The sequence below is a fragment of the Erinaceus europaeus genome, chromosome X (assembly GCF_950295315.1).
Source record: "Erinaceus europaeus chromosome X, mEriEur2.1, whole genome shotgun sequence".
NCBI lineage: Eukaryota > Metazoa > Chordata > Mammalia > Eulipotyphla > Erinaceidae > Erinaceus > Erinaceus europaeus.
Window position 1 is genome coordinate 45,652,201 of NC_080185.1, and position 144,179 is coordinate 45,796,379.

Here is a 144,179-nt window from a genome sequence, read left to right on the forward strand (position 1 = left end):
TTGTACATCAATATAAAATCACTAAGAAAAAAATGAAGAAGAAAAAAAGAAAAGATATAGAGACTCTGTTTTAAAGAAGTAGACAGGGAAAGCTGAAGTTTTTTTTTTCAGTGTAGGGATCAAGCTTGAACCTGGAGGGTTTTTTTTTTTTTTTTTTAAGAAATAAGATATTGTTATTATTTTCTCTTCACATTCTATTTCTCCAAACAACTTCAAACATTGGAAACAGTTTATTTACCCCTTATCTGCAAAGGCAAAATTATTTCTACTTAGAGACATATCTACTGCAGTATTAGCTAATATTTAAAAAGAGGAAAAACAGGCAGAGAGAAAAAATTATATGGTTTAAGTGATTTCTCCCCCCACTCCTTCCTTCTTTCTTTCTCTAAATGAAAAGGAGGAACAAAATAAGCAAGCAAAATAATAATCATTTTTGTGCCAATTTGCCAAATGATTTTTTTTGAATGTCTGCTAAATTATTTCTAAAAGTTTCCAAAGCCTGATAAGCCTGATATGACACTTTGATTTGTTGGATCTTCTTTTTATAAGAATGTATAAGCTAAATTTGAAGATTTAGTTTCTCAGACATTTTCAGAAACTGAGTGAGGTGCTTCATTACTTAAAGATAATATATCCAACTACTAGTTAATCAATTTAAGAAGTTCTATACTCTTTAATCATTGTACGAAGAAGTTACATTATTTTGTATACAGAAAAAAAAAAAGGATGGTATCACGTTCCATCATCAAGGCTCTAAGTATAGAATGATGTGGAACCTGGATGCTTGCCTATATCATTCACTACCTAGCCTCATTCAGATGTCTGAAGCTTTGTGATTCTGAGGAGAGTTTAATGCAGGCTGCTCTTAAATCATTAACATATTCAGAGGACTTATGGAATCCTGGAAGAGATCCAGGTTCTGGGGGTAAAGAAAAAAAAAAGCACACAGAGAAAATGGCACCTAACCCTGGCAATGTTGCAGTCCTGGCTATGAGAAACAGACAGGCAATCAAGACATTACATTTACAAAAGCAAAGGTTAAAAAACAAAAGAAAAAATCAGGGAGAGGAGACAGCATAATGGTCATCCAAAACCTTTTCTTGACTGAGGCTCTGAGGTCCCAGGTTCAATCCCGGGGGGTGGGGGGGGGTCCCTTCACAATTGTGAAGCAGGTCTGCAGGTGTCTGCCTTTCTCTCCCGCTCTGTCTCCCCATACTCTCTCCATTTCTCTCTGTCCTATCCAACAACAACAATAAGCAACAAGGGCAGCAAAAGGGCAACAAAAAAGAAAAAATACCCTCCAAGAGCAGTGTATTCATAGTGCTGGCACCGTGTCCCACCAATAACCCTGGAGGCAAAAAAAAAAAAAAAAAAAGAGGCCATGATGGCCCTATGGCACAGCAAAAGGACCAACCTAACCTTGAATCTTTAAACAACATGATGTCATGTGGAAGGCCTCTGACCTTGAATACACTGAACTGAGGCTGTGTGGAGAAAGGAATTTATAAATATGACCTTAGTAAAATGAACTATGCATTCCTGTAAAGTCCACAGTGGCAAAATAACAAAAGTCAAAAAAAGGGGGGGAGGGATAAAATGTAAATGTTCGGATATTAGAGGAAAAAAGAAGCAAAAGTAATGAAATAAAAATTGACAATCATGAGAGTTGGGCGGTAGCACAGTGGGTTAAGTGCACGTGGCGCACAGTGCAAGGACCGGCCTATGAATCATGGTTTGAATCCCCCTGGCTCCCCACCTGCAAGGGAGTCGCTTCACAGGTGGTGAAGCAGGTCTGTAGGTGTCTATCTTTCTCTCCCCCTCTCTGTCTTTCCCTCCTCTCTCCATTTCTCTCTGTCCTATCCAACAACGATGATATCAATAACAATAACAATAATAACTACAACAATAAAACAAGGGCAACAAAAGGGAATAAATAAATAAATATTAAAAAATGACAATCTGACCTAACTGGAACTCAAAATCTTACTTTAGAAATATAGACAGTAGGGAGTCTGGAAGTAGCACAGTGAGTTAAGCGCAGGTGTTGCAAAGAGCAAGGACCCGCATAAGGTTCCTGGTTTGAACCCCGGCTCCCCACCTTCAGGGGAGTCACTTCACAGGTGGTGAAGCAGGTCTGCAGGTGTCTATCTTTCTCTCCCCCTCTCTGTCTTCCCCTCCTCTCTCCATTTTTCTCTGTTCTATCCAACAACAATGACATCAATAACAGCAATAATGACTACAACAATAAAAGAACAAGGGCAACAAAAGGGAATAAATAAATTAAAATATTTACAAAATCTTAAAAATAAAAAAAAGAAATGTAGACAATAAAAAGAAAAACTGGTGTTGGTTGGTTTTTTTTTTCTTTCTTTTTTTACCAGAGCACTGATCAGCTCTGGTTTATGGTGGTGCTGGTGACTGAATCTGGGACTTTGGAGCCTCAGGCATGAGAGTCTGTTTGCATAATCATTATGCTATCTACCCCCACCTGGTATTTGAATTTCCCATAACAGCATCCATTACATAAATGTATCCCAGAGGAGCAAGGACACTCTGTCAACGAGTAACAAAATTAAAAGTATTTGACAAAAACTACCTTCACAGAGTGAAATCCTGAAAACAACATCCATACCCATCAGGTTACAATAGATAATGTAGTCCAGTGTAAATTAAAACAGGACTTTAAAGTATTTAAATTTATACAAGAGATTGTGAAATAGCTCATTAGATAGTGCACTGCTTTTCCATGTGTGAAATCCAGGTTCCCAGTCTCATGTCCCATGCAAACTCCTTTGAAGGGAGATTGTTGTGTTCTCTTATGCTGACTCTCTAGTCTCTATCAAAAAAATACACACACACACACACACACACACACACACACACACACACACACACACACACACCTGTACATCACACATTTGACAAGGGATTAATAGTAAACATGTATAAAGGAATCATAAAAGTCAAGTGGTAGAGCATACACATCATAGTACACAAGAATCAAGGTTCAATCCCCCATCTCAACATGCCAGGGGAAAGATTCTTGAGTCACTAGCAGTAAAGCAGTACTACAGGAATCTCTTTCTTTGTCTATCTCTCCCTTAGTTCTCAATTTTTTTGTTTATATTAAAAAGAAAAAGTAACAGAAAGAAAAAGGAAATATTTTGTTATGTGGAAAACTAAGAAATGTTATGCATGTACAAACTATTGTATTTACTATTGACTGTAAGACATTAATCCCCCTGGAGTCAGGCAGTAGTACAGCAGGTTAAGCACAGGTAACACAAAGTGCAAGGAGCTGCGTGAGGATCCCAGTTCAAGTCCCCAGCTCCCCACCTGCAGGGGGATAGATTCACAAGCTGTAAAGCAGGTTTTCAGGTGTCTATCTTTTTCTCCCTCTCTGTCTTCCCCTCCTCTCTCCATTTCTCTCTGTCCTACCCAACAACGATAACATCAATAACAACAACAACAATAATAACTACAACAATAAAACAACAAGGGCAACAAAAGGGAAAATAAATAAATATTTTTAAAAAACATTAGTCCCCCAATAAAGAGGGAAAAACCCTACTTATTGAATTTATTTATTTATTTTTTATTTAAGAAAGGATGAATTAACAAAACCATAGGGTAGAAGGGGTACAACTCCACACAATTCCCACCACCCAATTTCCATATCCCATACTCTCCCCTGATAGCTTTCCCATTCTCTATCCCTCTGGGAGCATGGACCCAGGGTCTTTATGGGTTGCAGAAGGTGGAAGGTCTGGCTTCTGTAATTGCTTCCCCGCTGAACGTGGACATTGACTGGTGCCCCAGCCAGCGGGGCAAGAACAGGGGCTAGGAACCCTGGGACCTGGAATGAAAGGTACAGGAGACACAAGGAACGACAGCAAGACAGGATTCTGTTCAAGCTGCAAAATTTTATTGTGTTTACAAGCATTATAAGGCTTTGGGGAAGGGGGAGTGCAAGAGGAGAAAGAGGAGGGGGAGCAATTATCAGGGTGGAATGTCCCTTGCAACATACATAGCCGAAACTATGTCTATTAACTATAATTATGTGGTGTGTCACTTGTTTTCTGGTAAATGGCCTACCTGCGGGGAAATAGAAACTTATCTCGAGGGAGGGCTTTCATTTTTTCAAAGGCTTATCTTCTATCAAGCAGAGAATGGCTCTTGGCAGACTGGTTGTTCCATACTACTAGTCTGCATCTCTCTTTCCCTAGTTGGGTGGGTCTCTGGGAAAGCAGAGCTCCAGGACACATTGGTGGGGTCTTCAGTCCAGAGAAGCCTGGCCAGCATCCTGATGGCATCTGGAACCTGGTGGCTGAAAAGAGAGTTAACATACAAAGCCAAACAAATTGTTGAGCAATCATGGACCCAAAGGTTGGAATAGTGCAGAGGAAGTGTTGGGGGGGGATACTCACTGCAAACTCTAGTGTACTTCTGCTTTCGGGTATATATTTTGCACTTGTTTATGGGTACGTGTGAACATATTTAAACACATGTTGAAACCAATTTAAAAATATGAAGGGGAGCTGGTAGTGGTACTTTAGTACTGAAGTTGTTAAGGGAGGAAGGAAGAAAAAGATTTTAAAAGGTCACCAGGAGAGGTGGATTTTAAATCCAGACACCAAGACCCCCGGCAATAACCTTGTCAGAAAACAAAGAAAGAGAAAAATAGAAAGAAAGAAAAGAAAAGAAAAACAAATATAGCCCCCAAAAATGTGAGCAAAAGTCTGGATAGTCTTCTAAAGAAGAGGTACACATGACCCACAGACATATGAAGAAATGTTCTCCTTTACTTATCATTAAAACTACACTTGAGATTCCACTTCACACCTGTGAGAATGGCTTACATCAATTAAACAGGAAATAGCAAGTGTTGTGAAGATGTAGAGGAAAAGAACTCACTGTTGGTAGGAATGCAAACTGCCCACGTGGCAAACACTATGGAGTCTTTAAACCAATAAAATGGAAATACCCTCTAATACTGATATCAGAGTTTCAGGCAGAGAGACAGGACACCCCAGGGCAATTAGGCAGGAAGCAGTGCTTATTTGAAGCAGACATTACTGACTCTGCAGGCTCATGCCTAAAAAAAACTGAGACCCCAGTAGGGCTTTGTTTGTCCTTTTATACACTTAATAACTTTCCCATACTAACTTGTAGCAACAAGTTTAACGGGTTATTTATTTATTTATTTTAATGTACAAAGAGAATATATATATGTATATATATATATATATATTTTAATCAGCAGAAGGATCAGACTCTAAGGTCTCTAACCAAGGTCACTTTGATTATAGCAGTAGAAAGTCCGATTTATGCTGAGAAGAGGGAGAAGATTGCCACCGACTTCATTTTTTCCCTTCAACTGAAAAGATAACCCTTGCTTCTCTCTTGAGAAGTTAACGCTTAGTTTCTTTGCCTCCATACAGCAATACCACTGTTAGGCATTTATGCAAAGGCCATGCAAACACTAGTCTCTGGTTTTTCCAGGGCTTGAGTCTGGGTCTTCTCACATGGTCATTTGTACTTTTCCTCAAGCTGGTATTTTCAAAAAAGTACTTCTGTGGTATGTAGATTATTCATACTTAAAAATGCAAGTATGGCTGGAAAAACAGCTCTCCTGGGAGTGCACCAGCTTTGTTTCCTGGGGAGAATGGTGCATCAGGCATTAGAGTCTCTTTGCATAACCATTAAGCAATCTACTGAGTCATTAACATTCTCTCACCCAAGTGAGCATCCCTTTAACAAGTCATCAATCCTTTTCTTTCGACTTTCTTTTCTGGCTCCCCTCTCCTCCATTCAAACCCTCTGAAACATAATTTCCAATATAAGTACCCCTAGTTCCATAGCAATGTGGGACACAATGCATTGTAACTCCCTAGATGTATTGTTAAAATTGATCGCTTTCATTCCATCACTGTTTGCACTATTTCTGCAGTTACAAAATAGTCCAAGGTCAACAGACATATTTAAAAAAAATTGCTCCAGGTCATTGATTGTCAAAGAAATGCAAATAAAGACAACAATGAGAGAATATCATATATCAGAAACATAGCAGCAACAAATGGCAGAGGAACTATGAGAGCAAAGGGGCCCACTTGCACTGCTGGTGAATGTATCAGTTGGATGCAGTCTGGAGAACTCTCAGAAATTTAGAAGTGGACTTCCCCTGTGACCCTACAATTCCTCTCCTGGGGATATATCCTAAAGAATCAAAGCACACATATCCAAAAGATCTTTGTATACCTACATGCATAACTGCACAATTTGTAATAGCCAAAACTTGGAAGCAACCTAGTTGCCCAACAGATGAGTGGCTAAGGGTAGACAAAAAGTAGCATAATGCTTACACAGAGACTTCCATGCCTGAGGCTCTAAACTCCGTGTTGTAAATGACGTCCAATTAAAATAACTTGTCAAGGCAAAAATAAAGAGTTGAAGCAAGGCATTTGTTCTTTTGCAAAAGGGTGTGTTGCCAACAGTGGCCTTCAGGCATCAGCGTGCCTCCCTCAGCCTTTTCCCATATTTTATACCTGCCTCAGAACTGTCTCCTCCACCCCTGGGCTGGGCTTCAGAGCTCACAGTCTCCAGTTGCCTAAATAAGGAAAGGAGGAAGAGAGTCTGAGGGTCTCTGCTGGAGGATTAGCAAGCACTTCAAGGAGCTGACCTGAAGAATACACAACTACTGGCCACAGGTTGTCATAGATAACAATTTAAAAAAAAGAATTTTGGTACTAAACAGTTGTTCTATTAATGTTCTTTTGAAGAGAAGACCTAGCCATCTCTCAGACCAGGTTCAACTCCCCCACACCATCATAAACCAGAACTAAGCATTACTCTGTTCAGAAAACTTTTGGTGTTAGGCTGTGTTGTGCCTGGCTAAGCATACATATTACAGTGCACAATGACTCAGGTTCAAGCCCCTGGTCCCCACCTGCAGGGGAAAAGCTTCATGAGTGGTGAAGCAGTGCTGCAGATGTCTCTCTGTATCTTTTCCTCTCTTTCTCTACCTCCCCTCTCAATTTTCCTTCCTATCCAACAATAAATAATTAAATATTTTAAATGAGTGGCTGAGAAAGTTGTGACATACATATATGAATACTACTCAGTTATTAAAAATAATGAATTTACTTTCACCTCATCTTGGACAGAGCATGTAAGAAGCATGGTGAGTTAAGACAGAAAGAGAAGGATGCAGGTGGAGGAGATAGCATAACGGTTATGCAAACAGACTCTCTCTCATACCTGAGGTTCCAATGTCCCAAGTTCAATCCCCCACACCACCATAAACCAGAGTTGAGCAGTGCTCTGCTCTGATATTTTTCTCTCTCGCTCTCTTTGCATCTCTCTCAAAAATAAAATAAATAAAATTTTAAAAAATAAAGAGAAAGAGGGAGCTGGGCAGTAGCGTAATGGGTTAAGCACACATGGAGCAAAGTGCAAGGGCCAGAGTAAGGATCCTGGTTCGAGCCCCCAGCTCCCACCTGCAGGGGGGTCGTCTCACAAGCAGTGAAGCAGGTCTGCAGGTGTCTACCCTTCTCTCCCTCTCTGTGTCTTCCCCATCTCTCTCTATTTCTCTCTGTCCTATCCAACAACAACAGCTATGATAACAGTAACAACGATAACAAGGACAACAAAATGGGAAAAAATACCCTCCAGGAGCAGTAGATTCATAGTACAGGCACTGAGCCCAGCTATAACCCTGGAGGCAATAAATAAATAAACAAATAAATAAAATGAAAAGAAAGAAAGAGAAGAATACATATGGGATGGTCCCACTCATAGAAAGAGGCTGAAAAATAAGAACACACAAAGAAACACAAAGTAGAACTTGGTCTGGTTTGGTGTATTGCATGAAAGTATCAGACTCGGCAGAAGTTGAAAACAAGATCAAAAGAGAAAACACAAGTAGAACCTGAACTAGAATTGGCGTATTGCACCAAAGTAAAAGTCTCTGGGGTGGGTGGGTGGGGGTAGGTTGTGAAGCGAACCTCCCACCCACCCACCGCAGGTGGGGACCCGGGGCTTGAACTGGGATCCTTACTCCAGTCCTCCAGTTCCTAGCATATATATATGGACAATTATTGTCTCTATGACAAACTTTAACAGAATCATCAAACAAGTAAATGCAGTAAAACTTGAGGCTAACTTAGACCCCCCTAAAATCCAAGGTGTATTTCCTACCCAACTTGAGGCCATATCCCATTGACCAATTCGGATACAACAAATGACATTCAATGCTTTAACAACTGAGTGAATACCAAGCTTGCTTGTCAGATAAAGAAGGGACTATGAAAGCTGAATAAGGGCAAGAGACAGGCTCCCTTAAATAAGGGTGGTGAGATGGAGAGAAAGATAGACACCTGCAGTCCTGCTTCACCACCTATGAAGAGACCCCCCTAGAGTTAAGGAGCCGGGGGCTCAAACCAGGATCTTTATGCTGGTCCTTGCACTTGGAGCCATGTGCACTTCACCCACTGCACTACAGCCTTGCCCCCTGCCCCATTTTCTGAAGGCAGGCTAAGTCAAACTACGCTGACACTTGAGGAAGACTAGTCCTAAAATTAGTGCAACTTAAAATGTTCCCTGCTGTGACCATAGACTGTGAACACATACTGATAGGCACTAAGATTTTATACAGTCTCCTGCACTAAATATAAATTTATATGGGCCCTGGGTCAGGTTGATAAGGTAAACAGTTAATTGTGTTTATATATTTTCTTCAAGTTTGGGAGCTACTTTTAACCCTAATCCAGCTTTCTTGTTGGGCCTTAAAGTCAGCCTCCCTGCTCTGCTTACATAATCATTGTTTTGCCTGAAATATCCCCACAACGTTATCCCCTCAGGGTATTGCTAATTCAGTTAAAATCATCGCAACAGTTGCTAAGGATGCTTCCACCTTCCCAGCATGCCTTTTGTCTCTCTCCATCCCCTTTCCTAGCCAATCCCATTCTCAACTTGCCACTTCCGTCTTTACCCTATAAATCCCGCTGGTATTCTGGTTTCGCTCTCTTTCTCTTCCACATCCTGACCTGGAAAAGATCTGGAGAAGGGTTAGTGGTCATAGTGGGAGACAGCCATTTTGCTAGCTCCACGTGGCCTAAACCAACGTCCTCATGAATAAAGATTCGCTTTCCTGCTCTGCCAAGATTTCCTGGTCTCTTCTCTCTCCTCTGTGACGCAACCCGACACTTTATATTTCTATTATTTCTATTCCCTACCCTGATTACAAGTTCACAGACAATACTTTAAAAAATTAATATTTATTTTATTTATTTATTCCTTTTTGTTGCCCTTGTTGTTATTATTGTTGTCATTGTTGTTGTTGGATATGACAGAGAGAAATGGAGAGAGGAGGGGGAAGACAGAGGAGGAGAGAAAGATAGACACTTGCAAACCTGCTTCAATGCCCGTGAAGTGACTCCCCTGCAGGTAGGGATCCAGGGCTAGAACCGGGATCCTTACGCTGGTCCTTGTGCTTTGTGCCACATGCACTTAACCCGCTGCGCTACAGCCCAACTCCCCACAGACAATACTTTAAGCCTACCACCATGTTAACTACCAAACTCAGGCAAAAATCACTAAAATCATAGGCCCCAAGGAACATACATAAAATAGATTTCCTAGCTTCTTACCACCCTAAAATCCCTATTCTCTCTGGCTCTATCCCTACTTTATAGTTCCTATTTATTAAACGTTTTATACTGCCTCATAACTTACTGCCTGTCAGACATCAAGTTGCAGATGCTACTATGATTCCATCCTGACATACCTGGGTAAATGATCTCACAATGTGCCCCAGAACCTCACTCATCCAAAGCTATTCACTACTAGAGAAAGACAGAAAACAGACTGGGTGTATGGATTGACCTGCCAACACCATGTCCAACAAAGAAGCAATTACAGAAGTTTTTGTTGGGGTGCAACCTTGTGCACCCCAACAAAACTTTGGTCCATACTCTCAGAGGGGTAGAAAAAGCAGGGGAAGAGGACTAGAGGGCTTGAAAACCCAGTTCCATCAGAACCCAGAGAGAAAAGAGGGAAAAAGGAAAGATATTAGGAAGTAGTAATAGGTGTAGCTGTGACTTAAAGTGGAAGAGAAGTCAAGACCATAGAAAAAAGGGGGAATTAGACAGCTATAGAAATAGTGAACCCATATCTGTGACCTTGGAAGAACAACTGTAGTTTCCAATGGAGTGAATGGCGACACAGAACTCTGGTGGTAGGAACAGTTTGGAATTATACTCATTATTTTGTAGTTTTGTAAATCACAGGAAAAAAAACATACAATTTAAAAACAAAGAAAAGAAAAAAGTCAAGGACCATGATCCTGTTCTGATCTCCCTGGGCAGATGATTTTACCAAATGTGTCACAGAACCATACCTCTCCAGAGCCCTTCCCCATTAGGGAAAGATATAATAAACAGGCCAGGAGTATGGCTGGACCAGCCAGTGTTGATGTCCAGCTGTTGAAGTTTTCTGATCTCAGACTTCCTAATACTTGTTATTAGAATTTTTACTAAATTATAACCTTGCATTAAGCTTGCAAAATATGTTTTGCTTGTTACCTGTCAATAAGGTACATTCCTTTGGCTAATTTACCATGAGGCCTGCATTACAGGCTCTGTCCCATTATCACAAAATCCTGCTCTAAGGCAAAGTCTAGATAGATGTCTCAGAGACTCCTGCCCACAGGCAGTAGATGAGTTGGATGGCCACAGTGATCACCCATAAATCTGAGTATCTATCTGCTGCCTTAAGCGTCTGGAGATAGTGCATATGATAACAAGAATAAACTCAGTATTTTATGGCATCAAAAACTGTACCTGATGTAAAAGGCTGTAGCCTTGAAATTCCCTTTTTATGCAGTTGTTTGTTAAGTGCTTTTAGTATGTCTTGCTGAGTGAAGTAGAAAAATTCCTTGCCCCTTCCCCCTTGAATAAACAGGACCTAATCAGTTAAGGCCACCCATTGTTTTAAGGACCCTGCATGGGGACAAGCCTTATCAGGACCTTTGCACAGACTTTGTGGTGTGCTGTCTACCGGATGGGTGGTCATAGCCGATGGCAGGAGGATGTGCCTGGTTGAATTCTATTGGTTGTGTGATCTTACTATATTTGAAACTAGCCCGCGCTTTGCTTTGAATGGATCATGCTTTTGCTAAGTTTGAAATGATTGGATCTTGTGTTTGCTATAGCCTGTTATTGGATGTAGGTTGATAAGGTGATGTGCTCCCCCTCCCTGAGTGTAGTCTGAATTCCTATAAATTGTATTGTTTGAGCCCTGTTCGGGGTCGAGCTTGGTAGACTAACACCAGTCAGCATCTCGGCCAGGATTGCAATTCGTCAATAAACATCTTTGCTTCCTTACAGTGGATGGTGGTTTGATTTATGCTCGCTAACATTTGGAGGCCCCAGCGAGATCCCTCAGACGGGGATTCCTGAGGACACCCCATCCTGGGTCCGGACCCTCGGAGGCCTTGGAAGCCCTGCCCGACGCCAGTAAGTCAGGCCTAAATTTTGTGCGGTACCGTTTTCAGTTTTGTGCCTCCGGAGGACCGGTAGGTCAGGCCTGATTTTTGGTGCACGTCCCCGCGGGGCCTGAGGGTCTGTGGGTTGCGGGACGCCGTGGTGAAATCCCAGACCGCGGTGCTGAGAAGTGATGACTTCCAGGCCTTTGGGGCGGGTCAGACTGGTGACGAATCTGAAAGAGGATCAACACCCTAGGGATCTGAGAAAAAGATCCGACAGCCCCGGGTAGGCAGGGTGATAACAGGACTTGAGAGATAGTTCGCGCCCTGACTGCGATTTGTCTTTTGTGGCCACTCTCTGTCTGTCCTTTTTCTTTCTCTCACCCTTTGGCAATTCGCGAAAAGGCTGAGTTTGATAGTGCAACTGAGGGGGTCTGGCCAGAGCTACTCTCTGGTGATTCCCGAAGGCCTAACTGGCAACATTCCTTAGTAGCGGCGGCCGGAATGATAATTGCCCAATCTTGACTGAATGAATGGCCTGCTGCGTGTGTGTGAATGTTATGTGCCTCACGGCCTGAAAAGCTACGGGGCTTGAGTGGGCTCTAACCTGCGTGTCCGTGGGGTCATTTCAGCTAAGTGGGGGTTCTCAATGTAGTTGAGACCTAGACCGGGGATCATACGGTCACCCCTAAGCTAAGACCCCTTAAGGTCCCGCGAGGGGCCCGGCCAGGCGAGCATCGTTGTGTGCCTGACATCTGTCAGATGTCAGTTCCTTTTCCCCACTTACAATCTGCCTTGTTGGTCTCGCAGCATTTGCGGTTTGTCTTTTTGTTTGTCTCCTTCCCTTATTTTGTGTTATGGTACCACAGGAGGTTAAAGGTTAAAAAAAATTAGAAAAACTGGAGTCTCCATTAATAAAAACTTCTTGCAACCTAAAAAGGGAAGAAGGTCCCAAGTGGACATCCTTTGGGTTGATAGGGAAAAAGTGTGTGAGAATGAGAAAATGGTGTGCCAGCTGGCTGTAAGAAAAAGTATAAAAAGAACCCGTGAAATCTGGGGTGTTAGGTATTGTCTGGACATTTGTTAAGCGCGCTTGTCTGTCTGTGTGTGTCTTGTCTGTTTGTCAGTCTGTTTCGTGTTCACTTACTTTCACTTTGCAGGAATGGGCCAGGCGGCATCTACCCCACTGGACCTGGTTACTCATAGTTTGGGGGTAGGAGTGCATAAATATAAACTCATGACTTTTTGTTCCTCAGAGAGGCTCACCTTCGATGTAAGATGTGTTTCTGTGTTTTTTTGTGTCCCTGTGTCTTTTTGGTCAACATTAAGAAATCATCTCAGAGTGACGGGACCAGATTTGGTTCCGGCCTGAAGTTGCCAGCTGAATTTTGCCTTGTCTTTGTCTCTCTTTTAAGCCTGAGTAGCAGAATCATGTCCTCAGGCTAGTCCAGGCAGGATCCTGAGGGTGCCACCCCGCCCTCACAGGAGTCAGGCTGGCTGGTCACAGCAGGGCCCTGGAGCCGGGCCAGGCAGCAGCTCTAGTGCAGGGGCGACACCCTGCCCTGCCTTGGTGTGGCTGTGACCTGGGATGGGCCCATGGGTGCAGATGGGTGATAGTGCTAGCATGTGTGTGGCTTTACCCATGCCCCCGGAGCTGACTGGAGCTGTCTGAAAACTGTCCTTGGTCTTCTTGGGCTCCACATGGAGAGAAGCTGAAAGAATTTGTTTCTTCCTCCTTGTTTTTTTTAGGGCTAGTTAAGGTTGTCCTAGGAGCTATTGGATAAAAAATCTTAGTATATAAATGTGAGATGTTTCATCTTAAAAAAATTGTGTGAGTGCAGATCTAAATTTGTGTTTGACCAGGTATGTTGCTAAGATGTGTCTGTACTGGTTAAAAGCTGCTCTTTTCCCTTAAGCAATCAGCCCAGATATATAAATGATAAAAAGGTGGCTATGAGATGTCTTACATGTTTATATGTGTGTTTTAGGTTTGTTTTTGTGGCCTAAGAAACCTTAATCTTAAGGTTAAAAGTGTAAGTAACTTTAAAGCTGCATTCTTATCAAAGTTCTTTAAAAAAAGAGTTTTCAATACAGTTCTTATGTGGTAATATAAGGGTAAAAATTCATTTGCTAAGACAGCTAAAGATTTAAAGTATTAAGTATTTAATGTGACAATTCATCTTCTCCAAATTGATATGCAAATTATCTATTTTATAGATATTGGTCCACAGCAAATTTGGCATTTGTCTGACACTGGAAATGCTTTGAGAAGTCACTAGTATGTGTTAACTCTCTAAGTAGAGTTTGTTTAAAGTTAAAAATAATAATAATAACTTTTAAATGTATGCTCTTTAAAATTCAAACAGAGTCTCTCAAGTTAGGTATCACACACTGAAGATGTGTCTCTATCTCTTGTGTGGAAAATGGCAGAAAGGTTATTGACATGTAAAAGTTTAAAATACCTTCTCAACTAAATAAGTAGAACTGGCTTAGGTGAGTGAAAAATAACACAGTGGTTATATTAATGATTTTCTAGCCTGAGGCTTTTGCTCTGGTTTTCCTCTTTATATCTTTCTGCTTTTAAAAATTATCTGGTTTGTTTTAAGACGCTGTCAGAGATTTATTCTTGGCAAATGGTATTTTTGGTCTGATAGAAGATTTGTTTTGGAAAATCCTGATTTAACAAAATTATTATTTTGAATATTTAAGTTATGAGGTTATTTTAGCCTTTTAAGTTGCCATATTAGAGTTCTAAGGGGTAAAATCTATTAAGAGTTTTATATCTACACTTATTCATGATAGCTTTGTGATGAGTAAAGATCTTAACAAAAACTGTTTTGATATTGTGCTTAAATTGTCCAAGCAGTTTAAAATAATGCTAAAAAATGGTGATCATTTTATTATGTCAACACATTAGATATTGACTTTATATACTATACTGGTATATCTGTTTGTTAAAAAGACCTTCTAAAATTACATAGAGATGTATAGGCAAATTCTGGTCATTAGATTGTCAGTTTTGGTAAGCTCTTAATCTGGTTTTGTGTATGTCTCACTGGTTACAAATGTACAAGTACAGCAGTGATACCCCTTCAATCATACTGCCAGGTTCTCTTAGGGGGTCTCCAAGAGGCAGTAAAATGGCCCACAAATTTCTCTAAGGTAAACAGAATGACACTAAATTTGGCCTTTTGTTGCTCAAATCTGCCCCAGGTGTTAGAAAAAAGTTACAGAAGACAGAAAGATTTTAAAGAAAAGCTGAGAGATTGCTCAGAGGGTTTTAAAGAAGTTGGTAAATGTTTTGACATTAGACTTTGGAAAGAAAGAAAGAAAGAAAGAAAGAAAGAAAGAAAGAAAGAAAGAAAGAGAAAGTTGGGGCAGTGCCCAGAGGGAAAAGGAAAGTCAGAAAATTGGGACTAAGGGTAGAGAAAGATCAGTGATGTTACTGCAAAGAAAAAGGATAGTGGAAGAAAGGCTATTTTATCAACAAGCAATTTAGACTGCTGGTGGATGAACTTAAAGGCATAAGCCGGGGAGTGCTGACCCAAAATCTTGGGCCATGGCACAGACCCGTTGCCTATTTGTCAAATATTGGACCCAGTAGCTGCTGGATGGACAAAATGCCTGAAGACAATAGCACCTGTGGCACAACTGGTAAGGAAAGCAGACAAGCCATCACTGGGGCAAGTCCAATGCCCACCTAACCTGCTACCAAGTTCTGTTCCTAGACCAGCCATGAGTGAAATTCAGTGCTGCCACCAGCCTGAACCCTGCCACCCTGATATTAGAGACAGATCCTGAGGCTCCATACAAATGCATGACTGCCAAGAGGTATGCCTTTGCTACATGGTGTGTGCATGGAGCATGTGGGGAGAGAAGATTCCTGACTCCCACCGGGAAGATGATCCAGCACAAAGAACCTACTGGAGGCTGCATGGACCCTGCAAGAAGCAGCCGTGACCCATTGTTCCGGACATCAGAAAAGAAACTAGAGGGCAGATGAAGCCACTTGTGCAGCTACACAACAAGCAGAGCCAGCCTTGACATTGATTCTATTAGGCTCCCTGCTTCCAAAGGACCCTGGATACAGTAAAGAGAAATAAAGATAGGAGAGAGAGAAAGAACCAGACATCATTCTGGTACATGTGTAGCCAGGGATTGAACTCAAGTTCTCATGCTTGAGAGTCCAGTGCCTTAAGACGGGCAAGAGATTAGGACTAGAGACTAAATAGATTTTACAGAAGTAAAATCAGAGACTTTTGGGTATAAGTACACATTTTCAAGTTGGGTAGAGGTTTAACCAATAAAGTCTGAAGGGGCATAGATAGTGAGCAAGAAAATTTTAGATAAAACAGTGCCCAGGTGGAGAGTTCCCTCTCACCATTGGTTCTGGTAAGCAGACATTCACTGTTTTTGTGTCTCAGTTAGTGACCCGAGAAATGGGAACAAATTGGGAATTTCATTATGCTAACGAGCCCCATATCCCTGGGCAGGTAGAGAGATAAATTAGACCTTAAAGGAGACTTTAACTAAATTAACCCTTGAAACTGGCAGGGGATGGGTATCGTTCCTGGCTCAGGCCCTTCTGAGAGTACACTGTCTCCCATTGTAAACAAACTGTCTACCTTTGAAATGGTTTTTGGCAGACTGCTGCTGTCATGATCTGTGATGCTCTTGTCTCTGATCCATCCCACAACTGTTACCAAGTTCTTACAGATCTCCAGCCTATATTGCAGGACAATTAGAATGCTGTGCTACAAGCCTTTGGGAAGGACCCTGTCACCTGCTGCCTGCTCCACAAGGCACACCCAGTGAGAAAGACCTTATATTGTGAACCTGAGTACACCAACTGCTGCAAAGGTTGCCGGAAAGTGCCACTAGATTCATCACATTCCTTTGAAGAGGACAGTTGCTGATCCCACTGACCCAAAAGAAAAAAAAGATGAAGATGAATCAAAGATTTGATTCTCGGCTAAGACAAGTGGGGAATGTAAAAGGCAGTAGCCTTGAAATTCCCTTTTTATGCAGTTGTTTGTTAAGTGCTTTTAGTATGTCTTGCTGAGTGAAGTAGAAAAATTCCTTGCCCCTTCCCCCTTGAATAAACAGTGCCAGGAGCCATTTCTCTGCTTTATAGATGATAAGCTTTGAGACAACGGAACCCCTCAAGACAAATGTTAATTACCCCCTGGGCAGGCCATTTCCCCTTAGGTAAACCATTTATCAGTAATCAAGTGAGTCAACACACAGTTTGGTTCCTGCCATTTGTTGCAAGGAACATTCCTCTTTGAAGTTTGCTCCCCCCTTCCCCTCCTCCAGCATTCCCTCTCCTTCCCCAAAGCCTTATAATGCCTGTATTCTCAATAAAATTTAGAGCTTGATCAGAAACTTGACTTGCTCTCGTTCTTCGCGTCTCTTGTCCCTATCATTTCAGGTCTCATTGGGTTCCTAGCCCCTGCTCACCGCCCTGCTGGTCGGGGCATTCTGGCGCCCGAGCGTGGGGCAAAGAAGCCTTCTGAACCTAGAAACTCCGCTGATCGAGGGGGTAGGCCTACCCGAATTCACAGAGTCACCGCGGCTGAGGGGGTAACGCAAAGACTCGCAGAGATCGCCACGGAAATACCCGCCCGTGAGTCGCATCTGGGGAAGAGTGTCACAGCGGCTGAGGTAAGCAAAACCATGGGACATGAATTCAGCAAACTATTTATTCATTAAAGGACTCAAGGAGTCACTCAAGACACGAAGAAATAGGGTTAAAAAAAAAAAAGAAAGAAAGAATTAAAGAAGTTTTTAGATTATATTGGAAATATTTGCCCCTGGTTCCCCCAGGAAGGCACTATAGATGAGAAACGTTGGAGGAGAATTGGTGACTGTCTTAATGACCACTATCAGTCTTTTGGTCCTGAACGTGTACCTGTTTCTGCCTTTTGTTACTGGAATTTAATTAATGATATCTTAAAAATCTATAATAATCACCCTGATATTAAAAACCTTATTACAGAGGGTGAAAAGGTCCTCCGGCAACTTTCTCGTCCGCCGTCCAGGACAAAGACCCCATCTCCATGCCCTTCTGTGGTTACTGATCTTGATCCCCCGGTACCCAGTCAAAATAAAAGCCTCCCAGCACCTGATGAAAGTAAAAGCCCTATTCCCCTCCCTACAGGTCCCACTGCACTTACTAAAGTTCCCTCCATTGACTCTCCTATTGCTAATTCACATGAGAGTGAAACCCAGCATTCTTTCCCCCGCCTCTATCCAGTTTTACAAAACCTCCCACAAAACCCCCCCTCTCCTGAAGCACTCCCCGCGGAGGATGAAGCTTTGCTAGAAAAAGAGGCTGCCAAATATCACAATCCTGATTGGTATCCTCCTCCCTTTAATTTCCCTCCCTATATCCGTGCCCCTGCTCTCCAGCCTGACCCTCTCCTTGACAATCCCTCTGTCAGGTGGGCACTCTCAGGAGCCCTTCCAGGAATTTCCACCCTCCGCAAGGTCCTTGCTGACCGGAGAGAGCAGCTTCAATTAATGAAAGAAATAGCTGCAGTTACAGAAGAGCTTACATTTTTAGCCTCACCAAAAAACCCAATCCCTAAAACTAAAACTAAGACTAAACCATCCAAATCAAAACCGGTTTTGGCTTTCCCTGTTACTTGGAGCCAGGCTCAAACTGGTTAACCCTAACCCCTAGGCTCTTCCTTGTCCAGACTGCCTCCCTACACCACCATCCCTCCGTTTTGTGCTCTGGTCCTTGACTTGGCCAATAATACTGATTAGACCACCAAGGCTAAAACTCAACTAGCACGAAAAACAGCTTCCCTTAGAAAATTAGTAGAGAAAAAAAAAAAAATGAGAACATTTACAATTAGTTAAAGAACTGTGGGCTCTTGATTTGGCATTATCTTAAAACTAGTCAGCCAAAAAAGATCCAGCTTTTTTCCCTCTACTCTCAGAAAGCTTAAAACCAGTTCTGAGTGAGATCTTATCTGGCTAACAAGCTATTCCTTAGAGAAAGAATGAAATCAATCAAACAAGATGTTCTCTTTAACTTAAAAGCTATTAACCAGAAAACCAGTACACACTTTTGATAGAAATTTAATTATTTATTTCTTTAAAACTGTAAAATGTACCTTAGCCACAAACGCCCCTCCTGGATAGATAGGCTGTGAGTTAGGAATCCAAAAACCAAAGCGGTTTTTCAAAGGGAAAATTTTCCTTTCACCAAGAATGTATGTTTTAAGTCTGTGCTAACCTTGTTTTCATTAATGTGTGTTAACCCCTAAGTAACTAAAGTTTGTTTTAAGTTTTAAATAAGATTTAGTTAAGCTAAATATGGTTTTAAAGATCCAGACTCATAGAGTTGGCACACCTTTACCAGAGTAAAATATAGGACAGTTTCGTCCTTCTGATAGCTAATATCAGCATCAATTCATTAGTTAAAAAGATTTTCTGAGATATCTAGGCATGGTAAAATGCCTCTGCAGTCTCTCTCACTCTTGTGAAAATTGTAGATATTGCCAGCACCTCAATATCAACTGCCACTGTTTGTTAATTTAATTCCATGCTTGAACTGACTTTCTAATAACCCAGTCAGTGTAGAGCAGTGGCCTTGCCAGGAAAAAAAGGGTTAAACGTGCTATTCCTGGCCTGATAAAAAAAATTTTTTATTCAACAGATGTGATTCAACAAAATTATTTAGTGTAAAATGGTCATCTAAAAGAAATGTTAACAGTAAAAATTTATTTTAACATTTCAGCTATGAGGTTTATCTTAGCTTTTTAAGTTACCTATCTAAATCAAAGTGAAAGATCAATTAAGTTGTGTACCCACCCTTGTTCATAGCTGCCCTAAGGGTGTGATAGCTTTGTGATAAACAAAGATCCTAACAAACAAAGTTTAACATTTTACTTAAAGTCGTTTAAGTGATTTCAAAAAAAAAAAAAAAACTTTTAAAATACTTTCTCAACTAAACAGGCAAAACTGGCTTGGGTTAGTAAAAGATAACACAATAGTTATGTTAATTATTTGCATGCCAGAGGCTCTTGCGCTGGTTTTCCTCTTTATATCTTTCTGCTTTTAAAAATTATCTGGTTTGTTTTAAGACACTGCCTGAGGTTTATTCTTGACAAATTAAGGTAATACATTGTGTTTTTGGTCTGATAGAAGATTTGTTTTGGCAAGTCCTGATTTAACAAAATTAATATTTTAATATTTAAACTATGAGGTTTTATTTTAGCCTTTTAAGTTGCCATATTAGAGTTCTAAAGAACAAAATCTATTAAGAGTTTTATATCTATGCTTACTCATGATAGCCTTGTGATGAGTAAAGATCTTAGTAAACTACAGGCATAATAGTGTGCTTAAACTGTCTAATCAGTTTAAAATAATGCTAAAAAATGGTAAATATTTTATCATGTCAACACATTAGGTATTGACTTTCTATAACATATTGGTATATTCTAATAAAGAGCCTTCTAAAATCATATAAAAAAAAAACAAGTCAATTCTAACCATTAGATCATCAATTAACTTGGTACAAGTTCTCTCCCTAAGTAAATAATTATAGGTACATCTGCACATGAAGAACTGACTGCTCATATGGTAAGATTTAAAACTAAACATTTTAAATTATTTATGGGTGTGTGATGACTCCTAAAGTCACTCATATCCTAAAATTTTTCTCATTTTTTTTACAAGCCTCTTAAAAATTATAATGCTAGACCTGCCATAGTGAGAGCACTTTACTGGCTCCTGCATTGTTTAATTAAGATCTTGCTATTCAGACTTTTAAGATTAATCTCCATTGATAAAAGCCAATGCTCTCTGACAGATTGATGTAATTCACCTGCCCATGTTTAGTAAACAAAAAAAACTTTTTCTCTCAGTTGATATTTTTTCTAAATTTATGTGGGCTACAGCTCAAACAAGAAAAACTAAAACCCTGAAGCTTAACTAATAATAAAAAAAAGGAAGGGGAATGCACCCCCCAGTATTAAGTTGGCTAAAGTGTCAATGAAGTAACATACTAAATCTTTTTAATATTTACAAAAATTCTAATTGTCCATTTATTATATCTCATTGACAAAGCCACCCACTTTTCCAGTCATAGAGACATATTCTTTTTCTCTTTTTTCAACACTGGATGTCCATGTTTGTTTTCCTTTTATTATGGTGGATGACATTGCTCTTGCAAAATCCACAGAGTCCCTGTTGGCAAGTCCTTACCACAAAGGACGCCATGGCAGTATATACTCCAGCTAACCTCACCAGCTTATCCAAGTCTTCTCTTTCTGCTGACCTACCACTGCTGACTTCATCTTTGCATGCTTATTGACTGCTCACTTTTCTCAAAATATTCCTCAATGTTCAAGGAACCTCACCTTGACTTCTAATGTGTATGCACCTCCTCTGTGTTTTGGTAAACACCATCCTATATTTTCATGTCAATTCTTCTCTACCTGGTCCTTGCCTCCTAGTTTTGCTTGTTCCACAGCTGACCCTCTATGAAGAAGAATTTCATCAGCTGGCGCTGACCCACCAGAAGACCAGACGTGCTGTGTTTCTTCCCCTGGACATCACATCCACTGACTGCTTCCCTTAGACTTGCTGGTGACATGCTAGGACACTCTATATATTCCTCCCATGAATTTTCTGACAAATTACAACAGGTTATAGACTCCACCACAAATAGTCTTGAGTCACTACAGAGCCCCTTATGGGACCCTTATTAGTCTTTTGTTAATGGTTACCTTAGGACCCTTTATTTTTAATAAGATTACTGACTTTATAAAACAGCAGATTGACTCCTTGGCATTAAAACCTTTGCAAATTCATTATCACAGACTTGATTTGGCTGACAGAGGCCTGGCTGAACCTGAGGATGACAGACCCCCTTTTCGGATGGCATAAAACTCAGAATTATGCATCAAGACATCCAACCTTGGCAGGGCAAGGACACCAGTAAGGGGTGTAAGGCAAAGCACTGCAGGGGGAGGACCCTATTGTCCGCCTCTGAGTCCCCCGTGAAGCAAACCTGATTTGCATGGAGGTTGGTGTCAGCAACAAAAATTGTTTCCCTAGAAACTGTGGCTCTGCCTCCCCTCCCCAAAAAGACACCAAGAGCCTTATAAGATGCGGGAAGGTTGGTTTTTGCACCCACCCCGTGGGAGGATTCAGGTCAATACTTCCCTCCTCTGGTTAAGCCCACCAAACCTGCTGTCAGGGTCTCTGCTCCTCACCCACATTGCCTGCCTCAATTTTAAAATTATAACAAAGGGAGGATATGCCAGGAGCCATTTCTCTGCTTTATAGATGATAAGCTTTGAGACAACGGAACCCCTCAAGACAAATGTTAATTACCCCCTGGGCAGGCCATTTCCCCTTAGGTAAACCATTTATCAGTAATCAAGTGAGTCAACACACAGTTTGGTTCCTGCCATTTGTTGCAAGGAACATTCCTCTTTGAAGTTTGCTCCCCCCTTCCCCTTCTCCAGCATTCCCTCTCCTTCCCCAAAGCCTTATAATGCCTGTATTCTCAATAAAATTTAGAGCTTGATCAGAAACTTGACTTGCTCTCGTTCTTCGCGTCTCTTGTCCCTATCATTTCAGGTCTCATTGGGTTCCTAGCCCCTGCTCACCGCCCTGCTGGTCGGGGCAAAACAGGACCTAATCAGTTAAGGCCACCCATTGTTTTAAGGACCCTGCATGGGGACAAGCCTTATCAGGACCTTTGCACAGACTTTGTGGTGTGCTGTCTACCGGATGGGTGGTCATAGCCGATGGCAGGAGGATATGCCTGGTTGAATTCTATTGGTTGTGTGATCTTACTATATTTGAAACTAGCCCGCGCTTTGCTTTGAATGGATCATGCTTTTGCTAAGTTTGAAATGATTGGATCTTGTGTTTGCTATAGCCTGTTATTGGATGTAGGTTGATAAGGTGATGTGCTCCCCCTCCCTGAGTGTAGTCTGAATTCCTATAAATTGTATTGTTTGAGCCCTGTTCGGGGTTGAGCTTGGTAGACTAACACCAGTCAGCATCTCGGCCCGGATTGCAATTCGTCAATAAACATCTTTGCTTCCTTACAGTGGATGGTGGTTTGATTTATGCTCGCTAACACCTGACATTATGACACTTGGATAATAAGTTTCAAGCACCTGTAACCTAGTGTTTTCTCCTTTATAAATGTATTCTGATCTTTGTCTTTGTAATGTATAACCATCGGTTTTTTTGTCTGAACATGTTCTGTAATGGATATGTTTTACAAATAAATACACCTTAAAGTTTGGAATGAACAGGGCACACACTTGACACTGCCCTTGCCAAGTATATCTTATGTGTGTATTCCACCCTGACCTCTTCTCATCAACTCTTTATTGACAGGCTGTGGGTATCTTCTTTCCACACAGGGGCATGCCTAATTTCAGGGCCCTGACAACTGGCTAAGTTTCTCCACCCACATATTATCAATATCCAGCAGAAAAGCAAGTATAGAAGTCAAAACTCATTCCTCCTACACCTCAAAACTGATTTTGGTCTATCCATGTTCTCAGAGGAAGAAATGTTAGGAGAAGATTAGGACCAGAGTCTTGGAACTTTTATGACTAGGAGTCTGTGTTTTTTTTTTCCCATCACTGAGAGAAACAAGAATTTGGAGAACACCTGAGGCAGTCAGGCATTCTTTTCCTTATCTGAGATGGAAGAGGAAAAAGGAATGACACCTGGAAGTTATAACAGGTATGACTTAGAAAGAAGTCAAGGTAGAGGCTTAGAAGTGAATAAAAATGTACATCAGCTTCCACATGGGGTCAACTATCTTTAACTCAATGGCACACCTGGCTTCTCTGACCTGTTACTTTTCATTTTTCCTATTAAAGATGTAAAATATCTGAAAAAAAACCTATGAGGAATACTTTGATAAGGTTAGGGTAAAAAAAAAGGTCTTTAACAATGGAATTTTTAAAAAAATCACTCAATTGAGTCATAAATGTCAAAGAGAACAAGAGGAAGAAGAAAAGGAGGAAGCAGTAGTAGTCATGGGAAATATACTCAAAGGAATGTGACTCAGCAATTAAAAAGACTATATTGTGTCCATTGGAATACATGGAACTGATGGTGACCATGCTTGATGAAGTAAGGAATTGAAGGACAGTGATCAAATGATTTTACTCATATGTAGAATATAGGGAATTGAAAAATATGAACTTGAAAAAATATATATATAGTCAACCCATATCTTTTTTTTTATTTAAGAAAGGGTTAACTAACAAAACCATAAGGTAGGAGGGGTACAACTCCACACAATTCCCACCACCCAATCTCCATAACCCACCCCCTCCCCTGATAGCTTTCCCATTCTCTATCCCTCTGGGAGCATGGATCCAGGGTCATTGAGGGTTGCAGAAGGTAGAAGGTCTGGCTTCTGTAATTGCTTCCCCGCTGAACATGGGCGTTGACTGGTCGGTCCATACTCCTAGTCTGCCTCTCTCTTTCCCTAGTAGGGTGTGTCTCTGGGGAAGCGGAGCTCCAGGACACATTGTTGGGGTCTTCAATCCAGGGAAGCCTGGCCAGCATCCTGGTGGCATCTGGAACCTGGTGATTGAAAAGAGAGTTAACATACGAGGCCTCATAAGTCAACCCATATCTAAGACCTTCGGAGAACTATGGTGGCTATCATTGGCGGGGGGGGGGGGGGGGGACACAGAACTTTGGTGGTGAGAGTGGTGTAGAACTATACCCCCACTATTTTATAGTCTTGTAAATCACTAATAAAAATAAAAAAATAAATAAAAATTTGGTGTATTACACCAAAGTAAAAGACTCTGGAGTGGGTGGGTGGGTGGGGAGAATACAGGTCCATGAAAGATGATGAATGACATAGTGGGGGTTGTATGTTATGCATGTAAAAACTATTGTATTTACTGTTGAATGTAAAACATTAATTCCCCAATAAAGAAATAAATTATTAAAAAAAAAGAAAAGTTCTAACAAAGGGAAAAAATTTGAAGCAAATAAAATAAAAGTTCCAGTGACCAGACAGTAGCACATATCATCATGCACAAGGTCTCAGCTCAAGCTCCCTATCCCCACCTACATGGAGCAAGCTTCATGCGTGGTGAGTCAGTGCTGTTGGTATCTCTCATACTTTCTTTTTTTTAAATTGCATCCAGGGTTATCACTGCTCGGTGCCAGCACCATGAATCCACTGCTCCTGGAAGCCATTTTTTTCCCTTTTGTTGCCCTTGTTTTATCATTGTTGTGGTGATTATTATTGTTATTGATGTCATACTTGTTGGGTAGAACAGAGAGGAGTGGAAGACAGAGAGGAGAAGAGAAAGACAGGCACCTGCAGACCTGCTTCACTGCTTGCAAGGTGACTTCCTCCTGAGGTGGGGAGCCCAGGCTCAAACCAGGATCCTTGCTGGTCCTTGCACTTGGCACCATGTGTGCTTAACCCGCTATGCTATTGCCCAACCCCACTCTGGTACTTTCTTCCTGTATATACCCCTTTCCATCTCATAACTTCTCACTCCTCTCATAATTTTTTTCTGAGTGTTTCAAAAAGAAAAAAAAAAACAGAAAAATTAGACAGCATGAATAGTGGACTCATTGTACTAGCACTGAGCCCTGGTGATAGCCTTGGTGTCAGAAAGAAAGAGAGAAAGGAAGGAAGGAAAGGGAAAAAATAATCCAGAGAGGTTGGGAAATTATCTTCCGGACCACAGCAGCATGTAACCTGGACATGAGGGTGACTATTGAGTGACGGGAGGTACCTGCAGTGTACCGCCCAGAAAATGGTAGTGGTGAAAGGTGTGGCTTAGAATGGTGGAGGTGGGGCTTGGGTGTTAAAAGTTAGACCTGCAGGATGCTCTCTCTGTCCAGATCATCATGTGAGTATTAACTCTCCTCTCTCTACCTCTCTCTGTCTTACTCTCTCATGTCCTAACGTGTGAATGTTCTCAGTTTTCCCAAATGAAATTTTAAGTTCCTGAAAATCATGTTCTCTCCTCAATTCATTGAGATAATGTGTGACGGACTTTTTAAATATTGGGGAAACAAGTGTCAGTCTCCTCTCCCAATACATTTGGCAAGCCATCCAGGAGAGAGATCCAGATATTTTTAATTCAGGTGGGAACCCTGGAGGTACTAAGGTGCAACTTCTCTTCTGCAAGAAATACGAAAAAAGATGCCTTCTAGTAGGGAGTTCAGCCATGAGACTACTTAGACCCCTCTTATGCCTGCATGCTATCCCAATAAGCGTCCTTAGTGGAAGCATCTGCAGTGGGGAAACATTAGGACATCTACTCTTCTTAGTTCCTCTGACATTTCCCTGTTCACACGTCTGTGAACTGAGTAGCCAGCAGGCTACCTGTGCACTATAGCGCCTTATCAGCAAGGTTACAAGTAATCAGAGAGGTAAAAGTTGCTTTGAAGCCCTCCACTCAATTCTTAAAAACTGGGTTGTAATGTAAACTATTTTTAGTAATAGTCTGTTAATCTAGTCTTAGAACAGAAAATAAAAGTTTCTTTGGCCAGAGGAAAAACTGGGGAAAAGGAATAAATGTAATAATATTATTATTATCCAAATGGAAATGCAAAATAAAGTGAGAAAATTTAAAATGGTACAAATTTCAGTAATAAAATGATTAGGAATAAATTTAAAATGTTACAAAACACTGTGCCAGTAAATCTTAAACATTCCGCAAGAACTGAGTCTCAAGAGAAGAGAAAACATTTCCTAATACGACAGACAAACATGGTGTCCCAGAGCACGTGGTTGGTAGTCAAGGCGACTAAGCAAACATGGTGCCCAGAGACCAAGCACATGGCTGAAAGTCAAAACAAGATGGCACCCATGACTTCATGTAGCAGAGATGGGACCATGGCCATGTGATTAAAAATACAAATGAAAAGGGAGAAAAAAGAAAAATACAGAGCTTACTTGGTCAAGTCTCTTGGGGAAGGAAGACTGAGGTGTCCAGCCACAAGGAAAAATGGAGTTAAAGATCATGATCCTAGAAGTTAGAATTCTCAGGAAAATATTAGAAGCTTTGAAAGGAAGAAATGGCCGAGTGGAGAAATAATGGTGAAAAAAAAAAAAAACGCTTCTGTGACCAGGCAGGGGGCTTTAGGAAGCCCCTGTCCCTGCTCTGGTACTTGCAGGCTGAGAGCTATAGTTAACAAGCAGAAAAGTTTTTTAGTCTCAACTAAATATTAGCTAGCTAAAGGTCTGGCATGGCCTTTTAACTAGTCTTAAGGGTACAGTGTAATTATTCAATTAGATTTACTTTGCCAGAGAACTAGACTAAAATAGTGGTTGACACTCTACACATTCATAACTCCAAGATTATGAACAGACACCACAAGTAACTATTGTCAGTCTCATGTGTCAAGTGTCTGTCATGCATTTGGCCATCTTTATATTTCTAGGGTAGAATCCCTTCTTCCTTAGCTCAGTGAATAAATAAAATGCTGAACACGTCAGCATCTATGAGGTAGAAGGAAAAATGAAAAGGGACTTACATGCTGGAGGCACTAAAGGTTACAGGTTTAATCCCTGGCACCACCATAAACCAGAGCTGAGGAGTGATCTAATGAAAATGAATGAATGAATGAATGGATGGATGGATGGATGAATTAAAAATAATTTAAAAATTCCAAAAAAGATAAGTGTCAAGGAAAACTACAATTTACTGGCTATTACAATGCACTATACAAGCATATCAAATAAAGATCTCTGGTACCAATATTTATGTGAACAGAAATAAAAAACAAAAAAAGTACAAAAATAGACCCAAGAAAATATTCAAATTTAGTATATAATATAGATAACTTTTAAAAAATAAAGATAGATTATTCAACAAATAATGTAGAAAGGACAGACCATCTATTTTGAGGGAAAAATAAATCTGAATTCCTAACTTACTTCTTACTTAAAAAACATATCAGATAATTCAAAGACTTAAATATAAAGAACTGATTTGGAACGTCTTAAAAGAAAACATGGAGAAACTGTTTATATATTCATGAACTGGAGCAACCTTTTATAAAGCAGGAGACAAAACACAGATACTAAAAAAGAAGCAATATGATAAATTTGATTACATAAAATTGGATAAATTCATCCTCATAAAAAAACACCCTGGAAAAGTCAAAAGATAAATGGAAACTGGAAAATATAACCACAAGATATATGCTACAGAAAGAGCTGTATTTTCTGAGGTAGAAGAGATCCCTTGTGAATCCTTTCAAGTAAGGAAAAATGGACTGGGGAAATGTGCAACGGTAGAACACAGAGTACTTGCATGTGAGAGGCCCAGCATCACCATCAGTCAGAGCTGAACAGTGTTATGGAAACAAACAAGTAAAACAGACGGGGCCAGGAGAGAGCTAACCCGCTACAATGTACACCTCACCATGCCTGAGGACAAGGATTTGAGCTTCCAATCATCACATGGGAGGATCTACAATAGGGAAGCTTCATGTGCAGTGGAGCGGCGCTGTGGTGCCTCTCCTCACTCTCGCTTCATCTCTGAAAGGGTTGCGCTGTTAGGAATAGTGGAGTGGGGCCGGGTGGTGGCACACCTGGTTGAGCGCACATGTTACAGTGCACAATGACCTGAGTTCAAGCTTCCAGTACAAAACTGCAGAAGGAAAGCTTTCCAAGTGGTGAAGCAGGGCTGTAGGTGTCTCTCTTTCTCTCTCCCTCTATCTTCCCTACCCTTTTGATTTCTGACTGTTTCTATCCAATAAATAAAGATAATATAAAATTTTTTTTTTAAAAAAAAGTAGTGGAATGATAGAGGGTTGAAGTTCCAGGGTTTTCCCTGGAGTCAATAAAAGTAAATAGATAAATAGTAATAAAACACAAATTAAAAAAAACAGTGGAAGGATGAACAAAGTATGTAAGCCAAAGAAAAATATAAAAATAAATTGTAAATAGGAAAATATGTTTAGTTTCAACTGTAACTAAAAAATAAAAATGAATTAGAACACGTATACAGGAGGCAGGAAGTGGAGCATCAGGTTGAGCATACATGTTACCATGCGCAAGGACCCAGGTTCAAGCCCCTGTCCTCACCTGCGGTGGGCGGGGCTTCACAAGTAGTCGAGGAGTGCTGCAGGTGTCTCTCATTCTCTCTCAGTCTTTCTCTATCTCTTGCTCTCAGTTTCTCTCCGTCCTGTCAAAGAAAAGAAAAGAAAAGAAAAGAAAAGAAAAGAAAAGAAAAGAAAAGGGAAAAAAATGGCCACCAGGAGCAGTGGATTTATTGTACAGGCACTGAGCCTCAGTGATAGCGCTGGTGGCAATATTTTTTTCCTTTTGTTGCCCTTGTTGTTTTTATTGTTGTTGTAGTTATTGTTGTTATTGATGCTGTTGTTGTTGGATAGGACAGAGAGAAATGGAGAGAGGAGGGGAAAATAGAAAGGGGGAGGGGAAGATTGACACCTGCAGACCTGCTTCACCACTTGTGAAGCGACCCCCCTGCAGGTAAGGACCAATTCCAGTTGGCGTATTGCACCAAAGAAAAAGACTCTGGGGGGTGGGTGGGTGGGGAGAATACAAATCCAAGAGAGATGACAGAGGGCCTAGTGGGGGTTGTATTGTTATATGGAAAACTGGGAAATGTTATGCATGTACAAACTATTGTATTTACTGTTAAATGTGCCGCGGACCACCACAGTGGATGAGCAGCAGGAGGGTCAGGGGTCTCGAAGGCAGCCTCCCCGGTGGGTCAGGCGTCAGCGCGAGGGAGAACAAAAAGACACCACACTCTATTGGAGGGTGAATCTGGACTCATTTTAATAGTGAAACTGCATTAGCTTTTATACTTTTTTCAGGTTACATTCAGGTTGCCTAAACAACCAGCTTAGTCTTGTGGCTTTGGCAGGCTACATGTTACTCCCCTATAACTGTAAAGAATGGTACAATGTTTAGTATAGTTCTGTTCTCAGGGGAGGTCATACCCAGAATTTTTTTTTACTTTTGCTGAGGGCTATTTCTATCATTAATCTTCTACGGGGGGCACATGGATCTTTGCCTAGTCGTGGACTACTGCTCATCTAGGTCTGGTACAGTTTAACTATTAATCTTTCTTTGTTTTAATACTTCAACTTGTACCAGGGAGGCCTCAATCTCTGCATTGTTTCTATGAGGGGCAAGTCATAACATGACTTCTTTTGTCTGTCTATGCTGACCCACCTTCTCCACTTTCATAATGTAACTTTCAAATATGCTCCTGTGTAAGGGAGAGGGGGTGCTTCTGACTCTCTATTTTCACCAGACACTGCCAAAGCACTATTAATCAGTTGTGACAGTATAATTATTTGTAACAATAATGGGGGGAGAATGCATCGTCCCACTCTCGTCCTTTCTGCCCAGCTTCCTTGAAGTCTGAATGCAGGTCCAGAGAAGATGACCCTGTCAGGTTCCATGGCGTTCGTGATGGGGGGGATGCCGCAGAATGTAAAACATTAATTCCCTAATAAAGAAATTTAAAAAATAAAAATAAATAAATGAATACCTGCCATCCACAGAAGAACAGAAATCTACATAGTCTAGAGGAAGCAGTAAGCCAAAATATGCCTTATTGTTGATTAAAGATGAGGTCAGGTTGGGGACAATTCAGTATATTTATCAAAATTGGGGTTGAGTAGTGGCACACTGTTGGAGAGAACACGTTACAATGAACAAGGATCCAGGTTCAAGCCCTCAGACCCCACCTGCAGAGGGGAAGCTTCACAAGTAGTGAAGCAGTGTTGCAGGTGTCTATCTCTCTCTCTATCTCCTTGCCCCTCCCAATTTTTCTCTATCCTATCAAATAAAGATAAATAAATAAGAGAAAATTTATTGGGAGTTGGGCGGTAGCGCAAACGGTTAAGAGCACGTGGTGTAAAGCACAAGGACCAGCTTAAGGATCCCCATCTGCAGGGGGGTCGCTTCACAAGCGGTGAAGCAGGTCTGCAGGTGTCTGTCTTTCTCTCCCCCTCTTTGTCTCCCCCCTCCTCTCTCCATTTCTGTCTGTCCTACCCAACAACAACAATAATAACTATCATAATGAAAAACAAGGGCAACAAAAGGGAGAATAAATGAATATATATAAAAGAAGAAAATTTATCAAAATTAAAAAGGGAGATGGCGGTGAAACATGCAATTGAGCACACATTATCATGAGCAAAGACCAGACTTTAAGTCTTTAATCCCAAGCTGCAGAGGGGAAGCTTCACAAGTCCTAAAACAGTGCTGTAGGTTTTTCTCTCTGTTCTTCTCTGTTTTCTCCCTCTCAGAGTCTCTGCCTTATCAATAAAAATAAATGAACACAAATCTTTACATCTATTAAGTGTTTTAAATAGGCTTAACCTTGTAGAAACTTCATTATAAAACAGATGTGCATTAACACATGTGAGTATTACTGCAGGTCTGTTTATAATAGGAAAATGGTAGAAAGACTGATTCATTCATGTAAATGTTTAAATTAATTATATGTGATGTAAAGCTGTTTGAAGAATGGCAGATTTTATTTTATTTTTTTTTTTTAATTTTTTATTTAAGAAAGGATTAGTGAACAAAAGCATAAGGTAGGAGGGGTACAACTCCACACAATTCCCAACACCCAATCCCCATAACCCACCCCCTCCCATGGTAGCTTTCCCATTCTCTATCCCTCTGGGAGCATGGACCCAGGGTCGTTGAGGGTTGCAGAAGGTAGAAGGTCTGGCTTCTGTAGTTGCTTCCCCGCTGAACATGGGCGTTGACTGGTCGGTCCATACCCCCAGTCTGAGAATGGCAGATTTTATATGTACCAGTAGAAAGTTTCTGAGTTGTATGGTTAATTAGACAGAATACAGAAAAGTGTGTGTATTGTGCTCTTATTTGTGTGAAAGAGAGACACTATAACTATAGAGAATGACCTTAGGGGGCCCAGGAAGTGGTGCACCTGGTTAAGCACAGATAGTACTATGTAAGGACCATTGCAAGGATCTCATTTTGATCCCGGCTCCCCACCTGCAATGGGACACCTCACAATATGTGAAGCAGGTCTGAAGGTGTCTAGATTTCTTTTTTTTTATTAGTTTATTTTTGTTTTTCCACCATCAAAAGACTGTGTCCCATCCCAACCACCCACTCCGCTGCACCAGGAAGCCCGATGGCCACCCTCCCCTTCACCACAGGGTTTTTACTTTGGTGCCCTGCTCTAAATTTAATCAGATCCTGCTTTTAGTGTCCCTGTCTGTTCTTCTTTCTTTCTCAAATTCTGTTGATGAGTGGAGACATACCATACTCATCTTTATCTTTCTGGCTTAGCTGACCTAACATAATTCCTTCTAGCTTTGTCCAAGATGGGTCAGAAAAGGTGGGCTCATTGTTCTTACTAGCTGCATAGTATTCCATTGTGTATATGTACCACAGCTTTCTCAGCCACTCATCTGTTGTTGGGCACCTGGGTTCCTTCCAGGTTTTAGCTATTATGAATTGTGCTGCTATGAACATAGGTGTACACATATCTTTTTGGTTGGGCATTATGGAATCCTTGGGGTATATCACCAGGAGAGGAATTACTGGGTCATATGGAAGGTCTATGTCTAGCCTTGTGAGAGTTCTCCAGACTGCTATCCCAAGAGGCTGGACCAATTTACATTCCCACCAGCAGTGCAGAAGGGTTCCTCTGTCCCCAGGTCTCTAGCTTTCTATCTAACACTTCACACTCAATTTCTCTCTGTCCTACTGAATTAAAAAAAAAAAGGCGGGGGAGAGAAATGGTTGCCAGAAGTGGTAGATTCATAATGCTGGCACCAAGCCCCAGTGAGTGCAGGCAACAAACAAACAAACACCTTAGGAACAATATCTGGGTGGCTAGGATGATATGGAGTTAGCTTTTTAAAAAATATTATGTACCCTTTTATTTGTTGAAAAAAATTATTATGTACAGTTGTTCAACAAAAGAATGCTGGGTGGGTGGTGGTACACCTGGTTAAGTGCATGTTACAATATCCAAGGACCCAGGTTCTAGTCCCCAGTCCATACCTGCAGGGGGAAAGCTTTGTGAGTAGTGAAGCAGTGCTGTAGGTGTCTCTCTGTCTCTATCATGCCCCTCTCTTTTGATCTTTGATTTCTGGCTGTCTCTATCCAATAAGTAAATAAATATTTTTAAAAGGACTTAAAAAATGAAAGAAAAACATTGGGATATCTCACTCATGGACAGCAGCTGAATAATAAGAGCAGAAAGGGGGAGAGAAAAAGTACAGTTTGGACTGGATTTGGTGTACTGCACCAGAGCAAAGAATTGCGGGGAATACTGGGGTGGGGGGTGGGGTGCGATTTCAGGTCCTGGTGCATGATGGTGGAAGAGGACCTAGAATAGGGGTGAGTGTTTTGCAGAAAATTGAAAATTATACATTAATAATTAATGTATCAATAACTGTATTTAGTATAAACCATTAATTAATTTCCCCCCCCCCCAGAATATGTTTGTGGTATTTGTATTGGGAACCAAAGAAAAAGCATTTTTCTTAAATATATTGTTAGATAAAAAGAAAGCAAATTCATAAGTGTACCTTGGAAGAACAGAGGGTGTTGCTTGAGTTTCTAGTCTATGTTTCTAGTAAATGGAAAGTAATTGCATAGTTATTATTTATTTAAGGTTTGTGGGTTCTCACTGGTATATACTTTGTCTAGTATGCTGTTTTCGTTGTTGTTTTAACTTTATTGAGAAACTTCTGACAAATATAATGGCATGTATTTAGAGTGTACAATGTGATGATTTGATGCACATTGTAGAGTGATTATCAGGTTCAAGATAACACATCCATCACCTTTTCTTCACACAGGTAATGTTTTTGTTTATTTACTGCTTAAGAGCCTTTAGCAGTTCACTCAAGAGCCATGTTCTACAACTCTGTCTTCTTAAGATTTTTTGCTAATACTGAGTTTTCTTGGTGTCCTCTTGATTATTAAAACAATACACATTCATTATAAAAACATACAGATAATATAGAAAATTACAAAGAACATATTAAATACATATAAATATGCTTTCTGGACAAAAGCACTGTCATATTTTAGTGCATATTTTCTAAAACTATATATGTGTGTGTATGTGTGCGTGCATGTGTGCGTGTGTGTGAGTGTGTGTGTACTAGTAGATATTGTAATGAATAGGACAAAATTAATAGGAGAGAACTTACATTTCTATTCTTGTTGTCTGTGCTTCATTGTTCCACGCCAGCTTTTCCAGACAAAAAGAGACAGATAGAGAGAAAGAGGGAAATAACACAGAACCAACTCTTCCTCCGGGACAGTGAGAGTCAGACTCATCCCTGGGTCATGTGCTTGATAAAGCAGATGAGCTATCTTGCTGGCAGACAAACTGCCTATTTGACTAGCATTATTATATTTTTTAATCCACTGCTCCTAGAAGCCATATTTTTTCTTTCTATTTTGTATTTGATAGGATAGAAAGAAATTGAGAAGGGGGCGGGAAGAGATAGGGAGAGAGAAAGATAGACAGATGCAGACCTCCTTCACCACTCAGCAGGTGGGGACTGGGGACTCGAATCCAGGTTCTTGTACATGTGCACTCAACAGGTGCTCCACTCCCTCAAGCAGTATTATCTTTTGCATGCTCTTTATAACCAGCTTTTCAACCAACATTAAATAGCAGAGATGTTTCCTTTTTTTTTTTTTTTACATAAACACCATTCCCACCACCAAAAGTCTGTGTCCGATCCCAACCACCCACCCCCGCCCCTCCACCCCCCCGCAGCGCCAGGAAGCCCAATGGCCACCCTCCCCTTCACCACAGGTTTTTACTTTGGTGTCCTGCTCTAGATTTAATCAGATCCTGCTATTAGTTTCCCTTTCTGTTCTTCTTTCTCAAATTCTTTTGATGAGTGGGGACATACCATACTAATCTTTATCTTTCTAGCTTAGCTGACTTAACATAATTCCTTCTAGCTTTGTCCAAGATGGGTCAGATAAGGTGGGTTCATTGTTCTTAATAGCTGCATAGTATTCCATTGTGTATATGTACCACAGCTTTCTCAGCCACTCATCTGCTGTTGGGCACCTGGGTTCCTTCCAAGTTTTAGCTATTATGAATTGTGCTGCTATGAACATAGATGTACACAAATCTTTTTGGTTGCGCATTATGGAATCCTTGGGGTATATCCCCAGGAGAGGAATTACTGGGTCATATGGAAGGTCTATGTCTAGCCTTGTGAGAGTTCTCCAGACTGCTCTCCAGAGAGGATGCACCAATTTACATTCCCACCAGCAGTGCAGAAGGGTTCCTCTGTCCCCACAGCCTCTCCAGCATTTGTTGCTGCTGTCCTTTTTGATGTATGCCATTCTCACAGGAGTGAGGTGGTATCTCAATGTTGTCTTTATTTGCATTTCTCTGACAATCAGTGACCTGGAGCAGTTTTTCATATGTTTGTTAGCCTTTTGGATATCCTCTGAAATGAATGTCTTACTCATATCCTCTGTCCATTTTAGGATGGGGTCGTTTGCTTTTTTGGTGCTAAGTTTGCTGAGTTCTTTGTATATTTTGGTGATTAGTCTCTTGTCTGATGTATGGCATGTGACGATCTTCTCCCATTCTGTGAGGGGTCTCTTTGTGTGATAGTTTCTTTGGCTGTGCAGAAACTTTTCAATTTGATGTAGTCCCATTGGTTTGTTTCTGCTTTAGTTTTTCTTGCTATTGGTTTTGTTTCATCAAAGATGTCCTTGAGGTTTAGGTGGGAAATTGTTCCACCAATATTTTCCTCTAAGTATTTGATAGTTTCCGGTCTGACATCCAGGTCCTTGATCCATTTGGAGTTGATTTTTGTTTAGCAGAGATGTTTCTATGCCAACTAATAAAGATATATATCATCATTCATCATCATCACAAATAATGAATGCAAGCTTTACCATGGTATTTTCCAATTTATTATTTGCTTAGCCATCATCTTACTTAAAATTCAGATTTGCAGAGGAAATATTTTATATCTTTCTGTGGAAGTTTAATTATGAAGTTGAATTACACATGTTAATTTCTCACTGAAAATATCTGAATTATTCAGTTGCTTTCTTTCTGGGTAGTTTGAGGATTCATGGCTAAATTGACTGTAAGAATACTGAGACAGTATTTAAAAGAACCAAGGAGGGAGCAATTTATTTGAGATGGAAATTTGAAGAAAGCTTTATGGATAAGTTAACATTTGAACTACTCTTTATTGGAGGACAAAGAAAAACATTCCTTGAAAAAAAGCTTAAATTTTTTTAAAAAGAGGAACAAGAAGTCAGAACGGGGAGCCTGGTGGACTCTGTAGACCATTTACATAAACTAAACAATGACTTGGTGAGTTATCTATTGTATTCAGAGAATGACACTTTACCAGTAATGTTTCATTCATTTACCTTATAGATTGTGTATATTTGTTGGGTACATGTACATAATGAAGGGTATATAATCAGTAATGATGTGATATCTTGAGCTTTTTCTTGTCAAAATATTAAAGATATTTTAAAATCTGGTCAAATTGGGGCTGGCAGGAGCACAGCAGATTAAGAGCGCATGACACATGACGCCAAGCACAAGGACGGAATAAGGATCCCAGTTCAAGCCCCGGCTCCCCACTTGTGGGTGGGGGTCACTTCACAGTCAGTGAAGCAGGACTGCAGGTGTCTATCTTTCTCTCCCCCTCTTTATCTCCCCTCCTCTCAATTTCTTTCTGTCCTATCCAACAACAACAGCAATGGCAACAATAACAACAACAACAACAAAGGCAACAAAAGGGAATAAATAAATAAATAAATAAATAAATATTAAACAAAAGAAATAAGATGGCAGACTTACAGGATCTGTCTTCCTTTGTCTCCATACTATAACCAAATGCTACATTATACATGGAAAACCCAGCATAAAGGCGATAGAGAAATGGAATGCATATGTATAGTAAATTCAGTGAGATCAGTGCTTTGGTGATAATGAAGACATACAAAACTATGGTTCCAAAAATTTTCGTGAACCTCAAAACCAGATAAAAACCATGAATTAAAAGTCCTTCCCCCTCCCCTTTTACAAAGATACCAGAAGGAAACAAATTGTATATAAGACTCTGTGATTTCACTAGGTTGGTTGTTGTTGGCAGGGTGGGGGGCATAAAACTTTGTTGGTGGGTGCAGTGTAGAAATATACCCTGTAATCCTATAATCTTGTAAACTACTAGAGATCACAAATAAAATAATGACTTGAAAAAAATTACTGAATGGTGTTGCCCACATCCCCAAAGCAAAATGGAGAAGAAAGTGGGGGGGAAATGCAAATTGTTGAGCCTTTCAGACAAGTTAGGATTCAGACCAAACACGTAATGAAAAATCCAGGAAAAAAAAAAAAGTACTTGCAAGTACTTGTATGGAGAAAAAAAGCACCTGCAAGTACTTGTATGGAGAAAAAAAGTACCTGCAAGTACTTGTATGTCAGGCTTCAGCAAATCTTACTTAAAATGCACACAACACTGTAGAGCAGTGGGTTAAGCGCAGGTGGCGCTAAGGGCAAGGACCAGTGACAGAATCCTGGTTCGAGCCCCTGGCTCCCCAACTGCAGGGGGGATGCTGCACAAGTGGTGAGGCAGGTCTGCAGGTGTCTGTCTTGCTCTCCCCCTCTCTGTCTTCCCCTCCTCTCTCCATTTCTCTCTGTCTTATCCAACAACAATGACATCAATAGCAACACCAATAGTAACTACAATAATAAAAACAAGGGCAACAAAAAGGGAAAATAAATTAAAAAAATAAATATTAAAAAATGCACACAACAGTTCTTATACTTACTAGTATGCCAATATAAAAAGTAGTGTAAGTCATACATAGTTACGGAGATCAAATAGAATTGTAGAAATGTTTGACTAAACTCAAATAAGGTAGAAAGAAAAAAAAACAGAGTAAGTGGCTCAGACAGACAAACAATTAACAGCATAGCATGTCAAACTAGTACCTAACGTCTCATTTTGTTAGAAAGGGGTACTAGGAACTTCTACCACTAGAATTTGAGTAGTGTAATACATCTGAGAATGCTGTCTTTTGAGCATTAACTGAGAATAAGTATTTTCAAATGCTTAATACAACTACTGGCATACAGTAAGACTGTATCAGATTTAGTATATATTGAGTGGAATCTACTTTAAGAGGGTAATTGATATTGAAGGGTTTGTCAAGATTTGTTCGGGGCCAGGCAGTGCCTCACCAGGTGAAGTGGCCTTATTACAATGAGCAAGGACCTTGGTTCAAGCCCCCAGTCCCTACCTGCAAGAGGAAAGCTTCATGGGCATTGAAGTAGTCCTGCGAGAGTCTCTCTTCTCCCTCTCTATGTCCTCCTTCCCTACAAATTTGTTTCTATCCAATAAATAAAGAAATAAACAAACAAACATTGATAAAAGATGTGTTCACAGGGTGGGTCTCTTGTCTATAAACAAAGATGACCAGAACAGAGAGGATACTCTTAGGAGGATGGGTGGGAAATGGTGTGTGTGTGTGTGTGTGTGTGTGTGTGTGTGTGTGTGTGTGTACTGTAGGAAGGAATGAAATAAGAAAGGGGGTTAATTATGGACATATCTAGGACTAACAGGACTAATATGTAAATCAGTTAATTTCTGAAGAACAAGACTAAGAATTTTTAAGGGGCCAGGCAGTAGCACACTAGGTTAAGTGCACATAGTAAGAACTAAAAAAAAATGGGGGGCACAGCGGTAGTGCAGCCGGTTAAGCACACATGGCACGAAGCATAAGAACTGGCATAAGGATCCCAGTTTGAGCCCCTGGCTCTCCACCTTCAGGGGGGTCGCTTCACAAACAGGAAGCAGGTCTGAAGGTGTCTATTTTTCTCTCCCCCTCTCGGTCTTCCCCTCCTTTCTTGATTCTCTCTGTCCTATCCAATAACAAGGACAGTGATAACAACAACAAAAATAACAATAACAATAAATGACAAGGGCAACAAAAGGGAGACAATAGCCTCCAGAAGCAGTGGATTCTTCATGCAGGCATCGAGCCCCAGCAATAATCCTGGAGGCAAAATAAAATAAAATAAAATAAATGAAGTTCTCTGTTTGCTAACACTTATGGACTAAGCAGGTAACTGTGTTCAAGAAAATCAGTTTTGTTTGTCATTTAAACTTGGCTGGGGCACAGTGGTAAACAGTTGTAGGTGCCAACTCCTGTATAGTAACTAAGCCTTTTGAACCTGGAAAACTGAAGGTGAATGCTATAGACAGACATAGAAGTTAGCATACCTGGGAAGAAAGTCATAGGGAGTTTCATATTTTCTCATACCTCCATTATTCGGTCCCCCCAGCGGAATGTCAGGCCTCAGCAAATCTTCAGGGAGACTCCTGCTGTGCTTTGTTTCTGTCTGCAAGCTGCCAGCAAGCTCCTCATGGTGAGTCTGTCTATAGGATAAGACCTGAAAGAACAAAAAGGGAAGAATACTTCGTTTATTATTTACTTTTTGAGTCGCTTGTGACATTTTACTTTATTTTTATTGAGGTGGCAGTTTTATAAGACTGTATTGTATGTGTCTTAAGAGTATAATTTCATTCTTTTTCGTCAATGCATGTTAATGCACTAGGAGGAAAGAAGCTGAATGTAAAGCTTTTCAAAATGGAGACAATATACATGATCTAGTGGAGCCAGTGAAGTGAAATATCAGTTTGGTATTGCATTCACCATAGTACAATACTGGCTAAACAAATGGGGTCCTATTTTGCTTGGCTACTTCCTCCTGAGATTGGGAGACAGATGAAAATGGAGCTACTATGATCCTACAAATGCCAAAGAGCACAGGATAGCCTACCAGATGCCTGGGTATGAAGTGGAAAATCAGATTTTTTTCTGATACACATATATTAAAAATTGGGACACTAAACGGGAAGAGGAAAACTGGAGCAGGAAGCCAATTATTTCACAAATCCATGTGAAATGAAGATGGCTTATAGTATAGCATGAAAAATGTAGAACATTACATTCTCACAATAATTCACTTCTGTTATGATCTCTGACTTGTCTTAATCTGGTTCTTTTCATCCTCAAACCCGACCTTTCCCTTTTTTTCTTGGTTTTTTTTTTTTTTTTTTTTTTTTTTGTCTTTCTCCTCCTCGAAGCCTAACTGACATGCAGCATTACATTAGTGTCAGGTGTATACCCTGACCTTTCTTAAAGGCAAGTCTGAGTATATCACTACCCCTCTACTGGAAAACACTTAGGGTCTATCTATTACTGCAGGAAAGACCATAATATTCCTCGAAGATACTTTGTAATGTGAACCCACATATATCTCTAGAGTTTTTCCCCCCATGAAATTGTGTCCACATATGTATTTTCTGCTCCATAAAAATCAGAATGCTTGTTATTTCCATCACATACTCAATTAATGGCACGGCACCATTTCATTGTATCGTTATTCCTTCTGTGACATACAATGTCTGTACCATTCTGCCTGGATAACTCCCACTTCATCTACCACGATTCAGTAACTTTTCATTCTCTCTGAGATTTATCCCAACCTCAGGGGGAAACAAATCATTTCTCTGTCATTGCCATTGCTAAGTGTGCACAATTTCTATTGTGGCATTTGCTACAATGCATTGGAAATGTCTTACTTATATGCTTTCCTTTGTTTATTGATATGGCATCCTTCTACAATAGACTTCATGTTTTTTGATGACTGAGGTTTCTTCATTGGTTAGCAGAGATTTAGTAATATAATAAAAAGCCAGTGCATCTCTGATCAATATAGGACAGTGGCCCTTAGAGTGAATCCAAGAATTATTAAAAGATGGTATTTGAGCAGTACCTTCTACGGCCTGCTTTTGTTTGTTTGTTTTTGTTTTCTGACATACTCTTTCTGGTGATTGATTGCTTGAGTTTTCTTTTGATAATTGACAGCTATTGTTGTTTTCCAAAGCCTTTATAACTAACTCTTCAGCCCGCTGATCAAATGATATTTATTGAGGACTAAAGCAGACCTAAGTGATACAGATGTGGTCATTGAAGAGTATATAATCTGATTAAGGATATAAGAGACTCCTTTCTCACTTTCCTGGATGTGTATATAAATGGGGGTTACCAACCAAACCAAATAATCAGAAAATCTTTCACTTTTATAACTGAAAGTTCTGAGTTTTGGGAAACACTCAGTTCTGATCAAACAGATGGTGAGCCGTTCTAGGAGATATTTATGAAGCATCTTCTTGTTTCCATATCTCTAATGTAAATATGAACCAGTGCAAAAATTTGTATGTGAGTATTACTGAAGTGAATTGAATGCTTTCAGTGCTTTCCAGAGGGTAAAAACAGAAGGGAAATGGACATAGAATAAAGAGATCCTTTAAAAGTTCCACAATTTCTTGGCTAAGAAGGGAGCAGACCAACCATTCCTATTTGTTCCTATTGCCACCAACACAGCAAAAACTACAGTATACATGGGAAAATCAGCATAGAGATGGGCAGATGAACTCTCAAGAGAGAGCAAAGAAGGCAAAGAGGACAGAGTGACCTAAAACCAAGGCAAAAAAAATTTGCTCATTGCTCAGTTCCACATCTGGGTTTCAACACTAACCACTTCTGGTTGCTTCTGCTGTGAAGCCTGAGCTTGCACCACCTCTGCGATGGAAACCACTGTGGAGCACCTGCATACTCAGTTCTGCCCCACCCAGCTTTTACCGTGCTTTGGACTCTTGCCCCACTTGACCTGTGTTTTGCTGGGTCCAAGCCCAATATAAGCCTGTACCCAGCCCATATCCAGATACTGCCTGCCCAGCTTCTATCTATGCCCTAAGCTGCTCTCCTGGACCCAGAACAGTTGCTCAGTTAATGCTGGTTGAGCCTGTACTGAATACAGCTCACTTAGCTACAGCTAGGCTCCCTGCTTCTCTGACTACAATCCAGTTCCAGTTAGGGCCCAAGTACCCATTGATTGAGTCACCTTTGCAGAGAATCAAACATAAGGAGAAGACAATATAACTCATTAACAATAGTGGACCAAGACAAAAGCTCAAAGATAAATTGAAATTCAACACAACCATATAAACCTCCTGATGATGAATTCAAACCTATTATCCTAGAGGTGTTCACCAAACTGGAAAGAAATATAAAGGATGAAGTAAACTCAGAGAAATAATAAGTAATTTTATTGACAAATTCATAATAGCACTAGAGGATTGAAGAGTTAAGTGATAGAGGTTAAAAAACATGGACCACTGTACACCTATGTTCATAGCAGCACAATTCATAATAGCTAAAACCTGGAAGCAACCCAGGTGCCCAACAACAGATGAGTGGCTGAGAAAGTTGTGGTATATATACACATTGGAATACTATGCAGCTATTAAGAACAATGAACCCACTTTTTCTGACCCATCTTGGATGGAGCTAGAAGGAATTATGTTAAGTGAGCTAGTCAGATAAAGATAAAGATGAGTATGGGATGATCCCACTCATCAACAGAAGTTGAGAAAGAAGAACAGAAAGGGAAAATAAAAACAGGATTTGACTAAATTTATAGTAGGGCACCAAAGTAAAAACCCTGGGTTGAGGGTGAGAGTGGATGTCCAGCTTCACAGGGCCGGGGAGGAGGAGTGGAGGGGAGGGGGTGTGAGGCACAGTCTTTTGGTGGTGGGAATAGTGTTTATGTACACTCCTATTAATTTGTAGTCATATAAATCACTAAGTAATATGAGAGGGGGAAAATTGATTGAATGTCCCAAACTTTTTAAATCACAGACTGAGTCTTTTTAATACGTAGGCTGAGTCTTTGATATGTTGACTCTCTTAAAAGCTTAGACCAGGAGTAACAGAAGCAACCAGTGGCACAGCTATATACAAATAATATGAGTAAGTAGGGGGTGAGGTGGTCCAATAAATATGGTAGAGACATTGATGCTTTTGTGGGGGTTAAGGAAGTGGAAATAATACATTTTGTGGAGGTAGAATGTTTACTTCTAGAACACTTATAGGATTGTTAACCAAGGTCATGTCAAAAAGATAACTTTTTTCTAAAAGTTAGTTTCCAAACTAACTTTATTACAAAGAAAACTAGTAAGCTTCTGGAAATCATTAGGAAATATAGCAAGATGCCAGGCTACAAAATCAATGTACAAAAGTCAGTGGCATTCCTTTACACAAACACTAAGTCAGAAGAGGAAGATATCCAGAAATCACTCCCATTCACTATAGCAGACAAATCAATAAAATACTAGTAATAAAATTGACCAAAGAAGTGAAAGACTTGTATACTGAAAACTATGAGTTAATATTCAAAGAAATAGAAAATGATACAAAGAAATGGAAAGATATCTCATGCTCATGGGTTAGAAGAATTAATATCATCAAAATGAATATTCTACCCAGAGCCATATACTGATTTAATGCGACACCCATCAAAGTCCCACCAACTTTCTTTAAGAGAATAGAACAAAAATCACAATCATTTATATGGAACCAGTAAACACCTAGGATAGTCAAAACAATCTTGAGAAAAAGAGACAGAAATGGAGGCATCACACTCCCAAATCTCAAACTATATTATAAGGCCATCATCATCAAAACTGTCTGGTACTGGAACAAAAATAGACACACAGACCACTGGAACAGAATTGAAAGCCCATAAATAACCCCCCAAACCTATGGACATTTAATTTTGATAAGGGGGCCCAAAATATTAAATGGAAGAAGGAAGGTCTCTTTAATAAATGATGCTGAGAAAACTAGTAAGAGGCCTTGATGATATTGAAGATTCAAAGCCAAAACCTGAAGAATTATCTTGCCAGGAGAAGCTAGGCAGATAGTTTCTGAAGATTATAGCTCATTATTTTGTGTAGTTGGAGTAGTAAAAGAGATTTTCTCAAGTACTAAAAACCAAACTTGTCTGAAGACCAATGGAAAGTTTTCCCAAGGACTAAATTCAAAATTAGGAATAAGGGAGGGAGGCTGGATGGTGGAATATATTTTAGTGTGTATTCATTATTCATTATTATGTGCATTATTATTATCCAGGTCAAGTGCAAGGACCATGTTTCAAGTTCCTGTGAAGGCAGGTGCTGCAGGTGTCTCTCTTTATGTCTCCCTCTTTTCCTCACTTGTCATTTTCAACTTCTTCTCCTTCTCCTCCTCCTCCTCATTCTTTTTTCTTAACATTAAATCACAACTCTCGGACCAACTACATTGTCAACATCTATCTCTGTCCAAAATAAATAAATAAAAGTAAAATAAATTTTAAAAAGAATAAGAGCGAAAGTGAACATTAGAGAAAGCATACTTTTATAAACTAGGGCATTGTGCTAAAGGCCAGACCACATAAGTTTAATCTGATAGGTGGTTCGGCATGTAAAGCAGATTCCTTACATCCTGAGACCCAGGATTGACTCATGGTACCACATATGATGGAAGTTGTGCTTTGATTTCTCTGTCTCGCTCACAAAATGAATAAATCTTCAAACAATATTAATACTGTTGCTTATAAAAATGAGGTTTATGGGGTTCCCAGAAGATGGCAAACTGAGAAGCTGCTAGTGGCTTGAGCTCTGACCACATCTTCTGGAAACGGTAGGATTGTCTGCCTTTAGTAGGCCAGTCAATAAGGGGTCCTAGCGGTGACACCAAGGAGGTGACTATAACTTAATTTGGGTTAAGAAACAGAGTAGAAAAAAAGGGGGGAAATTTTTTTTCCTTTTAATTATAAAGCACACCTCCTCCCCCTCCCCACCCCTCCATAACCAGTCCCTGGGGACCAGATCCTAGCAGGCTCCCCTGCTGAGCTTCTGTTTTTACCAAATTCCTGTCCCACCAGGGAGTATCATTCATTCTAAGTCTATACCCTTCTGAAACCTCTGGCCTTTTTTTTCTTTCTAAGTAGCCAATCCCCCCACCTCACCCCACATAGCTAATTAAATAATTAAAAATACATAAATAAAAAATCTTTCCTTTCACCGCTCTTTTATGACTGTTCTTTTTCTTTTCTTTTTCTTTTTTCTCTCTCTCTTTTTTTTCTTTTTCTCATTCTTGTCATCCTGTATTCCTTAATCCTACAGCTTCTAGAGCCACAGGCCCCAGCCCTCACACCACCAAACAATGTGGTAAATTTTTTGAACTTTTTTGAATTCACTGATACACATTTGGGAATTATTTGGGGGAAGAATTCTGACTCAGTGTGGACTCTCACTGCGAGTGTCTCTGCTCAACTTCCCTTCCTCCTTTAGCCACCCCTAGAATATACAGTGGATAGTAGATTTGCATAACTGTCTATTTCAGCCATCCTTGTCTAGTCCTGAGGTTTTTTTTTCTTTTCACTGCTCTTTAATTACAGCTCTTTTTCTTCTCTTTTCCCTTTTCTCTCACTTGTCTCTTTTTTCTTTTTTTTACTTTTTTTTATCTTGTCATACACTTCTTCCTTCTTCTTTGCCTTTCTGAATTTGTGAAATATTTTGGGGAAGAAATCTGACTCAGAGTGAACTCTCTATGTGTGTATCTCTGCTTTAGTTCGCTTTCCCCTCTTGTTACCCCTAGAATATACAGTGGATAGTAGATTTGCATGACTGTCTATTCTTGCTATCCCTTCTTTCTTTTCTCTTTCTTCTTCACTGGGATTTGGTTACTATTTTTTCATGGACTGGAGAAATTGTTTGGCTAACTGGTAGTGATCAAACTACTTCAATACTTGCTTCAGTTGCTACTGTAATTCCTGAGGTTGGTGAGTGCAATTGTCATAAAGGTATTTAGTAAAGTGTTGCTTGTGCTAAAAACACAACAACTGAGGAACAACAGAGCATAAAAAAAGAAACACATAAATCAAAAAAATGGATAGATCAAAAACAAATAAAACTGCTACTCCAATGAGTGAAGACAAGAGCCCAGAAGAAACTACAAATCAGCCAGAAGTAACCATAGATAAGAAAAGTATGCAAGCAATAATAAATTTATTAATGACAGAAATGAGAACAACATTGGAGGAAAGGAATGGCAGTACTAGGAAAACAACAGTTGAGACCCCCAAGGAAAATACTGATTATCTTGAGGCAATTAGAGAACTGAAAGCTGAAATAGCTGTAATGAAGAAAGAAGCTGAGGCAAGGGAAAGCAGACTAACAGAAGCAGAAAACAGAATTAGTCAGACAGAGGATGAGTTAGAGAAAACGAAGAAAGAGGTGAAAGAGCTTAAAAAGAGATTGAGAGACATTGAAAACAACAACAGAGACATATGGGATGATCTCAAAAGAAGTAACATTCGTACATTGGCCTACCAGAGGAAGAAGGAGAAGAAGGGGAAGCAAATATTCTAGAGGAAATCATAGAAGAAAACTTCCCAGACCTGAATAACAGAAAGGACATCAAGATTCAAGAGGCCCAGAGAGTACCAAACAAAATCAACCCAGACCTGAAGACACCAAGACACATCATAGTGACAAAGAGAAGTAGTAAGGATAAAGAAAGGATCCTAAAGGCTGCAAGAGAGAAGCAAAAAGTCACATACAAGGGAAAACTCATAAGATTATCTGCAGATTTCTGCACTCAAACTCTAAAAGCTAGAAGAGAATGGCAAGATATCTGTCGAGCCCTGAAAGAAAAAGGGTTTCAACCAAGGATAATATATCCTGCTAGACTTTCATTCAAACTAGATGGAGGGATCAAAACCTTCTTAGACAAACAACAGTTAAAGGAGGCAACCATCACCAAACCGGCCCTGAAGGAGGTTCTAAAAGACCTCTTATAAACAAGAGCATCACTATAATACTGGCAATATATCTGAGCAAACAAAAAAAAACTTTGTTTTGAACAATGGCACTACAATACATTAAATCCACAATATCAATAAATGTTGATGGCTTAAACTCACCCATCAAAAGGCACAGAGTGGGGGGATGGATCAGAAAACATAATCCAACCATATGCTGTTTGCAAGAATCCCATCTGTCACAACAAGATAAACACAGACTTAAAATGAAAGGATGAAAAACTATCATACAGGCTAACAGACCACAAAAAAGGGCAGGAACAGCCATTCTCATCTCAGACATGATAGATTTTAAATTAAATAAAGTAATAAAAGATAGGCAAGGACACTAAATAATGATTAGAGGATCAATCATCCAAGAAGACTTTACAATCATTAACATCTATGCACCCAATGAGGGACCATCTAAATACGTCAAGCACTTACTGAAAGAATTTCAAAAATACATCAATAGTAATACAATAATAGTGGGAGACTTCAATACCCCACTCTCACACTTAGACAGATCAACAAAGCAGAGAACCAACAAAGATACAAGAGAATTGAATGAAGAGATTGACAGACTAGACCTCTTGGACATTTTCAGAGTCCTTCACCCCAAAAAACTGGAATACATCTTCTTTTCAAATCCACATAACACATACTCAAGGACAGACCACATGTTAGGCCACAAAGACAACATCAATAAATTCAAGAGCATTGAAATCATCCCAAGTATCTTCTCAGACCACAGTGGAGTAAAACTAACATTTAACAACAAACAGACAATTATTAAAAGTCACAGAATTTGGAAACTAAACAACATACTCCTTAAGAACCACTGGGTCAGAGATTCACTCAAGCAGGAAATTCAAATGTTCCTAGAAACAAATGAAAATGAAGACACAACCTATCAAAATATTTGGGACACAGCTAAAGCAGTACTGAGAGGGAAAGTTATAGCCATACAATCACCAAGAAGAAGCTCAAATGAATGACCTTACTGCACACCTCAAGGACATAGAGGAAGAGGAACAAAGGAACCCTAAAGCATCCAGAAGGACAGAAATCACTAAAGTTAGAGCAGAAATAAACAACATAGAAAATAAAAGAACCATACAAAAGATCAATGAAGCCAAATGTTGGTTCTTTGAAAAATTAAACAAAATTGGCAAACCTCTAGCCAGACTCACCAAACAAAAACGAGAGAAGACTCAAATTAATAGAATTGTAAACTATGCAGGAGATATCACAACTGACATCACAGAAATCCAGAGACTCCTGTGAAACTTCTATAAAGAACTATACACCACCAAGCTAGAGAATCTGGAAGAAATGGAACAATTCCTAGAAGCATATGCCCTTCCAAAGTTGAACCAAGAAGAACTACAAAATCTAAATGCACCACAGACAAAGAAATTGAAACCGTTATTAAAAACCTCCCCAGCGACAAAATTCCTGGACCAGATGGCTTCACAAACGAATTCTACAAAACTTTCAGGAACCAGTTAGTATCCATACTTCTTAAGCTTTTCCATAAGATTGAAGAAACAGGAATACTCCCTTCCATCTTCTATGAAGCCAACATCACCCTGATACCAAAAGCTGATAGGGACAGAACAAAAAAGGAAAACTACAGACCAATATCTCTGATGAACATAGATTCCAAAATATTAAACAAGATCTTGGCCAAAGGAATACAGCAACATATCAAAAAGTTTGTTCATCATGACCAAGTGGGATTCATCCCAGGAATGCAAGTCTGGTTCAACATCCATAAGTCAATCAATGTCATTCACCACATCAATAAAAGCAAAGCCAAAAACCACATGATTATCTCAATAGATGCAGAGAAAGCCTTTGACAAAATCCCACACCCATTCATGGTCAAAACTACAAAAAATGGGAATAGATGGGATAGGGCCTACTTTCCCGTATGCATCTCCCAATCCATATCAAATAATATTGCATCTGCCGATCACAACCTATCCAACACAACAATTGCACCTCAACATGCTTCACTTCAGACTGTGTCCAGAGATTTCACATGTGGAATGACAACCCTTCAACTTCATTACTCGGGTGAGACCTTTCCTTTCATAATATACTCTAATTTCATCTCAGATGGTTCACTTTCTAACAAAGTCCCAAAACCTAGATATACACCAGTTTCTGTGAGAGAGAGCATATGTTCACACGTATCCATAAACTACTGCAAAATATATGCCTGAAAGCAGAAGTGCACTAGAGTTTGTAGTGAGTACCCCCCTAACACTTCCTCTCCACTATTCCAAGCTTTGGGTCCATGATTGCTCAACAATTTGTTTGGCTTCATATGTTAACTCTCTTTTCAGTCACCAGGTTCCAGATGTCATCAGGATGCCGGCCAGGCTTCCCTAGACTGAAGACCCCACCAATGTGTCCTGGAGCTCCGCTTCCCCAGAGACCCACCCTACTAGGGAAAGAGAGAGGGAGACTGGGAGTATGGACTGACCAGTCAACGCCCATGTTCAGCGGGGAAGCAATTACAGAAGCCAGACCTTCTACCTTCTGCAACCCACAATGACCCTGGGTCCATGCTCCCAGAGGGATAGAGAATGGGAAAGCTATCAAGGGAGGGGGTGGGATATGGAGATTGGGTGGTGGGAATTGTATGGAACTGTACCCCTCCTACCCTATGGTTTTGTTAATTAATCCTTTCTTAAATAAAAAATAAAAAAGGAAATAATTTCCATCTAACCCCACCCCAAATCCTAAATAAAAGTAGATCAAGGAGACCAAAAAAAAATGAGGTTTATGTGATCATAGCATGTTTTTGTCTGATTATCTCTTATATGGAATAGTAAAAGTAACTACTTCCAAAGGTTTTGAGGAAATAAAATTAATTAGTACAAATGAAAGTTTAAATTATAAGATAGTTTAGAACTTTTCATTTAGTTTTGATAAATGGCCACTAGACCACTGAGATAATCAGCAAAATGGAAAATTTCCATGGGCTTTTCACTTTGAGGTCCTGAAAAATGGCAGAAATCAGCATCTAAGGGACATTATGAGTTACTCACAGTTATTATTTTTTTAAATAAACATTTAGTCTATATATACTTGGAGTCAAGGCAGATTGTTAATGGTTGTTGATCAATAGCTTGTGAAAAAAATCAATGACTATCTTAGTTTTCTTTTTTATTAGTGATTTAATGGCAAACGCTAGAAAAAGAAGAAGTGATTTAATAGTGATCAACAAGATTATGGGATAAGAGGAGCATGATTCCATATACTCCCCACTACTAGAGTTCCATATACTCTCCCCTCCATTAGAAGGGTCCCTAGTCTTTATACCTCTGGGAGTACGGACAAAAATTCTTTCTGGGGTGCAGAAGATGGGAGGCCTGGCTTGTGTAATTGTTTCTTTGGGTGTTGACAGGTTGATCTATACCCCCAGCCTGTTTCTGTCTTCCCCTAGCGGGGCAGGGGTCTGGAGAGGTGGGGTTCCAGAACACACTGGTGAAGTAGTCTACCCAGGGAAGTCAGGTTGGCATCATGGCAGCATCTGCAACTTAGTGGATGAAAGACATTAAGATATATAATGCAGAACAAAGTGCCTAGTAGTCAGGAACCTAAAGGTAAGAATATAGAAGATGAGATTTGGGGTCTTTATGTTGTAAAAAGATATGAAGTCTACTTAAGGTATATTCTAAGGGGCCTGTGACTTTACTAATTTTTGCCTGAGCTCCACAAGACAACATTCAAGTGGGCTAAACGTATTGTCTGGTTTATGCTGTTGTTCCTGATGGAGATGACCAGTGATGGTAGAGAGAGGGATATGTTAGAGGTCTAGGCCCATCATTTTTGACTATCTTAGTTTGAATGAGTTCATATACTAGTCTAATGAATTAGAGGACAATTGTTGGGAAGTGTATTCTTTCTAAGATGAGGATTTAAGAGAACATTTGTCATTCAAAATGTACCTCTTTCTATATTTCAATCACATGTATTTTATAACATATAAACCCATTATTACAGGTATTAGTTAATAGAAAAAAATGCTAGTGATTCCACCACCTTAACAAAATTAATATTTTTAAGTTGTGTTTGGTTGCAAAGTAGTTAGTTCTCATAACATATTTTTAATCCCTTTATAAGATGGAATTTTATTCCATCTCGGTCATCAGGAGTCCCAGAGAAAATACAGACAAACACACACACACACACACACACACACACACACATACACACACACACACACACACACACACACACACACACACTTTTAGATTGGAAAGACTATTCATGACTGACTGCCTCTGGGGGATATAGGATGTAATCAGCAAATGCAAAGTTGCTCAGAGTGCTTTGCGTAGCTTCTTTCTTTTGTTTGGAAGTTTCAGACATGCATCTATGAGGCAGCAATATTTGGACTCTCCTGTTTCCTGCTGTGAATCCCAGCTTCCCTGGAGTCCTGCTGATTGAGGAGCCTGTAGCCAGTTAAATGAGGATTACCGTTTATGACTCCATGTGACTTCCTAATGAACATAACATGATTCTCCACAGGGAAGTATCATATGTGGAAAGTATGGCAATTTAATGGAACATATACAGGAAATTCCAAACTGTGTGCTGCAATCACAATTGTTACTAGACTCTATGCCATGAAAAATTCTGCTGTGTTTTGGAAGCTAGGACTTAGTTTTATTTCTACAAATGTCCTTTGAAAATTATCATTAAACCAAAGAATATGAAAAACAATTATAATGGGTAGGGATTTACTAGGGTCATGCCTTACAGTAACTATAATAATCTCTCTAAAGAAAAAAAAAAAAAAAAGAACATTTTACTTGTGTTCTCCTCTTGTAAAAGCAAAGGAATACTTACTTACTGGCATCAGAAGATGCTCCAGGTTCTAAGGGACAAGGACAGTAGGCGAAACATAAGATGAGACTTGGACTGGGTGTGGTGTACTTCACCAAAGCAAAAGACTCTGGGGAAGGAGAACAAGGGATAGGATGGAAGGGTATTGTGGGTCCTGGTTCATGAGGGTGGAAATGGACCTAGGTTGGGAAAGAGTGTCTTGCAGACATCTATTATGGGAAGATGTAAAGCTGCACATTTGTCAACACCTGTACTATAAACCATTAGCCTTCATCCCTCACTAAAATGGGGAAAATGCTCAAGGTTATTATTATTGTTATTATTATTATTATATGTTGCCTACAAGATTATCACTGGGGCTCGGTGCTAGCAGTACAAATCCACCACTCCTGGTGGCCATTTTTTTTCTCTTCCATTTTATTTGATAGGACAGAGAAATTGAGAGAGGAGGGGAAGATAGAGAGGAAGAAAAATAAACACCTGCAGACATGCTTAACACTTCCAAGCATCCACCTTACACGTGAGGAATAGGAGCTCAAACCCGGGCCCTTAGGCAGGCCCTTCCACATAGTATTATATGCACTTAATCAGGTGCACTACTGCCCAGCCCCTCTCTCAAAATTTATTTTGTAGTTCCTTTGTCCGGTCAAAATGTCAACCAGAAGAATACAGGAACAACTTAAAACAACTCCTAGTGGTTTAAGATACTCTTTTAATCTTCTCCTCTTCACCCCATTTGTGAGCTAAGGATCACTACCCTGTGAGTGTGAGGGTGAACGTATATATTATACTAAAGACCAGAGATGAGGTTGGCAAACATTTATTAGCAAGATATATATTCATAGCTCTTGGTAGCATGGAACCATTTGTGGGTTTTGTACTTGGGAACCCAGTAAACAAGCAGGGTTTGTAGGAGCCAGACTTTGTAGTATCAAGAGGGTGGGGGATACCCTGTTTCTTATGGTAGAATATGATTAGTTTGTCTAATGATTCCATGTTTGGCAGCTAACTGAAACTTGCTACTAAGGATATTCAGCTAGTGTGCCTGGCTCCTTTAAGAGTATTGCTTAACCAAGGGACATATTTACAGGAACAGAATAAAAAAGGAGAGCTTAAAATCAGAGTCTTTGAGACCATTCTCATTTTATTACATGTCAAGGCAACACATAATATAAGCCATTATGTTAGGCTTATGTCACAAATAGAATACATTGAATAATAGATATAAATAACTTTATAAAGTTATAATCCATAGAATAAAATAAGTATCCATCAGCAGTCTATAGTGGAATATATATATGGTGTGTGTGTGTGTGTGTGTATTTATGTATATACCTGAATAAGGGGGCTGAAAAATAGTTCACCTGGATAGTTCTCCAGCTTTGTTGTGTATGCAACCCAGGTTTGAGCCCAGACCTCATCACACTGGAGGAGGTTATGGTACTGTGGTACCTCTCTCTACCTCACTCATTGTGTCTGACAAAAAAAGACAGTCCAGGAGAAAGAATGGGAGATATATTCAATGGAATACTACTCTGAAATAAAATAAAAATGAAATTCTATCCTTTGGAACAAAATCGATGGAAGTGGAGGTGATTATGCATAGCAAGATAAGTAAGCAGGTCAAAGACAACTACTAGATGGTTTTGCATGGCTTCACTCATATGTAGAATCTAGGAAAATTTGAAACACATTGACTTGCAAAAGAAGAAAAACAACAAACAGAAGTAAACAGTCTCCCAAGGATTTTGTGAGAACAGTGATGATTATTTTTAAGAGTGGGGGACAAAGAACTTTGGTGGTAGGTGAAATGTGGAACTGTAATTTTTATAATCTTACAAACCGCCATTAATCATAAATTTTAAAAAATGACTTGGGAAAAATAAAAGTCCAGATTGAAACTCTGGCAACAACAATAACAAGATAGTACAGACTGAAGCTCTGTCAACAATAATAACAAGAAAGTTTGAATTGCTAGGTCATAGGGCAGAACTTAAGAGAGGACAGAAACCGCAAACACCAAGCAAATCTGGTACTGAATGTGGTGTATTGCCTCAGAGCAAGTAACTCTAGTAGAGAGGACAGGGAGGATTTTGATGGGGGTGGGACTTTGGGTTCCTGGTGCCTGATGGGGGTGAGAATGTTTTGCAGACACCTATCACAAAGAGATGGGAAATTTTACATATATGTCAACAACAATTCTGTAAATCATTAACCCCCTCAATTGAATGATAAAATAAATAAAAGAAAATCTGAATAAGGGGGGCTGGGTAGTAGTTCACGTTGCAGTGTGCAGAGAGACCCAGTTTCAAGCAGGGGGAAAATTTCATGAGTAGTGAAGCAGGGCTGCAGATGTCTCTCTATACAGGTCTCTTCTTCTCTATCTCCCCCTTCGCTCTTGATATCTGCCTGTCTCTATCAAATAAATAAAGATGATAAAAATCTAAAAAGAAAATTTGAATAAGGGAACAATTTTTCTTTACAGAAAAATAAACGTAACGAATCTAGAAAACAAAGAAGATAATGCAAACCACCACAAGACCAGGGTCACAATTGCTGCTGGAAAGAGCTACTAAAGAATGCTAACATTAGGTGGTCCGGGAGGTGGTGCAGTCGATAAAGCATTGGGCTCTCAAGCATGAGGTCCTGCATTCAGCTCCCAGCAGCACATATACTAGAGTGATGTCTGGTTCTTTCTTTCTCCTATCTTTTTCATGAATAAGTAAATCAATTCTTTAAAAAACAAACAAACAAAAAAGAATGCTAATACTAGTTGTCAATATTCTGTGGAGAAATGGCATATTTGTTTAAATCTCCAAGTATCTTCAAAGATAGTTACTACTTTCAAGAGTACAATAGCAACTTTACAGTAAAAAGAAAAAAAGATGGTAGACATTACATTAGTCAAGTGCTCAAGGTCACTGCCAATAGTAATAAGACAAACACACTATATAGTCCGTGATGTGATGCACTTAGAAGGGTGTAATGTCACCTCTGGTGTAGTCTTCTCCCAGATGCATAGCTTCAATTTGATCATCAGGAGAAAAAGAAAAAGAAATCAGAGAAACCTGAGTTGAGTGACACTCTAGAAAATAACGGACAAAAGCACTTCACAAAGTATTAGGACATGAAAGAAAAGAAAGACTAAAGAATTTCACAGTTCAGAGGAGACTGAAGAAATAGGGTAACTGAAATGTGATAAGGAATTCAGGGATGTATTCTAGGTAAAAAGAATGACCTTAGTGGAAAGCTGGTTGAATTCAGATGAAGTTTGCAGTTTATTTCCAATACTGTCTAAATGTCAATTTCTTCATTTTTATAAATGTACCACTGTTACTTCAAAATTCTAAGGTTCTGAACACTAGGTGTACAGTATATGAAACTCTCTTTAGTATCTTGCAACATATTTTTCTAAGTCTAAAATTTATTTCAAAACATTTTCCCTTGTCAGCAGGTATTCACTGAGGATTCATGCCAGCACAAAACATTTTCCCTTGTCAGCAGGTATTCACTGAGGATTCATGCCAGCACAATTCTACTACTCTTGGCAGATTATTTTTTTTCTAGCTAAAGGATGAAAGACAGAGAGGGACAAAGAGAAGGAAAGAGAAAGAAGAGACATTGCAGCACTGCTTACCCACCCACAAAGTATCCTATGTGTGGGGTGCTCTCATGTCATGGGCAGAAGCTTGAACCTGGGTCCTCGCACATGGTAAAGAGTTCACTCCATGTGGTGAAATATCTCTTGGCAAGCTCAAAACCATTATTATTATTTTTTAATATTTTATTTTATTTATTTATTCCCTTTTGTTGCCCTTGTTGTTTTATTGTTTTATTATTTTTGTTGCCGTCGTTGTTGGATAGGACAGAGAGAAACGGAGAGAGGAGGGGAAGACAGAGAGAGGGAGAGAAAGACACCTGCAGACCTGCTTCACTGCCTGTGAAGCGACTCCCCTGCAGGTGGGGAGCCGGGGTTCGAACCGGGATCCTTATGCTGGTCCTTGTGCTTTGCGCCACTTGCGCTTAACCCGCTGCGCTGCAGCCTGACTCCCCAATACCATTATTTTAAATAATTCAAATGGCTGACTGCTAGGAGACATGGCCATGGAATAACAATGAATGTGGAGATGCTCCCCCTAAAACAAGGATTGACTACTGAATTTAGCAAACATCATTGGGATGCATTGGATCGACCTTCTCGTGGTGCATCCCGTGAGTACCCATTCATTGGGGAAACTGATGATTCTTCCTAGCCGACTGAATCCACATGGATCCCAGTCACTTTCAAAACCAGCAACAAGCAGCTCCTGACAGCTTTCAACCTGACGCTGTTGACTGGCTATGGAAGAAGGGCAAACGCTAGAAGAAGAAGAAGCAGCAAACATCATCAAACTATAGGTGAGTCACCCACAGCAGCACTGTAGCCTCAGGTGGATGCTCCTGCATTGTCAGAGTGAGAAAGGGCACATAGAAATTGAGAATGCAGGTAGCTTACAGCGCTTTTATGGCTCTGAGCAGTGAACAGCACAAACAGCAGCAAATAGTGCTGGCTGTGGAGTGGGGAACCTCTGGGCTTTTTATTTGTGACCTCAGTGAAATCAGCGCACCTAACTGCTGGCAAGGACGCACAACAATGGCAAGGAAAATTATCTGGCCAAAAAGCTGTGAGGTATGTCCTCGAACTAAAATAGACATAGGGGAAGGTAAACAGATCGTGGGATATTGGTGGTTAAATGGCAAAAGTAAGGAAATGGGAAAAGAATCAACAATTTAAAAATTCCTCAAGCAGAGTCAAGATGGCTGCTTGAAGACAACACCTAGATTGGCTCTCCTCAACAAAGGTCTTCAAATCCTGGCATTTCTGCAAGTGTCGATCTCTCTCTCTTCCCCTCTCTGTCTTCCCCTTCCTTTCTCGAATTCTTTCTGTCCTATCCAACAATAACAATAACAACAAGGGTAACAAAAATGAGAAAAAGGGGCCCTGCGTTGGCACACCTGGTTGGGCGTGCACATTACAGTGCAAAAGGAACCAGGTTTGAGCCCCCGGCCCCCACCTGCAGGGGAAAATCTTCACGAGTAGTGAAGCAGTGCTGCAGGTGTCTGTCTCTCTCCCCCCCCTCCTGCTTCCTTCCTTATTTCTGGCTGTCTCTATTCAATAAATAGAGATAATTTTTTGAAGGTTTTAAATTCTTTATTTGATCTTTAGATTATCCCATTCAACCCCCCCGACACCCCCATTGTACATAGGAAATGAGGTTTAAATAAATTAAATATGCAGAATCCAGTAACTAGGCTCAATGGAAATAAACTTGACTCTACACCTGCTTTCCCAGAGTTGCTAATTTCATTTAGTTCATATGATAATTTTTTTAATGAGAAAAAAAGCCCTCCAGAAGCAGTGGATTCGTAGTGCATAGAGCCTGAGCAATAACCCTGGAAGGCAAAATAAATAAATATGAAATAAAAGAAATAATTAAAAAAGAAAAAATAAATATAATTTCTTGAAAAAAATGAACTATCAAAACTGGTTAATACAAAATAGTCTGTTATTGTTTGTGTACTTCTTTGCTTTTGTTGTTTTAAATTGCTGTGAAACACCTATATCTTATTAAAGAAACATTTCGTTGTAGCATTACCTAATTTTTTTATTAGCTAGGACAGAAAGAAATTGAAAGAGGACGGGGAGATAGAGAGAGGGCAAGACAGCTGGAGACCTACTTTATCACTCCTGGAGTGGACCCCTTGCAAGTAGAGAGTGGGGTTTCAGACTCAGGTCCAGGGACTGGCACTATGTAGGCTTCTCCCCGGTGTACCACCGCCAGGCCTCCCTTACGTATTTTTTAGGTGTGGCTTATTATGGAAATGCGCGTGCATGTGCATGTGCGCATGCTTATGCGTGTGCTTGTGCGTGCATGTGTGATTACAAAAAGCACAGTAGAGTTTGGAGGATTCTAAATTGGGAATATACTTTGACTCCATTCTTGTCCTGTGTCCTTTGCCAGCATAAATTGAGAGCTGAGCTAGCCAAATGCTGTTACTCTGCTTAACTTTCATCACTCTACTGGCATTTGCTGTGATGATCATGGTTTCAACGTGCCTCTGATAGTCTACTAATTATGCCCTCCCTTGTGAACAAACCAGGTTCAAATCTAGCCCCCATGACATCTGAGGAATCTTCAGTATTGTAGCCACTCTCTCTCTCCCTCTCCATTTCTGCTTATCTGTCTGTATTTTAAAAACAACAAAACAGGGCCGGGTGGTGGCGCACCTGGTTGAGTTCACATATTACAATGTGCAAGGACCCGGTTAGAGCCCCCAGTCCCCACCTGCAAGGGGAAAGCTTCATGAATGGTGAAGCAGGACTGCAGGTGCCTCTCTGTCTCTCTCCCTCTCTATCACCCCCTTCCCTCTTGATTTCTAGCTGTCTCTATCCAATAAATAAAGATAATATTAAAAAATTAACAACAACAACAAAACAAAGCCTGGGCTGGGTGGTAGTGTCTTGGTTGAGTACACATGTTACAATGCGCAAAGACCTGGGTTCAAGGCCCCAGTCCCCACCTGCAGAGGAAAAGCTTTACAAGTGGTGAAGAGGTGTTGCAGGTGTTTCTCTCTCTCTCTCTCTCTCTCTCTCTCTCTCTCTCCCTTCCCTCTCTATTTCTGGCTGTCTCTATCAAATAAATAAAGATATTACAAAATTTTAAAAAGTGCCCTAATTATCTCAACTACAAATCCACATGTACTTGATCTGTATTATCCAGTTTCTTCTGTAGTTGAACCATAAGAACTTTCTAACAGTCCGCAGTTAAGTGCATAAAACTCACTGGGCCTTCTCACAGATCCATCTGCTTTGACTTTCACATGATCATTAATAATTGGATCTTCTAGCACTGTACTGATGTGTAGTTCACAATATTCCTCCCATACAATCCGGACAGTAAGACAGTTCTCTTCTTCAGAAAGAGCTGCTTCCAACCGACTTAGAGCTCCATTTGTTCCATTCGTACCATTTCTCTACTTCAGATGAATGTAGATATCGTATGATTGATTTTTTTAGAGATACTTACTGTCTTCTAGCTCTATTCCTCTATTCTATTCTTTCTCTACTTACTAGTTCAAACTCACATCATTTAGGAGAGTTGAAATGGTTTCATATACTTATGAAATCTTTCACAACCCAAAGCAATGAGGCAAAGGTAGTACTCCAAAGAATGGTGCTGGAACAAGTGGACAATGTACATACATACACAAGAATATCTACACAAAAGTTAACTCAGAATGCACCACAAACCTAAATGCAAACCACAAGACAATAGAACTAGAAGATAACCTGGAAAGAAACCTCAATAACCTTGGGTATTAACTGACTTTTTAAATTTTTATTTCATATAGGAGATGGAGCAACTGGATCCAGAGCACCCATCTGGCATAGGCAGCAATGAGGATAAAACTGAAGAACCCTTCCATCCGTCCTTGCACTTTGCACCACCTGCATGTAATCCGCTGCGCTACCATCCGACTCCCATGTTTGGTCTCATTTGTGAAAACGTGTGCAATTTTTTTCCTTCTGTACTATACTACATACACATTGCCAAATTAAAGATCAGCTATTTGTGATCCTTGGTGTAATAAACAGTTTCTTTGGGACTTTCTTTTTCTTTCTGGGAATTGGGAGGGAAAAGGAGCAAGATAGCTATTTGCTCTTAATTTGTATTGTGGTCCCAAAATGTAAATACAATTTTCTACGTTACTTCTTTGTGGTAACTACTACCAAGATGAATATTTTAATTAGATAAGTTATATGAAAAGGAAGGAAAATTCCATGTCTAAATTAAAAAAAAAAGCTGAAGAACCCAAGAATGTGAGTCCTATGCTCTATGAGCTGAGTTATTTTCACAGCTGTGACAATGATTTTATCTATCTATCTATCTATCTGTCTGTCTATATATTTGCTATCCAGAGTTATTATTGGGGCTTGGTACCTGCAATATGAATCCACTACTCCCAGCAGCCATTCCCCTACCCCCTTTTTTTGTTTGATAAAACAGAGAGAAATAGAGAGGGAGACAAAATAAGAAACACCTGCAGTCCTTCACTGCATCTGAAGGTAGGAACCAAGGGCTTGAAACCAGATCCCCGAGTTCAGTTACGTATGCACTCAACTGGATACACAACCACCTACCACGACATTTATCAGTGCTAGGGAGGTGGCTCAGCCGTAGAATTCAGCCCTTACATGTGTTGTGCTGTCAGTCAGTGTTCTGCTGTGCCATATGCAATAGTGAAGTGGTGTTCTGTCAGTCTCTCTCACAATAAGAAAAAGAAAGTTAAATGCTGGGCTGGTGGGTTAGTGCACCTGGTTGAACTCACAGGATATCATATGCAAGTATCCCTGTTAAATGCAAAGGGAAAGGGAAGGTCTATGAATGGAGTAATTGGTGAACTGGATTTCTTTAATATTAAAAAAATCAACTCTGCTAAAGGCAACATTGAGTGAATAAGACAAGTCACAGGATGGAAGAAAATATTTGCAAAAAGACATATAGAGGATGGTTATCTAAAACTATATAAAAAATTCTTAACAGGACGGAGGGTAGATAGCATAATGGTTATGCGACCTGACTCTCATGCCTGAGGCTCCAAAGTCCCAGGTTCAATTCCCCCCACACCACCATAAGCCAGAGCTGAACAGTGCTCTGATAAAAAGAAAAAAAATTCTTAACACAAATAAGAAGACAAATAACCTGACTGAAAAGTAGACAAAGAAGGGCAGGCAGAACAGCTCGCTTGTATAGTGTACCTGCTTCACTGGCTTGAAACACAGCCTCCCATCTGAAATAGTGACCAGTGAGGAAAAGAAAAAGTTGTCAAAGATGTTAGGAGATACCTCATTAAAAACCATATATGGATGGGATAGAAGCATACGAAAAAATGTTCTACATTTGTCCTCAGGGGAAAGCAAACTAAAGCAACATTAAGTTAACACCTATTAGAGGAGCCAAAACCAAGAATTCTGACATGAAATGCTGCAAAGGATGTGGAACACCTGGAATTGTATTCTCCATTCCATAGGCTTGGATAAATACACCATGAACCCAGCCTTATAATAATATCAGTACAGAGTATTTTAACTGCCCTAAATCTCTTATGTGCTCTATTTATCCTTTCCCAAACCACCCTCTTAGTTTTGCCTTTTCCAGAAGGTTCTATAGGCAGAATCAAACTGTATGCAACCTTTTCAGATTGGCATCTGTCACTTAGAAATATGCAATTAAGATTTTTCTATGAATGCAAAAATGGTATAGAAACTTTGAAAGTCAGTTGGCTGTTTCATAGTAAACTCAAGTCCTAGCATATGATACTGAATTTTTCCAATAAAAAAGAAAAACAATAAGCAATGACGAGTAAAAATTAGTATTTTGATAAATTTAAATATTACAGATATAAAACTAATATGTGAACGTTTAAAGGCAGACTATGATAAAAATAGGTAACAATTATAATGTTTAAAACCTGGAGTGCTTCATTTTGTTTTCTATGCTTATTACTTATAAAATCTCATAACACTCCATGACCTTTTTTTTTTTTTTTTGTCTCCAGGGTTATGGCTGGGACTCAGTGCCTGCACTACAAATCTGCTGCTCCTGGGGGCTAGTTTTTTCCTTTTGTTGCCCTTGTTGTTTATCGTTGTTGTTGCTGGATAGGACAGAGAGAGAACGAGAGAGGAGGGGAAGACAGAGAAGGGGAGAGAAAGATAGACACCTGCAGACCTGCTTCACTGCCTGTGAAGCGACCCCCCTGCAGGTGGGGAGCCAGGGGCTCAAACCGGGATCCTTACGCCAGTCCTTTCGCTTTGCACCACTTGTGCTTAATGAGCCATAAGTGCTTAATGCGCCATATGCACTTAATCCGCTGCGCCACCACCCAGCTCCCCAGCCCATTACTTTTAATACATTTACATGATGACCACTCCCACATTTTTACTTCTAGTTTACTCTTAACTCAATTTCTAGACTTGTGTATCTAAAAGCTTACTCATATTTTTACTTGAAAGACAAGAAGATTCCTAAAATATCTTAACCCCATATTGACAAAAATTTATAAGCTTTGCTATTTTCAGTGTTATCATGTCACATTATTCTGGAGTTTCTAGATAATATAATAGTATGAAAAAGGATTGATAAAGAGAGGAGAGGTGGAAAGAGAGGCAATGAAAACTAAAGAAAAAAGGAAAGAAACTGACATTATTTGGAAATGCAAATTGGTTACTGACAGTTATAATTCAAAGCAGTAAAATATTAAGTGCCTATGTATAATCTAGAAAAATCCACATTATTTTATATATAAAGTTATATTTCATTATTAAATAAACAGACTGTCATAAATGGAAATATAATGGGTTGAGGAGACAGCATAATGGTTATGCAAAAGACTTCCATGCCTGAGGCTCTAAGGTCACAGGTTCAGTCCCCAGCATCACCATAAACCAGAGCTGAGCAGTGCTCTGGTCTTTTTTTCCCTCTGTATCTTCTCTCTATTTCTCTCATCAATAAATAAAAAAAATACACACAAGAAAAATAAATAAGTAGATAAGGAAATAAATGGAAATGTATAACATGATTATGAAAGTGAAGACGTAAGATGAGAATCATAAGAATGGGGCAGTGGGAGGTCTAGAAAAAGCTCACATGGTCCCCAAAATGATTTATGAATTACAACAGCAATGATGCAGTTAATACCTATGAAAACATACCTATATACCTATGAAAATATCATATATATCAGAAATGACAGAAACAAGTGCTGACAAGAATGCAGGGAAACAGGAACCCTTCTATACTGCTGATGGAAATATATATTGGTTCAACTCCTATGGAAGATCGTTTTCAGATACCATAGAATCTATCCAAAGAACATAAAAGTACCTATACAAAAATATGTATTTTTAATTATTCCCTTTTGTTGCCCTTGTTGTATTGTAGTTATTATTGTTGTTGTTATTGATGTCATCGTTGTTGGATAGGACGGACAGAAATGGAGATAGGAGGGGAAGACAGAGAGGGGGAGAGAAAGACAGACACCTGCAGACCTGCTTCACCACCTGTGAAGTGACTCCCTTGCAGGTGGGGATCTGGGGGCTCCAACCAGGATCCTTACTCCAGTCCTTGTGCTTTGCTCCATGTGCGCTTAACCTGCTGCGCTACCGCCCGACTCCCACAAAAATATTATTATTATTCTTTATTATGTTTATATTATTTTTGAATGTCTCAATTAAAAATATTTTTGTGGCGGCTGGGCAGTAACGCAGTGGGTTAAGCACACATGACAGGAAGCGCAAAGACTGGCTCAAGAATCCCAGTTCCAGCCCTCTGCTGGCTCCACACCTGCGGGAGTGGGGAGGGTGCGGTGGTGTCATTTCGCAAGTGTGAAGCAGGTCTGCAGGGTGTCTTTCTTTTTCTCCCCCTCTCTGCCTATCCCTCCTCTCTCGGTTTGTCTCTGACTTTTCCAACAGCAACAATAGCTATAACAAATATAACAATAACAACAAGGGCAACACAAATGGGAAATATGGCCTCCAGGAGCAGTGGATTTGTAGTGCAGGTACAGAGCCCCCGTGATAACCCTGGAGGCAATATATATTTGTACTCCTATGTTCATAGCAGCACTATTTGTAATAGCACAAACATGGAAGCAATCCAAATGTCAAGGACAGTTGAGAGCTTAAGAAAGTTGAGATATAGTGGTCCGGAAGGCAGCGCAGTAGATAAGGTGCTGGACTCACAAGCTTGAGGTCCTGAGTTCGATCCCCAGCAGCACATATAGCAGAATGGTATCTGGTTTTTTCTCTCTCCTCCTATCCCTCTCATTAATAAAAATAAATAAAATATTAAAAAATTGAAAGTTGCTATATATATATATATATATATATATATATATATATATATACACACACACACACAGTGGAATACCACTCAGCTATTTGAAATAATGAAATCATTTCTTTGCCTCACCTTGGATGGAATATGAAGATTGTTAAGTGAGATCAGCAAGAAGGAGAAAAAGGAATACCAGATGATGTCACTTACAGGTGGGACTTAAGAAACAAGGAGGGAAAGATAAAATAAAGGGTAGACCCTCTGAAAATGTTAAGGGACTCACCCAATAAGATGTCAAAACTACAATAAACTGTGTGTTGTTAAAATTTGGCAGCTCTAGCTGGCTGGGCTAGCTTCACGGCGGGTAACAGAGACCACCAGAGACATTCAGGAACAACGATTCATAAACTAAACCAAACTAATCACCAAACAGAACTCTGCTGTCTCTTTGCAGCTGCGCAAGCACTCTCTCTAACTCCGGAACTCTCCAACTCTCTCGGGGTTCCTAGGGGTGGGGCCAAGCAGGCCAAGAAACTAACAGGACTGATCCAATTCTCTTGGCGGGGGAGAACTAGAACAACCCAATGTAAAGCATACAACAACTGTGATAATTTAAACACCAAGATATCAACTAAACAGTAATCAGTTTGATCCATTTAGAACTTAAGTACCAGTGAAATAGCTTAAATAATGTCACTCCTCTGGTAAATGCCATAGACTGTATTTCCATTTCCTTCAGATGAAAAGACAAAATCACCGGCGGCAGCACAGCGAGTTAAGCGCACATGGCGCAAACACAAGGACCATAGTAAGGATCCTGGTTCAAGCCCTGGCTTCCCACCTGCAGGAGACTCTCTTCATAGGCGGTGAAGCAGGTCTGCAGAGAGGGGGAGAGAAAGAGACACTTGCAGACCTGCTTCACCTCTTGTGAAGCAATGCCCCTGCAGGTGCGGAGCTGGGGTTCAAGCCAGGGTCCTTATGCTGACCCTTGCACTTTGCACCACGTGCGCTTAACTTGCTACCCTACCGGGAGACTCTCTTTGTTTTTTCTTTTTTATTTCTTTTTTATGTTTTTTATTGATTGACAAGACTGTAGTGTGGGGAACTGTGAGGCTGAGCTTAAGCATGGTGTGGACCGCCTGTGAAAAAAACAGGTGCCTGGAGGTACAGCCACTCCATCAGTCTCCCCCACCCAAGGTCAAACAGGGCAGGCCTCGGCCTCCTGGATTTTGTCCCCGTCAGACTCCCCCAGGCCACAAGTGCCCCCGCATTCTCTAACGCAATAGTTCACTTCCTTGTTCCTAAACCAGTTGGTCCGCTTACTCTTACTAGAAGCCCCCTCACCACTTCCCTGTCTCTGGTTCCTTTTGACCATATATGACCCCATTTCCCCTGCACACACAAAGACCACCCCCCCTTGTGCCTGATGATAATCTCACCTCCTCATTCCCAAACCAGCCAGACCACCCACCTAAGGATTACTGGAAGAACCCCCACCCTTTCTCAACCTCCTGGTGCTTTTACCATATAAAGTAAAACAAACTGCTTCCTCCTAGCACCCTTAGCATCCCCCTACCACCCTTTTAAATCTCTGTTCTGCTGCTCAGTAAACGGGTTATCCACTGCCATAGTCCCCTGGGGTGATCTTTGGTCTTGTCTCTTGCCGAGGGTCACAAAGAGGTACCCCAGCATGCCCACCCCTTCTGCCTTGGGACAAGTTCTTATCTGCACCCACCTCCAGTGGCCAACAGGACTCCTGGTCATGCAGAGAGAACTGGACCCGATATAGGCCCCCCATGAGAACCTGGCACTGTAGGATAAGGAGGGGGTACAATTCCATACAGTTCTCACCACCAGAGTTCTGTATCCCACCCCCTCCATTTTTAAGGAAAGCACTGATCAACTCTGATTTATGGTGGCACAGGGATTGAAACAGCTACCTCCACTAACTCAGGCATAAAAGTCTGTTGCACTACCAATAGTGCCACTTCTAAGACCCAACCTTCTCTCTCTCCCCTCTCCCCTCTCTCTAATCGGGAGGATTAATGGTTTACAGTAAATACAGTTGTTGGCACATGTCTAAAAATGCTCAGTTTTCTGCAAAAACACTCTTACCCCCAGTCTAGGTCTTTCTCCACTATCATGCAGCAGCCCCTGAAAGCCCACCACCCCACCCCCAATCCTTCACTTTGGTTCAATACACCAAACCCAGCCCAAGTTATATTTTGTGTTTTCCCTTTCGGTTCTTATTTTCTCAACTTATTCAGTTAACATAATGATAAAGTGATATATCCCAAGAATGAAAATCATTATATATGTGTGTATATATGGATGCCTTAAATTAAACATTGGACATGTTCAGTATTAATATATGTCTCATACATAATAAAGTCTGCATTTTATTTAATTTTACATACATTTATCATGCTCTAAAATTTTGAAAGGGTTGATATTCATTAATAATTGTATCAGTTAAAACCTATACTATTTATTGCAAGTGAATTAATTACTTTTATTGGTTTTTATTTTTATTTATTTATTTATTTATTTTTGCATGGCAAGTATTTTCTTTTTTCTTTTTTTAATATTTATTTATTCCTTTTTGTTGCCCTTGTTTTATTGTGGTAGTTATTATTGTTGTTGTTAATGTCGTTGTTTGCCAGGCTAGCGTGAGGGTGTAAGCGATGTGGGAGAGAGACCAGGAACTTGTGGCGGAGCAGAAATGCAATGTGTCTTTATTGATCAAAGACAACGCTTTTATATATTTTGAACCAGAAGTGGCAAGTCGGAAAAGGAAATATCTAGGAAATGGGGTGGAAAAAAGGAAAGAGTGGGAAAGTAGAAAGCTTCCATAGCAACTGTTGCAAAGTTTTTAACCGGTAGGATTAATTAATACCCTGCAGGCAGGGTGGGTCTCAGGCAAAATAATGATTATGTAAATAGACCATAGTAACAGCAATGCAGGATGGAGCAGAGGTAGGGGTGGCTTAAGGCCAAGCAGTTGTTGTTGGATAGGACAGAGAGAAAATCGAGAGAGGAGGGGAAGACAGAGAGGGAGAGAAAAAGATAGACACCTGCAGACCTGTTTCACTGCTCATGAAGCGACTCCCCTACTGGTGGAGAGCCGGGGCTCGAACCAGGATCCTTCCTTGTGCTTTGCACCACGCGCGCTTAACCTGCTGTGCTACCATCCGACTCCCCTTTAATGGTTTTTAATCTCATGACACTATGACACAGTATATGCCTGATTTACATTAGTATGCATTCAGATTGTTTCCACTTTAGTCTAAAAGAATATTGTTGAAGTAAACTTTTTATAGGCATCTTTACTTGTCCATAGGGAAAAAAAGTGTGCTTTGCTAGAAATCAAATGAATATTTTCAATCATATGAATATTTTTTTATTTATGTTTGTTTATTGCCAGCAGGTTTCTCACTGGGGCTCAGTGCAAGGACTATATAAATCTACCGCTCCTGGAGGCTAGTTTTTCCTTTTTTTTCTTCTACTTCTTCTCCTCTATTTTATTTGACAGGACAGAGAGAAACTGAGAGGGGAGAGGCAGATACTGAGAAAGAAGGGATCAGGCAGTGGCACACCCAGTTAAGCGCACATATTACCAAGAGTAACAACCTGGGTTTGAGCCCCTGTTCCCTATCTTTAGGGGTATGCTTCATAAGCACCGCAGCAGGTCTGCAGGTGTCTTATCTTTCTCTCCCACTCACTATCTATCTTCCTATCCCCTCAATTTATCTGTCCTATCTAATAAATAAAAATTGGGGAGGGGGAGAAAAATGGTTGCCAGGAGCGTTAGGGTTCATAAATAAAATAATAAAAAGGAAAAGAAACAGAGTGACACTTGCAGACCTGCTTCATTGCTCATGAAGCCCCCCCCTCCTCCACAGCCAGTGAGGAGGAGGAGCTGAAACCTGGACTCTTCAGCATGGCAGTGTGTGAGTTCAAAGGGATGTGTTGCCACTTGTCCCAAATCAAATTACTTTAAAGTGAATTTTAACAGTTTATATTCTTTCTAACCCACATAGGAATATTTTCCTTTGTCCTCATTTTCATCAGTATCTGACATAGTCAAGATTTTCCATCATTGTCAATTTACTTGTTTTGAAATGATACATTGTCAGTTTTAATTAATTAATTAATTAATTATTCTCTTTTGTTGCCCTTGTTGTTTGTTGTTGTATTTACTATTGTTTTTGTTATTGATGTCGTAACTGTTGGATAGGACAGAGAGAAATGGAGAGAGGAGGGGAAGACAGATAAGGGGAGAGAAAGAGAGATACTTGCAGACCTGCTTCACTGTCTGTGAAGCAACTACCCTGCAGGTGGGGAGCCGGGGGCTCAAACCAGGATCCTTTCTCTGGTCCTTGTGCTTTGTGCCATGTAGTTTTATTTTTTATCTTCCTGAATAGAGTGGATATTAAACATCATTTCAAAAGTTTGCCATTCATATAAGAATAAAAACTTAGGAGTTGGGTGGTAGTGCAACGGGCTAAGCGCATGTGGTGCAAAGCACAAGGACTGGAGTAAGGATACTGGTTTGAGCCCCCAGCTCTTCACCTGCAAGGGAGTCACTTCACAGGTGTTGAAGCAGGTCTGCAGGTGTCTATCTTTCTCTCCCCCTCTCTGTCTTTCCCTCCTCTCTCCATTACTCTCTGTCCTATCTAACAACAATGACATCAATAACAACAATAATAACTACAACAAGAGTTTTTTTTTTAAAAAAAGGGCAACAAAAGGGAAAATACATAAACAAAAATTTTAAAAAGGATAAAAACAGTATTTATTATCATTTTGTTTTTATTTGCATGCTGTTTTGTTTCTCACAAATTTGTAAACATGCATTAAACACGTGGGACAGTAATCTATTGTAAGTCAAGTTAGTTGCAAAAATCATCTCTCAATCTGTAATATACACACATAAACAGAGATATATTAAAAAATATAAGACTTAGGGAAATTTATGTTTTTCCTCATAAGTGTTGCTTTACGGATTTAAAAAATTATTTTATTTTGCTAATATATATATATATACATATATATGTATATATTTTTTATTTTTTAAATATTTATTTTATTTATTTATTCCCTTTTGTTGCCCTTGTTGTTTTATTGTTGTAGTTATTATTGTTGTTGTCGTTGTTGTATAGGACAGAGAGAAATGGAGAGAGGAGGGGAAGACAGAGAAGGGGAGAGAAAGATAGACACCTGTAGATCTGCTTCACCGCCTGTGAAGCGACTCCTCTGCAGGTAGGGAGCCGGGGTTCGAACCGGGATCCTTATGCCGGTCCTTGTGCTTTGCGCTACCTGCGCTTAACCCTCTGGGCTACAGCCCGACTCCCTGTGTGTATATATATATATATATATATATATATATATATATATATATATATATATATATATATATTAGAGAAAGAGAGAGTGTGTGAAAGAGACTAGAGCACTGCTCACCTCTGGTTTATGGTGGTGCTGGGGATTGAACCCTGGGACTTCAGAGTCTCAACCATGAAAGTATTTTGCATAATCATTGTGCTTTCTCCCTTAAGGACTTTTTAAAAATTTTTTAATATTCCTTTATTTATTTTCGCTTTTGTTGCCCTTGTTGTTTTTATTGCTATAGTTATTGTTGTTGATGTTGATGTCATCTTTGTTAGATAGGACAGAGAGAAATGGAGAGAGGAGGGGAAGATAGGGTGAGAGAAAGATAGACGCCTGCAGACCTGCTTCACCGCCTGTGAAGCGACTCCCCTGCAGGTGGGGAGCCGAGGGCTCGAACCGGGATCCTTACGCTGGTCCTTGAGGGATTTTTTTCATTATTGTCACAATTACAGTAGCATTATATTATTCTGTACCTTTCAGCTATTTTGTCATTAATTTCTATGTCTAGTATGAGTATAGGACAGGGCTCTTTTTTTTTTAACGGTAAATGAATCGTAATGAACACACACATGCTCATCATGTAGTATTCATTGTTATTAACAGCTGCCCAGCGCTTTTTCATCCACACGGCCCAAATTTGGGGGAGAAAATTGGAAATGTTCAAAAAAAATTCTAGATCAAAGAACTAGCAAAGTAGTAGTATAGTGGTTCAGGAGGTGGCACAGTGGATAAAGCATTAACTCAAGTATGAGGTCTTGATGTCTTGAGTTTAATTCCCAGAAACACCATTACCAGAGCGATGTCTGGTTCGTTCTCTTTCTCCTCCTGTATTTCTCATTAGTAAATAAATATAATCTTAAAAATAAAGTAGTAGTATAGAGGACTTAGTGCATGTGAGAAGTCCTAGATTCAAGCAGCAGCAGCACAGCCAGGGCTGAGCACTATATTCTGGAAAAAAAATTGTAAAAAAAATAACAAGGCAATAATATATTATTAACAACATGTCATTTCTTACATCTCTGAGGAGTGATCTGTCCTTGCTTCACTGCTCCTGGCTGACTTTGATTTTCTAGGTAGGAAAGCTTCATCTAGTAGAAAAGCAAGCACCTGCCTAGTTGAGCTATCTTGACAGATACATGCGCGTGTGCGCGCTCGGACACAGACACACACACACACACACACACACACACACACCTCATTACTGAAAAGGTTTAAAAGGAATAGAGTCCTGTAAGCACACTGGATATAGGTCACGCTGGGGCCCTGGGTTACAGTTGGACACCACCGTCTAAAGGGCAGCTCTCCTCAACCTCTTGCTGAAGAGGATGAACTCTTGATGACACCATAGTTGATACCTCCACATAGAACTGCCACCTCCACTTCAAGGTGGCCTAAATCGGGAATCTTGGCCACAGATTCACAACTGAGGGGTCTGCATACCTGTGATCAGGAATCCGCGTCAGCTCTAGGGTCAAAAGGGACCATGTGTGCTTCAAGGTGAAGATCAATGAGGAATTGTCTGTGGACTATTTCCATATACAGTGCCTGACTTGCGTATTTGTCCAAATTGTCTGGTCGCCATACCCAGCTAGGTGAAGGTAACACCTTCTTCCTAAAGTTGTGGAAGCACTGTGAAACGGTTCACCAATAGCTGCTTTGAAAAGAAACTATGAAGACAAGTTTGCAAACAACACCGTGATTGGCTGCTTTCAGACTTTCAATGCAGAAATTATGTGGCTGGGCATTACCACTTAAATACAGAAGGCAGTGGGGTGGAGGAGGGGAGTGAGGATGTCTCTACTCTGGCTTCTAGCTATCACCTTCTCCAAGTGAACACATTCCTACTGAAGAGCAAGGCTGGGGGCGGGGGTGGGAGGTGGGGGTGGGGATAGGGGGCGAGTGGGGGGGTTGTTCCTTCCTAGTTGAAGGTGGAGTTGCTTTCTAAATGTCACTATAAGCACACTTGGTACATTTTAGTCAGATATTTTTAAGGTGCCAATGTTTCCAATTTTAAGCATGACTATTATGCTGTCTCCTCTGTCTTGTCTCCCCATTCATTTTGTATGCAAGTAGAAGTTAAAATATATCCAGTTTATCAGCTGTCTGGAAAAAAAAACAAAAGATTAAACAATGCCTGACATGAGTGGACTGGTTAAAAAGTAGATTTTATTAGTACATGTCGCTATCCACCAGAAAACAAATGCCATGAAAAAAGCACCATTTTCTGCCATGTGCGTTTAACCCGCTGCACTACCACCCGACTCCCGACAAAAGTACCACTTTCCAAGGAAGACTAATAGACTTGACCAACTGGTGTCAGTTAGCCTCTGTCACTGCTCCAGTACTATCGTAGTGGACATTTGAGCAAAGTAGCCATAGTGACATAGCTGGAGGCTAAGCATGGCCCTGGCAGTTTATATGCATACCCACTAAGACTGATCTAGCCACCTCGACTGACCAATGCCTCCTATTTCTGCAATGGAAATCAAAACTGAAACCTCGAAATGGCCACCCACCACTAAGGGGATCAAGTGGAAAATTGGTTACATTACAGTAGTCATCCTGAAAAAGGGTCAGGAGTTCGTAGTCCAGGCATGATTTGTCTTTCCTGCTTGCAGGACAAAGGTTAGTTTAGCATTGCTATGCAGGAGCTCATGAAATGTTTTCTACCAGTATGGGGTGACATACAATGGTATATGATATAGGGTGCCCATTTAACAGCAATAAGATAGTGGAAATGACCCATGACCACAGCACCCTCATGTAGTGTGCTGCTAGGGAGTTTTCAGCCTCAGAAAACAGCAGGAGAGCATAGTGAAGATACAGCTGAAGCACCACTTCCATGGCAGTCGTCTGCAAGAATGAATGTATCCTTTACTAGTACTCCGTGTTCTCGTTCAAGCCAGAGAGAGAACACCAGTGAGACAATGTGGTACATTCAGTGCCATGTACTTATCTTGGAACTTCATGTTTCCTAGTTCAGTGTTCTAACCACCGTGTGACCTCCAGGGCCACAGAAATAGTCATTCTTTTTGTTTGTTTGCTTTAATTTTTTTAACCATCTTTATTTGTGTATTGGATAGAGACAGCCAGAAATTGAGAGGGAAGGGGGCAGTAGAGAGGGGATAGAGACACCTGCAACACTGCTTCACCATTCACAAAGTTTTCCCCCTGCAGGTGGGAACTGGAGGCTGGAGCCCAGTCCCTTGAGCATTGTAACATGTGGTTCATCCAGGTGCACCACCACCTGCCCCCCTCCAGAAATAGTTATTCTTAATAGTAATGACAATATTAAACCATTTTCTGAGTTTTTAACTGTATTTTCAATGGGCTTATTGGAAATTAAGTTTCTTTTCTAAAACTTATTTTTATTGTGGGATTAATGTTTTACAGTCAACAGTAAATACAATAGTTTGTACAGGCATAACATTTCCCAATTTTCCACATAACAATACAACCCCCACTAGGTCCTCTGCTGTCATGTTCCTGGAAATCTAGTTTCAAAGTGACACTAGCACTCACTTTGACAACACATTTACTATAAGTGGAAAAGTACAGAAGACTAGCATGGGCTCTATGTAAGGACATCATGTAAATTCATGAAGCATTTTATATATTAAAAAGAAAACATCATGGAGTTGGGCGGTAGCGCAGGGGGTTAATTGCATGTGGCGCAAAGCACAAGGACCAGCATAAGGATCCTGGTTCCAACTCTCAGCTCCCCACCTGCAGGGGAGTCGCTTCACAGGTGGTGAAGCAGGTCTGCAGGTGTCTATCTTTCTCTCCCCCTCTGTCTTCCCCTCCTCTCTCCGTTTCTCTCTGTCCTATCTAACAATGACGACATCAAAAACAACAACAATGATAACTACAATACAACAAGGGCAACAAAAGGGAATAAGTAAAAGAAAGAAAGAAAGAAAGAAAGAAAGAAAGAAAGAAAGAAAGAAAGAATGAAAGGAAGACATCAGAAAGAAAATAAGTCTCTTTAGTTTGAGGGACAGTTCTCTTTTTTGTATCTTCATATCACCTATCACAATGCCTGACTATAAAGACTGTGAATAGAATGTTTTATTATCTACATTTTAAGGTTCAAACGTACTCTACATGACTGAAATATCAGTTGGTTAAATATGAATTTGCAAAGTATTAGCAAGTTGACATAAACTATAAATACATTAGTTATTAAAAATAGTTTGACTCTGGATATAAAAAATAGTAGTTTGTTTTGCAGGCTGGGGTATAGATCGACCTGTCAAGCAATTCCAGAAGCTAGACCTTCCACTTTCTGCACCCCATAAAGACCCAAAGGTCTATACTACCAGAGGGTAAAAGAATAGGGAAGCTTCCAATGAACGGGATAGAATATAGAACTCTGGCGGTGGGAACTGTATAGAATTGTACCTGTCTTATCCCACAATCTTGTTGATTGTTATTAAATCACTAATAAAAAATAAAGTGTAAAAAAAAAATAGACTTTCATACTTGAGGTTCTCAAGTCCCAGGTTCAATTCCCAGCACCACCAAAAGCCAGGGCTACAAAGTGCTCAGGTCTTTCTCTGTAATTTTCTTTGTATCGCTCTCATTACAAAATAAATAAAATATTAATTTAAAGAGAGTAGTTTTGTTATTTGGCTGTGCATAGTAGGTGGTAAAGGGAAAAGATTGCCCCTGCTCCCATGGATCATATAAGCTAGTTGGGTCAGAAGGTAGTAGAAAGGGTAATGAACTAATATTGTTTAAGAAAGTAGAGTAGAAATGAAGATTTATTTATCTATCTATCTATCTATCTATTTATTATTGCCACCAAGGTTATTGCTGGGGCTAGTGCCAACACCATAAATGCACACCACGGTGGCCATTTTAGCTTTTCTTTTCTTTTTTTTCTATTTATTTCTATTTATCTTTTTTTCCTTTTTGTTGCCCTTGTTATTTTCTATTGTAGTAGTTATTATTGTTGTTGATGTCGTCATTGTTAGGATAGAGAGAAATGGAGAGAGGAGGGGAAGACAGAGGGGGAGAGAAAGAGAGACACCTGCAGACCTGCTTCACTGCCTGTGAAGCAGGCGGGGAACCGGGGCTCGAACAGGGATCTTTACACAGGTCCTTGTGCTTCGCGCCACTTGCGCTTAACCTGCTGCGCTACTGCCAACTCCCGAGCCTTTCTTTTTCTTTTTCTTTTTCTTTTTCTTTTTTTTCTTTTTATCGGATAGGACAAAGAGAAACGGAGAGAGGACAGGGAGATACAAGAGAGAGAGAAAAAAAAATAGACACCTTCAGACCTGTTTCACAGCTTGTGAGGGGGAACGGGGACTCCAACCAAGGTCTTAATGCTTGGGAAAATGTGTGCTTCACTGGGAGAGCGGCTACCCCACCCCCTGCCCCTTCACCACACAGGCTTTTGTTTTTTCTGGGTGACTGAACAGCCTGGTGTAAACAGATGGCTGTATTTTAGTTCACGTTATTATTATTATTAGTGTTTATTCCCCTTCATGTTATTCTTCTTATATCCACTTGCTAATGGTTAGACCTGCTTTGCCGCTTGTGAAGGGAGCGGGGCCTCGAACCAGGGTCCTTAGGCTTGGTATAGTGTGCTCTTAACTGGGTGCTCCACTAACCCTCCACCGCCACCTCCCCCCAGCCTGTTTTGTAGCCCCCCCCCCGCACCCCCGTTTTGTTTCCTCTAGCTGACTGAACAGCCCGGCATAAACACATGGCTGTTTTTAGTTCACGTAATTATTATTATTATTTATCCCCTTCATGTTATTCTTTTCATATCCACTCGCTAATGGTTAGACCTGCTTCGCCATTTCTGAGGGAGAGTGGGGGCTCGAACAGGGGTCCTTATGCTTGGTATAGTGTGCACTTAACCGGGCGCTCCACTAACCCTCCACCGCCACCCCCTCACCCGGCACCTCACTTTTCTTTTCTCTAGCTGACTGAACAGCCCGGCATAAACAGATGACTGTTTTCAGTTCACGTTGTTATTATTATTATTAGTATTTATCCCCTTCACTTTATTCTTTTCATATCCACCCGCTAATGGTTAGACCTGCTTCACTGCTTGTGAGGGGAGAGGGGGCTCGAACCAGGGTCCTTAGGCTTGGTAAAGTGAGCGCTTAACTGGGTGCTCCACTAACCCTCCAGAGCTCTCACCACCCCTGCTTCTGTTTTCTCTAGCTGACTGAACAGGCCGGCATAAACAGATGGCTGTTTTTACTTCACTATCGTTATTATTGTTATTGTCATTATTGTTATTTCTTATCCTCTTCACTTTATTCTTTTTATATTCGTTTCCTGATGGCTGGACCTGCTTCGGCACTTGTGAGAGGGAGCGGGGCCTCAAACCGAGGTCCTTCGGCTTGGTAAAGTGAGCGCTTAACCCGGGGGGTGCCAGTAACCCACTAACACTCCCCCCCGTTTTATTTTCTCTGACGAAACCGCATAGTGTAAAACCGATGTGGGTTTCTCGTCCCGATGTCCTATTGTATGTATCCACTTCCTATTTTAGCCAATAGGATTCATCCTCAAGTAGTTGTGAAGTAGCGACTGTGGCCCATTCCTGAACCCTCCTTGTCCCACAAGGGGGCATACCCATTTCCTATAGGACACTGGGGGATATAAAGGGGGGAGGTCAGAGGTCACATCCTGTTGGGGCCAGTGCGAAGAGGAGGTGAGACGGGGTCGGTGAGTGCTCTGAAAAATGGCTGTCAATTTCAGTGACCCAGCTTGTGGCTTTTACCAGAGGGAGGTTGTGGATTTCATAAACAAGCAAATCCTCAAACGTGGGACTAACCCACACCTCCACAGTCTGAAGACATGTAAGTCTTGGGGTGAGGTGGAGAAGAGGTTGCGCGACATCCTGACCGACACCACCGTGTCAGGCTCTGCCAAGGAGGCCTGTGCTTGGAGCACGTTGGCCATGGCTGTGCGCTATGCTCAGAGGCAGAAGCAGGAGGAGAGAGAAAGGGTCAGAAAGCTCCAGGAGCTCCTGGAGGAGCAGAAACTGTTGAGCGACGTCTTGGTAGGGATGGTGAACAAGCTGAGGGAGATTCAGGGCAGGGAAAGAGAGCAGAACCAGTTACAATTACGGCAGAATCTCACCGCCCTTCGCGGAGTAGAGCAAGAGAGGAATTTACTCCGTAACGAGCTGCTCAAGGCCATAACCAGTCAGGCTCAGAAGCAGAACGGGCCAGAGGAAGTGAAGGGAAAGGAAGCCTTGCAGACACTGAGTGGCTTGGTTTATCCTCAGGGTGGCGGAGGTTACTGCGTGAGCAATCAGGTGATGCAGGGACCCATTCAGGGGATTGTGGCTACTCCCGCAATTCTTGCTCCTCCAGAGCTAGACGCCAAAAAGGAGATGATGGCTTCTCCTTGGATCAAGGGCCAGGAGCTGGCTGTGTGCTCCAAGCTCTTGGGAGGCTGGGCCCAGACTGGTTTGTTAGCTCTTAATCTACCCAACCCCTCTTACTCCATTCCACCTCCATTTTCTGTCCCAAGAGCGGCATCAGATGCTGAGGCAGGTTCTTCCATAGACCTTTCCGGAACTACCTGGCAGGGTAAGCTTCGCGAGCCCGGGAGGTTCATGCCAGAAAGATTTAAGCCGGTTTCTGGCATCTCTCCTGCTCTGAGAACTGTCGTCAGGCGTAAAGAGGGGGATTGGGACTGTGAGCAGTGCCAGTCGATGAATTTCTCCTGGAGAAAACAGTGTTTTAAATGCAAAAAAGCCCAGAATGCAAAGGAAAATGGATCCTCTTCTCCCAAAGAGGAACCTAAGTGAATTCTGGCAAATTGATGTCCTGAGGTTCTGTTAATTGAAAAAGGGCGCTAGGGCATGTTCTTGTTTAGATGTTCCAGAAAAACACCAGGCAAGCAAAAATGAATACGATAGGGAAAAAAAAATCTTCTTGAACCTTGCCACTCAGAAACAGCATTTTGTTTGCTACATAGGAGTTAGAATAAAGAGCTCTGCTAAATAATTTCTTAAAATGCTCTTTTATTGATTTGATAGCGTTTGATAAATTCAGAAAATGAATGAAATTCACACAAAAATGCCACAGTTAAGACGTAATTTATAAAGCTTTATTTTCCAACTCCCCTGTATGTAAATACACTTCTACACAAACACATTTATTAAATATGAATAAACACAGGAGATTATTTCTAAAATGGCATCAAATTATATTTGTATTTGGGAAATGTACTTTAAAATTACATTCCTTTAAATTTGGAAAATTTGAAAGCATATATATATATATATATATATATATATATATTACTAATCCAACTACCCAGAATCAGTCTTTCAATATTTGCTTGCATATTCATGAACTCCTCTTTCATAACTGTCTATGCTTATAATATTATTGTTGACATTAACAGTTTTCTTATTTTTGAAAATAAAGTACTGAAGATAAACAGCAAAAAAAAAGCAAACAAGATAAGTTTCGGCATAATCTCATTGTTCAGAAATTATTTTTCTCTATATATGTATTATCATGGAAGATTTAAGCATTAATATCTTATTTTTATATTTTTATTAATTTTTTATCAGAGCACTGCTCACCTGGTTCATTTTCTTTTAATCAGAGAGCTGCTCAGCGTTGGTGGTATAATGGGGCTGGAGTTTGAACCTGCTGGGAGTTCTCAGGCCTTAGGCATGAAGATCTATTAAGCTACCCCTTGATGCTATTTTCCCACCCCACAAACTTAATATTGCTAGTTAAACTAAATAATTTTTGTTATTCCCCAATTTGGGGTGCTATTTACTAAATCTTACTATTCATTTCTAAGTCGTTATCAACTTTTTTCTTTGATCAATTCAAGGAATTAGCTTCTCATTTTCTCACTTGCATGCACTGCCAAATTTAATACTTCTCCCATTCCTTTTACATTCTTAATGCTTTGTTATTTATTTTATTTTATTTTATTTTATTTTATTTCATTTTTTAGCCAGAGTACCCCAGCTCTGGTTTGTAGTACTGCCAGGGACTGAAGTTGGATCTTCTGGTATCTCAGATGAAAATATTTTGTGTAAACCACTGTGCTATGTCCCCTGGTCCTATTATTATTTCATTTACTTATTTATTTTATTTTATGTATTATTTTGTTTACTTATTTATTTTATTTTGTGTATTATTATTTTGTTTACTTATTTATTTGTTTTGTGTAAACCACCTGCTATGTCCCCTGGTCCTGTTATTATTTTATTTACTTTTTTATTTTGTGTAAACCACTGTGCTATGTCCCCTGGTCCTATTATTATTTCATTTACTTATTTATTTTATTTTATGTATTATTTTGTTTGCTTATTTATTTTATTTTGTGTATTATTTTGTTTACTTATTTATTTATTTTGTTTTGTGTAAACCACCTGCTATGTCCCCTGGTCCTGTTATTATTTTATTTACTTTTTTATTTTGTGTAAACCACTGTGCTATGTCCCCGATCCCATTATTTCATTTACTTATTTATTTATTCATTTATTTAATGAGTGGGGGAAAGAGAGAGTGACTAAAGCTATGTGATGCTTGGTTCTGGTTCTGGCATGTGCTTGCTTGACATCAAATTTCGGACTTCAGCCATGCAAATTCTTCACTCTGTTCACTGAGCCAATTCCCTGCCACTGTTGTAATTTTTTGTTTGTTTTTATTCTAAGTTCTTGACTTTATGCTCAGTTCTTTTACTTCCATTGGACGTATGTGTTTGTTTTTGACCTGGGATTTATGCATGCATGATTGCATCTCTCTTGGTTCAATTTTTTTTTTTAATTTGTTTTCAAAGATACGTATCACAACACCAGAACTTTCTGAAGTGCCCTTAGCACTGACATGGGGTTCAGTCCTGAGCCATGCTCAGGCCTAAGCATGCATCTTACAGCATTCAACCCTATCTTCATTCTTTTTGTGTAGTGTTGGAAAATGAGAAAATTTTTTGTCGAGCGCAACTTGCTATTCACACTACAAAAATATGTGTATATGTGCAGATACTTGCATTTGTATATGTACATACATATATGCAAATGATGATTATTTTAATTAGGGCACACTGGTCAGCTCAGGTTTATACTGGTTCTGGAATTGAACCATGCTTCAGGAGTGAAAGAATGCTGTGTAAATTTTGCTGACCCACTAGAAATACATTTTTTTAAGTGTGTTTATGTACTACCGCTCCTCCTCAAACGCTTAGAATATATTTGTTGGTCCTAACTGAAGTGGCATCAAATGAAAGGAGGAGATTTTACTTGGTAGATTTTTAAAGCATGTTTTGGGTTTTCTTGAGTTACTTCAACTCTGTGGTGGCTGTGCAACTACCACAGACTGTAAAATTGGGATGGCAGGCATGATGGATTTTAACCCATGCAAAGATTTGGATACTTGCACAACCGTTTTCTATGACTGAATATCTTTCTGAAATCGATTAATTTTAGTATGAAACAAACCTATTCCAAAGTCTAAAGATGTTTCTAATTATTGTATTGTTCTTATGAAGGGTTTAATGTAAGGTGAATGTGTGAAAGTAATTATTAAAGAATGTACTATAATCTCATTTGCACGTTTTAAGACATCAAAGTGAGAATTTATAAGAACTGATGTAAGATACTCCCTGTAGATTTATACATTGGGAAATTTAAAGGTTTTAATAGTAAAAAAAATTTGGATTGTCATATGGATTCTTGATGTAAATGTAATTTTGTTTTCTGACATGTCAGGCTGTTTTGAGAGATTTTTAGAAAACGGAACTCCTGTATAATGTATATTTGAAATCCTCTGAAACAAGAATACTTACTACTCAAACTATCACTGGGGTTAACAGTTTGAATAATATTAGTTAAGATGTTATGATGGGGAAAAGACATGTTCAAAACCAGGGACTTAAATAAATACATATGTGTATTTTGGCCTAAGAAAATTACATTTTTTTCCTTTCAATCCATATATACAAAGAGGGAATTCTGTGATGTTAGATAACTATGCTATTATGTCCCTTGTGTTCTCTTTGGAAGTAAAGTTTTCAGAAAAAAAAAAGCCAAAATACCCAGTTAAGTTTGAATTTCAGATAAGCAACAGATTGTATTGTTTTTGATTAAGTACTAAAGATTACATGTGGAATTTTTTTTTCTTAATCTGACAATACTACCTAGAGGTTGTTTGACATTTTCTTTTTTCAACTGATAATGGTATAGATTTTTCTGACAGGAAGGACATTGGTTCTTTACAATATACAATCAATTTCAGGATCCCTGTTTGAAAAGCAAAATAAATAATAATAATAATAATAAAATAAAACAAAAACTTTTAAGCAGTCACCAACAGTGAAATCTGAATGCATGCATTGGGTAGGACAATATATAGCATAATATTCCATTCATGATTGGTAAAAAAAAAGAGAGAGAGTTGGACAAAGTCCAAATGCACTGGAAACGTTTATTCTTGCCCTGAAGTCTCTTGCTCTGTCACCGCAACATCTTAAGTGGCCTCTAAAGTCAACTTACCCAGTACCAGTAGCACAGTGGAAAAAAAACCAGTGCTGGATCCTAGCGCCCAGATTTTGGCCCTGTAAGCTATTCTTCACTAGAAGGAACCAGGGCTCCTTGGAGGGTGGCTGGTACCAAATCTTGGGGCAGGAAAAGCAAGATGAGCCTGGGACATCTTGCCACTGACCACTGGAAAATGAGAGTGCTGGCTGGGAGTATGAAGGACAAATAGGCCTGAAGACTGTTATCACCAGCAGGAAGTGACATGCTGAGCATTAGAAGGGAGGCCTGCCTGAAAACACCTCTAACTGGGCAAAGAGTGAAAAAAAAAAACAAGTTTCCAGCAAACGTATCTAAACAAAAGAAAAACACTAAAATGCAGCAGTCCTTGCAGTCAATTGGAATAGTTGAATAAGAATGGAAAATTCATGATGATGCTAACAATGAAATGGTAGGCCAGAATGGTAACTCATTCAACAGAGGACCTGGCTATATGTGCAGCCTGGTTTTGAGTGCTGGCACCACATGGGAGGAACCACTGCACTGGAGGAAGCTCCAGTGCAGTTATATCTCTCCCACTCTCTCTGTCCTCTATCAGTATAAAAGGACACCCCAAAACAATAAAGTTGTGCATAGCAAGACCCTGGATTTTTCAGAAAGTTGGAAAAGTAATGGAAAATGTGCTAAATGATGCTTGTAATGCACACAAAAATATCCAGCATCATCAACAAAAATGCTATATATTGATCGATCCAATTTATGCAATTCCTACACTAAATTTTGGCCAGTGAAAATATTTTGACAAATTCTAGAGACAGGAAAAAGTGTCAGCTTTAATCTGGAGAAAGGTATGGGAGAATACAAAGGTGAACTTCTTACCAAGGAGTTAAATGTAGAAAGACATCTTACAACATTTGGAAAGAATATTCTTTCAGTTAAAAATGTGTCGCTTTGGAATTTGAGAATCTGTTGTGTTTGAGATCTTGTAAGGGCTTGAGAATATTTTATAGGTTATGTCAGAAGAAACCAAATGTTCTAAGTTAGTGAATTTTCATAGGGTTTTTGGGTTAGTGGAATAAATGAGAAGAAACAGATAAGAAGGAGGACTCTCACTCAGGCAGTATGCCTCTCAGAATTGAGGAAATAAAGGACTTTTTGCTCACCAACAAGCAGAAGAATACCAAATGCATCAAAAGGAAGAAGAACAGGAGGGATAAGTGTGAAGTTTGAAGCTTGATACAGCCAATACCTCTTTACCTTGACCATCACAAGGAGAAGATGAAGAAAAAGAAGTAGCCACGAGCCCAGGTTTGACAGAAAAGGGGCTGAAATCAACAGGAGATAACTGATTTGGACTGTATTAAAAGTATTAGAAATTTCTTTATAAAAGTGGAATCTAAATTTTCCTTTTTGTGACCGTATATTGAGCTTACATGCTCAGGAGTGCCTTCAGCTACAATATTTACATGGTATTGATTACAACTAGCAAAAAATAAACCTGTTGTTATTAAGCCACATTGGCCTATGTTTTTGATGTGTTTTTATTATTTATTTATTTATTTATTTATTTATATTTGCCCCCAGGGTTATTGCTGGGGCTCGGTGCCAGCACTACAAATCCACTGCTCCTGAAGGCTATTTTTTCCCTTTTATTACCTTTGTTGTTTTACCGTTGTTGGCATTATTATTGTTATTGCTGCCATCGTTGTTGGATAGGACAGAGAGAAATGGAGAGAGGAGGGGAAGACAGAGGGGGAGAGAAAGACAGATCTCTGCAGATCTGCTTCCGTGAGTCTTTTGCTGTACAGCAGTACACCCTGCCTAGTTCAAGGTTTGTTTTGTGCTGTCCTTTTCTGGTTTGTGTCTTTTTAAATTTTATTTGGGGCTAGCAGTTTACAGTATATATAGTTTTTAACACATAGAATCAACCTCTTATCTCCCTTTGACAGGAGACATGACAGGATCATAATGTCCCTTCATACTGTCCCTTCCCATCCAGAGTCCTTTACTTTGGTGCAATACACAGCACCCAAAGTCTCAACTTATATTTTTACCGTTACTGTTCTTTGTTCTTAAATTCCACCTGTATGTGAGGTCATTCTGCATTGGTCTGTTTTTCTTTTTGGCTTGTCTGATTCAATATGATGCCTTTCAGCTCTGACCATGACATTATTCCAAAGCAGAAGACCTCATTATTTTTAATAGCTGCATAGTATTCCACTTTATATATACTGCAACTTCTTTAACTATCACTGGGTATCAGGATTGCTTCCAAGTTTGGGATATTACAAACTGTGTTGCTGTGAGCATTGTTATGTACAAGTCTTTTAGTATAGTTGGTTTTGCTTTCCCTGAGTAAATTTCTGGGAGAAGTCTTGCTAGGTCATAAGTTAGGTCCATTTCTAGAATTCTGCCAAAACTTGAGACAGTTTTCCATAGGCATTAGACCAACTTACATTTCTACCACCAATGTAGGAGAGTCCCTTTCCTCTTCAAAAGCTTTTTCAGTACGTAGCACTTCTGTTTTTTCTTTTAAAAATTTTTTTAAAAATTTTTAAATTATCTTTATTTATTGGATAGAGACAGCCATAAATCAAGAAGGAAGGGGGGTGATAGAGAGGGAGAGAGACAGAGAGACACCTGCAGCCCTGCTTCACCACTCATGAAGCTTTCCCCCTGCAGGTGAGGACTGGGGGCTCAAACCCAGGTCCTTGCGCATTGTAATACGTGTGCTCAACCAGTGCGCCACCACCCAGCCCCTGGCATTTCTGTTTTTTCTAATGTATGACATTATCATAGGTGTAAAGTGGTATCTCATTGTTTTTATTTTTTATTTTAATTTCCCTGATCATTCAGCAATTTTTCATGTTTGTTGGCCCTCTGGGACTCTTTTTTGGAGAGATGCTGCCTTTGCCTTCCCTCTATTGTTCAATGGGGTTGTCTTTTTAAAAATTAAAAAAATTATATTTATTTTCCCCCCTTTTTTTTAATTGTTGTAGTTATTGACGTCGTCGTTCTTAGATAGGACAGAGAGAAATGGACAGAGGAGGGGAAGATAGAGAGGGGGAGAGAAAGACAGACACCTGCAGACCTGCTTCACCGCCTGTGAAGCGACTCCCCTGCAGGTGGGGAGCTGGGCGATGGAACCGAGATGCTTACGCGGTCCTTGCGCTCGGCGCTACATGCGCTTAACCCCCTGCGATATGGCCCGACTCCCGTCTTTTAAATTTTTATTATTATCTTTATTTATTGGATAGAGAAAAGCCAGAAATCAAGAGGAAAGGGGGCTATAGAAAGGGAACGAGACAGACAGACACCCACAGTCCTGGTTCGCCACTTGCAAAGCTTTCTCCCCTGCAGATGGGGACTGGGGGCTTGAACCCAGGTCCTTGAGCATTGTAATGTGTGCACTTAACCAGGTGCGTCACCACCTGGCCCTGGGTTATTTGTCTTTTTATTGTTCAGTTCTTTTTGTGCGTGTGTATTTTGGTTATAAGTCTTCTGTCTGATGTATGACACAAAGATTTTCTCAGGATGTGATGGCAATCTGGCTGTGACATCTGTCACCCCACTGATGGGCAGGGTTGATTCTGCTGATCAAGCTGGCTAGGCGCGGGTCCCCTTCCTCACCACTCCATATATGTCAAGCTGAACTTAAAAATTGTTTGTTTACGATATTTTTGTGTCTATAAATATAAGGCTTTTATCTCTACATTATAGAAGCTCAGAAAAGGTGCTTAGGACTTTACTTCCTAAGAGCTTGCCTTAAATCAATGAGCTAATGTAAAAGTTTATCTGCTGTTGATTTCAGGAAAAGCTTATGGTAAGTCTTAGAGATTCTACTTGATTTTTTTTTGTACATAAACACCATTCCCACCCCCCACTCTACTCCCATGAAGCTGAATATCCACCCTCACCCTCCACCCAGGGTTTTTACTTTGGTGCCCTACTACAAATTTAGTCACATCCTGTTTTGAGTTTCCCTTTCTCAAATTCTGTTTATGAGTGAGAATGCTTTAATAAATTGAAAATGCTGAAATTGCTTTAATAAATTCCCATACTCATCTTTATCTACTTGATTTTTATTTACTTTTACTCACTGTTGGGTATGTATATAGTAGCAATTGTTATATCTTTCCTATGAGTTGACTTCTTTATATAATGACTTTTGTCTCTTGCTATCATATTCTGTTTAAAGCTGATTTTGTCTGATATAAGTATAAATATCATCTCTTTTTACTTTCACTAGTAAAAGATGAGATATATTTTCATCCTTAACTATATCCCAATAAATGTAAAGAAAGATTCTCTCTCTCTCCCATACACACACACACACACACACACACACACACACACACAGCACTGATCAACTTTGCCTTAAGGTGGAGCCACTGAGGATTGAACCTGGGACCTATTTATTATTTATTTGTTTGTTAATTAATTAATTAATTTGTGATAGAGAACATATGCTGGATTATTTATTTGTTTTACATCTAGCTACCTTACGCCTTTTAACTGGCAAATTAAATTTATATTTAGAATAATTATTAGTGTATAAGGATTTTGTAATGCCAACTTAATTGCTTTCTGACTGATTTTTTTGTTCCTTATTCCCACCTTATCTGCTTATATTCATGAGTTAATGGTTTTCTATGGTGAAACGCTCTGATTTTCCTCTTTTTATCTTTTCTGGACCTCCTGTGGACATTAACTTTGTGATTATCACGGGGCTTGCATAAAACATCTTACAAAAAAAATGATCTGAGTTTATAACAACTTAACTTCAGTTACATGTAAAAGTTCTCCATTATACTCCCTTGCTTTTTTATTTCACAATTTAACCTTTTATATTGTGTACATGTTGAAAATTATTGTACTATTTATTACTAATACTTTAGTTTCAATAGTTCTTACATAGTTTGATAGTTTACACACCATCAGATTGCAGGATACATTTTTGAATTTGACAGTAAGCTTATTAGTGTGTTAATTTTTTGTTTGTTTAGGGGACAGATGTTGATGCACTTGATAAAGGGTACACATTACAGTGTGCAAGGACGTGGGTTCAAACGTCCAATTTCCACCTTCATGGCAGGAAGCTTCACAAGTGATGGAGTATTGCTGCAGGAATCTCTCTCTTTCTCTATCTCCCTCTCTTTCCCTCCCTCTTCTCACTCTCTTTCAATTTCTCTCTATCTATATGCAAAATAAATACATTAAATGAAAAATAAAATTGTACAAAAAGTGCCTCTATAAAAATGTTTGTTTTCATGTTCCTAATTAATATCTTTTATATCTACTTAAATAACTCATTTTGGCCATTCTTATAAGACAGGTGAAATGACAAAAAACTCTCTGAGTCTTCTGGGGAGTATGGAAAATTCTTTTTTTCCTCTTCATTTCTGGAGGACTACTTTTGTTGGTCATAATACTACTGGATGACTTTTTTAAAACCCTTCAACACTGAATTCCACTCTCTCCAGGCCCATAGAATTTCTGCTCAGAAGTGCATGCATAGCCTAATGAGAGTTCCATGGTGTTTTACAATATTTTTTATTTGCTGATTTCATGATTCTCTTTCATTTCGTTTCTGTAATGCGATTCCAGGGCCTTATGCATGTGCAAAAACCATCACACAAAGACCTTTCCAGTGTCTTGTGGGCAGATTTATAGATGTAGTCCTAGACGCAATCAACATGCTGACATTCTTACCTGCTTTTTTCTTGAGTCATGGAGGTCTTGCCTCAATGTTCTGTTGACTGCAAGAGAAAAATGGGGTTCTCCAGAAGTGTCATCCACAAGTGGGGAAGTCTGGTACTCAGTATTTGCCCCCTCTCCTTACCTCACCCAGGTTCTGTGCTGTGTTATGGAGGGGCACATCCCTGATATATATATATATATATATATATATATAGATATAGATATAGATATAGATATAGATATAGATATAGATATAGATATAGATATAGATATAGATATAGATATATATTATACTTAGCAGTAATTTACAGGCTTTCATGCTACTGTTCTATTTGAAGTTGCCTCACTTGTGCATGTTCTCAATTTGTTCAATGTTTTCCCTTTTTCTTTTTTTTATTTATAAAAAGGAAACATTGACAAAACCATAGGATAAGAGGGGTACAACTCCACACAATTCCCACTACTAGAACTTTGTATCGCATCCCCTCCCTTGATAGTTTTTCTATTCTTTAGCCCTCTGGGATTATGGACCTAAGGTCATTGTGGGGTGCAGAAGGTGGAAGGTCTGGCTTCTGTAACTGCTTCTCTGCTGAACATGAGCGTTGACAGGTGGATCCATACTCCCAGCCTGCCTCTCTCCTTCATTAGTGGGGCAGGGTTCTGGGGAAGCAGAGCTCCAGGACACATTGGTGGGGCTGTCTGTCCAGGGAAGTCTGGTCGGCATCATGGTAGCATCTGGAACCTGATGGATGAAAGTAGAGTTAGCATACAAAGCCAAACAAATTGTTGAGCAATCATGAACCTAAAGGCTGGAATAGTGCAGATGAAGACTTGGGGGGTCCTCCATTTTGTAGATAGCTAGTAGGCATATTTTAGTTATATTCCAAAGGGCCTGTGGCTATATTAGATTTTTAAAAATTTTCCCCCTGAGCCTGAAATCTGTTATGCATAAATAATAATAAATAAATATTTATTTATTCCCTTTTGTTGCCCTTGTTGCTTTATTGTTGTAGTTATTTGATAGGATAGAGAGAAATGGAGAGAGGAGGGGAAAACAGAGAAGGGGAAGGACAGACACCTGCAGACCAGTTGCTTCACCGCCTGTGAAGCAACTCCCCTGCAGGTGGGGAGCGGGGCTCGAACCAGGGTCCTTGTTCCTGTTGTTGCGCTTCGCGCCATGTGCACTTAACCTGCTGCGCTACCACCCCACTCCCGTTTTTATCATTTTTAAAGTCCTACCTTTACATTTTTTAAAAAATATATTTATTTTTTATTCCTTTATGTTGCCCTTGTTGTTTTATTGTTGTAGTTACTGATGTCGTCATTGTTGGATAAGACAGAGAGAAATGAAGAGGGAAAGGGAAGCCAGAGAGGTGGAGAGAAAAATAGACACCTGCAGACCTGTTTCACCGCTTGTGAAGTGACTTCCCTGCAGTTGGGGAGCCGGCAGCTCGAACCTGGATCCTTGTGGCAATTGTTGAGCTTCGTGCCATGTGTGCGTAACCTGCTGCACTACCGCTCGACTCCCGTTTTTCTCATTTTTAAAGTCCTACTTTACATGTTCCAATTTTTAAAAAATATTTTATTTGTTTTATTCCTTTATGTTTCTCTTCTTGTTTTATTGTTGTAGTTACTGATGTCGTCATTGTTGGATAGGACAGAGAGAAATGGAGAGGGAAGGGAAAGACAGAGAGGTGGAGAGAAAGATAGACACCTGCAGACCTGCTTCACCGGTTGCAAAGAGATTCCCCTGAAGGTAGGGAGCTGGGGGCTTGAACTGGGGTCCTTACGCCTGTCCTTGCGCTTTGTGCCACCTGTGCTTAATCCGCTGTGCTACTTACTGCCTGACTCCCGTTCCGCTTTTTTGTAATACTGACAAATTCTGTGTCCCATGCTCATATTTAATTTCTCTTTCATTTGTGTTCTCTATTATACTTCAATGTAAGTTATTTAAGGTAGCAACCCTATCTCTTCCAGCTGCCCTTCCAAACTCCAATTATTCAAATATTTATAAACCAGTGTTTGTAGTATGTTAGCATAAAAATACACCATGAATTATAAAGTTCTGTTACAGAGTCAGTAGCTGGCAGCTGGCTCTGTGGTGAAGTACATGTGTGCTTTGAATGTGTTAGGTAGCCCTGAGTTCTAAGTTTGATCCTTGGCACTGCATATTGGCAAGAAAAACAAAGATAAATATAGCATTATAAATTATGGAGTAATATTCTGGTCTATCAGTTTCACACAAAAAAACACACATGGTAAAAAATATTTTGAGACTAAGCCTTTTTCACATCAATTTATTATTTATTTGAGGGGAAGAGCCTCACTCTGGCACATGTGATACCAGGGATCAAAGTCAGGCTTCATGCATGATAAACAAATACCTTATCCATTGCCCTGCCTTCTGGATAATAATAATAATAATAATAATAATATCAACAACAACAATAATAATAATGACCTTAACCAAATCAAAGTGATTGTAGGACCGAGATCTTTGTCTCCTTTTAGCACTCATGGGGAATGGGAGTCATTCTTTGAAACTCTTGTCTCACAGATCAGTGATGTGCCATCAAATTCGCATGCTGTTATCCCTTTGACCCTTCTTCTAGGACTCTATTCCTCTGTCACATCATTAGTATAGGGGAACAAAACTCCTATCAGCCTCAAAATATGAGTCTGGCAAAAGACTAACTTTTTAACTTCTTTTTTACTTTTTTATTTATAAAATGAAAATATTGACAAGATCATAGGATAAGAGGGATACTATTTCAGTTTCCACCACCAGAACTCCGTATCCCATCCCTTCCCTTGAAAGCTTTCCTATTCTTTATCCCTCTGAGAACATGGACCCAGGATCATTATGGGATGCAGAAGGTGAAAGTTCTGGCTTCTGTAATTGCTTCTCCAGTGAACATGACATTGGAATATCGATCTATACTCTCAGCCTGTCTCTCTCTTTCCCTAGAGGGGTGGGGCTCTAGGAAGATGGAACTCCAGGAGACATTGGTGAGGTCAGGTTGGCATCATGGTATCATCTGGAACCTGGTGGCTGAAAAAGCATTAAGATATAATGCAGAACAAATTATTAAATAATTAGGAACCTAAAGGCAAGAATATTGCAGATGATGAGATTTGAGGTCTCCATTTTGGAAAAAGCTAGTAGGTCTATTTTAGGTCTATACCAAGGGGCCCATAACTTTACTAGTTTTTTCCTGAGCCTGACAGCTAACATGCAGGTGGACCCAAGGTATTGTCTGGGGGAGATGGGGTCATAGTTGTAAAAAGGACTAGAAGGCTGGATCAGGGAAAAGAGTAGCTCTCAAAAATGAGAAAAGTATATAAATACTGTTAACTGTAACCCCTACTGATCTGACCTGGAGGAGTTTGTCTCTGCTTCCCTATAGGTCTGAGCTTGCATTCTGTGGTCACAGTTAGGAATATTCTAGGACAAATTACAGGACTGATCTTCCTCAAGTGCTAGAATATGCTGCCTAACCTCCCTTCAGAGAATGGGGCTGTCCCTACCATTGTTGATCCACACTGATGGCAATTTCCTATAGGGGCCCACAAAGGGGTCCATTATGTTGTTCCTGATGGAGATGTCCAGTGACAGTGGAGAGAAGGTTCTGTTAGAGGTTTAGGCCCATAATGTCTGTGTGGGAATCCCAGGACTCTCTGACTATTGAGGGCCCTGGGTGATGGGGTGGTCTGTTACTGACCAATGAGCCATCATTGAAGTATGTCCATCTCTTGCCCTTATCCAGCTTATATACTTTGTCTGACAAGGTTAACCTTGAAGTGACAGAGGGAAGTGTAATAGGAAGTAAGTGAGGAGGTCATCTAGGTCTAAGTAGAAACTATTTCATTAGGCACTTTATGGTGTCCTTTTTTAGGTCTTTCTATTTGTGTGGTGCACTCATGGACTCACTGTGCACTGTCGTGTACTTCTGCTTTCAAGTACATGTTTCCCTCGAATATGTGGATACATGTGTACATATGCCCTATAGGAGGAGTCCTGGAGGCAGAATGGTGATTACTTTTGAGATGCAGATTTCTCTTAGAAAAAAAAATCAATAGAGAAGGTGGAACTTAGTCTATGTGGGAACTTAAATCTATATGTCTCTGCTAGTAGCCCCTTACCCTATATTTGGTAACCTGTTTTTAACATTTTTCCCCCTCCAGGATCATCAATGGGGCCCAGTGATGACACTATGAATCCACTGATAGCCATCTTTGCCATTTTATTGGATAAGACAGAGAGAAAACGATGGGGTACTGGATGGTGGCAAACCCAGTTAAATATACATATCACCATGCCCAAGGACTAGGGTTAAAGCCCCTGCTTCCCACCTGCAGAAAGAGTGCTTCATGAGCAGTGAAACAGGTCCACAGGTATCTATCTTTTTCTCCCTCTTTACTTCCCTCTTAGTTTCTCTTTGTCTTGTCAAGTAAAAAAAAATAGAAAGAAGGGGAGCCAGGTGGTAGCGCAGTGGGTTAAGAGCAGGTGGAGCAAAGCACAAGGACCTGCATAAGGATCCCAGTTCAAGCACACGGCTCTCCGGGGACCTTCAGGGGAGTCGATTCACAAGCAGTGAAGCAGGTCTGCAGGTGTCTATCTTTCTCTCCCCCTCTCTGCCTTCCCCTCCTCTCTCCATTTCTCTCTGTCCTATGTAACAGTGACGACATTAATAACAACAATCATAACTACAGCAACAATAAAAAAAACAAGAACAACAGAAGAGTAAATAAATATTTAAAAGAATAAAAAATAGAAAGAAAAAAATGGTTCATTGAGCAGTGGATTTGTAGTGCCAGGAACGAGCCCCAGTGATAATCCTGGAGTAAAAAAAGGGGGGGGAGATAGAGAGACACATGTAGACCTGCTTTGCAGCTTGTACATCATGCTGCCCTGCAGGTGGGGAGCTGGGGGCTTGAACCCAAATATTTATGCTAGTCCTTGCGCTTAGTACTATGTGTGCTTAACCAGGTGTGCCACTGCCTGGCTCCCTCCTGGCCCCTCCTGGGCTCCTTCCATGCCCTAGCCTCATTTCTTCTTTTTTTTTTCACATTTATTTTTATTTACTTACTGGATGGAGACAGAGAAAAACTGAGGGGGGGAGGGGAGTGATAGAGGGAGAGACAGAGAAACACCTGTAGCCCTGCTTCACACTCATGAAGCTTTCCCCCTGCATGTGGGACCAGGGGCTCTTGAACCCAGGTCCTTGCACTCTGTGATGTGTGCGCTTAACCAGTTGCGCCACCACCTGGTCTCACCCTCGTTTCTTCTTTTTTTTAAAGTTTTTTTTTAATTTTATTTATTTATTTTCCCTTTTGTTGCCCTTGTCTTATTATTGTTGTAGTAGTTATTTTGTTGTTGTTATTGATGTTGTGGTTGTTAGGACAGAGAGAAATGGAGAGAGGAGGGGAAGACAGAGAGGGGGAGAGAAAGACAGACACCTCCAGACCTGCTTCACCACTTGTGAAGCGACTCCCCTGCGGGTGGGGAGCCAGGGACTCGAACCGGGATCCTTAGGCTGGTCCTTGCACTTTGGGCCACATGTGCTTAACCTCATTTCTTCTTTATAAAGTCTTCTGCTTTGGGAAACTGAGGGCATGCCTAAGACTACATAATGATCAGATTCTCTGGGTCTCTCGCATGGGTATGGTAGATACACATGTTAATAATGAATTTCTCTTTACTTTTTCTCTTATCAGTCTGCCCCATGCTTGGTTGATTATTCCTCCAACCTCTGAATAACCCAGCAGGATACAGGATAGTTTCTTTCCACTCCTAAAGTAGTAAAAGGTTTCCACCTTTGAAGGACTTCTGCAATTATATCTGGGCTAGCCAGTTAATTCTGGATAATCCCTGCCATTTTAAGGTGCATAACTTAATTGCATCTGTAAAATCCCTTTCGTTCTGCGGACACATCCTAGGGATTATGATATGAACACATTTCAGGGCTATTACTCTGCTTACCATGCTATGAAAGGTGAGGAGTGATTTGTGAGAGAAATTATAATGTACCTATCAGATTTTCTAGCTAAACAATTTATCACTGTTTAGGGTGTCATGATTCAGAATAATTAGGAACAGACCAGGCACAAGAATTGAGATATCATCCCATAAACTCCAATGGGTACATATGAAGGCTTCTATGGTTTGACACCATTAAAGGTTTCAGAGAACTGTGTTTGAAATTACAGTAGGTGGCAGTATCTTGCTGACTGTCAGAAGGTGGTAGGTATTTGTATCTATATCTTATGAAGCTGATCGCATCAAATTAAATGTTGTATTTTCCTTCGCTATTAATCTTTATGTCAAAGATACATTTAAGTGAGGAGAGGTAATATTTTTGGGGGGAGGGGGTGTGATTGACTACAAATTAGACAAAAGGTGTGTATGTGTGTGTGTGTGTGTGTGTGTGTGTGTGTGTGTGTGTGTGTGTATGTTTAATAACTGGCTTCAGTCGTATGCACTAAAAAGATGCTCCTTTGTCTATTATCTGAGTTTATTTTTTTCTGTTTGGACCTCTGATTTCAACCCTCAGTTTGATATATTTTTTAAACTTAAATAATATCACATTATTGATGTGTTAAGAGAAATAATTGTTTCCTTTATTACCTGTGCATGTAAAACTGGTTTCCAAACCCCCAATGGGATATTGTACCTGAACTCAGCAGAAAGGGCAGGTTATTTGTCCAATGCCACACTTCTGCTGTCATTTTTTTCTTAAAGATACCTTGGCCTCCACAAAGTGAGCATTTTTCATCTTTTCACAATTTATTTTGACCTTTAATAATATTCCAAATTCTAAGATTTGACCTCTGTTTCAACCTATGATTGTATCTGTCAAAATAGTCCTTAGAAAGATGCTATCCTTTGTTTCTGAGTTCCAAATTTCAGAAACTTGAATTACATGGAGTTGGCGCTCAAGTAGACCCTTCGACAACACATCATTGTTTCTTACTTTCCTCTGCATCTCATGGCTGCATGATTTAGTTTTTCCTGTGTTCTACATTTAACTTAATGTCATCAACATCCAGGTTCCCTTTCTCCTTCATTTACCTTATTCCTAGGTTTAATCAGTCTCTACTATAGCCGAGTTTTCCTTTCAACATGTCCTCAATAAAGTGTTATTGAAGTTGAAAAAACATGAAATAACCTTGTGAGGATTGAATTATGTTAAGTAGTTGATTGTGGCTATTAAGTTACATTGTATAGTGAAACATCCAAATATACATCATATATATGTATATATAGTCGATCACACAACAATAAAACTTGGAGAAAGGAATATTAAGTACATGAGGTCTCCTACGATAACCTCTCCAAGATAAATGTAGTGTCAGTTCCCCTGTTCTAAAGTACTGTAGTATCTGGCACTTAACTCCACCTCAGTATTTAACATAATACAGAATAACTGTTTTTTTTATTTATTTGATCTTATTTTTAAATATTTATTTATTTTTTCCCTTTTGTTGCCCTTGTTGTTTTATTGTTATAGTTATTATTATTGTCATCGTTGTTGGATAGGACAGAGAGAAATGGAGAGAGGAGGGGAAGACAGAGAGGGGGAGAGAAAGACACCTGCAGACCTGCTTCACTGCCTGTGAAGCGACTCCCAGCAGGTGGGGAGTGGGGAGCTTGAACCAGGATCTTTACTGTGGTCCTTGAGCTTTGTGCCACGTGCGTGCCCTTAATCTGCTGTGCTACTGGCTGACTCCCTGTTTTTTTTATCCTGCTTTTTTTTTTAACATTAGTGATTTACTTTTTATCGATTTAATAATGACCCACAAATCCACTGGATAAGAGGGATACAATTCCACACAATTCCCACCACCAGAGTTCCACATCCTATCCCCTCCCCCAAAAGTTTTTTTTTTTTTAATTTGGTGTAATACTTCAAATTCAGACAATTTCTGCTTTGCATTTCCCTTTCTATTTTTCTTTCTCAACTTCTGTTTATGAGTGGGGTCATCCCATACTTATCTTTCTCTTTCTGACTTAGCTCACTTAACATAATTTCTTCTAGCTATATCCAAGATAGGTCAGAGAAGGTGGGTTCATTATTTTTAATAGCTGATTAGTATTCCATTGTTTATATATCACATCTTTCTCAGCCATTCATCTGTTGTTGGACATCTGGGTTGTTTCTAGATTTTAGCTATCACTAATTGTTCTGTTATAAACATAGGTAGAGATATAACATTTTGGATGGGTATGCTTAATTCCTTAAGATAGATCCCTAGGAGAGGAATTATTGTATTATAAGAAAGGTCCATTTGTAGCCTTGTGAGGCTTCTCTCTAAACCGTTCTCCACAGGGGTTGGACCAGTTTACATTTCCGTCAGCAGGGCTGGAGAGTTTCTTTGTCCCAACAACCTCTCCAGCATTTGTTGCTGCCGTCATTTCTGATGTATGACATTCTCATAGGAGTTAAGTGGTATCTCACTGATGTCCTTATTTGCATTTCTCTGACAGTGAGTTCAAGCAATTCTTCATATGTCTGTTGGCCTTTTGCATCTCTTCTGTAGTGAGTATTCTGATCATTTGATTTCTTGTTGCTAATGTTGGTGAGCTCTTCATATATTTTGGTTATTAGTCTCTTATCTGATATATGCCATGTAATGATCTTCTCACGTTCTGTGAGTAGTCTCTTTGGGTGATGGTTTCTTTTGCTGTGCAGAAGCTTCTCCTTCTCCTTCTTCTTCTTTTGCCTCCAGGATTATAGCTGGGACCCAGTGCCTGCATTATGAATATACTGCTTCTGTAGGATATTTCCCCCCTTTTGTTGCCCTTGTTTATCATTATTGTCGTTATTATTATTGTTATTTCTGCCATTATTGTTGTATAGGATGGAGAGAAATCGAAAAAGGAGGGGAAGACAGGAAGGGAGAGAGAAAGATACCTGCTCTATTGCTTCATGGCTTGTGAAATAACCCTCCTGCAGGTGGGGATCTGGGGGCTCAAACCGGTTTCCTCATGCTGGTGCTTGAGCTTTGCTTTGTGCCATGCGCGCTTAACCTGTTCCTCTATCCCTCGATCCCCCACGGAAGCTTTTTAATTTGATGTAGTCCTACCAATTTATTTATTTTTTTGTTTTAGTCTTCTTTGCAATTGGGTTTGTATCATCGAAGATGTCCTTCAGATTTGATGAGAAACTGTTATGCCAATATTTTGCACTAAATATCTGATGGTCACTGGTCTAACATCCAGGTCCTTGGTCCATTTGGAGTCTACTTTGTTTCTGGTGACATAAAGTGGTTCAGTTTCATTCTGCACATTTCAACCCAGTTTTTCCAGAACTGTTGACTGAGGAGAGCCTCCTTTCTTCATTTATAGTTTGAGCCCGCTTATCAAAAATTAGATATCCACAGGTGTGGGGGCTTATTAATAGGTTTTCAGTTCTGTTCCCCTGGTCTGTGTATCTACTTTTGTTCCAGTACCAGACAGTTTTGATTGTGTTGGCTTTATGGGCCCAGCACGCTTCCGCTGGGCCACTCTGCTGCTCTGTGTTGGCTTTATAATATAGTTTGAGATCTGGGAGTGTGATGCTTCTATTTCTATCTTTTTTTCAAGATTTTTTTTTGATGATTCTAGGTGTTTTCTGGTTCCAGATAAATGATTACAATTTTTGTTCTATTCTCAAAGAAAATCGATGGCACCTTGATGGCTGCTACCCATCAATTTGTATATGACGTTGGGTAAAATATTCATTTTGATGATATTAATTTTTCCCATCTATGAGCATGGGATATCTTCCCATTTCTTTGTATCATTTTCTATTCCCTTGAATAGTGACTCATACTTTTCAGTATATAAATCTTTCACTTCTTTGATTATGTTTATTCCTAGTTTTTATATAATTTTATTGGGACATTAATGTTTTAAGTAGACAGTAAATACAATAGATTGTACATGCATAACATTTCCCAGTTTTCCACATAACAACCCCCACTAGGTCCTCTGCCATCATGTTTCATATTCCTAGATACTTTATTAATTTTGCTGTGATAGTAAATAAGAGTGGTTTTTGGATATCCTCTTCTTCTGAATTAGTGTTTATGTAAAGGAATGGCATTCATTTTTGTCTGTTAATTTTGTAGCCTGTCACCTTGCTATATTGTCTTATGATTCCCAGAAGCTTTCTGCTGGATTCTTTAGGTTTTTCTATATACACTCTCATATCATTTGCAGAATAGTGAGAGTTTGACTTCTTCTCTTCCAATCTGTATTCCTTTGATTCATGTCTCTTGCCTGATTGCTATGGCAAAAACTTCCAATACTATATTCAAGAGTAATGGTGACACTGAATAGCCCTGTCTAATCTCTGATCTGAGGGGGAATGCTTTCAGCTTCTTTCCATTGAGTATGATGTTGGTTGTAGGTTTGCTGTATATGGACTTCACTATCTTAAGGAATTTTTCATCTATTACCACCTTTTGTAGTTTTATTTTTATCACAAATGGATATTGGATTTTGTCAAAGGCTTTCTCTGCATCTATTGAGAAAATCATGTGGTTTCTGGTTCTGCTTTTATTGATGTGGCGAATCACATTGATTGATTTATGTATATAAAACCAGTCTTGCATTCCTGGGATAAACCCCACTTGGTCATGATGAATAATCTTTTAATATATTTTTGTATCAGGTTGGCTAGGATTTTGTTCAATATTTTAGTATCTGTGTTCATCAGAGATATTGGTATGTAGTTTTCCTTTTTTGCTGTGTCCCTATCTGCTTTTGGTATCAAGGTGATGTTGGCTTCATAGAAAGCGGAAGAGAGTATACCTGTGTCTTTGATGTTTTGAAGGAACTTTAAAAGTAGAGTTATTAACTTTTTCCTGAATGTTTTATAGCATTTATATATAAAGCCATCTGGTCCTGGAGGTTTATTGTTAAGAAAGTTCTTAATAACTGTTCCCAGTTCTTTGTCTGTGATTGGTCATTTAGTTTTGTAGTTCTTCCTTCTTCAGTTTTGGAAGGGTATATGTTTCTAGGAATTCTTTCATTTCCAGTTTCTCTATCTTGGTGGTATGTAGTTGTTCATATTTTATTAATGATTTAATACTGATTAACAAGTTTGTAAGATAACAGTGGTATCCCCACCTGCAGGGGGTCGCTTCACAGGTGGTGAAGCAGTTTTGCAGGTGTCTTTCTCTCCCCCTCTCTGTTTTCCCCTCCTCTCTCCCCTTCTGTCTGTCCTATACAACAACAACAACATCAATAACAACAGAAACAATAAAAACAAGAAGAAAAACAAAATGGAAAATAAATAAATATAATTTAAAAAATTAATTAAAAAGATAACAGTGGTATAATTACACACAGTTACCAACGTCAGAGTTCTGTGTCCCATCGCCTCTACAGGAAGCTTCCCTATTCTTTATTCTTTTCTGAGAATATGGACCAACATTCTTTACGGGGTGCAGAAGGTAGAATCTGGCTTCTATAATTGCTTCTCCAGTGAACATGGGCATTGGTAGTCAACCCCCAGCCTGTTTCCGTCTTCCCTTTGTGGGTTAGGGCTCTGGAGAGGTGTGGTTCCGGGGCAGATTGATGAGGTCATCAGTTCTGGGAGGTCAGGATGGCATCATGGTAGCATCTGCAACTTGATGGCATACTCTTCTCATATTTGCAGGCCACTCTTTGCCCTAATCCAGCTTTCTATCAACTCTGACACCATCTTCCCAGACAGTATTTTCAGTCCACCCACAGGCTAACTATCAAACTTAGGCAAAAATTACTAAAGTCATGGGCCACATGGAACATACCTAAAAAAAAGACTTCCCAGATTCCTCCCACATGAAGACCCCTCAATTTATTTGCCCTATTCTCACCTTTGGGTGCCTGTTTATTGAGCAGAATAACTTTTTACATGAGAATTTTTAGTCATGGAAGAAAAGTCAAGTACTGGGGGTAGATAGCATAATGGTTATGCAAAGAGACTCTCATGTCTGAGGCTCCAAAGTCCCAGGTTCAATCCCTACCCCACCATAAGCTAAAGCTGAGCAGTGCTCTGGTAAAAAAAAAAAAATCAAGTATTCCCTTTACCATTATTTATTTTTGCAGTACATAAATGTTTCCACAACACACACACACACACACACACACACACGCACGCACGCACGCACGCACGCACGCGCGCGCGCATTAAGAACACCAATGAATGGAAAATATAATAAACCAGTTTAATGAAATTTGATTTACACTAAATTTAAGTGAATGGTAAATGCTAGCTGTTGAACTGAGGAAAAGAAGAATACTGCAGATCTATTTTGGCCCAATGGATACCTTGACTCAAAAGGCTTCACCTAAAGCATCCTACATTCAAGCTAGGAGTTTGTTTGGACTATAGCTGGTTCTGTTGAACATTATCATAGGTAGTCCTGAGTAATGAAGACTTTGCATCAAGAACACAGTTTTACAGGCTTGAACTAACTCAGGATTCATATGCTTGAGACTCTTGTCTTGATCACCTGTTCTATAAGTACTGTGATGGTGCTCTGACTTCTCTCTCTCTCTCTCTCTCTCTCCCTCTCCCTCTCCCTCTCCCTCTCCCTCTCTCTCACTCTCATCTTAACTCTCATTCTCCCTCTCACTTTTTCTCTGTTATCTCAAATGAAATAAATAAAATAAAGCTTTAAAAAATATCACTGTGTAACACTGAATGGTTAAATTATTAAATACACATCATAGTGTACTGACTTGGTCAGCAGTTGACTATAAAAGTATAGCTTTTGGTGAGGGTAAATAGCATAAGGGTTATGCAAAAAGATTCTCATGCTTGAGGCTCCAAGTCCCAGATTCAGCCCCCCAGCATCATAAACTAGAGCTGAGCTGTGCACTGGAAAAAAAAAGATAGCTTCTGATAATCTCATTTATATTGAAAAGAAACCTACCACCCTGGCTAAGAAAATAGTATTGCTTGAAAGCATGACATTTAATAAGCAATAGAAAAAAAATACCAAGGGAACCTGACTCAGAATTCAATAATGTTTAATATGTACAAAAGAAATCAATATCTCTAACAGGATTCAATGCCAACTCATTTATGTTGCACAACATATAATAATTACTGATATCATTTCATATCCACTTTTAAGGCCAACATAGCACAAGAAAAGGTTATGATCTTGCTCAGGGAATTATTGTGAGTGATGAAATAATAGTCTGTACTTTTGACTATAGAACAGTATCAAATGGATCATGAAAATACAGCTGCATTCTTTTTCAGCACCTTGACCACTAATTTCTCAGACACGAGCAGTTTCTTTTCAGGATGACTGAAATAACATAGTCATCTCTATCTCTTTTTCTTTACTGTAAGTCAGGAAACTCCGTTATTTTTAAATTTGGTTCCAAAGCTAAACCATTATGCTTTGGCACTAAAACCAACATCATTCACTGCACATGCACCTTAATACAGTATGTAGGGAAGTGGATATTATTCTTATGAAAATGTTAGGCTCTTTCCTGAGTTTTAAATTTGCTTTTCTGCTTAATAAAAGGAAAGGAAGGGAAGAGAAAAGGGTGGTAAAACTTTTTTTTTTTACTTTTTTAAAAATTTATAAAATGGAAATGTTGGTGAAACGTTTAAGTCCTGTCACATGATGGTGAAAAGAGATCTATGTTCAGGTAGGAGCATTTTGCAGACACCTAGCATGGGGAGATGTGAAATTGTACCTATGTGCCAAAAACTGTACTGTAATTGTTTAATCCCTCCAATAACAAAGCATCATTACCACATAAAAGCATGTGCTTTGGGCTGGAAGTTGGTGCTTAACTATTTTGATAGACATGTCAGTTGTTAAGATAGTAATTGTTAATATATATAATATATATGTATATAATTTCATCTCTCCACAAAAGAGGTGTTAGTATACATCATCCATCATACAAATGTCACTTCCCCTCCACCATAGAAGAGAGTGCCCTCCTCTCTTATAATCTTTTTCTCTCTCCTTCTTTAATAACCTAAGTTCTGTAGACAAACGAGGGGCTTATTTGTGTTTCACCCTGTCTGTTGCCTTGCTTTGAAGAGACAGAATTTTAAATAGAATACCATATATTTATCTTCATATGTTTTAGTATGGTCTTCCTAATTGTCATTTTTTCCTACTAACTTTTAAAGAGCTAGAGTCCAGAAAACAGAATGCTACTATATCTATACCAGCTAATTGTTCTGACAGTTACCTGCTAATATGTAAAATGGGAGATCAGAGATTAAATTCTCTTATTCTGACTCTTGAGGGAATCTTAAGATAATAACACTAATTTTCTGAGAACTATAGAGCTAGAGCTAAAAAGAAGAAATAATTTTACATTATTTACATCTACTTTTATGTGGATTTGAACTGCCCATGCCCAATATTCTGGGAAATATAACATTATCTTTAAAAGTTTGTTGAACTTGGATTGTAACAACTTGATTCTTGTTCTTGAGTCTTTTTTGTTGTTGTTGTTCTTACTCCTGAGAAACTACAGGAAGTTGTTTTTTTTTAAATTCTGTTACCCTATATTGTTCACCTTATTATCAACTAACAACTCCATGAATATTGATATGAATGAATTCATAAAGATATTTTAGAATGTTATGTAAAGTCTATTTTTCCAAGTTAAGTTAGTCAAGTAGACCCTAAGAGGTGTGACAGATGTTAGCAGAGAAATACTTTTTCTTTCCAGTTTTAATTCAATTATTTTTTTTTCCTGACTTACTGATTTCTTAACATTGTTGCCACCAGGGTTATCAGTGGTGCAAGGTGCCTGCAAGACAATCCAAAGCTGCTGGCAACCATTTTTCTTTCCTTTTTTAATCTTTCCTTTTTCTTTTATTCTCTTTCCTTTTCTTTATTCCTATTTTAAAATTATTTTATTTTTATAGGACAGAGAAATTGAGAGGAAAGCTAGAGATCGAGAAAGAGAGAAAAAGGGAGATACTTGCAGTCCTACTTCATTGCAAGAGAAGCTTCCCCCTGCAGGTGGGGACTAGGGGCTTGAACCTGGGTCTTTGTGATTGGTAACATGTGCTCAACTGGGTGTGCTGCTGTGTGGCCCATTTCCCCTATATTAAAACTATATAGTGAGGGGCCAGGCAGTGGTACATTTGATTCACCTGATCAAGCTCACATAGTACTACACACAAGGACCTGGGTTAGAGCCCCCACTCCCCACCTGCAAGGGAAACACTGCACAAACAGTGAAGCAAGTCTGCAAGTCTCTCTCTCTCTTTATCTCTCTCTTTATCTCCCTCCACTCTCCATTTCTGTCTGTCCTATCCAACAATGACAACATCAACAACATCAATAATAACTACAAAAAAAAAGTAGATCTCCAGGGACCTGATCTTGTCCAGGTGACCTAGCCTGGTGACCGAGATCCACTCCTTGTCCTGAGATTTGCTTCCACAAGCTCTATAATCCATAATGAGCTTGAGCAACGAAACTGCTACTGAAACTTCAACAGGAGCCACCTGGGTGTCCCATTAAACCCCTTATAAAACCAGGGACCCTGTTAGGGAACCAGCTGTTTCCGATCATTTGGTGTGATCTTGAAAAAGAAGCAACCAGAGGAATTCCTACTTTAGGTATAGGTTGGACTATGGGTAGAAAATTGACCATTTAGGTCTCATCAGCTTCCAATAATCTATATAATGCTGCCTACCTACTTTAGGAGAGAAATTTCTTGGAGTGACAATATTATAATTATATAATATATAATATGTAATATATATTATATAATTATATAAAACTATATAATTATATAAAAGCATGTAATTGTACATAAAAATACTTATTGACAAATGACATGTAATATTAAAAAATACTTGAACAATGGTATAAAAATAAGTGTGGTGTATTGTACCAAAGTAAAGACTCTGGGGTGTGGGGGGGCAGGGCTCAGGTCCTGGAACACTATGACAGAGGAGGGCCAGTGGGGGTTCTATTGTTATGTGGAAAACTGGGAAATGTTGTGCATGTAATAACTGTTGTATCACTGAAGATATCACATCCTAGTTTTTTTTTTTTTACTTACTCATCAATTTAAATATATGGAATTGCAATGACAATATACTATATATATATATGTATATATATACATACATATTTCTTTTTTAATATTTATTTATTTATTTTCCCTTTTGTTGCCCTTGCTGTTTTTTATTGTTGTAGTTATTATTGTTGTTATTGGTGTTGTCATTGTTAGATAGGAATGAAAGAACTGGGGAGAGGAGGGGAAAACAGAGAGGAGGAGAGAAATATAGACACCTGCAGACCTGCTTCACTGCCTGTGAAGTGACACTTCTGCAGGTGGGGAGCCGGGGGCTCGAACCGGGATCCTTAAACTTATCCTTGTGGTTTGCGCCACATGCGCTTAACCTGCTGCACTGCCACCCGACTCCCACACATTCTACTTTTTTAGTCAAATTAAAATGATACTTTGATCACGATAATTCTCAGTGACTTGTGGATTTGTAATGACCATAAAGAAATAGTGAAAAGTTTGGTTCCCTATAATATTTATTAAAACAAATGCCAAGAGGTAGGCCATAAAATGTAGAAGCATTGAGACTATTCATTTAACTTATTCTTCACATTACATGTTGATGTCTTGATTATGTTATCATTTTAAAATAAACTTATAGGCTATCTGATAGCAATGAAAGATGAAAATCATATTGATTTCCTGCAACACTACTAAGCAACTAGGATGTGCAATCAGCAAAAAAAAATTATTAAAAATACAAATTGTAAAGTACCTATAAATGGGAATTAACAAATAAACTCAAGACATTTGTCCAGAAATGACTAAGGACATAAGAATTGCTATACTTATTGTAAAAATGTCAATTTTCCTCCATATTAATCTAAGAGGTAAATGGAATTGCAATGGAAATCGAATGGGTTTTTTTTCTTGGAACTAAATGAAATGATTGAAAAATGAAATCATAGGACTAAAACATACTTGAAAAAGATGACTATGATATTAGAACATGTACTACAGAATTTTAATATATGCCTTAAAATGTAATTATTAAAAAACTGAAATATTGACATAGTGACAAATGACAAAAAGGACATTCAAAAGTGCCTGAAATGTGTTCATATATTCAATAAAATTTGGTAGATGACAGATAAAGTAGATGACATCATAAAGCTGTGAAAATGAATGCATTTCAATCAGCATGCATTATCTCTCTTAGACATTGCTAAATTTTCTTTCTTGAAAATTTGTTCTGAAATGTTTCCTCTGTGATTATTAGAAGGCTTTCTGTAAGTTACCTTTCATATGCATTGCTTATTAAGTTTGTTATTAGGCTTCTGTTAGCATTTTAAACTGAGTTAAAGTTCACTTTTTTATGTCATCCAGTGTCAAAGAATAAACTTGGAGTCACCACACATGTGCTTTGTTGATAAGCCACTTATCTGGTACAATTTTTCACTTAACTTTTTCATAAGTGAAATAAGGGGGTGGAGGCAGACACAGAGCATTGCTCCAACATCCATGGAATTCTTATTCATTTTGTCTTAGTTGTCTCAGGTTGGACTGGAGATCCAACCCAGGGTCACTTTCATGAAAAGGAGATACCATAACACTGAGCCATCTACTCGTCCAATTCTTCTTTGTCTATGCTCCAGAAAGTTTCTGAAATACTGAAATTATGTCCAGTAGTCTGGAGAGTGGTGCAGTGGACAAAGCTTTGGACTCTCAAGCATGAGGTCCTGAGTTCAGTCCCTAGCATCACATATTCCAGAGTGATGTCTAGTTCTATCTCTTTCTCTCTTCCTAACCTCTTCATGAAAAAAATAATAAAATATTTTAGATAATTATGTCCAAGGTATATGATGAACCCATAAAACTCAGTAGGAACACCAAATAGCACTCTTGAAAAATGGGCAGAAGACATCAAAAGACATTTCTCCTGAGATGGCATGCAGATGACCAACACACATATGAAAAAAGTTCATTATTACTTCTTTTTTTTCCCTTTTGTTGTTCTTTTTTTAATGATTGTTGTGGTTATTATTATTATTGTCATTGATGTCATTTGTTGTTGGATAGGACAGAGAGAAATGGAGAGAGGAGGGAAAGACAGAGAGGGGGAGAGAAAGATAGACACCTGCAGACCTGTTTCACCTCTTGTGAAGCGACTCCCCTGCAGGTAGAGAGTCGGTGGATCAAACTGGGATCCTTATGCCAGTCCTTGCACTTCGTGCCTTGTGTGCTTAGCTTAACCTGCTGCGTTACCACCTGGCCCCCTCATTATTACTTCTTATCATGGAAATACATTTTAAAACTATAATGTGATCTCATCTAATACCTCTGAGAATGGCCTATTTCACAAAGACCAGGAAAATTAAAAAAAAAAAAAAACAATTGTTAGAGAGGATGTGAAGAAAATGGAGCCCTCCTGACCTGGTAGGTAGCATACTGGATAAACATTGGACCTGCAAACATGAGGTCTCAAGTTCAATCCTTGGCAATTTATATGCCAGAGTGAGAGTCTGATTCTCTCTCAAGCAAATACATAAGTAAATATTTCAGAAAAAAGAAACCATTATACATTGTTGGTGACATTAAAAATTGGTCCAGAGTCTTTGGAAATCAGATGGAAGTTTGCAAACACGCTAAAATCAGACTTGCCAGAAATTTCTTTCTTTTTATTTTTTTTAAACAATAAGGGCATTTATTGATTGATGGACTGACTAGTGGTACCATAAGAACTATCTTCATGTAGTCTTCTATTTTGTTTCTCTTACGGCTATAAGATGAAAATAGGAGCATAGGGACCATGAGATTCTTTAATCCCATATAAAGAGAGAGGAGCTGTGTTCCTGTGAGTCTTTGTATGGCAAAGAGTTAAGTTTATATAATCATCTAGAAATATTCTACTTACAGCTTATTGGCCAGAATTAATATCTTGTGCCTATCCCTAAACAGATAACTGATAAGAGAACAAAAGTTGGTGTCCAAATTACTGACATCAATTATATTGCTTTCTAAAGTTGACACAAATTTCCTCTACCAAAAATGTGGTTATTTTAGGAAGAAAATATTTTGCTGAGTAGATTTCTGCCACAGGAAGAAAAAGAGGAAGGGGAAGCAAACATTCTAGAGGAAATAATAGAAGAAAACTTCTCAGACCTAAATAACAGAAAGGACATCAAGATTCAAGAGGCCCAGAGAGTTCCAAACAGAATCAACCCAGACCCGAAGACACCAAGACACATCATAGTCACAGTGAGAACGAGTAAGGATAAAGAAAGGATCCTAAAGGCTGCAAGAGAGAAATAAAAAGTCATATACAGGGGAAAACCCATAATATTATCTGCAGACTTCTCCACTCAAACTCTAAAAGCCAGAAGAGAATAGCAAGATAACTATCTAGCCCTGAATGAAAAAGGGTTTCAACCAAGGATAATATATCATGCTAGAATTTCATTCAAACTAGATGGAGGGATCAAAACCTTCTTAGACAAACAACAGTTAAAGGAGGTAACCATCACCAAACCGCCCCTGAAAGAGGTTCTAAAAGGCCTCTTGTAAACAAGAACATCACTATAATACTTGAAATATATCAGAGCAAACAAAATTTTTTTTGAGCAATGACACTACAATACATTAAATCCACAATATCAATAAACATCAATGGCTTAAACTCACCCATCAAAAGGCAAAGAGTGGGGGGATGGATCAGAAAACATAACCCAACCATATGCTGCTTGCAAGAATCCCATCTGTCACAACAAGATAAACACAGACTTAAAGTGAAAGGATGGAAAACTATCATACAGGCTAACGGACCACAAAAAAGGGCAGGAACAGCCATTTTCATCTCAGCCACAATAGATTTTAAATTAAATAAAGTAATAAAATATAGGCAAGGAGATTACATAATGTTTAGAGGATCAATCAGCCAAGAAGACTTAACAATTATTAACATCTATGCACCCAATGAGGGACCATCTAAATACATCAAGCACTTACTGAAAGAATTTCAAAAATACGTCAATAGTAATACAATAATAGTGGGAGACTTCACTACCCCACTCTCACACTTAGACAGATCAACAAAGCAGAGAACCAACAAAGATACAAGAGAATTGTATGAAGAGATTGACAGACTAGACCTCTTGGATATTTTCAGAGTACTCCACCCCAAAAAATTAGAATACACCTTCTTTTCAAATCCACATAAAAACATGCTCAAGGATATACCACAAAGACAGCATCAATAAATACAAGAACATCAAAATCCTCCCAATTATCTTCTCAGACCACACTGGAGTAAACCTAACATGTAAGAACAAACAGAAAATTATTAAAAGTCACAGAATTTGGAAACTAAACAACATACTCCTTAAGAACCAATGGGACAGAGACTCACTCAAGCAGGAAATTCAAATGTTCCTGGAAACAAATGAAAATGAAGGCACAACCTATCAAAATATTTGGGACACAGCTAAAGCAGTACTGAGAGGGAAAGTTATAGCCATACAATCACATATTAAACACCAAGAAGAAGCTCAAATGAACGACCCTACTGCACACCTCAAGGACTTAGAGGAAGAGGAACAAAGGAACCCTAAAGCAACCAGAAGGACAGAAATCACTAAAGTTAGAGCAGAAATAAACAACATCGAAAATAAAAGAACCATACAAAAGATCAATGAAGCCAAATGTTGGTTCTTTGAAAGATTAAACAAAATTGACAAACTCCTAGCCAGAATCACCAAACAAAAAAGAGAGAAGACTCAAATTAATAGAATTGTAAACGATGGAGGAGATATCACAACTGACACCACAGAAATCCAGAGAATCCTGCGAAACTTCTATAAATAACTATACACCACCAAGCTAGAGAATCTGGAAGAAATGGAACAATTCCTAGAAGCATATGCCCTTCCAAAACTGAACCAAGAAGAACTACAAAATCTAAATGCACCAATCACAGACAAAGAAATTGAAACCGTTATTAAGAATCTCCCCAACAACAAAAGTCCTGGACCAGATGGCTTCACAAACGAATTCTACAAAACTTTCAGGAACCAGTTAGTACCCATACTTCTTAAGCTTTTCCATAAGATTGAAGAAACAGGAATACTCCCTTCCACCTTCTATGAAGCCAACATCACCCTGATACCAAAAGCTGATAGGGACAGAACAAAAAAGGAAAACTACAGACCAATATCTCTAATGAACATAGATGCCAAAATATTAAACAAGATCTTGGCCAACCGGATACAGCAACACATCAAAAAGATTGTTCATCACGACCAAGTGGGATTCATCCCAGGAATGCAAGGCTGGCTCAACATAAGTCAATCAATGTCATTCACCACATCAATAAAAGCAAAACCAAAAACCACATGATTATCTCAATAGATGCAGAGAAAGCCTTTGACAAAATCCAACACCAATTCATGCTCAAAACTCTACAAAAAATGGGAATAGATGGGAAATTCCTCAAGATAGTGGAGTCTATATATAGCAAACCTACAGCCAACATCATACTCTATGGACAGAAGCTGAAAGCATTCCCCCTCAGATCGGGGATTAGATGGGGCTGTCCACTGTCACTGTTACTCTTCAACATAGTATTGGAAGTTCTTGCCATAACAATCAGGCAAGAGAAAGAAATCAAAGGAATACAGATTGGAAGGGAAAAAGTCAAGCTCTCACTAATTGCAGATGATATGATAGTGTACATAGAAAAACCTAAAGAATCCAGCAGAAAACTACTGGAAGTTATTAGGCAATATAGCAAGGTATCAGGCTACAAAATCAATGTACAAAAATCAGTGGCATTTCTTTATGCAAACACTAAATCTGAAGAAGAAGACATCCAGAAATCACTCCCATTTACTGTTTCAGCAAAATCAATCAAATACCTAGGAATAAAGTTGACCGAAGAAATGAAAGGCTTGTATGCTGAAAACTATGAGTCGCTACTCAAGGAAATAGAAACTGATACCAATAAATGGAAAGATATCCCATGCTCATGGATTGGAAGAATAAATATCATCAAAATGAATATTCTCCCCAGAGCCATATCCAAATTTAATGCAATACCCATCAAAGTTCCACCAAGCTTCTTTAAGAGAATAGAACACTACAATCATTTATCTGGAACCTGAAAACACCTAGAATTTCCAAAACCATCTTGAGGAAAAGAAACAGAAATGGAGGCATCACACTCCTAGACCTTAAACTATTATTATAAAGCCATCATCAGCAAAACAGCATGGTACTGGAACAAAAATAGGCACACAGACCAGTGGAACAGAATTGAAAGCCCAGAAATAAATCCCCACACCTATGGACATCTAATCTTTGATAAGGGGGCCCTAAGGATTAAATGGAAAAAGGAGGCTCTCTTCAATAAATGGTGCTGGGAAAACTGGGTTGTAACATGCAGAGGAATGAAATTGAACGACTTTATCTCACCAGAAACAAAAATCAACTCCAAATGGATCAAAGACCTGGATGTTAGACCAGAAACAATCAAATACTTAGAGGAAAACATTGGTAAAACAGTTTCCCACCTACACCTCAAGGACATCTTTGACAAATCAAACCCAGTTGCAAGGAAGACTAAAGCAGAAACAAACCCATGGGACTACATCAAATTTAAAAGCTTCTGCACATCCAAAGAAACTATTAATCAAACAAAGAGACCCCTCACAGAATGGGAGAAGATCTTCACATGCCAGACATCAGACAAGAAACTAATCACCAAAATATATAAAGAGCTCAGCAAACTTAGCACCAAAAAAGCAAATGATCCCATCCAAAAATGGGGAGAGGATACGTACAAAACATTCACTCCAGAGGAGATCCAAACAGCTAACAAACATATGAAAAACTGCTCTAGGTCACTGATTGTCAGAGAAATGCAAATTAAGACAACACTAAGATACCACCTCACTCTTGTAAGAATGGCATACATCAAAAAGGACAGCAGCAACAAATGCTGGAGAGGTTGTGGGGACAGAGGAACCCTTTTACATTGCTGGTGGGAATGTAAATTGGTACAGCCTCTGTGGAGAGCAGTCTGGAAAACTCTCAGAAGGCTAGACATGGACCTTCCATATGATCCAGTAATTCCTCTCCTGGGGTTATACCACAAGGACTCCATAACACCCAGCCAAAAATAGGTGTGTACTCCAATGTTCATAACAGCACAATTCACAATAGCTAAAACCTGGAAGCAACCCAGGTGCCCAACAACAGGTGAGTGGCTGAGAAAGCTGTGGTATATATACACAATGGAATACTATGCAGCTGTCAAGAACAATGAACCCACCTTCGCTGACCCATCTTGGACAGAGCTAGAAGGAATTATGTTAAGTGAGATAAGTCAGAAAGAGAAAGATGAGTATGGGATGATCCCACTCATCAACAGAAGTTGAGAAAGAAGAACAGAAAGGGAAACTAAAAGCAGGACCTCACCAATTGTAAGTAGGGCACCAAAGTAAAAACCCTGTGGTGAGGGGTAGACATGCAGCTTTCTGGGCCAGTGGGGGGTGGGAGTAGGTGGGAGGGATGGGTCACAGTCTTTTGGTGGTGGGAATGGTGTGTATTTACACTCCTAGTAAAATGTAGTCATATAAATCACTAGTTAATTAATATGAGAGGGAAAAATTAATTGTGTGTCTCGAAGTTTTTTAAAACACAGACTGAATCTTTTTAATATATAGGCTGTATATCTGCTATTCGGACTCTCTCAAAAGCCTAGACCTAGTAGGTCAGAAGCAACCAATAGCACAGCTGTATACACGATACTGGGTACTATACAACAAACCCTAACAAAGGGACTTTTCAAAGTTAACCCAAGTACCAAATAATGTGATGATAACATTAACTATCGATTGTCTTTTTGAACCCTAAGACAGCAGGAACCTCATATCTCCACTATAGAGCCCCTACTTCCCCCCTCCTGGAACCCTTGGATAGGGCACACTTTCCCGTATGCCTCTCCCAATCCATATCAAATAATATTGCATCTGCTGATCACAACCAAATCAACGCAACAATTGCCACCTTAACATGCTTCACTTCAGACTGTGTCCAGAGACTTCACCTGTGGAATGACAACCCTTCAGCTTCATTACTTGGGTGAGACCTTTCCTTTCGTACTATACTCTAATTCCATCTCAGGTGGTTCACTTTCTACCAAAGTCCCAAAACCTAGATATACAACCAGTTTCTGTGAGAGAGAGCATATGTTCACACGTATCCATAAACTACTGCAAAATATATACCTGAAAGCAGAAATACACTAGAGTTTGCAGTGATTATCCCCTAACACTTCCTCTCCACTATTCCAACCTTTGGGTCCATGACTGCTCAACAATTTGTTTGGCTTTGTATGTTAACTCTCTTTTCAGTCACCAGGTTCCAGGTGTCATCAGGATGCCAGCCAGGCTTCCCTGGACTGAAGACCCCACCAATGTGTCCTGGAGCTCCGCTTCCCCAGAGACCCACCCTATTAGGGAAAGAGATAACAGACTGGGAATATGGACCGACCAGTCAACGCCCGTGTTCAGCGGGGAAGCAATTACAGAAGCCAGACCTTCCACTTTCTACAACCCACAATGACCCTGGGTCCATGTTCCCAGAGAGATAGAGAATGGGAAAGCTATCAGGGGAGGGGGTGGGATATGGAGAATGGGTGGTGGGAATTGTGTGGAGTTGTACCCCTCCTACCCTATGGTTTTGTTAATTAATCCTTTCTTAAATAAAAAAAAGAAAGAAAAAGAAACAGACTGGGGATAGAAAAAAAAAATTAAAAGTGTTGTTATAAGACCTTTTTTTAAAAAAAACATTTGGTAATATACTCTGGTAGTTCTATTGGATTTGGTATTGAACTTTTTTTTTTTCTTCTTTTTGTCCAGGGTTATCACTAAGGCTGGCTTTCAGCACTATGAATCCACTGCTCCTGCTGGCTTTTTTTTTTTTTTTCATTTTTATTGTATAGAAGAGATAGAAGTTGAAAGACAAAGGGAGGGAGGGAGAGAGAGAGAGAGAGGGAGAGAGAGAGAGAAAAAACATAGCACAGAAGTATCCTTCAGTGTGATGGGGCTCTAACCTGGGTCATGAACATGGCAAAGTAGTGCACTATCAGTGTGAACTATTTTGCCAGCTCAATGTCTTTAAAACAAAATAAATACATTTTTAAGTAGAAATGGGTGGTCTTGTAGCGTATACTTCTAGAAGTGATAAAGTCAACCAGGAGAAACCAAAGAAGCCAATCAGAAAGCTCTGCAGTAGGGAATGGGTGAAAAATACAAGAATGGATAAGGAAACAAAGTGAAAAGGCAGTGAAACCTTTCAGAATTCTGGGCGAGAATTAGGTGGTCAGATTCATGAGTCATATTAAATTGTTTAAGAGAAGGGAATGCCTTAGAACTGAGATCTGCTGCTCTGCTGAATCAGAACAATGCATTTAAGGACTGGACTAGCTTTAACTATATCCATGGAGGAATCAAAAGTATTTGACAGCCTTATAATCCCATTGTTGGTTAAAGCACGTTGTAAGCACTGCTTTTTTTTTTTTTTCCTTATTTGTGAGTGGAGCAATAATGATTCTTGGAAGTCAAAAAGATCTCTAAGAATTTAGGAGAACTATGGTGGTTACTACTGAGTGGGCAGGAGCACAGAACTTTGGTGGTGGGAGTGTTGTGGAACTACACTCCTATTTTTTTATTATTATTATTATTATTATTATTATTATTATTATTATTATTATTTTGCCTCCAGGGTTATTGCTGGGGCTCTGTGCACTATCAATCCACTGTTCCTGGTAGCCATCTTTTTTTCCACTGCTGTTGTTGTTGCGGCTGTTGTTGGATAGGACCGAGAGAAATTAAGAGAGGAGGGGAAGACAGAGAGGAAGAGAGAAAGATAGACACCTGCAGACCTGCTTCACCGCTTGTGAAGTGACCCCCCCTGCGAGTGGGGAGACTGGGGCTCAAACCAGGATTCTTGCTTTGGTATTTGTGTTTCCATTATGTGCTTAACCTGGTGCGCTACCGCCTGGCCCTCCTATTATTTTATAATCTTGTAAGTCACTAATTAAAAATTAAAAGATAAAGTAGACCTCCAAAAATAAAATAAAGATTTACAATCACTTTTCCGCAAGGAGTAAAAAGCATATGCTCACAACAAAATGTACTACGCTTAGATAAATATGCATGCATCACAGGGCTATATGATTGTGTACATATGTGTGGAAAAGGTGCCTCGGACACTTACCAAATGCTTTAAATTTCTTTTCTGGGGGTCGGGAGGTAGCACAGCAGGTTAAGGGCACATGGTGCAAAGCGCAAGGACTGGCCTAAGGATCCTGGTTTGAGTCCCCGGCTCCCCACCTGCAGGGAGGTCGCTTCACAAGCAGTGAAGCAAGTCTGCAGGTGTCTTTCTATTCCCTTCTCTGTCTTCCCCTCCTCTCTCCATTTCTCTCTGTCCTATCCAACAACAACACCAATAACAGTAATAATAATAACCACAACGACGATAATACAACAAGGGCAACCAAAGGAGAAAAAAATAGCCTCCAGGAGCAGTGTATTCATGGTACAGGCACTGAGCTCCAGCAATAACCCTGGAGGCCAGAAAACAAAAGAAAACAATTTTTTTCTTCTTTTCTGGGGAGAGGAGAATGAGATTGAGAGAGGCAATGAAGGGTTACTTATTTTTAATATTTGTATTTTGTTTGATAATTGTGACTTGAGCATGTATTCATCGTGTCATATTTTCTAAATATGACATTTGAAAAGTTTACACTTGGATAAAGTCTTAAATTCCTAAAGATAAACTGTAGCCTACTTGCAGTCTAAGACCATATATTTTCTCAATAGTTTAAAACAAAATTGGTGATGATATATTTAAAATAATTCACAAATGGCTTAAAAGAACTACAGGGAGTCGGGCTGTAGTGCAGCGGGTTAAGCGCAGGTGGCGCAAAGCACAAGGACCGGCATAAGGATCCCGGTTCGAACCCCGGCTCCCCACCTGCAGGGGAGTCGCTTCACAGGCGGTGAAGCAGGTCTGCAGGTGTCTATCTTTCTCTCCTCCCCTCTGTCTTCCCCTCCTCTCTCCATTTCTCTCTGTCTTATCCAACAATGACGACAACAATAATAACTACAACAATAAAACAACAAGGGCAACAAAAGGGAATAAATAAATAAAATAAAATATTTAAAAAAGAACTACAAAACAAAATTGCCTTGTCACTCTAGAATTTTCTAGTTTTAAGAAAAAAATTGAGGGGGTCAGACAATAGTGCACTGGGTTTAGCACACATAGTAATATACGCTCAAAGACTTGCCCAAGGATCTGAGTTCAAGCCCCTGGATCCCCATCTTCATAAAGGACGCTTCACAAGCAGCAAAGCAGGTCTGCAGGTTTCTATCTTTCTCTCTCCCTCTCAGTCTCCCCCTCCCCTTTTAATTGCTCTCTGTCCTATTGAATAAAATTTTTTAAAAAAAGAAAAAAAATGCTGTCAAGAACAGTGGATTCGTAGCACCAAGCCTTGGTGCCTGGAAGTGAAAAAAAAAAAAGAAGAAGAAAGAAAGAAAGAAAAGGAAAAGAAAAAATTACACAGGAATTGAATTCTGGAATGTGGAGTAATAATTAAAGTGGGATCAGGTTAATTCGAAAAATCTGGAAATACTTTATTTTTTATTTAAAACAGTACTAGTGATTAAATAGTGACTTACAATATCATAAGATTATAGGGACTGTACACATGACAAAGCAGCAAGATATCTTGTTGGGACGGCAAGAAAGCTCACCTGTGAAGGTACCTAGTTTGCCATGCATGTAACTAAGCTTTGAGCCTGGTCCCCACTGAATTGGATGAAGCTTCGGTGCTGTAGTGTCCTTGTTCCCTCTCATCTATTTCTATATGAAAAAGTTAGCCTAGAGCATGAAGCCACAGTGACAGTGTTTTTTTTTTGTTTTGTTTTTATTGATTTGGAGAAATTCCTTATATAATTTAAATATCTTTTTTTCATTTCTTTCTTTTTAATTAATAAATCTTTACTTATTGGATAGAGACAGACAGAAATCAAGAGGGAAGGAATTGAAAAAGAGGAAGGGAGGTAGAGAGACACCTACAACATTGTGTCACCACTTGAAAACCTTTCCCTGCTGCAGGTGGGGACTGGGGGCTCAAACCTGGATCCCTGTGCATTGTAACATATGCACTCAACTAGGTGCACCACCACCTGACCCCTTCCTTCCTTCCTTCCTTCCTTCCTTCCTTCCTTCCTTCCTCCCTCCCTCCCTCCCTCCCTTCCTTCCTTCCTTCCTTCCTTCCTTCCTTCCTTCCTTCCTTCCTTCCTTTTCTTCCTTCCTTCTTCTTTCCTTCCTTCCTCCTTCTTTCTTTCTTTCTTTCTTTCTTTCTTTCTTTCTTTCTTTCTTTCTTTCTTTCTACCCTCCTTCCTTCCTTCCTTCCTTTCTTTCTTTCTCTCTCTCTGTCTTTCTTTCTTTCTCTCTTTGTTTCCCCTTCCTCCCCCCCTCGCTCTCATCCCTTTCTTCCTTTTTTTCCCCAGAACACTGCTTATCTCTGACTTCATGGTGGTGCTGGGGATTGAACCGTGGGTCCTTTGGGGCCTCAAGCATGGCAATCTCTTTTCATAGTCATTATGCTATCTCCCCAGCCCTATTTTTTTCAAGATTGTTTTATATATTTCAGGCCATTTGAGATACTATATGAAATTTAGGGTGAGTTTTCTGTTTTTGCAAAGTATATCTTTCAAGTTTTGATAAGCATTTCATTGATTATGTAGATAATTTTAGTATTGACATTTACTGTCATTAAATTTTCTAATCCATAATCACAAAATGATTTCACATTTATTTATATCTGTAATTTCTTGCAGCTGAGGCTGTCAAGGCAGTAAAACCAAGGTCACAAAATCAAAAGAGTATCTGTCACTAACACTAAGTTTCTAAACTTCTTTTCGTTCCATGCTACCTACTGGATAAAGCTTTTTTTTTTTTCTTTTTAGCTACACATCTAATGTCACTTACTATCTTTTGATTACCAATCTCTTTAGACTTTAGTAATTGCCCACTTTCTCATGGATTATATGACTTAATGGTAACAAATAATTCTTGAAGACTTCTTTTGTATTTTCTGAATTTTTTTTTGGTACCACGGAGTATGCTGAAACTCATTGCCTTCACTACTGCATTGCTTCTGGTGGCCACATTTCTTTCCTCTGATAGAGGGTGAGATATAGAGAGAGACTGAGAAGGAAAGAAGGGAGAGATGCCACAGCACTGCTTCACTGCTTATGAAGCCTTCCCTCTGTAAGAGACTTTCATATGGTTACTGAGACCTCGAACCCAGGTCCTCATACATGACAATATACGCAATCCACTAGGTAAGCCATGTCCTTCCTGAACAGTCTTGCCTCTTTGCAATATCATACTTCTGCCTGTCCTACTTATTCCCAATCTGCAATGTACTTTTACTCCTCTAATGATTGGAAATATTTGCTTTCTGTCTCTCTAAAATACACCACCTCTTCACAGGATTTATATACATGAAATCTCAAGCTCCATCTGAAACATCACATATACCAGAGATCTCTCTTTCTTATTCTCTTCTCCTCTTGAGGCTATATTCTAAGGAAACTGACACACCATTTCAAAGAGATTTATGTACACCTATGTTAATAGCAGCACAATCTGCAATAGCTCGAATTTGGAAGCAACCCAGGTGTCCAAAAACAGGAGTGACTAAGAAAGTTTTGATATATGCAGTGGAATATTACTCAGATGTTATTACTCAGATGAATTCACTTTCTTCGCCTCATCTTGGATAAGCTTGAAGGAGTCATGTTAATAGAGATAAGCCAAAAAGAGAAGGATGGATACAGGACGATCTCACTCATGAGAAGACTTCAGAAGCAAAAACAAAAAGAGGAAACACAAAGCAGAACTTAGACTGGGTTTGTTGCATTACACCAAAGCAAAAGACTCTGGAGAATGAGGGCAAAGAGGGGACTGGCAGGGTGGGGCGCTTTGGGGTCCAGGTGCATGATGGTGGCAAAGTACCTTAGTTGGTGATCAAAATGTTTTATGGGCATTGACCTGGCTGAGATAAGAAAATGTATCCATATGTCAACAACTATACTGTAAACTACTACCCCCCAATAAAATGATAATAAATATATAAATCTTAAAAATGTTAAAAATACCCCCTCTCCAACTTCTCTTCCCTCTCCTTTATGAATGAGCTTCTTAAAATCAGAGAAATTAGAGTATTATAATTCTTTTTAAACTTTATTTAATAATTCATTTTCGATATTGACTGACAGAAATTGAGAGGGAAGGGAAAGGGTAAGAGACATCTGTAGCTCTACATCTCTATTTATGACACTCCACTCCCCATGCATTTGGAGGTTGGGGTCTTGAACCTGGGTCTTTGAGTACTCTAGTGGGTTTGCTGCCACTCAGCCCCTAGTTTGGTATGATTGCTATGTTTGGCGTAGTAGGTATACCATATATCTTTGCAGAATCCTGAAGATGTTGCAGTGTAAAACTCCAGACATGAACCTCAATGAAAACTTTGAACTCTGAATGACTGCTATGCATCAAGGTAGGTTCTTCAGTTGTGACAAATACTGCAAGAGTCTATGGATGTGTAAGATAAGAGGGTATGGGGCCAGGCAGTGGCGCACCTGGTTAAGCACTCACATTACAGTGCGCAAGGACATGCATTCAAGCCCCGGTCCCCACCTGCAGAAGGAAAGCTTCACAAGCGGTGAAGCAGAGCTGCAGGTGTCGCTCTGTCTCTCTCTCCCTCTCTATCTTTCCCGCTCCTCTCCATTTCTCTCTGTCTCTATCTAATAATAAATAAATAAATATCTTTGAAAAAAAAGAAAAGGGCATGTGGGCAATATTCATATTTTTCCCATTTATTTTCCTATAAATAGGAAACACATCTTTAAAAAGTCTTTAACAATATTTTTATCATTAATTTTGTTCCATTTTATTAATGGCTCTTGTATGTAGTTGACATATTTTTCTGTTCAGAATAATCTATGGATCCTAGTTTAAAATATGTATTTGAAAATGCTGGTTAGAATTATAAAAATGAATAAACTTTCCAATAAAAATCCCCAATAACAGGTTAATTAGTAAAATAATTGTCTACTTCTTTTTTATTGACTTTTTAACTTATTTAAAATTTTTTTATTTATTTGTTTTCCCTTTTGCAGCCCTTGTTTTTTTATTGTTGTTGTAGTTATTATTGTTGTAGTTATTGATGTTGTCCTTGCTAGATAGGACAGAGAGAAATGGAGAGAGGAGGGGAAGACAGAGGGGGAGAGAAAGATAGACACCAGCAGACCTGCTTCACCACCTGTGAAGTCACTCTCCTGCAGGTGGGGAGCCCGGGCTCGAATTGGGATCCTTAAGCCAGTCCTTGCGCTTTGCGCCATGTGCGCTTAACCAGCTGCGCTACCACCTGACTCCCTGACTTCTTTACTTTTAATTTATTTATTAGTGAGTCCCAAAATTACAAAATAACAGGGGTACAACTCCACACTGTGCCCGCCACCATCAGTGTTCTGTGTTCCCCTTCCCTCTACTGGAAATTGCAGTGATTCTCCCAAGGTAACAGATATGGGTTGACTGTTATTTCTATATCATCTATCTGTCTGTCTGTCTGTCTGTCTATCTATCTTCTATCTAATATATTTTCCATTATTTTATGGTCCTAACTTCTCTCACATTTTAAGTCACAGCTACACCAATTACTACTTCCCAATGTCTTTCCTTTTTCTATCTTCCCCCTTTCTTTCTGGATCGTATCCTCTGCCCATTTTTGGATGGGGTCATTTGCTTTTTTGGTGCTAAGTTTGCTGAGCTCTTTATATATTTTGGTGATTAGTTTATTTTTTTTTTAATTTTTATTAAGAAAGGATTAATGAACAAAAACATAAGGTAGGAGGGGTACAACTCCACACAATTCCCACCACCCAATCCCCATAACCCACCCCCTCCCATGATAGCTTTCCCATTCTCTAGCCCTCTGGGAGCATGGACCCTGGGTCATTGAGGGTTGCAGAAGGTAGAAGGTCTGGCTTCTGTAATTGCTTCCCCGCTGAACATGGGCGTTGACTGGTCGGTCCATACTCCCAGTCTGCCTCTCTCTTTCCCAAGTAAGGTGTGCCTCTGGGGAAGCGGAGCTCCAGGACACATTGGTGGGGTCTTCAATCCAGGGAAGCCTGGCCAGCATCCTGGTCGCATCTGGAACCTGGTGTTTGAAAAGAGAGTTAACATATGAAGCCAAACAATTTGTTGAGCAATCATGGATCCCAAGCTTGGAATAGTGGAGAGGAAGTGTTAGGGGGATACTCACTGCAAACTCTAGTGTATTTCTGCTTTCAGGTATATATTTTGCAGTATTTTATGGATACGTGTGCACATAAGCTCTCTCTCACAGAAACTGGTGTATATCTAGGTTATGGGACTTTGTTAGAAAGTGAACTACCTGAGATGAAATTAGAGTGTACTATAAAAGGAAAGGTCTCACCCGAGTAATGAAGCTGAAGGGTTGTCATTCCACACGTGAAGTCTCTGGATACAGTCTGGGGTGAAGCATGTTGAGGTGGCAATCATTGCGTTGGTTAGGTTGTGATCGGCGGATGCAATATTATTTGGTTTGGATTGGGAGATGCATATGGGAAAGTGGGCCCTATCCAAGGGTTCCAGGACTGGGGGAAGTAGGGGCTCTATAGTGGAGATGTGAGGTTCCTGCTGTCTTAGGGTTCAAAAAGACAATCGATAGTTAATGTTATCATCACATTATTTGTTAATTGGGTTAATTTTGAAAAGTCCTTTTGTTATGGTTTGCTGTACAGTACCCAGTATCTTGTATATAGCTGTGCTATTGGATGCTTCTAATCTACTTGGTCTTGGCTTTCGAGAGAGGCCGCATATCAAATACGTAGCCTATATATTAAAAAGATTCAGTTTGTCTTTTGAAAAACTTTGAGACATACAATTCTTTTTCCCCCTCTCATATTAACTACTGACTTACATGTCTACATTATGCTAGGAGTGTACATAAACACCATTCCCACCACCAAAGGACTGTGACGCATCCCTCTCGCCCACTCCCACCCCCCACTGGCCCAGGAAGATGCATGTCTTCCCCTCACCACTGGGTTTTTACTTTGGTGCCCTACTTACAATTTGATCAGGTCCTGCTTTTAGTTTCCCTTTCAGATCTTCTTAGCTTCTGTTGATGAGTGGGATCATTCCATACTCATCTTTATCTTTCTGACTTAGTTCACTTAACATAATTCCTTCTAGCTCTGTCCAAGATGGGTCAGAGAAGGTGGGTTCATTGTTTTTTATAGCTTCATAGTATTCCATTGTGTATATATACCACAGCTTTCTCAGCCACTCATCTGGTGTTGGGCACCTGGGTTGCTTCCAGGTTTTAGCTATTATGAATTGTGCTGCTATGAACATAGGAGTACACACCTCTTTTTGGTTGGCTGTTATGGAGTCCTTGGGGTATAACCCCAGGAGAGGAATTACTGGATCATATGGAAGGTTCATGTCTAGCCTTCTGAGAGTTTTCCAGACTGCTCTCCACAGAGGCTGTACCAATTTACATTCCCACCAGCAATGTAAAAGGGTTCCTCTGTCCCCACATCCTCTCCAGCATTGGATGCTGCTTTCCTTTTTGATGTATGCCATTCTTACAGGAGTGAGGTGGTAACTTAGTGTTGTCTTAATTTGCATTTCTCTGATAATCAGTGACCTAGAGCAGTTTTTCATATGTTTGTTAGCCTTTTGGATCTCCTCTGAGGTGAATGTTTTGTTGATATCCTCTGCCCATTTTTGGATGGGGTCATTTGCTTTTTTGGTGCTAAGTTTGCTGAGCTCTTTATATATTTTGGTGATTAGTTTCTTGTCTGATGTCTGGCATGTGAAGATCTTCTCCCATTCTGTGAGGGGTCTCTCTGTTTGTTTAATCGTTTCTTTGGATGTGCAGAAGCTTTTCAATTTGATGTAGTCCCATTGGTTTGTTTCTGCTTTAGTCTTCCTTTCAATTGGGTTTGATTCATCAAAGATGTCCTTGATGTGTAGGTGGGAAAGTGTTTTACCAATGTTTTCCTCTGAGTTTGATTGTTTCTGGTCTGACATCCAGGTCTTTGATCCATTTGGAGTTGATTTTTGTTTCTGGTGAGATAAAGTGGTTCAATTTCATTCTTCTGCATGTTTCAACCCAATTTTCCCAGCACCATTTATTGAAGAGAGCCTCCTTTTTCCATTTAATCCTTAGGGCCCCCTTATCAAAGATTAGATGCCCATAGGTGTTGGGATTTACTTCTGGGTTTTCAATTCTGTTCCACTGGTCTGTGTGTCTATTTTTGTTCCAGTACCATGCTGTTTTGATGATGATGGCTTCATAATATAGTTTAAGGTCTGGGAATGTGATGCCTCCATTTCTGTTTCTTTTCCTTAAGATGGTTTTGGCAATTCTAGGTGTTTTCAGGTTCCAGATATATGATTGTAGTGTTTGTTCTATTCTTTTAAAGAAGCTTGGTGGAACTTTGATGGGTATTGCATTAAATTTGTATATGGCTCTGGGGAGAATATTCGTTTTGATGATATTTATTCTTCCAATCCATGAGCATGGGATATCTTTCCATTTCTTGGTATCAGTTTCTATTTTCTTGAGTAGCGACTCATAGTTTTCAGCATACAACTCTTTCACTTGTTTGGTCAACTTTATTCCTAGGTATTTGACTAATTTTGCTGAAACAGTAAATGGGAGTGATTTCTGGATGTCTTCTTCTTCAGATTTAGTGTTTGCATAAAGAAATGCCACTGATTTTTGTACATTGATTTTGTACCCTGATACCTTGCTATATTGCCTAATAACTTCCCGTAATGTTCTACTGGATTCTTTAGGTCTTTCTATGTATACTATCATATCATCTGCAAATAGTGAGAGCTTGATTTCTCTCCTTCCAATCTGTATCCCTTTCATTTCTTTCTCTTGCCTGATTGCTATGGCAAGAACTTCCAATACTATGTTGAAGAGTAACGGTGACAGTGGACAGCCCTGTCTAGTCCCCGATCTGAGGGGGAATGCTTTCAGCTTCTGTCCATTGAGTATGATTTTGGCTGTAGGTTTGCTATATATAGACTCCACTATCTTGAGGAATTTCCCATCTATTCCCATTTTTTGTAGAGTTTTGAGCATGAATGGGTGTTGGATTTTGTCAAAGGCTTTCTCTGCATCTATTGAGATAATCATGTGGTTTTTGGCTTTGATTTTATTGATTTGGTGAATGACATTGATTGACTTACGGATGTTGAACCAGCCTTGCATTCATGGGATGAATCCCACTTGGTCGTGATGAACAATCTTTTTGATGTGTTGCTGTATCCGGTTGGCCAAGATCTTGTTTAATATTTTGGCATCTATGTTCATCAGAGATATTGGTCTGTAGTTTTCCTTTTTTGTTCTGTCCCTATCGGCTTTTGGTATTAGGGTGATGTTGGCTTCATAAAAGGTGGAAGGGAGTATTCCTGTTTCTTCAATCTTATGGAATAGCTTAAGAAGTATGGGTATTAACTGTTTCCTGAAAGTTTTATAGAATTCGTTGTAAAGCCATCTGGTCCAGGACTTTTGTTGTTGGGGAGATTCTTAATAACGGTTTCAATTTCTTTGTCTGTGATTGGTGCATTTAGATTTTGTAGTTCTTCTTGGTTCAGTTTTGGAAGGGCATATGCTTCTAGGAATTGTTCCATTTCTTCCAGATTCTCTAGCTTGGTGGTGTATAGTTATTTATAGAAGTTTCGCAGGATTCTCTGGATTTCTGTGGTGTCAGTTGTGATATCTCCTCCATCGTTTACAATTCTATTAATTTGAGTCTTCTCTCTTTTTTGTTTGGTGATTCTGGCTAGGAGTTTGTCAATTTTGTTTAATCTTTCAAAGAACTAACATTTGGCTTCATTGATCTTTTGTATGGTTCTTTTATTTTTGATGTTGTTTATTTCTGCTCTAACTTTAGTGATTTCTGTCCTTCTGGTTGATATAAAAATTTAAAAAAAAATGAATCCAATGTATGGCTAGAAAAAATAAAGTTCTATTTAATTAAATTACTTCATTTAGTTGGGTTCTGGAGCCTTAAACATGCATGGCTTCATTGTTCCATGTCTCTTTTCATTCAAATTGTTAATGGATAGATAGACAGATAGATACATAGATAGATAGACCGATGATAAACAGACCACAGTACCAGAGCTGTCTCTAGTGCCATAGTAACTACCACATGGTGCTGGAGCTTGAACCAGAACATTGTACATGGCAAGGCAGCCACCCTTCCTTGTTAGCTATTTATTCAGCCTTTATTTTATTTATCATTTTACTAGGGAGCTTGTTTTAATTTTTTTATATCAGGAACCTCCAGGATGTCACTGACTGAATCAGAAACAGAGAAGTGAAGTGTTGGTACATCAAAAAGTCCCTTTGTCATATTTCCCTTCTGGGTCTTTTGAAATAACTTTATATTTACTTGCTGTGAGGAAGTGTAACAAATAAATGACACACTGTTTTCAAATCTTTTACTTGGTTTAAAGCACTTTTTTAAAAATCTCTAAAGGGAAGGGAAATATTGAGGGAACTCTGAGTAATACAGAGTTATGGACACAAAAGCCTTAATCATCTATCTATGTTAACTGAAATCTGGGATGAATAATCTGAATAGTTTCCTTATTACTTTACATCATTATGTATGTGAAACAATCAAATAAGCCTATTATTTCCTTTCGTTTAACCTCTTTTCAGCTTGAGAAATTGTGTGTTCAATTCAGTGCAACTGTTATAAAGCCAGACAATCTCTTCTAATTTCTTGATATCATTTCGCCTCAGCAAACATTGATGAAACACCTACTGTGTGCCAGGGATGGCATTTTAAAATTTAAATGAGCCAGATTTCATTTTTTTCCAGTGGTGTGTTTGCATGGCTTTCTGCCTTTGTCAAGACATTGTGAATGTGTGTATTTAATTGAAAGGCTAATGGCATCATCATACCCAAACGATTTTAACCCAGCTGTATGACAATTAAAACGACTGAAGTAGATTGTATCAAACTTGGCTCTTAGATGTGTAATGCTTTTCACGCTAGTTTGTGCACCAGAACTAAAGATCCTACCTAGTTTTGTTCTTCTCAGAAGTAGTTAGATCATGGGCCTTCTGTCTGAAGCTCTTGAGCCAGATTTGCAAGTGAATCAATAAAGTCAGATTTGTGGGTCTGTATGCTCACATGGATATACTGCTATTAGCAAAAAAAAAAATAGATGCAGGGAGGCATACTACTTGTGGTGGATTTTAAAACTCTGAGTGGTAAAACCCCTATGCATCCTTAATATTTGTCATTAACATTTTTGTTAACTTAGTATCTGTACTTGGTATTTGCTATTATTTTTGAGGGAACCTCATTTGATGCTTGTTTTCTGCATGTTTGGCATTTCAACAGTCACTAACCCAAGGACTTCTGCTTCCAATCATGACTCCAATAAATTGAGTATTCTAGCCAACCTATTTCCATTTTTTAAGGTAGAGACAGGGAGAGGGAGAGGAAGAAGAAGAAGAGGGAGAGAGAACTTATACACTAAAAAAGAGACCACAGCACTTAAGATTCCTTCAATGTGGTAGAGGCCAGACCCGAATCTGAATTACATGCATGCCAAAATAGCACACTGTCCAAGTGAGTTATTTTGCCAGCCCATGGTACTATATTTTACAAATTTAATATTGAATACTAACATCTAGCTATGTAGCATACATATAATCACATTATGTGAAGATCAGTTCATTCATTTCCTCTCTCTCTCTCTCTCTCTGTGTGTGTGTGTGTGTGTGTGTGTGTGTGTGTGTGTGTGTGTGTGCTTTAACTCACAGCCAACTTTCACTGCTGACAGCATTGCTGCAGTGAAGATAATAATTTACCTAGGAGAATAGAGACAGGATTGCACACTGGCATTTTCTACTTTACTACTGCTTCATTGCCTCCAGGTCAGATTGAGCCAATGTACTCTCTCTCCAGAAGTGTATAAACATTCCTAGTTCCCTCTCTTCATCAACACTTCTTGAATCAGAGTGTAGATTGTGGGGGAGTGAGAGTGCAGAGCAGGAAAGGACTACACCACAAAATGACTTATAGCATATACTAGGGAACAGTCTAGTAAACATGTTTCCTCCAGAAAATGTCATGATCATATGTCCCTTTAGAAAGTTCACCAGAGGGGGCAGGCAGTGGTGCAGCCAGTCTTTCAAGCAGAAAGACACAGGTTGAAGCCCTCAGTCCCCACATGAAAGGGAGAAGCATCAGGATTGGTGGATAGTGCTTCAGGTATTTCTATTTCTCTCTCCCTCTCTACTCCTTCACCCCCATTTCATTTTCTCTGTTCTACCAAATAAAAATCAATAATAAAATACATTTTAAAACCCCAAGTCACAGGAGGCAGTATGGAAGGTGAATTGGAGTGGGAAAGATTTCAGGAAAGACCTTTGAAGGAGGCAGGGATTGAGGTCACCCAAACTTCTTCTGTATTTTGATGAAAAAATATAATTTCGCATTCCCACATTAATTGTATTTTCTCTAGAGGCACTTCAAGGTCACCAAGTGCCAGCCTAATGGAAAATAGAATGGGCTTTGCATCCATTGTCTGGCAGTTTTATAAAGGACACATACTGTGCAGAAGAGACATACAGCCCCTGCCAATTGCACAAACCGATAAACACAACTTTATAGCTAATTACCATTTTCTTTTTGTGTTACTGTTTCCCAAATGACAATGAAAGCTGAGGCACAGATGATCATTAACATCCTTCTTGATTTACTGATTATTCAGCACTGGCAGTTTAATAAGCTTCAGACTCAACCCAAAGAATATTTGTTACCCCATTTGGGGGGCAGTGTCTCTACTCATCTCTTGATCTAAACAGCCTGTTCAGTTTTGTAGTAGTTGCATCAAAATATCAGTGTTCTGAGTTTATATTACATATTTTTAAACAGTATTGTGTTTGGAGATTGGGTGGTGGTGCACCTGGTTAGGTGCACATAGTTCGAAGCAAAATGACCTACACAAGGATCTGAGTTCCAGTCCCTGACTCTCCATCTGCTGTGGAGGGCAGTGGATGCTTCACAAGTGTTTAAACAGGTCTGCATGTGTCTTTCTATCTCTCCCTCCTTTCAAAATTTATCTCTGCCCTATCTAATAAAATTGAAGAAATTGCTGCCAGGAGCAGTGGATTCATAGTGCCCACATTGAGCCCACTGATAACCCTGGAGGCAAAAAAAAAAAAATAAAGGTTATTTATGGAATAGAGGCAGAGAGAAATTGAGTGGCAAGAGAGTGATAGAGAGGGGGAAAAAAAAGAAAGAGAGACACACGCAGCACTGCATCATAGTTTGTGAATTTTCCCTTCTGCAGTAGGGGGCTGAGTTCTTGAACCCAGGACCATGCACACACCGTGGAATGTGTGCTTTGCCATGTGAGCTATCTTCTGCCCCCTATATTACAGGTTTTTTTAAATAAAGAACTCAGAACAGTATCTCTCATTCTTCAGTATACCTTCATGATTTCCCTGAAAGAGAGAGAGATAGAGAGACATTTTATGACCTTTGTTTCCCATAAAAAGAAATTAGAGGGTATACCCAAATGATGTTTAAACACACTTGACCAAAAATGGTGATTTCTTAGCCCAAGAAGCAGAAGTTTTATTTATTTTTGTTCCAGTTTTATTGCAACATAATTGACATATAACACTACACTAGTTTTATTTTTATTTCTTTTTATAATGAGGAAGCTTCCACTCTAAACCTCATTTTGTCTTTTCTGAGATTTCATTCTTTGTATTGGTAGGAAGAAGTTTTTTTTCTTTTTTTCTCTTTCTCTCTTTCTTCCTTTCTTTCTTCTTTCTTATTTTCTTATTGTCACCCTAATTTATTGCTGGGGCTCAGTTCCTGCAAAAGGAGTCCACCATTCCTGGTGACCAATATATCCTTTAACTCTTCCCCTCCTCTTCTGCCTCCTCCTCCTCCTTTCTTTCTTCCCCTCTTCCTCCTTTCTTTCTTCACCTCCTCCTCCTGCTTCTTCCCCCTTCTTCTTTTAGCTGACAGAAATTGAGAAGGAAGGGGGAGACAGAGAGAGTGAGAGATACGTTGCACTGCTTCACTGACAGTGAAGTTACCCATCCCCAGTAGGTCCTTGCTCATAATAGCATATGTACTCTATGCTACCACTTGGCTCCTCCTACTTTCTTATTTGGGGAAATTTAAATTTATTTGTATTCATTCTAAAAAAAATCAGCTTATTTATTATTTATTTATTCCCTTTTGTTGCCCTTATTGTTTTACTGTTGTAGGCCTTGTTGGATAGGACAAAGAGAAATATTCAGAACATGGTTATTAAGAGCTCATTCAAATGAGCAAAGGAATACTCCATATAGTGGGGTAGAGGGGGATCCATTGTAAATTGATTGCTTCTGGGGAGTGTGCTGTGCTCACACCTATAGTAGGAAGATGCAGAGGTAAGATAAACGGTATGCAAGTGACAAACTGTAGCTTTGTTCATATTTTAAGCTTCTTTTTTTTATTGTCTTGTCTTTATTTAATAGAACAGAAAAACTGAGGGGAGAAGGAGAGAGAGAGGGAGAGAGAGAGAGACAGATTCCTCCCTGCCGGGGAGTAGAACCTCAAACCCAGGCCCTTGCCATGGTAACATGCATGCTTATGCAGGTGCACTACATGGTTTTGTAAACCATCATTTTTCCCATAAAAAGATTTAATAATCATATATATATATATATATATATATATATATATATATATATATATATATATATATATATATTGAGTGGACAATATGATGTCACCAGGTGGCAGTAGAGTATTATGACCACCCATCTGAGAATAGTATGCTGGTCCTACACCAGTCTCTAGGAAAACTACTACATCTCTAGGGAACTCCAAATTTATTTTTCTTTATTTTCTTTATTGCCACCAGATTTATTACTGGGGCTCTACAAATCCACTGCTTCCGGTGACATTTTGTCTTTCTTTCTATTTTTATTATGTAGGACAGAGAGAAATTGAGAGGACACACACACATACATACATACACACACACACAGACTTGCAAGCCTGTAGGTGGGGAGCAAGGGCTTAAACTGTTCTTGAGCTTGGCAATGTACGTGCTTAACCTGGTGCCCCACTGCCTGCTCCCCATCTTCAAATTTCTGATGTCACTGTATCTTGTATGAGGTATTTCACTCCCCTAAAACATATATACAATCTGGAGCAGAGAATGTTAGCCATGCTAATGTATATATATATATATGCTAAAGATTTAATGTGTCTCAGTCATAAACTAACAGATTCACAGTCATATTCCACATTCTAATTTTGTGGGGGAAGCTAGTTCATTTCTTATGATTTGTTGCTGCTGTCCTTCTTGATGTATGCCATTCTCACAGGGGTGAGGTGGGATCTCAATGTTGTCTTTATTTGCATTTCTCTGACAATCAGCGACCTGGAGCAATTTTTCATATGTTTGTTAGCCTTTTGGATCTCCTCTGGAGTGAACGTTCTGTTCATAGCCTCTGCCCATTTATGGATGGGGTCATTTGCTTTTTTGGTGCTAAGTTTGCTGAGCTCTTTGTATATTTTGGTGATTAGTCTCTTGTCTGATGTATGGCATGTAAAGATCTTCTCCCATTCTGTGAGGGGTCTCTTTATTTGTGTGATAGTTTCTTTGGCTGTGCAGAAGCTTTTCAATTTGATATAGTCCCATTTGTTTGTTTCTGCTTTAGTCTTCCTTGCATTGTGTTTGTTTCATCAAAGATGTCCTTGAGGCTTAGGTAGGAAAGTGTTTTACCAATGTTTTCCTCTAAGTATTTGATTGTTTCTGGTCTAACATCCAGGTCCATTTCTGGTCTAACATCCATTTGCAGTTGATTCACATAAGGATCAAGTTCATATATGATACTAGAAATTATAGCCTGTGATTTTCAGTCACCTTCTGGAATTAAATGAAATTCTGGCCATAGATGACTTGATATAGTTTTTTCCAACATGTCTGGAATTCTCAGAAGTTTTAGTATTTGAGTTCTGCCTCTCCTTCCTTTCCCTTGGAGTCTCCACATGCCCCTTTTCCATATATCAGATCAGATGTCTCCAAATCACTTTACTCTGTTTTCCTTCTACTTTGATTCAATTGGATAGTTCCCACCATGCACATTCAAGTTCTTAAATGGGTATTTGGAGGCCAATATTTCCATATTCTAGTAAGAAATGGTCATTAAAAAATATGTTGCTAGTACCCTTTGGTGATTGAAGGAAACCATAAGCAAACAACACTGCAGCTTTTTTTTATTTTACTCCAACTGCATATCAGTCAGATTCTTAGCTACTTGTGGATTTCTTTCTTTCTTTCTTTCCCTTCTTCCTTCCTTTCTTTTCTTTTCTTTCTTTCTTTTTTTTTTTTTGGCTAAGGTAATGAACACAACTGATTTCCCATTAAAAAGAAACTATAACCTCCTCCTATAGGACACAAACACCAAGGCATATTTTTTTCCCACTCAAGTGCTAAGTTTTTCATTGAGTCTATGGATCCTCAAGGGTAGTTACTCTTTTTAAAAATTTGTTTTTATTATTTATTTTCCCTTTTGTTGCCCTTGTTATTTTATTGTTGTCGTAGTTATTATTGTTATTGTTGATGTCGCCGTTGTTTATAGGACAGAGAGAAACGGAGAGCGGAGGGGAAGACACAGAGAGGGAGAAAAAGATAGACACCTGCAGACCTGCTTCACTGCCTGTGGAGCAACTACCTTGCAGGTGGGGAGCCGGAGGCTTGAACCGAGATCCTTCCACCTGTCCTTGTGCTTTGCGCCATGTGTGTTTAACCAACTGCATTACCGCCTGACCCCCAAGGAAGTTATTCTTTAGGATAGCAGAGGGACAGGCATATTATCATCATCTGTCTTAAACACTAACATTGATTAGATATGATAAAGTCAAATATATATGTACATATGCCCTCATAGTAATCAATCAACATGATTTTATTCTGCTTTAACAATAGCTGCTGCAACATTAATTATTATTCAAGGCAGTTTGGAAATGAAAATAAGTGAATTACATTATCATGTGTAAGTAACACACAAGTAATAATGAGCTCTAAGACATCATCAACAATAGTAGCTGTTTGATTAAACCTAATAAAAAAGATTAATAACTAGAATATACATAGAGTTGACCAAACTCAGCAACCAAAAAACAAATGACCACATGCAAAAATGGAGAGAGGATATGAACAGAATAGTCACCAAGGAAGAAATACAAAAGGCCAATAAACATGAAAAATTGCTCCAAGTCATGGATTGTCAGAGAAATACAATTAAAGACAACAATGACATACCACTTTACCCCTGTGAGAACGCCATACATAAGAAAGAACAGTAACAAATGCTGGAGAGGTTGTGGGGACAAAGGAACCCTCCTGCACTGCTGGTGGGAATGTCAACTGATTCAGCCTCTGTGGAGAGTAGTCTGAGAAACTCTCAGAAGTCTAGAAGTAGACCTATGCAATGCCTTTCTTAGGATTATATCCTAAGGAACCAAAACACACATCCAAAAATATTGTGTACACCTATGTTCATAGCAGCACAGTTTGCAATAGGCAAAAACTGAAAGTAACCTAGGTGTCCAACAACAGATGAGTAAGTTGTGATATATATGTATATGAAAAATGGAGTAATATTCACCTGTTAAAAATGATGGATTCACCTTCTTCACCTTATCTTGAATGGAGTTGGAAGGAATCATGTTCAGTGAGATAAGCCAGAAAGAGAAGGATTAATATGGGATGATCTGAATCATGCACATAAATTGAGAAATAAGAACAGGAAAGGAAAACACAAAGTAGAACTAAGACTAGATTTGTTGTATTGCATCAAAGTAAAAGACTCTGGGGTTTTGGGGGAATTCAGGTTCATCATGGGGGGTAGGGGTAGGGATACAGACCTTTTATGGTGGGAGTGAAGTGAAACTATACTCCTGTTAATTTGTAATCTTACAAATCATTACTAATAAAAAAAGAAGTAATTGTAGATACTTGAAACAGAAGTAGGACTTTGTCACTATGTAGACAGAGTGATAACTTGCATTAGGGTGATATCAATAGGAAGGGAGAGAATTGAGTGGGTGCACCATATGTAGGGGTAAAATCCATGAGTCTAGGGTCTAGCAGGCACACCTGATAGAGAGTACATTTTACTATACAGGAAGACCTAAGTTCAAATGCCTGGTTCCCACCTGCAGGGAGAAGCTTCCTGAGAAGTGTGAGACAGTGCTGCACATTTGTCTCTCCCCCACTTCCCCCTCTCAATTTCTATCTGTCCAATCAAATAAAAGAAAAAGAAAAGAGGAAAACTGACCACCAGAAAGAATGGATTTTTGGTGCAGGCACCAAGCCCCAGTGATAACTCTGGTGGCAGTAAAAAAAAAAAAAAATCCACATACAGATTCAATGTAGTTCCTATAAATTGTCCAGCAAGGTCTTTCAAGAGAGCATAACAAAAGGTACAAATTTTTATTGGGAGACAGAAAATACCCAGGACAGTCAAAGCAATCTTGAGGGAAAGGAGCAAGAATGGAAACATTATGATTCCAGACCTCAAAACATACTACAGAGCTACTATAATCAAAATAGTTTGGTACTGGAACTAAAGTAGACACACAGAGCAGTGGAGTAGAGTTGAGAGCCCAGAAATCAGTCCTCACACCTACACCTACATTCAACTAATTTTTAGATGAGATGTGGGCGTGTTCAGGGTGGTATGACCTTAGACTTAATTTTTAACAAGCAAGCCCAAAATGTTGGATAGTATGCCAGCTCCCCCTGGCTTCTGCTTAACCATATGCCTGTATAGGGATAGATTTAATCCCATTCAAAGCTTTGGTCTATTTACATAAATCACTTTTACATTTACATAAAGCACTCCAGGGCATTGGTGGTTCAGTGATAGGATTCTCGCCTGCTCCACCCCCTCCTTGTCACACTCTGATTTTCACCAGTCACTTTTCTCTCCACCCTCTCTATGTCACATCCTGTTTCCACCCTACTTGGCAAGTATATATAAAGACAGCATGGTGAGTTTTAGGGTACTTGAGTTTAGCTTAGCTCGTCTTAGATTGTGCTGCGTCCTGCATGAATAAAGAGATACTGCCTACAGCTCAACCATGAGTCCCTGGTCGTCTGTTACCCGCCCGTGAAGCCAGCCCGGCGAAAACACAAAACATGAAATGGAAAAAAAGAGAGCCTATTCAACAACTTGTGTTGGGAAAATGTGAGTTTAAACAAGCAGAAGAATGAAATTAGATCACCACATTTAAACATATATTAAAGTCTACTACAAATGGACCAAATGTTTAGAATGTAGGCTAGAAATAATAAAATATTAGAGGAAAACAAATGAACTCAACAATAAAAAAATCTTTGAGCAATTTTTCATATGTCTGTTGACCCTTTGACTCTCTTCTTTAGAGAAGATTCTACCCATATCTTCCCCACATTTTTCTGAAGTTGCAGATGGTCAGAGAAATGCAAATAAAAACAATGAGATAGCACTGTACACCATGACAATGTCATACATTAGAGTGCATTTCCTCCCAGGGGACAGTGAGAATACAGTGCTCCACTACCACAAATTATGCATTCAAATTTCCCACATTTTGGGAAATTGCAGGGGTCATTAGAAAAGACAGAAATACCAACTATAGTAGAGGATGTGGGGGTGGGGAAAAGGGACTCTCATAAATTGTTGGTGGGAATGTACATTAGTCCAATCTTTATGTAAAAACAGTCTGTGGCTCACTTAATAAAGATCTTTTTGGTCAATATCACACCACCTTATCTTCTGGGGCCCTAGTCAGCGAATCCTTGAATTCCACATAGATGTGATGGGCCAAGACCTTTAACAGATCCCTCTCTCCACCATTACTGGCCATCTCCATCAGGAGCATCAAAATAAGCCCTCTTGTGGGTCTCTCCAGGACCTTGCCCTTACTGTAGATTAGCAATAGTAGGGACTGCCCCAGTCTCCCAGTCTCCAAAGGGAGGCTGGGTCATGCTGCCCTGCCACTGGAGGAAGACTGATCCTGAAATGAGTGCAGCCTGCAGTGTTCTCAGCTGTGACTATGAACTATGAGCTCAAACCAACAGGGACTCAGAGATTACACAGGCTTTTGTTGTAAATATAAGGATATATGGGCCCTGGGTCAGGTGGGTGGGGTAAAAAGTTAATTTTATTCATATATTTTTCCAAGAATGGGAGTTACTCTCAGCCTCAACCCAACTTTCTAGTCCTTTTCTATACCCTTGCACCATCTTCTCATACTGTATTTTTATCCAGATCCATATTAACTGTCAACTCAAGCAGAAACTATTGATAGTTTGTGGGCCCCTAGGAACATGCCTAAAATGGACCTTATTTTACCCTAAGATTCCTATTCTCATCTGTTCTGTTCCTACTTTTTGGTTCCAGTTCATTGATCATTTTTGTTCTACTTAGACTTTGCAGCCTTTCAGCCACCAAGTTGCAGATACTAATCACTAATCATGATTCAATCCTGAATTCACTAGGGAGATGACCTCACCAGTGTGGCCTGGAACCTCACCTCTCCAGAGCCCTACCACACTACAGAAAGATAGAAACAGGTTGGGGATATTGTTCAACCTGTCAACACCATGTCCAATGGAGAAGCAATTAAGGAAGCCAGAACTCTCACTTTATGCACTCTAAAAATAATTCTGATCCATATTCCCAGTGTGGGGGGTTATAGGAGGAAGATGACCAGAGTGCTCTGAACTCCAATTCCATAAGGACCTGGAGGGAGAAGAGGAAAAATGGAGAATCATTTGGATGTAATAATAGTTTTATGTGTAATTTGGAAAGGGAGAGAAGATAGGGCCTTAAAAAGAACGGGTAAACAGAAACAAGAATAGACAAATAATTGTAGAAATGATAGTTAACCCATATCTGCAACCTTGAGGGAATTACTATAGCTTATAATGGAGTGAATTCTTGTGGTGGGAACAGTGTGGAGTTGTGCTCCTGTTATTTTATAAAGTTTTAAATAAATATTAAATCTCTAATAAAAAAACTAGCCTAGAGATTCACTGGAACTCTAGAAATGGACCTGATTATGCCCTAGCAATCTCTCTTCTAGGAATTTACCCAGGGGAAAGAAATATACCTATGCACATCAGAGTTCATAACAGCATAATTTTTAACTCAGAAGCAACCCAGATTCCAAAGACAGATGAATGACCAATGAAGCTATGGTTAGTATGCACATTGGTCTACTATACAACTGTTAAAAATGATGAGGTCATGTCCTTTACAATATCATGGTCAGATCTTGAAGGCATCATGTTGATTAAGACAAGTCAGTAAGACAAAGACCAATACCAAATGATCTCTTTTATAGTAGTAGCATAAGATCATACAACAGTAAAGCAAAACACAAGTTGAGACTTTGGGTGTGGCAGATTATACCAAATCAAAGGACTCCAGGGAAGGAGGAGAAGGGACAGGATTAAGGGACATTGCGGTTCTGTTGTGTCTCTTAGACACTAATCAGAGGGAGATAAGAGGTGCCTATGTTTTAAAGACTATACCATAAACCACTAAGGCCCCAGGGATTAAAAAATTCCATGAAACTTATTGCTAGATCAAAATGAGGTAGACATGAAGTGCTGTTGAGGATATATTTTGATAACAGGAGACTCTGGGTAAAGACTCTATTTGGTGGAATATGGAGGTGGGAATTTGTGTTTGATCATTTGACGCATGATATGTTGATCTGAGTTATTTTATTGCTTTTAAAACTTATTTTATCTATTAATTTATTTTTGAGTAACATTGTTTTAAAAAACTGTTCATGTTTTTTGGATACACTTCACACTGCATTACTATATATGGGATCACACTAAACTAAAGTAACTTTATACTCTCTCTCACTCTCTTTCTCTATCTCATCTCTCTCTTATTACACAAATTATTCATCTCTTGTCCACTATAGCTTACATATTTTCATTTCTTTTTTTGTAACTTGGAAAAATGTGTTAATTGAAGACATTGAAACACTACAGACAAAGAATTCCATGAGGTCTATGAACAAACCTTGAATAATTCTAACATGTAACATTTAAAATGTGATGACTGGACAGAGGAAGTTGAGCCTTCAAAAGAGCAAATAAGTAATAGTTAGAAAAAAGCAAATATCACTTAAGTATTTTGTCATACAGACAAGCATGTTTCAAGAAATGATGTGCAATTTAAGAGTGAACATTGTCGATGAAAGGTTAAATAAAATCTGAACTGTACAGTCTATTTTACTGACTTACTGACACTAAGAATATTATCCAGATCTTTATTTATGACTGAATGGGGCACATAGTTACTCTGAAGTGAGTGACTGGGAGATAAAGAGGCATAGACAGTGAGTATAAATAATGAAAGATAAAATTAACTTTAGATTAAAGGGCAACCCCTTAGTGTTAATTAGGGAGGATGCTAGGTTGTTTGAAGGCTGAATTGAATGGATGGACTTCATATTGAGAACATTTTTTCCTTTGCAAATGTCTGTCCTTTATTCTCAATACTCTCTCTCCTCAAAAGTCTCTTCCTTCACCTACTTTCTGCATCAGCACAAAGAAAGGAAATCAAAGATTGGAGAACAGTAGAGAAGTCTCAAAATGATAACTTTAATAGTGAAATGTGAGATGATATTAAAGTGCTGGAGACCTAAATTTAGTAATAGAATTTTTTTCTGGCAATAATTGACTGGATATTATTTGTCTCACAGGCTTCCTTATACACTGGCTAAGGAAAGAAGAGATGAAAGGAGAACTCTCTGAGTGACTGGGGAAAATATAGAAGAATCCATAGACAAGAAGTTTCTTTGATCTAGAAATATGACCACAGAGGAAACAATCAAATAAGCAAGCTGGAAGATAATAAGTCAGAGTAGGAAAGACTTTAGTGGTTTGCTGCTGTTGTTTGTTTGGAAGAGTTGTCATTGATGGTAGAGTTCAAATCAAAGTTTTGGAAGTGATTGACAGAGATGTAGCTGAGGAGTAGGTTATTAGAGTTTGGTAAAGAACCACAATGTCTCAGCATTAAATGGATGACCTAACATAGGTATGAAAGTTACCTACATGATTGCAGAGATTCTGAAAGAAGCAGAATTAAACTAAGAGCCTGAGGAAAAATGTTTAATAACAGAAGGAAAGTGACAGGGAGGTCGTAGTTGACAGGCAGTAGGAGGGGGTAATGCCGATGTAATGAAATAGCATGTAGTGATAGAAGAGGACTTTACTATTGCTGTTTTTGTTTGTTTTGCTGAAATGGAGAAAATAGAAGAGCTATGAATGAAAATGTCGATTAAAATTGAAGAGGACACCATCCATTAATTGAAATTGTATGACGTTCAAGAAAATAAATGATATATTAGAGCACTTTTGTGGTGATGCTGTATACCAGAGACCATGGATGTAAGTCCCAGCACAATGCTGACATCAGCCTTGGCGACAGAGTATGCAGTGATCTGTGCAGGCGCATGGTGGATTGTGGGCAGATCCAGTCTGTGCTAGTACACAAAGCATTGTGGGTCGAATGAATAGACTTAAAAGTACAGCCAGCCAGAAGTCAGTCTCTTTGGCTGCTGCTTCTTCTCCTGGTCAGAAGCATCTTGGCAGAGGTGTGCCAGGTATCAATCACGGCTACTTCTCCTAGGAACTCTGCTTGCTGGTAAACTTTTAGAGCCCTCCACAGCCATGAGCAATCTTTACCAGAAATGATAATTGTCTATCTGAAGGGACTAAATTTTTTATAACTATACTCAGACTTTATAGACTTAGTGCAATCTTAACCCTTGATGATAAGTGCTTATTTTGCCTTTTACCTGTTTCACCCTAATAAACCTTGTATTGTTTAAACCAGTTCCCAGCTCCCTGCTGTGAATCCTTTTACACACTGCAGCAGCCCCCACAAAATCCCTTTTTAAATTAAATTGCAACATACTTTAGGGAAAATAATATATTTTCCCATCAGGTTTATCACTAGAGTTTGGTGCCTACATGTGATACCTGACTCTCTCTCTATCTCTATCTATCTCTATTTCTCTTTCTCTCTCCTTCCTCCCTTCCTTCATCTCTCTCTCCTCTTTCTTTCTTTCTTTCTTTCTTTCTTTCTTTCTTTCTTTCTTTCTTTCTTTCTTTCTTTCTCTTCCTCCTTTTCTATCTTCCCTTCTTTTATATTTGCTAAGGTAGAGAGAGGGAAGGAAGGAGAAAATGAGAGAAAGAAAGAGAAACAGCTGAAGCACTGCTTCACCACTCTTGAAGCTCCACCCCCCACCTGCAGATGGAGACTGGAAACTTGAATTTGCATTCTAGGACATTAGGAATCATGTGCCTTTTATCCTGTGCACTAATGTCTGACCCAGGGGAAATAACCTTAGGGAAGAGCTAGGATCCAGTTAAGATGAAATGAGTATAATGCCCACTTATATTCTGAGTAGTTTCTATTTAATAGTATACTAACTACTGAGATAGCCTAGTAGAGGTATTTGGGAAAGAAGTGTAGCTACTTCAGTCATGGGCAAGGAAGATACAGAGTATCACAGATGATAAAGGTCTTAGGAGTTTTAATGTTTTGAGTGGAATCTTAGGAAGATGAGAATGAGATGATTCATCCAGTCTAAGTAATTTTTGTACTATTTTATTGGGATACATGTCAAGGGAAAGTTTGTTTGTTTTTGTCCTCCATATATATCTTGCTATTTGTTGTTCCTCTATAAGAAAGCAAAGAGATGGGGAGTTGGGCTGTAGCGCAGTGGGTTAAGCGTAGGTGGCGCAAAGCACAAGGACTGGCATAAGGATCCTGGTTCGAACCCCGGCTCCCCACCTGCAGGGGAGTCTCTTCACAGGCGGTGAAGCAGGTCTGCAGGTGTCTATCTTTCTCTCCTCCTCTCTGTCTTCCCCTCCTCTCTCCATTTCTCTCTGTCCTATCCAACAATGACAACAACAATAATAACTACAACAATAAAACAACAAGGGCAACAAAAGGGAATAAATAAATAAAATAATTATTAAAAAAAAGAAAGAAAGCAAAGAGAAATATAAGACACGCCAGTGTAGGCTCCATCAGTAAGAGGCAGTTTCTGTATCCTGGCTTGTCACAGATTCTGTTTTAACTCTGGAACTCATGGATAATCATGGGTCCCTAAGATAAGAAAACATCACCATTTTTCAGGACTTACACATTTCTGTTCATATTAGTTCTCTCAGTACATAACAATTTCCCTTATTCCCTGACTTTAAATCTTACTGCAATTCATCCCTACTCTAGATTCTAAATCCATCTTATTTGGAAGTCAGGAAAATCTGAAAAGTCTTGGGCCTTACTGCTAGGCTTACACTCATGTTGAACCTCAGGAGGGAAAGATTGAAGTTTAGATTTAAAAGCCTCTGAGGGCCGGGTGGTGGCACACCTGGTTGAGTGCACATGTTACAATGCAAAGGATGCAGGCTTGACCCCTGGTCCCTACCTTCAAGGGGAAAGCTTCACAAGTGGTGAAGCAGGGCTGCAGGTGTCTCTCTGTCTCTCTCCCTCTCTATCACCTCCTTCCCTCTAAATTTCTAGCTGTCTTTATCTAATAAATAAATAAAGATGATAATAAAAAGCCTGCATGGCAAAAAAATCTAAAAAACAAAAACAAGACATATGCCTGAGGCTCTAAAGTCCAGATTCAAACCCCCTGCCCTACAAACCAGACAGAACTGAACAGTGCTCTCTGCTCTGGTAATAAACTAAAAACAAAAAATCCCTTTGCTTGTATTTGGTAGGTTGGAAGAACTTGAAGGAAATATTTTGATTTTACTTACTTAAATTTGTAAAATATGATGAAATATGTTCTTTATTATTACAGTTTCTATTCATATTTCATCCTACTCTGCACCTGTAAGGATATATAGTTCTATATCCATTACTCCCAGCTCAGAGCTGTTAATAGAGTAACCAAAGACAAAGAAAAAAAGAGCTAGTACTCAGGTTATAAATTCTAGAAATTATTTCAAAATAAGTTATGAAGTTCACAGGAGTGGTAACAACGTTCAGAACAGATCTGTGAAATACAAAATTACTAAGTACTGACTGGCTTTTGCTTTCTGAAAGACAGATCTCTGAAGCAATGAGGCAAAAAATAATCCACCTTTAGAGAAAGAGGATGTAAACCATAAATGTAATGAATCTATCTCAAATAGCTGAGAAAGTCTTACATTATCTGAATTTACCCAGAATTAACAAAAGTATACTAGTAAAGTGCACAATGAAGACTGAAGTTAGAAGAGTATCAGTTATAGAGAAACAAAGGTCATTTCATAAACTAAATTTCATGTGGAGAGATATTTTAAACTGATACATATCTAAAGTATTGGATAGGTAATACTTATACAATTACCAACAGTACCCAATGCCATTTTAGGCCTAAATTCACCTGTAAAAAGACTCACAGTACCTAAATGGATTAAAGAACAAGATCCACCTATTCCATGTACCAGGAAGCACATGTCCAAAGAAAAGATAAAGAGAAGCTTAATGTAAGAGATTGGAACAAGATGTTCCAAGCCAGTAATGCAGAGAAAAGGGGCAAGAACAGGTGTTCTGTTTTCAGATAAAATAGACTTTCATGCAAATAAAGTAATCAGAGACAGAGACACTACATAATGATCAAAGAATCAATCTAAAATTGAAATAAAATGTTCGCCAATTTTATGGAGGACAGGCAGGCAGGTCCACTGTCCCTGCATTTCAGTAAACCTAGGGGACTAGAGATGTAACCAATCAGGATGAAGCTTTTTGCTACTTAAATTGATGCAATTGTATTTTGGCAGTGTGGATTGGATGTGGAATGTGGCCAATCCATCCCATCCTTTGTTGTACCTGATTGGTGTACTTTGTAGCCAACTGAGTTGTATCTTTTCTAAAACCACCCTGTAACCAATTTAGCATGGCCTCACCTTTGTTTTATCTTATTGCTGTACCTTGCAACCACCCTGTAAGCAACTGAGATGTATCTTTTCTAAAGTCACCCTGTAACCAATTAAGCACCTATGAGCCTAGCTTGAAGGGTAGGTAAGGCTTTCTAAATCTTGAGTTGTAACACCCAAAGCTGTAACAATCGGACTTGCGGATATATGTGTGTGTGTGTGTTTGTGTGTGTGTTTCCGTAACAATATGAAGACATAACAATTTTGCCAACCTTGACACATGAAGTAGATAAACTTAACAAACCAATCTTTGTGTAGGAATTGAAATAGTAATAATAATATAAAAAAGACCTTCTCAAGAATAAAAGCCCAGGTTCAAAAGGCGATACTAATGAATTCTATAAAATATTTATCTTCCTCAAACTCTCCCTGAAAATAGAAGAGGGAGCACTCCCAAACACATTCTATGGGGATTTTTATTACTCTGATGTCCAAAGCATAAAGGGACTCTTTTGCCATCTGTCTATATTCCTGGCAAACATTGATACAAAGACCCTCAACAAAATCTTGGCTAAATGAAACAGCAATGCTCCCTTCCACCTTCTATGAAGCCAACATCACCCTGATACCAAAAGAAGATAGGGACACAACAAAAAAGGAAAAGTACAAACCAATATCTCTGATGAACATAGATGCCAAAATATTAAAAGATTCTGGCCAAACGGATACAGCAGTATACCAAAAACATTGTTAATCATGACCAAGTAGGATTTATCCCAGGAATGCAAGGCTGGTTCAACATATGTAAGTCAATCAATGTCATTCACCACATCAATAAAAGCAAAACCAAAAACCACAGGATTATCTCAATAGATGCAGAGAAAGCCTTTGACAAAATCCAACAGCCATTCATGCTCAAAACACTACAAAAAATGGGAATAGGTGGGAAATTCCTCAGTACAGTGGAATCCTTATATAGCAAACCTATAGCCAACATCATACTGAATGGACAGAAGCTGAAAACATTCCCCCTCAGACAGGAGACTAGACAGGGCTGTCCATTATCACCATTACTCTACAATGTAGTATTGGAAGTTCTTGCCATAGCAATCAGGCAAGAGAAAGAAGTCAAAGGAATACAGACTGGATGGGAAGAAGTCAAGCTCTCACTATTTGCAGATGATATGATAGTATACATAGAAAAGCCTAAAGAATGCAGCAGAAAACTACTGGAAGTTATTAGGCAATATAGTAAGGTGTCAGGCTACAAAATCAATGTACAAAAATCAGTGGCATTTCTTTATGCAAACACTAAATCTGAAGAAGACATCCAGAAATCACTCCCATTCACTGTTGCAGCAAAATCAATAAAATATTTAGGAATAAAGCTGACCAAAGAAGTGAAAGACTTATATACTGAAAACTATGAGTCACTGTCAAGGAAATAAAAACTGATACCAAGAAATGGAAAGACATCCTATGCTGATGGTTTGTAAGAATAAATATCATCAAAATGAATATTCTCCCCAGAGCCATATACAAATTCAACGCAGTACCCATCAAAGTTCCACCAAGCTTCTTTAAGAGAATAGAACAAAAACTACAATCATTTATCTGGAATCACAAAACACCCAGACTTGCAAACAATCTTGAGGACAAGAAACAGAAATGGAGGCACACACTTCAAGATCTCAAACTATATTATAAGGCCATCATCATCTAAACAGCCTGGTACTGGAACAAAAATAGGCACAGAGACCAGTGGAACATAACTGAAAGCCCAGAACTAACCGCCCACACCTATGGACATCTAATCTTTGATAAGGGGGCCCAAAGGATTAAATGGAGGATGGAGGCTCTCTTCAATAAATGGTGCTGGGAAAACTGGGTTGAAACATTCAGAAGAATGAAACTGAACCACTTTACCTCATCAGAAAAAAAAAAAAACTCCAAATGGATCAAGGACATGGATTTTAGACCAGAGACTATGAAATACTTAGAGGAAAACATTGGTAAAACACTTTCCCACCTAAACCACAAGGACATCTTTGATGAAACAAACTCAATTGCAAGGAAGACTAAAGCAGAAGCAAATCAATGGCACTCCATCAAATTGAAAAGCTTCTGCACAGCCAAAGAAATTATCACACAAACAAGGGGACCCCTCACAATGGGAGGGGATCTTCAAATGCCGTACATCAGACAAGAGACTAATAACCAAAATATACAAAGAGCTTAGCAAATTTAACAACAAAAAAAGCAAATGACCCCATTCAAAAATGCACAGAGGATACGAACAAAACATTCACTACAGAGGAGATGCAAAAGGCTAACAAACATATGAAAAATTGCTCCAGGTCACTGATTGTCAAAGAAATGCAAATAAAGACAACATTGAGATACCACCTCACCCCTGTGAGAATGGCATACATCAAAAAGGACAGCAGCAACAAATGCTGGAGAGGCTGTGAGGACAGAGGAACCTTTCTGCACTGCTGTTGGGAATGTAAATTGGTCCAGCCTCTAAGGAGAGCAGTCTGGAGAACTCTCACAAGGCTAGACATGGACCTTCCATATGACCCAGTAATTTCTCTCCTGGGGATATACCCCAAGGACTCCATAACACACAACCAAAAAGAAATGTGTATACCTATGTTTATAGCAGCACAATTCATAATAGCTAAAACCTGGAAGCAACCCAGGTGCCCAGCAACAGGTGAGTGGCTGAGAAAGCTGTGGTATATATACACAATGGAATACTATGCAGCTATTAAGAACAATGAACCCACCTTCTCTGATCCATCTTGGATGGAACTGTAAGGAATTATGTTAAGTGAGCTAAGTCAGAAACATAAAGATGAGTATGGGCTTATCCTACTCATAAACAGATGTTGAGAAAGAATAACAGAAAGGGAAACTTTCTGCAGGAAAAGCAGGATCTGACTAAATTTGTAGTAGGGCACTAAAGAAAAAACCCTGGGTTGAGGGTGAGGGTGGATGTCAGGCTTCATGGGGCAGGCAGGGGGATGGGATGGGACACAGTCTTTTGGTGGTGGCAATGGTGTTTATGTACACTCCTATTAATTTGTAGTCATTTATCACTATTTAAGTAATATGAGATGGGCAAAACTGATTTAATGTTTCAAACTTTTTAAAGCACAGACTGAATCTTTTTAGTGCACAGGCTGATTCTTTGATATGTTGACTCTGTTAAAAGCTTAGTCCAGGGAGAATAGAAGCAACCAGTGGCATAGCTATATACAAATAATGTCAAAGGACATAAAATACGGTGATGGTGTGCATAATACAGCAAATCCTTACCAAGGGATTTTTCAAAGTTAACCCAATTGCCAAGCAATGTGATTATAGCAATAACTATCTATTGTCTTCTTAAGCCCTAAGACAGCAGAAGCCTCCCACTCCTCTATCGAGCTTATATTTCCCCCAATCCTGGAACCTCTGGGTTGGGGCTCACTTTCATGAATGCTTCTCTCAAGTCGTACTAAATGATACTGCATCCACCGATCCCAACCTAATCAATGCAAAGAGTACCATCTCAGCATGCTTCACTTCAGACTGTCTCCAAAGATATCAGATATGGAGTGCCAACATTTCATCCTCATCACTCGGGTGAGACCTTTCCTTTCATAGTATTCTCTAATTCCATTCCAGGAGGTTTACATCCTAACAAAGTCTCAGAACTTAGATATAGACCAGGTCCTGTAAGATAAAGCATATGTTCACATGTATCCATAAATTAGGGCAAAATATGCCAAGCTGAGCTTCACTGACGGGAGACAGATGACCTGGGACTCATGGCTGGGTTGTACGTAGTATCTCTTTATTCATGCAGGACACAGCACAATCTAAGCCGAGCTAAGCTAAACTAAAACTAAAACGAACAATGTTGTCTTTATATATACTTCCCAAGTAGGGTGTGAACAGGATGTGACATAGAGAGGGTGGAGAAAAAAGTGACTGGTGAAAATCAGGGTGTGACAAGGAGAGGGGATGGAGCAGATGAGAATTCTACCACTGAACCACCAATGCCCTGGAGGGAAGGTGGTGCTTTATGTAAATGTAAAAGTGACTTATGTAAATAGACCACAGCTTTGAGTGGGATCAAACTAATCTCATACAGACATACTTGTGTTTAAGCCGGGGGGAGCTGGCATACTATCCAACAAAATATATACCTGAAAACAAAAATACACAATAGTCTGCAATAAGTCAGTATCAAGTTCATAATGAAATAGTATCTACTTAGACTTAGATACCTCCTAACCTACTTCCTTTTACAGTTCTCTCACTCACTCCAAAGCTAACATTAACAAAACAAGGACTACAAAAGCTGAATAAGGGCAAGAGACTGGCATACTTTAACGATGACTCTTTAGTTACTAACAGGCCATTCCATCAGCTGGGGCCCCCTTGCTGGGAAATTGTGCCGATGCAGTCACATCTGCCATGTGACTACTGCTAGTTCCCGCGAGAGTTAGGACATTCTTGGAGTGCCTGTTCAGCCATGTTGTGCCCTCAGGATATTGTCTATATCCCCACGATATCTGGAGTGCTTTGGTCACTCCTCCCCCCTCCCATTCTCACGAGAGTTATCATCCTATCCTGGAGTGCTATGGTTACTCCTCCCCCTTCCTATAAAAACCCTTCATTTTCCCACACCTCGTTCTCTTGCCAGCACTTCACTCTGGTGTTCAGATATAGGAAAGGTTACTGCGTGAGGCGGCCATTTTCGCTACCTCCATGTGGCCCAACCTGCTTCTCTAGCACCCAACTCTGAGGTGCCAGGGCAAATAAAGATTTGTGTTTCCTCTTCGCTCCAGACCCCCTCTCTCTTCTCCACAGCCTGCGCACAACAACACCCCCTAATTGGGGAGTCCTGAGATTCCAAAACAGACTGGATGGGCCTAGAACTCGAATAAATCCTTCTCTCCATTGTTACCAGTCATCTCTATCTGGAACAACACAATATACTCCTTTGTGGACCCCATAGGACCTTGCCCTCAACTTGGACCAACAATGGTAGAGAATGTTCCATCCTCTGAAGGGAAGATGGAAAACATACTCTATGCTACACCTGAAGAAGATGGGTCGCTATTGGGGCAGCATGGAATGTTCCTACTTATGACCACAGAATGTGAGCTCAGATTACATGCATGCAGAGTTCACACAGGCTCCTAAGCTGAATATGGGCCCCAGATCACATCAGATGGATAGGGTTTATTGTCAACAATATTTATACCCCTTCCCCATATTAGGAAGCTACTCTCTTCCCTGATCCTGCCTTATGGTCCTTTTTCCAGCCATGACATCATCTCCCCAGACAATAACTTGGATCCATTGGCATATCAGATTTAAGGCTCAGGGCAAAAAACAAACAAACAAACAAAAATGAGTATAGCCACAGGCCCTTTGGAATTTAACTAAAATATGCCTACTAGATATCTACAAAATGGAGGACCCCCCAACTCTTCATCTGCACTATTCAAGCTTTTAGGTCCATGATTGGTCAACAATTTGT